Raw genomic sequence first — 144,179 nt, forward strand, 5'->3', positions numbered from 1 at the left:
TCTTTTCTTTCTGGAAATTTAATCAATAATAAATTAACTCTCTAATATCCCAACACTACTTTTAAGATATTCTTTTTTCCCCTGACAGTCTTACTGTGCAACTCAGGCTAGTCTCAGATGTAGCCATCCATTTCTCAAGTGCTAGGATTTCTTACAGGCACCATGTTTAGCATGACTTTAAAATACTTGTTAGGAACCAGGCATAGTGGTGCACACCTTTAATTCCAGCACTGGGTAGGCAGAGGCAAGTGGATCTCTGTGAGTTTAAGGCTAGACTGGTCTACAAAGTGAGTCCAGGTCGGTCAGGACTATAGAGAAACCCTATCAAACAAGAAAAAAAAAAAAAAAAAAAGACCGTTAGGATCTTGCTTTAAAGCCAAGTCTTTTGTCAAAAGAATTCATATATGCATCTGTATGTTTTAATTACTTCATGAATTTTAACTGTAACAAAAAACTCTGTTCCTTTCCTTCACCAGTGTTTCTATGGATCTAGATCAGAAACTTCTGCTATATGTACAAAGCAGGTATTCCTCCTCCTGCTGAGCCAGTTGAAATCCCAGTTCTTATCTCCACCAAAGACCTCACAATTCATGGCCAGAATTTGTATTTTTAAACTAATCTGTGGTCTCTTTGCTGTTTAGTACCTAGTTTGTCTTTTGGTGTGGCTCTGGGTGTATTGGAACTATATAGACCAGGCTGGCTGGCCTACTGAATGCTAGCAATGAGCTGCTATGTCTAGTTCGGTACATAGTTTCTTGTTATTTATTCATTCCATTTCTCAATATCAGCACTCCCAACTCCTCCCTCTCCTCAAAGAAAAGAGGAAGCCCACTCCCCGCCCAGTGCCACCCCACCCTGGCACATCAAAGCCCTTCAGGACCTGGCACTGTGGCCCACCCAGGGGAATGGGATCCACAGGTAGGCAATAGGTTAGGAGACAGTCCCCGCTCCAGTTGTTGGAGGACCCTAATGAAGACCAAGCTTCACATCTACTACATGTGCTGGTAGCCCAGATCCAGCCCATGCTCAGTGTTTGGTTAGGGTCCAGGTTAGTCCATTCAGTTGGTCTTCCTGTGGAGGTCCCATCCTCCTTGGGTCCCTCAAGCCTTCCCACAATTCTTCTACAAGACTTCCTGAACTTCTAGTTCTTAAAGGAACATAAAGGCATAATTTGCTTTTGTGTTTTTCTCTGTTGTTTTCCTCATGCCAGATTTATTACTTATTTATTCATTACTGATTAGCATAGGAGCACATGCACCTGCACATACATAGTTAAGTTACATAAGCCCATAATGGAATACAGACTTTTCCTAAATGCAAAATAAATCTAGGTAGAGAGCAATGTTCTGAAAGGCTGTGTCTCGGGTCCTGGGTAACTAACCTGGGGTAAACGTTCCCTTCCTTCCTGTTCAGTGCTGGTTGCCTAATCCCTCATCTCACACCTGTACAGGCCTTGCTATGACTTCCCAGGAGCCCAGAAAGGGAATCTAAAGCCTACTATTCAGCTTGTATAAATGCTGTATCTTTCAGTAAGCTGGATAGTTATGTAGCCATGAAGAGATGATTAAAGCAGCTCCTGTCATCTCCAGTTAAGCAGCAACTAAAAATATCTTAGAAATCTGGAAAAATTGTGTCAGAAAAATGATAATAGTAGTTATGAGAGTAAAAGTTTGAATTGGATTCAAATAGTCCAACAACGGTTACAATAGACATTTATTTAAAGTGAGGCATATGTAGAGCAAATGATTCTTAAGTTGTGATTCAGGTTGAAACGTCATAAAATAGGGTGAGACCAGGCGCACCCACAGATCTTAACTACAAGATCACTTCTTCGCCCACGCTTCTCTCTCCTTTCTTTCCCGAATAACCTCTTTCAGATAGGGTTCAAGGTAGAATTTGTCCTAAAGAATGAAGAAGAAAACAATAGGCCTTAAACCTCCAATAAAGTTCATTGCAATGAATTACTGTTTGCTTGCAACTTAAGAAAATATAATCTCAACCTCTAGGACATATGTGCTTTTTAAATGTAAAATCTAAGAAAGATCAAGCAGTGAGCAGGTCAGGAGAAGATGTACAATGCCTATAGGCTTGCCTGGTTTCGATGACTTTTGAGGACAGATGTCCATGCTCAGAGCTACAAAAGCACTCAATAGACTTCGTATAACTAAAACTCTTTTCATAGAGCAGGAACCAGAGTAGAGGGAAAGCAACAATAGTGGATGAGGCAGAAAATATGAATTCTAGCCCAGGCCTTCCATACTAAAACTAGCTCAGTGATATCAGAAGTCACTTCGCCTCCAAGTCTCACCTTGTTCTTCTTTAACATAGAGCTGACACCTTTCTACTAACTTCACTTGGCTGCTGAAATGCTACTTATGTGGCATGACTTGGAGAACACTGAAACACTGAACAATCAAGTGTGTTTCTTCTGTTTCTGCTACTGCATCTTGAGTGACCAACACTGCTAGACACATCAAATCTGTTCTACCTCCTCATATTTTGTCCACTGATCCTTAGGCAAGATCTGATGCCTCATAGACAGGTCTAGGGCTCTCTTAATTCGAAACATTCTGTCATTATAAAGGTTCTCAGGCAGCCTTCTTATGGCTTCTTTTACATCTTCAGTTTCATGCATTGTGTCATCTCGCATTAACCCTGCAACAGGAACAGAAGACCCAGATTAAAGAACAATCTCAAAAAGTGATCTTTGTTTGTTTTGCATTTTTGAGACAGCCTCACTCTGTAGCCCTTGTTAGCCTTGAACTCATAGAGAATCATTTGTTTCTTCCCTCCACAAGCACATCCTGGTATATATGCAAATGATGTTTTTAAAGACACGAAGAACTTAAGTTTATACCAAGGAACCCTAAGATCTGCTGATGGTTCCATTCAGTTTCTGGACCACAATGTGAAGTTCATGGCAAATTAGGCAATTAGAAATAGGAAAGTTCAAACACCACATAAAGATCAAAAATCAAGAAAGTTTAATTTTAAATCTGATGCACACAAAAACAAAATATCTCCTTTGAACTCTAAGAATTCTTTAAAAGCAGAATTCAGAAGAACAGGAGGTGGCGGCCCACAGACAGGTACTCACCCAGTTTATTGAAGCCCGCTGCATTATAATACCACTTCCGGAAACCATCCAGCCACTTGCTTGATGCTGCAACTAGAATGACCAGGCTGTTAGCTGCTGTAATACACTTACAAACGAACGAGCCAATTGGCAACGAACCAGTTCTCTTCTAAACCCAACAATATCCCTTTGTATACAGGTAGATAATCATTTCACTCATGACACCGAGGAACAAATGGTAAACTCAGAACTGCAGGTGCCTAAAAGCCACAGGTATACTTCCTGCCACTTTGGGTTCTCAAAGTCCAACATCCTCTGCCCTGGCATCACCTGCTACCCTAAGACCTGAAGGACAGGGGACGAAGAAGGATCGGAAGCATTTTTGTCTTTTGTAGCTGCAGAAGTAACTCTTTATTTTCAAAGGAGGTGGAGCTATGAGAGTTCAGCTTAGGTGGCAGGCTTCTAGTCTCCAAATTTTTAGTCTACCTTGTCTTATTTGGCTATTATCTTTAAAATTATAGTTTTAAATAATTAAAATAATTATTTCTAGAAAAACTTTCATAGTATCAGCTAATTAAATATCAGTATATTAGTAAAAGAAGCCCATTTTCCTTTTCTCAAACACCAACTGTTCTTAAAGGGAATAACAGTATTTGAACATTGATAAGGAGAAACATTCAATGTTGAATTTAAATCTCTTAATGTAACAGAGCATGCTTGTAATTTCAGCACGCAAGAGGTTGAGACTATAAATACCAAGCCTTGTATAAACAAACAAAAAGGGTTGGGGATTTAGCTCAGTGGTAGAGCGCTTGCCTAGGAAGCGCAAGGCCCTGGGTTCGGTCCCCAGCTCCGAAAAAAAGAACCAAAAAAAAAAACAAACAAACAAAAAAACAAAAAAAAAAAAAAAAAAAAAAAAAACCAAAAACTAAAACAGGGGCTGGGAATATAGCTCAGCCTTAGAGTTCATGCCTAGCATGCAAAAAACCCTATGCAAAAAACAAAATAAACAACTGAAAGCTCTTTGGGGAATAAGGCTGAGCTTGAGGGAGGTAACTGAGAAGAGGTCAAGGAAGCAGGAGAGTGCCTGATGTTGACCAGATGTGGTACAGGAAAGAAGACAGAGAAAGCTTAACCTTTCTTTTTAAAATGTGATGGATAGGGGAGGGAACATGTGACTGCCAGAGGACAACACTAGGCCCTAGTCATCCTCTTTCAGTTTTGAGGTGGCATCTCTCACTGGCTTGGAACTGCCAAGTACATTAGGCTAACGGACCAGTGAGGCCCCAGATCCACCTGTCTCCTTGTCTCTTGCACTAGGATTAAAAGCATGGACTAGAGCTACCGAGGCAGTGTCTCATATAATGTAACTGCTGGCCTGGAACTCAGGCTTTATTAAAAAAAAAAAGGCTCAACAAACAAAATGGGTTCTGAGAATTAAAATCAGGCTTGTGCTTACATTGCAAGGCAACCTTTTTATCAGCTATATTCTCAGTGCCTAAGCTTTCTTTTGACATTTTGTCTAAAGCTATTTTCTTACCAAAGAAGAAAAAAGAAGCTCCCTTCTGCCTTCCTACTCCTTAGTACAGATTACCACATGGTTTCCTGTAACCTTAGAAATTAGAAGTCATTCATAAAATTGTTTCTAAGGGAAAATTAAAATAGTCAAGGGCTAGTCTCAGTTGGTACATTGCTTGCTTGCCTAGCATGCACCACAAAGCCCTGGGCTCCAACTCCAGCATTACATAAAACACGCACAGTAGTGCATTACTGCAATCCCAGCATTTTTAGGGTGGAAGAAAAAGAGTCAGAAGTTCAAGGTCATCCTTCAATACACAGACAGCTAACTTGGGTTACAATGACACCCTGGCTCAAAAAATAGAAATATTTAAAAAAAAAAAGCACATACGAACAAAATTGTAAACATAGTAGTGACTATGATATTCACTTAACACTTATGTGTCAGGCACTAATCTGTTCACCCTTACCACATTAGCTGGGTCAAAAGCCTGTTACAGAAAAGGAAGTAGGTTTATGTAAATATTAAACTCAAGTAAGGAAACAGAATGCCTTAAATTTAGTAAGGTTCCTTAAAGTTGTGTCAAATGGCTAAAATGAATGCCTTCAGAATTTCCAGGGACTCTTGAGAAGAGTATCAATATTGTTTTTAAAGACTATTTCAATTTATACCACCAGAGGGCAAAGATTAGCTTTAAAAAAATAGGAGGGGGTGGTGGTGAGGAGTACTATTTGATGTGAAAACATTCTGGCATTCTATCCCATGACAAATTTGTTCTAGTGCCTACATTAAACAACAGTCCTTATAACTGAGCAGCTCCAGCTCACGGTCCAGATAGGCCAAGGTTAACCTGAAACCTCACTGTAACCTATCTTACCTCCCTTTAATTCTGACAAGCTCGAGGAGCGGCATGCGGACTCCAGAGCTATTTGCTCAGATCACTGTCACTGAAAAGGCCTGTGTCTGACTCCAAATGCTCCCCACTCGCTGTGGCAGTCTTCTGCTGACCTTCCCAAGCTGTCACAAGGCGGAGAAGGAAGGAGGCCGATCCCGCTGTCTGCCACAGCGGGCTCCTTCCGGCGGAGGTCCCTGTTCTAATCCTCAGGCAGGCTAAGCGAAACCTGTCCTTTGAGCTGCAGGCTGGGCCACCACGTCTCTTATCGCAAACTACTTAGCTAAAGCAAAATGAGAGCAAGTTCGTGGGAAAATACAACCGCCCCACGATACCCACAAAAGAGGATGAGCTCACTTACCTGCAGGTCGGCCCGCCATTTTGACCTAAGAGTCGAGCGCTGCCTTCTGGGTAAGTCCTAGAGGACGCGCCGGGGTCACGCGCAGGCGTCCTGCATACTTTCGGAAGGGGAGGGAGGGAAGAGGGAGTGCTGAGGGCGCCTGCACAGGCGCAGCTCTGATGGCCGGTGGAAGGCGTTTTTTAAAATTTTCTTATCTGAACGGACCCCACACATTAGCCTGATCTTTTTGTGCGCCTTGTTACAAGAAACATTCTTCGTCACACAATGGGGAAAGTAGTACGAAATTAGGGGACGGTGTTCTTCCATGCCCTGTTACAGGAAAGAACTTTATGGTATAGATGGAGCCTTTGCTTGGAGACAGGTAATGAATAGATAGTAGATGATTTTCAGGCACACACTTCCTCAGTATGGATGGAGGGGATTCTAGGACACTAGAGGATAAGCTTGATGCTCAAATGCCTTATGTCAAATGGTGCAGTGTTTTAGTATAATCTACGCACACGCTTGCATTCTTTAAAGCACCTCTAGATTACTTTTAATACAGGATATAAAGTAAGCACTACACAAATAATAGTTACACTGCATTAGTTTGGAAATAACACCAGTATAATGAAAATCTATAGTCAATACAGATATACCCCTTCCCAATCTACCCAGTCTTCTGTGCAGAGCGCCTAGGGCTTGGTGTTTACTCGTGTTTGTTAATGGTTTGAAATGTTTTAGGGGATTGGGGGCGTGGCTCAGTGGTTACAAACACTTGCTGCTCTTCCAGAGGACTCAGTTTAGTTCCAAGTTCCAATGTAATGCAGCTCATCACCACCTGGAACTTCAGCTCTAAGACATCTGATGCCCTCTTTCTGGTCTTGTGTGTACCCACATGCATGTGTGAACATTTACAGATTCACACACATTACTAAAACAAATCCTAAAAATATTTTAAAAAATGTTATATTTCTTTCCTCTTGGCATAGAAATTACAGTACTTTAACTCTTTAAAGTTAGGCACACACACACACACACACACACACACACACACACACACACACACATATATATGATGCATTGGCACACCCCCACCTGCAAAAAAATTTAAAAGATTAATCTTTAATATTTCTTTTTCCCTTAGTAGACTGCCAACTCCCAAGTCATAATGAGGGCATCTAGGATGCATCACTCTGTACCATTAAACCACTTTTACTCTTAAGACATCATCAAGAAACAAACCTTTGGGGGCTGGAGAGATGGCTCAGCGGTTAAGAGCACTGACTGTTCTTCCAGAGGTCCTGAGTTCAAATCCCAGAAACCACGTGGTGGCTCACAACCATCTGTAATGGGATCTGATGCCCTCTTCTGGTGTGTCTGAAGACAGCTACAATGTACTTATAATCAATCAATCAATCAATCAATCTTAAAAAGAAGGAAACAAGTCTTTACAGTTTAAAACTGCTTAAAATTTTAGGACTGTCCATGACAGCAGCACAGCTAACCTCTTCTTTGTGTGCCTCTGTGTGTACTCTTGCATGTCAATATGTGTGTATGTATGTGTACCTGTGTGTGTGTGTGTGTGTGTGTGTGTGTGTGTGTGTGTATAGGCATGTGGATGCCAAAGGTCTAGGCTCAATGTCTTCCTTCACCTTAGTTTTTGAGAAAGGATCTCTCACTGAATTTAGAGCTCATCAATTTAGGTGAGATTGACTGGCCAGCAAGCCCAAGGGGTTCTTCTTCCATCACCCCAGCATTGGGATTCCATGTGCACTGAAGCCCTCAGTTATTACAAGGATGTTGGGGATTAAACTGGGGTCCCCATGTGTGAGTAGCACTTGCCCGACTAAGTTATCACCCAAGCTCCAAGCTAGCCTATTCCAAATGGATTGGTCATTAAGGCAAAATGAAGTTCCTAGACATAGACCAGGCAAGTCTGTGCTTTTTCTCTCAGCTGTTTTATGGATTCATTTTACCCGTTGGAGAACTGATGGGAACACATATATATCACATTAGCCAATGTATTTTAGAACCTTAAATGTCAACTTAGTAATCAGAGAGACACTGTGTCTGGCTCTGAGCAGTCACCAACTCAGTTACATTATTCTTGCAGGATTATCTAAGACACCCATACAACTCTGGTACAATAAACTGATTCTGGATCTAGTGGCTAAACACAGGTTATCTCCCAAATTTGACTCAGCTGGGCGTTTCTGCAAAGGTGGGAATACTCAACACTGCTGCCTTCCTCACATCACTTGATATGCTGAACTGGCTGGATTGTTTTGCTTTTTGTCAGTCATTTTTCTCTTCACCCAATTTCTCCAATTGCTTGCTTTTACAGAATGGCTCATGACTCTGATATTCTAAGACTAGACATAATAGGCAAGTGGTTTTCAAGGTACCGCTTAAGAGTGTTGAATGGGCCAAACCATATTGATGCTAAGTCACTGTGGGAGAGAAATTCTTCCAAGTACCAATACCAGGTATGGTTCACTGTGGTGCTGCTAAGGCAGACAACTAAGGTCATGGTGCCTCACAAAAAAAGAGGCAAAGACACAGGGGCCAAGTCACTTGCCCTGGTTAACATATACATGGTAAGTGTGGAAAATGTACCAGCTCATGCTGGTGCTAAGTCCAAGGTTTCTTATAGGCACCATTATGTCCCATTGACTTGCTTCAGATTTTTCTGATTACCAGTAGCCAACTGTGGACAATTTCAAATGCTCATGCTCAGGAGACTAACACTTTCCATAAACCCAAATGGCTTGTTTTGAGTAGAGTAGAAGATATTGGATGAAGTGATATTTTAAATAAAACCATCTTGTGACAAAACTGTTTTCAAAGACCAGTGAATGCAAATGAGAAAAATCTTCCACTATAGCCAAAGCTTCATAAGAAGGACACATTGTTAGTCCGTGGTAAAGTTGCTATTTTTTTTAAGCTTCTTGTATTTCATTTTTTCCTAAGAAGGATATGATTAAATCAAACAGGAATTAAGTTACTGGAAATTTGTAAGAAAGCCCTATGAGAGTGAATCTCTACAAATATACATCATCAAGAAATAATTTCTGGGTTGGGGATTTAGCTCAGTGGTAGAGCGCTGCCTAGCAAGCACAAGGCCCTGTTCGGTCCCCAGCTCTGAAAAAAAAAAAAAAAAAAAAAAAAAAAAAAATAATTTCTGTGGTTGGAGTGATGGCTCTGTGGTTAAGGCTGGTTGCTCTTCCAGAAGTCCTGAGTTCAATTCCTAGTATCTACAAGGCAGCTCACAACTGTCCATGAATGTAGTTCCATGGGATCCAGTGCCCTCTTCTGGTATGCATACATGCAGACAAAACACTCATACATATAAAATACATAAATCATTTAAAAGAAATAATTTCCAGTGAAACCATCACCTTAACTTACAGTAAGTAATACATTTAAATGAACAGGGAAGATAGCTCAGCTTAAGGGGCTGCTGCACAAACATGAGGACCTAAATTCAAATCCTCAGCGCCCATATAAAAAGTTACCCATGATGATTCAAGTTGATAACCCCAACCCTGGGAAACAGAAAAAGAAGGTCCTTGGGGCCTGCTGGCCAGATATTTTGTGGGATTGGTAAGATCCAGGTACAGTGAGAGACCGTCTTAAATTAGGCAGTCATAAAAGATAACTGATTTGACAGCTGGCATTCTCTCTCTCTCTCTCTCTCTCTCTCTCACACACACACACACACACACACACAAAGACTCCGTTCTACTACAAATACTTGTTATGTTCATTGCCTATTTGCTTAGTCATGCTCATTGCCTCTTTAATTACAAGCTAGGAAATGGAAACAATGTCAGTGTTCTTCAACTGATCATGAAAACGTATATAACCGCAAAGAAATTATACTCGGTGATAAAGCAAAATGAAATAAAATTTGCAGGTGTGATGGCTTGTATATGTTCAGCCCTGTTAGAAGGTGTGGCCCTATTGGAGTAGCTGCATCACTATGGCTGTGAGCTTTCAGACTCTCATCCTAGCTGCCTGGAAGCCAGTATGCTGCTAGCAACCTTTATATGAAGATGTAGAACTCTCAGCTCCTCCTGCACCATGCCTGTCTGGACACTGCCACGATCCCACCTTGATGATAATGGACTGAACCTCTGAACCTGTAAGCCAGCCCCAATTAAATGTTGTCCTTATAAGAGCTGCATGGTGTCTGTTCACAGCAATAAAACCCTAAGACAGAAGGTAAGTAGACAGAACTAGAATATGAGGTACTAATTGAATCGAGGAACTGGAATATATATATACCAACTGAGGTAACTGAAAAAAAAAATTGTTCTGTTATTTGTGGATCCTAATGTAGAATCTTTAGATTTGAATGTATATCCTGGAGTAAGAGCAGAAGCCAGGAAAACAGAGATTTTGGGGTAAGCAGGCAGGAAGGAGCTCTACACAGGGGTGGTAGGACAGAGGTACATGGAATGGGAAGTAGGGGGCTTTAAATGGGAAGGGAAGAGGAAGAGCTGAGGTGGTGGAAAGATAACAAGTTTAAGGTTGTTTGAAAAAGCTACAGGTTAACATTTAAAAAGCTTTCTTTAAAATACACATATATACTATATGCTCATTATATATAACGTATAATACATTATACACACACACACACACACAGACACACACACACACACATATATTTAGGATACATGGGGTGGTAATGGTCTCACAAAAAACATTTCATGCCAGCCATGGGAAACCTCCCTTCAAGTTAGCAGAGTTTGAGATTCTTGGCAAAAGAAAGGCTATTGCTATAGTCTTGGACTATCTCTCAGAACTTGAAAAAGCCTATTTAATGCCAAAGATACCACATACTTTTTGAACACAGATCTTACAGACATGGAATTGACACTGATCTGGAAGCTTCCTCCCCAAGGACTAGTTCTTTGCATAGTGGAAGATGCTATGAGACATGTCAAGGGAGAAAGGGAGGTATTAGTCCTAGCCAACTATAAAACCTAAGAACCACAAAATGATGGGCCTAGCAAGATATGCACAACTGTGCAGTAGTAAGGATAGCTGGAGAGCAACCAAGTGTTCTAATTAGATTTGCTTGTCTAATTGACCTGCCCAATAGGCGGAAGTTCATACCTGCTACTATAAACTTGTCAGCTACCTGTAGTTGGAGAGGTCACAAAACCTACAAAACATACTATTGCTATTTTCCAAAACCAATATAATTTCAAACTGTATTTTAAAATATTTATCCAGAATCTACTAGCGCCATTTTACTAGACCAGCATAATTATATAACTACATTCTAAATTTTATCCTTAACCCTACAGATGAGTACAGCTACTACCTCTCATCAAAGAAGTCTCTTTACAGTAAATGGAGACCATCACAGAAAACCACAACTTGATACGATGCAGAGGTAAATGGATTGTAAGTTCAGCTCCAATGGTTACATCTACCTCAGAGCTCCTTCATCTACTACGGCTTAGAGAACACAGAGGAAGATGGAGCAACACCAAGAAGCTGCTGTGAAAGTCTCTTTGAAATAGACAAGATTGGAATGGCAACATTAATGGGCCATGCCAATGTGGAGGAGGAAACTTTTTGAAGGGTTCTATACCTAGACAAAAAACTATAGGCAAGTAATGACGGCTGATAGGATTTGCTTCTCCCTGGGATGAGCCTCCACATTGGCTGGTGTGGTTGCTTAAGAGTGGCCTGGCCTCTACAGGCTCATCTAATTGAATGCTTGGTTACCAGGGAGTGTCAATATTGGAAAAAAAATTAAGTGGTCTGGACTTGTTGGAGGAAGTGTGCCTCTTGGGGTGGGCTTTGAGTTTTCAAAAGTGCATGCCAGCAGTCTCTTCCTCTCCGCCTATAAATCAGGATGTAGAACTCTCAGCTACTTTTATAGTACTCTATCTGTCTGCATGCAGCCATGCTCCCTGCCATGATGATATGGACTAACTTCTGAAATTGTAAACAAGTCCCAACTAAATGCTTTGTTTTATAAGAGCTGCCTTGGTCACGGTGTTTCTTCACAGCAACAGAAAAGTGACTGAGACAGTTGGCCAATGCAGAATGAAGAGCCCTGAAACCAAATACACACAAGCAACAAAAAGAATCAGAAGACTGTATTTATATATGTGTGCGTGCACATTTATAAATGCACACATGCACCTAACTACTGTAATAAGAAGAGGCTATCAACTTGAGGCAGGGTATGGGAGGCATAGGAGAGGGGGTACCTGGGAGGATATGGAGGGAGGAAAGGAAAGGGGGAAAGTGATATAATTTTCCTATTAAAATAAACAACAAATGCCAAAAGCCAAGCCAAAAAGTTAGCCAGAAAGGGAATTAGGAGAAAAGGAGTTGTAATATTGAAACCAGAGGCATTTATTTTAAAAATAAATTTATTCATGTATATATTTACAAGAATATATTTAAACATTCATCAAAAACTAAAGAGTTTTTAAGAATTTCTCAAAATCGTTTACTGAAGCTTTGGCAATCTCTTTACAAAATACTTCATCAGGAAAAGATACGAACTTGTCCAAAGACACATAGTTAGGTTTTGCTGGATCATACTGTGCTTTGCCCAAGTAGGCAAGAAACAAGTGTCTTTCTTTAATTTTAAATACTCTTGTATTAAATACCTGGAAGAGAAAGAAATAAACAATAAAAAGCTGAAATACTAACAAACTTACTCAGTTAACTATTTTAATAAGTTAGTTTAATAAGTTAATGACACTGACTACATGTTTGATTCCCAGCACACTCATAAGTATTACTAAATAAGAAATGAGTTTAGATGCCTGCAATCATAGAACCTGGTCACATGAAGCAGGAGTATTAAGTTTAGAGCCAGTTTAGAGTTTAGGGCTACAGAGTGAGTTCCAAACAGCCTGAGCTATTGGGCAGAAATTCTGGGTACTGGGGCAAAAAATGAAAGAAGAAGGAGGAGGTAAATTTTTATTTAAAAGGGACTAAAAACTAATGCAGAATGATAATGATGAAAGGCCTTCATGGAGGGCAACCAGTATGATGACTCCTGAGACACAGACAGTGTTGCAAGAGCAAAGCCTCAGGAGTCACCCCAAAACCACCTCATCTGAAACTTGAGAATAAGACTTTTAACAAGCTATTTAGAATTAGATTATCTGTCAGGTTTGAGAACCAACATTAGAGACTAAGATGTGTCAGCAAAAAGGATTCCACGATCTGTAAAGTATTAAAGTGTCTCTGTTTTGATTTTTAAATTCTGGTACCCACTGAAAATCAAAATAAAATGAGGTTGACCCCTTTGGGGCGAATAGGAAAAGCATGCCTTTTAATATTAAAATCCCCAAAGACTAAGAAGAGCACAGACATCTGACAGAGGAATCATGAGCTGGCTACATGCCTAGAGCTTGCTGTTGTGTAGATGAAGGGACAAGAGGGGGAAGGGCCCACACTGGAATGAGAGGCTGCAGCACAGGGCATGGGGATCTGGGCTGCTGGGGAGGTGAACCAAGGCACTTCTCTTGGCTGTATTTCAGACACGGTGAAGCACTCCATAGGGCAAATACTTCTAGGCCTTTCCCCCAGTGTCCAAAAGTGGATACAAAGTGCTAACTGTGCCCATGGAAGGACACGGAGAAAAACAACTGGGGAAAACTAACAGCTTTGAGATCAGTGAGCAAAGGAAGTATATGCTGCTAACTTGTTGGGATGCCTCTGGAAAACACTCTGGAAAAGCCCTTTGTGTCTCTGTACTAACTGCCATAAGACCCACAGAAAAGGAAGCATGAGATAGAACAGCACACCGAGAAAGGAGACCTGTATGGACCGGCACGAGCCAATCAACGCTGAACTTCCAGACAAGACGCTGGACTAGGATACCTCACGGGACCTCATGGAGAGAAGAGTCAGAATAAGAAAAAATACACTTGACTGCAAAGAAACTAAGAGGAAGACTTTCAGAAATCAACAGCTATCAAGACAGGCAGATTCTAATCCTCAAGACATGCCCACAGCCTAACACAATCTTAAAACCCACTGCCGCTGGGTTTTGGTGAAAGTGATTCCCGGGCCAGTGGCGGACAGGAATCCCACTTTGTCCCTTTGGTTGTTTTCTTCATTTGTCAAACAGGGATAATTGCTGGAATAGTAACTATAATGAGTCCATATTCGCAAAGAAGTAAGCGATCAATAGTCGTCCATTTTTCTATCTCTACACTGGATTAACTGCCCCAGCAGCCCCCTGGCTAAGACTCTGCTGCCGTGTGCACGTACTTTAAACCTCCGCCTCGCACACTCGACTACAAGCCACGTATGACTGAGCACTCTACTCTTAGTGCTCATACACGTCTAGCCCAAGGCAGATCCATTCTGTAATGAATGACTGCAAGGTCCTATTCATGGAACCCATTCTCAATTACCCAACAATCTGTCAATGCTCCTTCATGGAAGATTACTTAAGGGTCACTAAGAATATAATGGGCAAAAGAGCATCACTCTATGGGAAGGAAGTGGGCCGGAAGCAACGTAATTCTGAAAGGTGTGCTAAGGCCACGCATCTTTTCCCATCTCAATACCACGGATAAAGGAAACAGTATTTTCAAATTTAATGGAGAAAACCCCAAGAGACTATGTTTGTAGATAGAAGCTATAGGGGCAAAGACACTTCACCGAAGTCTCTCCAGGAGACTTCCTACAAATGCAAGCACCACACCGGGCAGCCTAAATGCAAGACGCGGGCAGCGGTCTGAGACGCCTAGGGTCTGAGACGCCTAGGAGATACGTTACCTGTGGGAACTTGACGATGATGTGGTGGGGAATATTCATCACATTGTGTACGTAATCAAAAGTCTCCGTAAGTTTTCTTTTGTTTGCAGTTAGCATCTTAGGGATCTTGGTGACCATATGCTGAATTTCATTATGTTTAAAACCAAGTTCAAGGCGGTAAACCTACAAAAAAGTAAATTTCCTGGAAGTCACGAGTAGAAATGGCCTTTGGATACTATGCTGGAGGGCAAACTGATCCTTCCAGATTTAAAAGTAATAATCTTTTAAAATGTGGGCGCAGTTATACCAGTACCCCTGAAAGGTACTCACATTGGTTGAAGTCACCCAAATATCACAGCCTTTACCCACACAAGGATGTCTCTGCATTGACTGTCATGAGTACCACAGGGAAAAAACAAAACAAGAAAACAAACGAAACACCCTGAGATGGAATAACATATGGAGAAAGGAGGCCTGTACAGACTGGACAAGCCAATCAGTGCTGGACTTCCAGACAAGACGCTGGACCAATTGTTCCCATGAGATCTTATGGAAAAGGGTCAGAACAAGAAAAAATACCCTTGACTGCAAAGAGACCAAGAGGAAGTCCTTCAGAAATAACGACTATCAAGACAGGAAGACTCCAATCCTTAAGACATATCCATAGACTACACAATCTTCAAAACCACTGCAGGATTTTGTGAGACAGTGAATCCTGGGCCAGTGGTAGACACAAATCTCACTTTGTCCATCTGCACTGTGGTATACAGAGACTGTGCCATCTTGAGAGGTGATACATTGTTTGAATCTGAGCTCCAGTGGAGGCCTGAAATTTGAGTGACAATTATGAGACTGGGCTTGAATCCAATCTACAATAACCTCAGGAGGAGGGGGAGGCAGAAAGTGGCAGGAGGAGGCCTACATTATGAAACGCGTAAGGAAAAGTAACCCTGCCCTTGGCTGCCAGGAAGAAGCTGGCCTCTGGAGACCTGTCTCCATTTCACTGCTGTGAAGCCTGAAAGCTGAGGTCCAGCAGTATGCCTGGCACCTGCTGCATCTCTCCAGGAGGACGTGACGACAGGGTGACTGCCCGAACAGATCTCAAATGCTGTGACTGCTTCCCATAGTTTCAGGGAAACTGGGATATAGGCCCAACTGGAAAGTAGTCAACACAGTGATTATTATTAGCTTGGGAGCCTTGGTTGGTAAGAGCTGCTGCCCAGCTTATGGAGTGCGTAGCTGTAGTTAAGTGAGGGCAGCCACTGTGGAATTTGCAAACAAGCTAAATCAGAACCACTATAGGATAAATCAAAATTGTTTTCACAGAATGGGAACATGGCCAGGAAGCACAGACACTGCCTATCATACCAGGGAAGAAAAAAAGCAGTTCAGGTCCCATTTATTCCTTACTGCTTCAGGATCTCGGGTCCTAATGTCTGCAGGAGACTGATGCAGGTAGATTGGGTCGCATGTGCAGAAAACACTGGCTGAAACAGACTGTCATTTATGACTTTTAGAAATAACTTCTGCTAAAAATTTTTGTGCTTTATGAAGTATCTACGAAGACTCTAATAAATGTTTCTCTGGCTATTAAGAGCACGTGACAACTTGAGCAAGAAACTTTGCTTCCTTAACACACAGGTTTCTTTCATAGAAACATAAAACACACTTCTGCTAAAAAGTTCTGCTAAAATTTTTGTTTTTCCATGACAACAGCAGTATTTATTCTAAAACAACAAACAAACAAAATCTAATCAAGTATGGTAATCAGCTTCTTATAGCTTCAAGTTATGTTACCTTCATGTTTTCCTTCACAGGCTCCAGACTTCCTGTTAGTAGCCTTGGAAGACGAACAACCAGATCTCTAGTCTGTAGTGAAAACATAATTACCGTTACTATGCAAACACGTTTAACCAGTTAGGAAAACTAAGGGATGCCAAGCGAAAATTCAAAATATGACCCAATCAAATACATGATAGCAATCTTCAAAATAAACATCAACAACATGGTTTGATGAAAAATCTGGCACAGAAACAAAACTTAAGGAATCAATTTGATGGAGTCTCCTCAGGCTAAGTCATCTTTGGACACAAGAGTCATGCAGTAATAGGATCTGTGTACACCAGGCACTTGGAAACATGACATTGAACGATAACTAAAAGAGGACAGGCATTCCCTTATACTTGGTCTTTTTTTCTTACCTTCTTCACACTCAGTTCCAGTTCTTTCTGAAAAAATCCCAGTCTGTTATCTAGTCTTTCCACGGAGAAGCTCAACAGAAATGGTGCATTTTTGACCATACAGGCAATATCTGTCTTACTGAAATTTTTTGACTGTAGATAAGCTACTCTAGAGAAAGAATAAAACATACACATACACATGATAAACATTTCCTAGGGAAATAAATATAAAGCAAAATTTATATACACAGACAAATATTTATTGATATGATGTTACTTCAGAAAGTAGTACTGTATTTACATAATTTCTACCCTCACTCTTCCTGTGTTCCATGCCCATCTCTTGTCAATTATTTTTACATGTATACATACACACACACACATATTCTGAGTCTACTCAGTGCTAAAGTAGTGTTTTTTAAAAAAAGTATCCTATAACTCCCCCATAAGATCAATAAAAATACTCTATGAGAGCCCAACTCTGGACACTTTTGCAACACCCAACAAATTTTGATCAGCGTTCATTTACTTTAAATCAGAAAATCATCCTAATACACTTCTAATTTTAAAAAGAATTATTACATGTGTATGATGGTGGGGGCATGAACATGTCTTTGGTGCACATGTGGAAGTCAGAGGATAATCTCAGGCATAGGTTCCAGCCTTCCACCTTGTTTGGAGACAGGGTGTCTCACTGTTCACAGCCAGGAAAGCCAGGTTAGCTACTGTCTAAGCTCCACGGCACTGGGCTTTGTTTGGCTTCTAAGGATCCACACTCTGGTCCTCACACTTGGTGGCAAGTACTCTATCCACTGAGTATTTCTGGTTTTGAGACAGGGTCTTATGACCTAGCCCAGGCTGGCCTTGACCTTTTTATTTTCTGAGTTCAGTATCCCAAGTGTTAGCATTACCATATCTATAATTAATATGGAGTTTATTCATTTTGTAAATTCTACAAAGGACTCACAATTATACACACTAAATTATTTTCATTGAAAATAAAAGTAACTTTGGATTATGGGTATTATAGAAAATAAGACTGCTATATCTAGCCAAGCCAAAGTTTAACTAAATATTATTATATCTTTGCCTATTCAATAGAAATATTGTTTACATATATCCTTTTGAGTCTGTAAGTGAAGTTTCTACAAAGACTCTAATAAACATTTCTTGAGCTATTAAGAAGAAGTGACAACTTGACCAAGAAATTTTGCCTCCTTAATACGTAGGTTTCTTCCTCAGAATTATTATAGGGAGATGCTACATTACATCAGTAAGCACAGTAAGTAGTCAGGACCCTGGAGTTTGGTCAACTTGGTTACAGTCATAGTTTTGCCATTTACTGTGTGTCTAATCTTGGGTAAATTACTCAAACTTTCTATGCTTCATGTAATAATTATGGCAAAACCCCTCAAATGATTGCCACTGCCTGACATTCATGCGTCACTGGAATAAATGTGGAGCATCGAGGCACACTGACTTTTGAACGGTGAAGGGATCTATACCTGAAGCCAGGATGCTGGGTGTGAAGTTTTGAGACTCACTCCTTCCTGTGTCATGAGTGTTTCTATGACAAGAGTCTGAGTCCCAGGATGAGAAAGCACCAGTCTTCTAAGTCTGATGCTTGGTCCAGTGCCTTAACTATGTAAGATGTTCAATGGAGGACATGCAGATGTTTTGAGCTTTTTTCCCTACTTCACAGAAATGACAGTTTATTATTGGCTTGAGGACCTGCCAAGGCCTCTGTAGCTCAGTACCAGTGTAGAGGACAATCTGGAGCAGTGGCTTTCAACATGTGGGTACAACTCCTTTGGCAGAGGGCTGTATGACCCTTTCACAGGAGTCACATTTCAAATATCCTGTACACTAGATATTTACATTATGAGTCATGACAGTAGCAAAGTTATAAAGTAATAAGGACATAATTTTATGATTGGGGGATCACCACAACACAAGGAACTGTATTAAAGGGTCACAGCATCAGGCATGTTGAGAACCACTGGTCTATTCTAGAAGGATTGTGACTGTGTAAGGAGAGAGGAATAGTGCTGTTATCTTGGCAGGACAAGAGGCAAAGTATCCCAGGTGGAGATTGAGAGAAATGTCCAACTGATGTGAGAGATGGTCAAGACAGAACTGAGCGGTCTTGGTGTTTCACTGGATGTAGATGCCAGAAGTCATGAGTGATACCTGTGATTGGGGTTTAGGTAAACTGAGGAGCACTTCCTACTAACCTAGGGGAGAAATGGGGTGAAGTTACCATTAACAGAAGAACAGGGCCGTGTCTTGTTCTGGGTTGATATCATGTTACAATGTCTTCAGACTGATGACTAAAATGTAAAGATATTTACCATTCAACGAAAGCACGTGATACCTAACCATGGTTGTCACCTTGACTACGCCTGGAGTCAACTAAACCAAGTTTCTGGGTGCTCACCTGTATGGGGACTTTCTTAATCAGATCGTTTGAGGAGGGAAGGCCTACCTTAAATCTAGGCCACACCCTCTAGTAGCGGCCCACATAAAAAGACCTAGGAGGAGGAAGCTTTGGGTTTTTTTTTGTGTTATCCTTACTCTAGATGACAAGTGCATTTATTCGGTTGTCTTGGCATTCTGTCCATGGTATCAGTACCAACTTCTTTAGGAGTCTAATATGTACTGAAGACTACCAACTGTCCAGGAGTCTACAAGATTCCAGCAACAGGCTGAGCCTGCTGAGACTTCCAACCTCACGGATCAAACAACTAAAGCATTTCTTGGCTTTTTGGACATGAGACGGCCATTGTTGGATGAGTCAGATCACAACCTGTAATCCATTCTAATTAGTATATATTAAAAGGCTACTACTTTTCTTCTTGAGAGAACCATGATTACTACAAACAGAATTTCAATTTATGAGGTAGCACATTATTAAAGTATGTTATTATTATGATTAAACAATTTGCTCAAAGAATGCTAAATATCTACCATCAACAATGAGAAATACTGGGCATGGTAGTACACAACTCTAATTCCAGTACTTAGAAGGCCGAAGCAGGAGGGTTGTAAGTTCAAGGCCAGTCAGGATGATATAGTGAGACTCAGTTTCCAAACAGGAAAAAGGAAAGAAAAAACAGTAATGACCATGCTTTCATAATCTGCCCAGCTTCTATGTGTACTCTTAGATAATTTAATTATTTGTTAATAGAAATGTCAGAGAAAAAAATTTATGGTTTCTGGAGAGAAATGTTTCAATACTAATTCATCGGTAAATTGAAAAGTGAAAATAATAATTGACGGTTGACAAAACAACTATTTTTAAATACTCTTTAGATCAGAAGTCCCTAACTAAAAGAACCATTGATACTCACTGTCTTAGTTAGGGTTTTACTGTTGTGAACAGATACCATGACCAAGGCAACTCTTATAAGGACAACATTTAATTAGGGCTGGCTTACAGGTTCAGAGGTTCAGTCCATTATCATCAAGGAGGGAGCATGGCAGCATCCAGGTAGGCAGAGTGCAGGAGAAACTAAGAGTTCACCTGAAGGCTGCTAGCAGAATACTGGCTTCCGGGCAGCTAGGATGAGGGTTGTAGGGCCCACACCCACAGTGACACACCTACTCCAAAAGGGCCACACCTTGTAATAGTGCCATTCCCTGGGCTGAGCATATATAAACCATCATATGCACACAGTAGATCCTTGGATAGCAAACTAGAAAGTTTCTCCCACACATATAATTCTTCCATAAGTACTTCATAGGTTATATGGGAATCATTTCAAACTTTACCTGGTCTTAAGATTTTCAAGGTCTTCAGAGAAAATAGCATAATTTTTTGTCAGAAATGGTCCCAGTTGGTTATCTTCTAAACCCAAATCTTTAAGAAATAGCAGTATTTGCTTAATGTCTTTTTCAAAATTCAGTCTTAGAAGGAGGTTGGCTACATCTGGATGTTTTTCTATCTTAGACAAATCCACTCCTATAATAAAGGAAAAGGATTGGTTTGAAAATAATTTCTTATTCAGCCATTAATGTCATATAGAAAAAAATTACCGATGAATAATCTTTTAGAAAGAATTGATGGGGCTGGGGATTTTGCTCAGTGGTAGAGCGCTTGTCTAGCAAGCGCAAGGCCCTGGGTTCGGTCCCCAGCTCTGAAAAAAAGAACAACAACAAAAAAAGAATTGATATAGACAAATGGAAGCTTTTAAATGAACTGGTTGCAGAAATGAATTAAAATCAGGTATAGCATTTATATGTTAAAGGTCAATGTAGACAGAAAGACAAAAACATTTGTGCTTAAACTTTCCCCTAAGACATAAGCACTAAATCATGTTAATAGCTATTTAGAAGGCTGAGTCAGGAGGATTATAAATTTGAGGTCTGCCTGAGTTATATGGTCAGTTCATGGTCAATGGTGAAACATGAAGAGACTATTTTAAAATACAAAGATAAAAGAAAACAAAAAAAGGCTAGAGTGTTTGCTTAGTATACATAAGACCACAGGTTTAATACTCAGTACCACAAAATCCACTTTTAAAAATTATTTTCTAGAGGCACTTTTATATATGTCCTATAAAAGCAATGAAATAACATTTTTATAATTATATCCACAATCAAAAAATCATCATATCCATTTACCAATTTTAAAAACAAATATAATTAGAAATCTAAATTTCTTGGTATTATGAGTGTGCACACACCCAAACATACCACACTCCCACATGGAATAGAGACCAGAAGCTAACTCGGAATGAACTCAAACAACTTACCACACACTAGTGATGACATTTTAATTCAATAATGTAGCGGTAGTTAGTTAATCCACTCTGCTGCTGGCGGGTCACGACCACTCATTGCGCCCACCTAGGAGTGGTGGATTCTCAAATGAAACACACACATACGCACGCATGCACGCACGCACACCCATACAAATATGCCTTGACTAGCTCAAAGGCTGGACAGTTCTAATCCTCCCCGCAGTCAGCACACATTTCCCTCTGGTACTCCTGGCCTAACGCCCGCCCTCTTATTCTTTATTTTATCTCTGTTGCCCTGGCTCCTTCTGGGCAGCTCTCTAGTCTTTGCTGCCCAAGACGCTTCTGGGCAGCCCTTCCAGGGGCCACATTCCTTCTGATCTACACTTCGGATGATTTTCTTTCTGCAGCACTAAATCTGATCTGTCTCCCTCTAAATCATGGTGAGTATCCTCTCTAGTTCCTAGCATGCACAAATCCAAAGGTCCTGCCTCAGTCTACCTGCCTAGCCATTGGTTATTGGCTCTTTAGTGATCAATCAAAAACCAATTGGGGACAAGGACTGCTAGTGTTTGAACATGCAGGTTCCCAATTTTGGGGGCTGGATTAATTCAAAGCATTAGAACCAATCCCAAACATCTCATCTTTTCTGTCCAAATAAAAAATGTTCATCTCTCGGACATAAATTGATCATAACTATAATAATTATGTAAATTACAAAGTATGATATACAATTAACATATAGTCCATCATATTTGTCGATTAGATAAAGTACTTCACCACCTATCCTAACTAAAGAGCTTCTAATTTTATACCTGCATTGTGTTTTGACTTTAACCTGTATCACCACTGAAAACCATCCTTCCAATTGAACTATTATATGTAATTCTTTTGTAAGTTCAAAATAGAACAAAACCAAGTGCAATCAATGAATAATCTCAAAAAAATGAGATGGAAACTAGTTTCAAAAATCTGTGATATATGAGGAAATGTTTTAGAAATAACCTAAAAGACTTGGACTTAAGTGAGTTTACACATGCTGGAGGGCCTCACTCAGCATGAGCTGGCTGTCATACTCTGGTCATGGGGTTGCTTTTTAGAAGCAATGGGAGAAATCCCATCAGGAGAGTACAAGGCTCACACATGACTCCATTAAAATGAAAATTCAGCCACTGACTGCCCAAAATACTAAGAAAAGGGGATAGGAAGGGAGCAGTAGATGTTCTAATAAATCCTGGCCTTGCATCTTTTACTGTTGCATATACTCAGTCACCAGCCAGGGTCTGGAAAGCATATTACCCTACAGAGCTCAAATGGAAGGAAATGTAACATGATGGCATGAGTAAAGTGGACACACAAAGGCATGCTAGCAACAGAGATAGGTAGACCAATCCTTTTCCAGAGCCCAAAGGGAGCTATGAGTTATTAGTGAAGGGCCACATGAGAGAAAGCTGTTGTCGTGGAGTGACAAGTTAAAGGACCTAAAGAAGAGTGAGAACGGGGAAATGACCTGGCCCACCCCTTCTGGCCTTTACAGAGTCCTGGCAGAAGCTGCCTAGAAGCCAGCTGCACTGAAGCCCCTGTGCACAGGACTGGCCTCCTGGGATTTCAAACAAGCAGAAAAAGCAGGAAAACAAATAGAAGAGGACAAGGCTTTATTACTCAAAAACCAACCAATGGCAAGCAATAATGGATCCTCTAGGTTACTGTCATTTAAGTTACTTTCTAAGGCGTGCTATTGAAATTATTAGCTCATACAAAAGGAATGGCTGGAACATATCCCAAGGCTCTCAGTATACTGTAAATTATTCATAGGTGAGAACCATGTTGATCCTTTGCAACAATACGTATCTGCTAGAGGGCAGGGAAGCTGTTCTGAAAGGTAGCTTACTCTGCTGTTCGAGGCAGATACCACATGTCATCTCTCATCTCTCAACTTACTACAGAAAGCATCTCTTGAGCTGTGTACGTTCTGAGGTCTGATAGATATTTTAGGTATATCAGCACTGTTTCTTGATTAAACAAAGCTAATTAATATAGCAACCCACGTATTTTGTGTGTGTGTATATTTAAAACACACTCTTACTGCATCATAGATTCCTAGAACTTACTAAGAATGGACACTCTGTATCGTTCCACCAACATCTCCCCAAGGTCACCTCCCTTACCCCAATCACCATTCTTCTCTGTTTCTGGGAGCTTGGTTTACTCACTTTCTACTAATGAAACATGCCTTTGTATGCACGTCTTCCAAGTCCTGTTGGAAATGATAGCACTTCATTCTCTGCTACTGCTGACTGGTATCCCATTTGTATACTGCATTTTCTTTAATTAGTCACTAACTGATGGATGCTTAGGTTAGTAAAAGAGTCTTTATTTGTATCTCATTGGGTACTTCTCATTTATCTCTATCTTCTTCCGGTTATCTTCAAGTAAGTATCTGTAACCCTGACTAGCCTAGAACCCACTATGTAGACTAGGCTGGCCTTGATCTCACAGGTGTCTGCTACCTCTGGCTTGCTATGTAGGGATTACATGCTTAGCCTCACGTGAAGTTTCTTACACATACAGGTAACACCTGGCTAACTAGGCCACAAACAGGAGTGAAACATTACCATATGCTGTTGTTAGTGCAGGCATAAAAACAAGTAGAGTAGAACTCACAGAGGAGTCATTCACATGGTATGGCCAGAGAACACATTTCAGAAGCGGGTTAACTTGAAATAAGTTCTCCACCTGTTGGTCAACCAAAGAAGTGAAGGAGGCAAGGCAGGAGACTGGTAAGATGAGCAGGAAAATCAGGAGAACTCAAAGGCCTTGAAAGGCTTTAAAGATACTAAGCAGTTAAGCAGGGTAGTCAGTTTGCATTACAGAGAGAACACTAACACTACAGATATCTTGCAGGGCCAATATGGCTGAAGACTAGGAAGTTATCAAGTTAGGGGCTGGAGAGAGAGTTCAGTACGTATATATGTATAGTGCTTGCCTTGTAAACCTGAGGGCCTGAGTTTGATCACCCAAAAGCCACATTTAAACAACAACAAGCCTTGTGGGTGATGTGCAATTATAATCCCAGTACTAGGTAGGTGGAGACAGATAAATCTCTGGGGCTTATTGGCCAATCAGTTTAACCTATATCTGCAAGTCCAGAACAAGGAAAGAACCTGACTGGAAACAAAACAAATACAAGCAATTTAATGAAAAAAAATTTTTTTTTTTTTTTGCCTTCTACATGTTCTCTCTCCCATCCCCACCCCCCTTGGTAGGAGGTGCCTGCATTCTCTCTCTCTCTCAAGGTAGGAGGTGCCTGCAGTTGTTCAGTGACAAATGAGAACTAAAGTTAGTACAGCATAAGAGCAAACTTGGAGAGACAGAATATGGAGGCCCTAAATCAATGTTAAAGTGAGAGGGAGGAAACAATAAACCAAGGACAACCCCTGAGGGTCTGTGGTTATGTCACAGGTACTCTTTTCTCTTTTCTGATTAAAACAAACAAACAAACCAAAACTAGTTCTCCAAGATATAGGGAATGAGAACATGCGAGAAAGTGTCAAATCTCAAATACTTCTACCTCCAGGTATTTTGAGTAAGAAATACTTCTGCTGGTTTGAATGAAAATGGCCCCCATAGACCCACAGAGAGTGGTACTATTAGGAGGTGTGGCCCTGTTGGAGGAAGTGAGTCACTGGAGGTTGGCTTTGAGGTTTCAAATGCTCAGGCCAGGCCTAATGTGACTCTTCCTGCTGCCTGCAGTTACAGATGTAGAACTCTGAGCTTTTTGCTAGTACCACTTCTGTCTGCATGCTGCCACGCAGGGTATAAACCTCTGAACTGTAATGAGCCCTAACTAGATGTTTATAAGAGTTTCCATGATCATGGTGTCTCATCACAGCAATAGAAACCCTAACTAAGATAATACTCAATGCCCATTTAAACAAGAAAAATAACCTTAAAGGCTCACAAATTGAGTCCCCAGAGATTAAGATGCTCAAGCTGAGGTACAAGCTAAAAATGGGGAACTTAGTATGGCTGTATGTGGGAAACTGGAATTCTTCAATCTCTTACCCATGTAATTCCTGTCAACTTCCTAGGATCATTACTGAGAAAATCAAGTAGGTTCAACAAAGTGCTAGATTACAGATAGGACCAGATGGAAGTGTGCAATAAAACGCTCTGGCTGCCTTTGATTACCTAGATTCAAGGATAGCCTCCTAGCCAGCATATTTAGAAAGTTATGATACAGGCTGAGAGAATAATCCAGATGGGAACAGGGGGCTCGGGGAGGAAGGTCAGGGGATATAACACGGCAAATAGAGAGCAGTGCACCATGGGTGAACAGACTAACACATCGTGTGACAGGTTGGAAACTTACCAAGCTGCACCAGCTTCTGCAGAGTCTCGGAATGGTCTACGTAATCTGCAAGTGTGGAGGAGGAAAGGGGCAGCGGGGAGTATGCAGCAATCTGAATAGCCTCCTCCTCTGAAACTGGCTGTAACGGAGACAGTGGAGGCAAGTCGTCCAGTTCTTTGCAGCGAGTCATGAAGGGAGAGAGAATCCAGTCAGCAGTGTCATGCACATGCAGAAAACTGTTTCTATAAAGGGGCTGCATAAATGACTTGGCAGTCAAATACTGCTCTTGCAGTTTGGATCACAGCATCTACAACAGACAGTTCCCAATCCCATAACTCCAATTCCAGGGCCTTCGATACCAGCCTTCACAGGCACCTGCACTCACATGCACACATCCATATACATATGTATAATTAAAAATAAATATTAAAAAAGGAAACAACCCAAGATCTACTTTCATAAATATTCTATCTTCCCTACTTTGTGCCTCATTGCTTAAATACTGAGATTATTCCAGAAGTAGATGTTTATGAAGTCTAAGCCTATCACGATGGTCCACACCTGTAATCCCAGCATTCGGCTGTGCAGGCTGAGATAGGAGGAGTACAGCAAGTGTGAAGCCACCTTGGCCTAATAGTGGTGATCCCCACGCCACAAAGGCCCACAAATAACCTAAGATCTAAGAGTTCCAGAGAGACCAGCTACTGTTCCTCCAAGGTAAGAAGCTTATCGGGAACGTTCAAGGTATTCAATCTAGTTTTGAGACAGTGAACACAACCCAGGGAATCTTCCCGCCTCAGCCTCCTAAATGCTGGGATTACAAGTTTGAATCACCTTGCCTAGGTAAGGCACAAAACACTCTCTTCATGTTTCACTAACAGGTAAGAATGTTGAAAGATCCACTGTTCTTCAACCACACTGTGAGACACAGCTTTGTGAACTTGGCTGAAAGAATGACTTTAAAAAACCCCAAATCTACATTCTAAAGTTATGTTATTCTGAATTTATTCATTCTAATCCAATGCCACCATCTCCAGATTACTCTTTTAAGAGGATTTCTATGTTCCTACCACCTGCAATCCTTTGCCAGTCTGCCCTGATATGGAGTTCTCTGCTGTTGTTTTAATATAATTTGGTATGGAAGACATTTGAAATTGTCCCTTTAAGGAACCCAAGCTATGATAGACTCTATTAATTTTACTCTATTAATTATGGTTTATCATTCACAGTCAGTTTCTCTTCCTTTCTTTTTAGCATCCATTCACATTCTACTAATGGAGTAGTATTCTACCTGTGGCTTAACAACGAATTCCTATAGCAGGTGGCATGGCAAGAGGACAGTTGACTATAAAGCGATTCAAGGGAAATCTGAAGTGTAACAGAACTGTTCCCACTTAATTATTATTACACAGTTAAGTATATATGTCAAAACTGTATACTCCAAAGATAAATATAACAATTAAACCCTAATAATTTTATTTAATGCCAGAGGACTTTTTTTTTTCTTTTTAAAGATTTATTATATATAAGTACACTGTAGCTGTCTTCAGACACACCAGAAGAGGGCATCAGATCCCATTACAGATGGTTGTGAGCCACCAAGTGGTTGCTGGGATTTGAACTCAGAACCTCTGGAAGAACAGTCAGTTCTTAACCACTGAGCCATCTCTCCAGCCCCCATTTTTTTTTTTTTTTCGGAGTTGAGGACCGAATCCAGGGCCTTGAGTGCTCTACCACTGAGCTAAATCCCCAACCCCAAAAGCCTACAGCACCCGGTATTCCCAGGTGGTTTCCCACCCAAGTACTAACCAGGCCCGACCCTGCTTAGCTTCCGAGATCAGACAAGATCGGGCACGTTCAGGGTGGTATGGCCCTAGACAACATTTTTTGAAAGAAGCTATGAAACAGAATTTTAGAAAGCAAACATCTTACACACTTAGCTATAAAACAATCTGACACAAATTAATAAACCTAGGAACTTATTAAAATAACAATTTAATAGAACTAAATGAAAATAGCCAACATTGTTCCTTTTTTGCCTGGTACAGTACAGGATGTGGAATTGGTGAGTATTGTCTATATATGTAGCATGATCAAAACTATCTGTGAAAAGGGGACTTTTCTCACTGTCCACAATTACCTTCAAGAGGCAGCTCAGATTCAAGCCTAGGTATCTTCTCTGGCTGTTCACTCACTGAAGGAAGCAGAGTGCTGTTGGTAGAACTCTTTCTCCTAGTTGTGTTGGCCGACTGGAAACTGCTCCAGGAGAACAAAGCCCTGTCAGTCTTAATTCCCCACTGGAGAAAGCAGGTGTCAGAGGACAACAGGGCCTGAGCCGAGGCATTTTTTCCCAGTCTTGCAGAGTGTTTTGTGACTTGTGTGGCTTTAATGAAGCTACTCAATTTAACTGAGTTGAACCATCTGGATAACTGTTGGGCTAACAAGGCCATGTTTTTTCTGACATTTTAGTCTACAAGGAAAAACACAACCATAAAAGGAAGAAAGATTAAATTACTGACATATTTAAAACAGTATTCAAACAGCAAAAACAAAAATAGATAATAAATTATTTCCAGAAAGAAATGATTTAAATAAATATATTTGGGGTAGTCAAATATTTCCTATACATCAAAAGCCTGAAAAAAAAAAAAAAGGCAGTCTCAGCTACCAACCAAAACAGGAACTTTTTTTTTTTTAATTAACTTGAGTATTTCTTATTTACATTTTGATTGTTATTCCCTTCCTGGTTTCCAGGCCAACATCCCCTTTAAGGAGAGGGGAAGGGGTTAGGGCTTATGGCTGTTCCCCTCCCCATTCTCCCCCCATTATTGCCCTCCCCCCAACAATCCCATTCATTGGGGGTTCAGTCTGGCAGGACTAAGGGCTTCCCCTTCCACTGGTGCTCTTACTAGGCTATTCATTGCTACCTATGAGGTTGGAGCCCAGGGTCAGTCCATGTATAGTCTTTGGGTAGTGGCTTAGTCCCTGGAAGCTCAAAACAGGAACTTCTGAACTGGAAAAGTAAAGACGTGCCTTATTATTTAAAAACAAAGAATCATGTTAAACCAAAAATGTCTGTAAATGCTAAAATTACAACAGAACCGACTCAACTGTTAATCTGTTTTTTAAAGGAAACTGTGGTTTGAAGTGTATTTAGAACATATATTGCAGATTACTACATAATACTGAGTTGTTAAAATGCATTTCATGCATATAAATTAGTCAAAAGGTAAATGAAAAAAACCCACTGTCTTAGATGAGTCGTATTATTAAACACAACAGTGAAACGGCTGACCTAGTCTGAGACCCAGTTCTTCCAAAAGAGACTTAAACAAAACTGGTTTGGTAAAATCCTACTTGGAAAAAAAAAAAAGCCTTCAAACAGAAAGGGTCAGAAGAGGGAGCAGCTGGGCACAGGAGTGAGTGCCTCCTGTAATTTTACTCCTGGGACACAGATACAGCATTGAAAGCTCAAGGTGAGCAGTAGCAATGTATTGAAACTGTCTAAAAGAAAAGAAAGAGAACAAAACCCAAACAAGTAACCAACTGCAAAACCAAAACTGCAGAAAGAAATGAGTGCAATACCTAAATATTAATTAAAACGAACTCAGTAGCCTGAGGCAGGATTGCTCAAAGTTCAAGGCTAGTGTGAGCTACAAGTGTGAGGCTGGCTCAAGTAAATAAATAAGTGGAAAATGCTCAATAAATGTTATAAATTATCGACTAAACAGACAAAAAATGTTAACTGTCAAATGACTCTGACTTATGCTTTCATGCTTTGTTCTTCTAGCCAGTGGATCAAGCTGGTTTTATGACCTGAATAGGAACAAATACTTGAGGGTTTAATCTCTTGGAGTTTTATAGTTTGGGGATGCTTGCTAAAAATAATACAAGGGCAAACCTTTCCTTCTGAAGTAACAAAGGAAGGCCACGTTGGCATACCTTGTGGAATAGGTAATTTTTGCTGAATTTTGGTTGGAAAGGGGCTTCCAAACCTGTCAGTTTTTCCCTCAAACTTCCTCTGGTCTCCAAAATAGTTACATTAAAGTGGGAACTAAGTTATGCCCCCTAGACAAGACCAAACTTCTAGAGAAGCTTCAGCACAGCCAGGCAGGTCCAATCTACAAGTGGCCAAAGACAGTTAGGAGCAATATGGCTCAACACAAAAAGTAAGCTTTCTTAAAACGTATACCCTCATGGGGGTCGCAGTTTGACTGTCAAGATTGGACATATCATTGTAGCCCATGATGATGGCGGCTCAAACACTATTTTCCACATAATGCTTTTTTTTATTTATTATACGCTGTGCTAGAAAAAAACCGCACTGGTATAGTCTAACCTGGGGTTTACTCTCAGAATCTGAAAGACCCTCAGTGAGAATCTTCCCTCGGGAAGGAGATCCCCAAGCCCAATGACCAGGCCGAGACCACTGGATGCAATCAGCAAGAGGATTTATTGTCAGGATACACAGGTACCTGCGGACATCTCAGCCAACTCGGAGGGACTGGTGCGCCCAGCAGAACCAGGCATACAGAAGCAGATGCATGGTTAGAGGGACTTGATTGGTGGATTCAAATGAGGCGCGGATATATGGTTACACACAATTGGCTATTTCAAACATATTCAAATGAGGTTACAACCTAGCAAAACACAATTGGCTATCTCAAACATATTCAAATGAGGTTACAACATAGCAAAAGAGTACGTGCAGGCTGGGGCATCCGGAATGTCAGGGGCTAGGGGCTTATCCCTTCCCGCCAGATGGCCTAAGAGTCAGTTTCGATAACTCAGGCTGGTTCCTGCATTCCTTCTTCCTTATCTTTATGGTCTGTTAGTCTTAACGGTGGGGCAGGCCCCCCAGGGCCTGGGTGTGCATGGACTTGCCTGGGCCTATTTCAGCTCTGAGCCTGTGAATCTTAAAACTTACTTTTGTCTTTTATGGTTGTGAGCCTTAAGCTTGTATAACTTTCTTTTTAAGGGGGGGGCTTTCAAATCAAAGTATTTTTTTTTATAATGTTGGGGATTACAATAAAACGATTTGTCTATGTGCTCTATGGTACTTACAAACCAGCTCCCAGAACCCCCGATTTCATTCTGGAATCTGTCCAGAATCAAATGTAATACCCTTTTCACATCTAGTAGACTCTGGTAAATGTTTACCCTCCACTTTTACTTGCCAGTGCAGTCCTTTCACATAACTGCTCTTCACATAACTTTCACTGTCTCAGCAATGTCAATGATTAAGACTGTGCAGGACGGCACAGCTCCGCCCCCTCTGGAAACCCACCTTCCCAGGGTCTTTTTCAGCACCAAGCTAGAGGCTTGGAGGGTTCCAGTTTGTTGAGTGGAAGTGAGTCCAGAACAAATACAGCACACAGGACTCAGAAACGAGTAAAGATGTGCACTCGTGTATAACGCCTTGCGGTATGTACATTAAGAGGACAAACAAAAAAACTCCTTAGAATCTCTCAAGTTCAAGAGGTTCTCTAGTTCTCGCTGTACCAGACACTTTTTATGTTAGGAACAGGAGCAGAAGCAGGCTTTTCTAGGTTCAAGATCTTTACAACTAATCCTAAACTCTGGGCTTTGAAAAGCGCACTCCGTAATAAAGGGCCTCTCGACAGCTCAGCCGTAGTCCCTAGACCCCTTTAACCAACGGACTTTAACGGAGCTGGACTTCCGCAGGAAGCCGGGCCTTCACCCAGCCCTAGTCCGGAGATATTAAACAAGCCGGGCGGCGTTGCCACCACAAGGCTCAGGGACGCACCGATCAAGTCCGAATCTCCTCTCCCGGTCACCGATACCTACCAAGCCGCGAGGCTCCCGGATGCTGCTGGGTACAGGTAGGCCGGACCCTAACCCAGCCCGGCCGCAGCTTCGCGCTCCTTCTTCACAGCGACCGCGCAACCCACGCCGGGGTCCAGCGCACTGTCGCTCAGCAAGACAGCGATTCGCCACGCTCAGCCGGCGCCGCCGCCCACGTGGGCTGCGCTCCGAGTGGGCGAAACCATCGGCCGCGGCGCGAGAGGGGACGCCGCGGGGGGTGGCGGGGGACAGAGCTGGCCCCGGTCTTGCAGGCCCTGGGGCTGGTCGCCGTGTCCTGGGATCCGTCACTCTGCGTGGTGGTGGGGTGAGGACTCCTCTATCTCGCCCTGCTAGGGCCGACTGCCTGAGGCTGCGCTCTCCCCCTGCTCGAGGCCGCGGTGGTGGCGCCGCGACCCCGCCCTCTTGCGCGGGTCCTTCCCTGTGCTAGCACCCTTAGGGTGCCAGACCCGGCCCCAGCGTCAGGCTAGTTTGCCGCTGCGGTCCTTCACTGCCGGGGTCCCAGCCTTCTCGGGCCGGGGCCTCCGGCGCCGCGGCAGGACGGGGAGAAGAACTATGGCGTCCTGCGTGGGGAGCAGGACTCTGAGCAAGGATGATGTGAACTACAGGATGCATTTCCGCATGATCAACGAGCAGCAAGTGGAGGACATCACCATAGACTTCTTCTACCGGCCGCACACCATCACTCTGCTCAGCTTCACCATCATCAGCCTCATGTACTTCGCCTTCACCAGGTGAGTCTGGCCTGGAGTCGTGCGGAGCGCCGGAGAGCGGGGGGCAGAGACGACAGGGAAGCAGTGGAGGGGAGGGTGGCCCGGTGTGGCTGGTGGTGAGGAAGTGAGTAGCTGTTCCACGCGTGCAAGCTCATGGACACAAGGGCCACGCAGCTCCTCCGCCTACCGCGTGGCTTACAGTCCTCTCTGCCTACTCTTCCACCTCTTGTCCAAATTCCACCTTTCAGGAGCTCATGCAGGTCACCTAGCTGGGTCACCCACACCCCTTGCTCTGCATCATTCCCTGTCACTACTAGGAGGCTCTGCTCTGTAACCACTTTATCCGTGGTCTGTCCCCAGCAAACCGCATGAACCATATCACGATTGAACCTCCTTCAACATACACTACACACATAAAACACACACCATACATAGGCCCGGTACACAGGGAAACCCTCTGGCGTTCAGTATTTCCAGGCACACACACAAATGCACGTGTGGGGTGCACCACACTTTTCCCAATGCAGTACCTTTTATATACATTTTCCACAGTCATCTGGCATAACTCTTAGCCCAGGCTCAAACACCACCTCTATGCCACAGAATCAGCAGTCACTGTTGACACATGTCCCAGTGGACGCCTCCCATCCAGCACAGGCCAATGCCCATCAGCTCCAGTGCACTGTACTCTATAGGCTGACCGCATGTCACACGGTGCCCTCTCATGCATCACTAACATACTGGCCGAAAGGAGATAGTGACGAGCAATTGTGCCCTATCTAGAGACTAGAGAATGCTAACCATACTAGACAAAACACATAAAATGCGCACAACATAACACAGCTCTCTTACTCCCTTCAAAATATACACACATGTACAGATCAACTTCTAATAGCTGTGTATGTCCATACCTTACAAGGGTTCTGTATCTGTGGCCCCTTGACCTCAGCCAAGGAGCGAATGGATCCCACAGCATACACAGCCCTAATTCTATATATTACAATTTATATTATCTGAATTACACTTTTGAAAGAGAGGGGAGTCATTCTCTACCTACCACACCATTATGGCTTCCCAGAGTAACCAAGAAAGACAGTTGGCTTCAAAACTGGCTGTGATTTTAGGGAACTTTGTTCTGAGGTGAGGGTCCATGCCTACAGAATGAATAACAAGTCCGTGTTCACTTCAGGATTAGGAAGACTAAATGTGTGCACTGTGGAGAAGAATACCTGTCAGATGATGCCCTGAGCATCTACCCTTCTTTGTGTTTGTGATAGGATCGGACTGTATAGTCCAAGCTACCCTTGATACCTCACTTCTGCCTTAGCCCAATGTTGTGTGTCTAGGCTTGGCACCACACCCAGCTTTTCCTGGTATTTTTATCCAATAATCAACGTCTGAGGAAAATAAGTTGACCAGTCATACGTTTTGAAGAAATGTCTGACATTTAGTAGAGGGGAGGGCAAAGGCATGCAATTCTTCATATGAGACAGCACTGTACAGCACAGGCTAACTTGCCAATGTTTATTTGTATAAATTACTTCAAACACAGAAACAGTGGGTAACAGTTACTCTTTCTCAGGAGTCCCACTACCGTTACTGTAAAGAATGCTAATATTTTTTTCAGACCAGACCCTTCTTCCTATAGCATCTAGCCAGTCCAATTTCTAGCTTTGGAGAAAGCTCACTCTTGAGGCTAATTATGGTGACTGTCAACTACTCATTGTGCCAACAGATTTTACCATATAAAAGTTGTATAGCAGCCTAATTTGTTAGTCCCCAGTGTCCTCATCCGTACACAAAGTGAAAATACCACTATTATCGCCTCAGAGGGTTGTCATGGGAATTGATGTTTTGGGATGGCTGTTGCTTGGCTAAGCGCATGGCACTGAGTTAAGGGGTTAAGAAGCGTCATTCCGGTGTCCGATGACGCTGGCTAAACTGTACTGTTGCTGAGAAGATAGAGTATGTTCTGGAATTGAGAAAAGAAGGTAGAGGCATTGGGAAATGAACCTTGTATAATATTCCCGCTTGCTTCACTTTCACTTCAGTAGGTGGGTTTGAAGGGACAGAGTGGCAAGAGGAATCTTTTGAAATAGCAAAAATCTACTATTATTATATTATTTTATATATTTTTGTACCATACTATTTTATTTTAGATGATGAAAAGCAGAATGCATAATCTGTTTTTCAACAGTGTGTCTTTAAGATTGTTGTAGGCCCCTTTAAAACACAGCTGTCTTTCTCTCTTCTAATGCAGAAAGTAATGTTCTGGAATTTTTTTTTTTGGTTCTTTTTTTTGGAGCTGGGGACCGAACCCAGGGCCTTGCGCTTCCTAGGTAAGCGCTCTACCACTGAGCTAAATCCTCAGCCCCTGGAATTTCTTTTTTAGGCCATATTCTGTCTAGTTGGTGCATTGTGGTAGGGAAGTATAAAAAATGAGTACAAATCTTAGCAGCTTGTGAAAAGTAATTTAAAAAAAAATCACTTAAACTTTGAGCTATGGACTCTTCCAAAGGTTATAACAATTTTATTTCTTATGCTAATTTCATAAAGAAATCACATATTGAGGAATTAGTTGCACATTTACTTTACATAAAATCAGATGCCTAATTAATAGAATTAAAAGTTACTAGTGTCTATTTTTGTAACAGTTTATGATCCATGTATGTGGGATATTATAACGATAGCTCATTTTTTTCTCCATGAAGATTGAAAGTAATGGTTTCTCAAATAAAAAAATTTCACACTATGCTCTTTTTATAATGACTGACTATATTACCTTATATATATAAACTTATGGTTAGATAATGTTCAGTGCAATTCCTTTGATCAAACTTTTAAAATATGGCTTGATTTTTCTTTCCCAAAGATTACTTATCGAAGAGAATAGAATACTTTGAGGGTGTTGTGTTACCAGAATGTAAGAACAGTGCTGGGTGAGATCATGTGCTTTGAATATCCGGCTAGAGTTTTAGATTGTGAAGGATTTGATACCTCAGACAAAAGTCTGAAGTAAGGTTGGATTTGTCCAGGAGTTCTTCTGTTAGGTAGTTGTTTCGTTTGAGTATCACTCAGGGGTACTTATTGAAGGGAGGTTCAGTGCAAGATGTTGCTATTGGAAGATGGTGGAACCATTCAGAGATAGTACCTATTGGGAAGTTCTTAGAATCACTGAGTGCACATTCTTGGAAGGTTTCTTTTATTTATATAGCCCCCGAATCTTACTAGGAGGGTCTTGTAAGAGGAAACTTGTTTTCTCTTTCCCTATTGTAAATGCAGTCATTTAACATAGCAAGTTTCAAGCCAGCCAAGGCTACATAGTAAGAAGGTCTCAAAAGCAAAACAAAAGAAAACAACACCCAAAATTTCAATCTCACACACTGTTATCCATGATTGAAAGGATTTCAATAAATTGGCAGCCCTCTGTTGGCTCTTGCCAACAGAAATTGTTCCCTGTGTTGATAAGAATGTCTCAGTGCAAATGACTGTACCTATGTGATTATTAATTCATTTGCCCTTGTTTTCTCCAGATATGGAACAAAGAGGATAGAGAAGGGGTAGGGGAGTGGACAGATGTTTGCTTTGTTTTTGAGTAGTGGTTTTTACTTAATTTCTCTTACCAGCTTTGGAAATTCCAGTTTTTCATTTTACCTTGGGCCTTATTTCTGGCCCTCTCAATGGTTCTCTGGGGGTTTCTGCCAGCCTTCCTGAGATTTCCTTTAAGAGCATATAAAGGCCCAATAGGAAATGCCTCCTACATTACTAATGAGGTTGTCTTGTTCCTGCTTTCCTAATAGATGTGTTTTTTTCCCTCTCTCTATAATAGAAACCTTGATGTCTCTGGTACCAGCAATACTAATTAGTGGTTTGTAGTAATGTCTCGAGAAGTATGCAGCCAGCGCTAGACACAGAATGCTATTAGGCTGCATTGTGTTAGCTTGCATTTGAAGGACAGTTAACATTGATCCTCATCATTTCTGTTTCCCAGTCATTTGAATCATTTTAAAATTAGGATTAAATAAACATCTTTTAAATATTTTTCTTAAATTTATCTGTTTTTCCTTTTAATGAGATTATAAGCCCATTAGATGGAAGAGCTATATGTTTCTTTGAGGTCATCTATAGTGAATAGACCCTCAGATGACTCAGATATCTTCATTTCAATGGCACCTTACCCTGAATAGATTATATATTCAGGCCTCTTGGTAAGTGGTGCTCATTCACAGTGATCCTTTCAAATACTTGTTTGTTGTTTCAGACATAGCACAGTGTCATCTTGTGATATAATCCTCATAGCTCTTGATTTGTGTACAGGAGTTAGCTGTTTATGAATTTCAGTTGGTCTAGAAACCAGGACTAGTCCAGCCTGCTTGGTCTCCTTCCTTGGTCCTGGCTTTGTGTGCAGTACCGCTCACCAGCTGAGCTGCCCCTCCCTATTCTATTCAGCTTAACTCTTTGCTATCATTGAGCTCACCTGGGTTATCTTTAGCAGGTTTTTGGGGCCTCTTGTACCTATTCTCCATTGACTCTTTCAAACTTTAGCTTAGCAAATCACCAGCCCCTTGGAACAGCATACTCCCAAGCCTATCTTCAAGGATCATTACCTATCAAAGCAAAACTGTGATCCTGCCTGCCTGCCTTCCTGGCTCACATGTGATGGTTTGCATATACTCAGCCCAGAAGTGGCACTATCAGAAGGTGTGGTCCTGTTGGAGTAAGTGTGGCCTTGTTGGAGTAGGTGTGGCCCTGTGGGTGTGGGCTTTAAGTCTTTCATACTAGTTGCCTGGAAGTCAGTATTCTGCTAGCAGTCTTTATGATAATGGAGTGAACCTCTGAATCTGTAAGCCTGCCCCAATTAAATGTTGTCTTTAGAAGAGTTGCCTTGGTCATGGTATCTTTTCACAGCAGTACAACCCTGACTAAGACAGAAGTTGATACCAGGGACTAGGGTATTGCTGTCATAGGCCTGACTATGTTTTTGTTTGGAAGAATGTAGATTTTGAGACTTTGGATTTGGAAAACAGTGGAATGTTTTAAATGGGGCTTAATAGGCTATCCTTGTAAGTTGTTATTGAAAGTGATTTGAATTGTGCAGACCTGGCCCAAGAGGTTTCAGTAGAGAAGAACTTCAGTATGTGGCCTAGAAACTGTTTTTATATTATGTTGAAGAACATGGCTGCTTGTTGCCCTTGTCTGAAGAGTCTGCCTGAGGTTACGGTGAAGAGACTCAGATTATGGGCTGGAGAGATGGCTCAGTGGTTAAGAGCACCGACTGCTCTTCCAGAGGTCCTGAGCTCAAATCCCAGCAACCACATGGGATCTGTAATGGGATCTGATGCCCTCTTCTGGTGTGTCTGAAAATAGCTACAGTGTACTTATATATAATAAATAAAATAAATCTTTAAAAAAAAAAAAAGAGAGAGACTCAGATTATTTGCATTGACAAAGAAAGTCTCAGAGATGCCCATCATAGACTTTGTTCTCTGGTTAAATCTCATGATGAGCATTTTTAATTAACATAGCAAGCTTAGAAAGGAAAAATATAAAATATATAGTTCGAGTATTAAAGGGGCACCAGGAAGTGAAGTGGAGCTAAATTCTGTGTTCTAGGATAATAAATTGAATTAAGGAAGTAGTAACCTTGGGGCAAGATCCCACCCAGTTAAGTTTAGGTCCGGCATGGTAGTATAAACCTTTAATCCCAGGAGGCAAAGACAAGCAGATCTCTGAGTTCAAGGCCAGCCTAGAACAGAGCAAGTTCTAAGTGAAGAACCTTTAATTCTAGTGTTTAGGAGACAGGCATGCAGATCTCTGAGTTCAGTCAACAACAAGTTCCAGGACAGCCAAGCTTAGGCAGTGAAGGAGTTGGAAAATGGAAAGCTGGTGATAATGTAATAGAACAAGGGGCCATGTTCCAGCCCCAGCGAGCAGCAGAACACAGCAGCTTTGGCTACGTGGCTCGGCTTTAGAGTCCAGAACAGAAGGGACTACTGGGACAGGTGATGCTGGTCAGCTGGAGCTAAGAAATTAGTGGTGATTAAGAAGAGACCAGCATCTCTGGGGTGAAATCTTCTGGGAAGTGTTTCCTGAAAGCACAGAGAAGCTGTGCTCCAGAGATAGCCAAGGTTGTACCTTGTGCTGCAGCTGCACTTGGTAATGTATAAGAGTCACCCAAGTGGTACTGGTTTTGAAGGCATGAAGGCGTTATGAAGAGCAGCTGAGGCTTGGCACTGTGAGAGGCCTTGGAAGGCCATTGGTGAAAGTGCAGCCTTAGTGGCAGTTGATAGCCCAGGACTGAAGGGATCATGCAAAGGAGTTGAGGCTTGGCACCATGAAGAGAGCTTATGAGAGGCTATTGGTGTGTTGTGCCAGGGAAATGTTAGTGATCCCCCCAAAAACAGACGTGAGCTGATCTGATGCAACTCACAGCAGGGTCTTTATCCTATTTTAGTTTTGATGGTGGAAGGCTCTATAGGGACAAGACTTTATAGTAAGCAGCAAGCAGGGAGTACATGTGCAAGCATCTAATTGGAAAGCTACTGTGGCCTTTATCATAATTGGTTAGTGCTGGGAACCATATCATAAACTTAGTTTCTGCTCCCCTCTGCATTGGTGGTCGTTAGGCAGAGGGTGGGGGCTTGTAACCTGGGCAGTGTGTGCAGGTTTATTGGGGGAATAGCACTGGTCTTGTTGAGGGTGTAACCTGCAAGCTCTGGTCTTGTTGGGGATTATCCTAGAGACTGGAGCTAGGCTCGGGTTTTGTTGGTGGCCAACTTGGAAACTAATGCTAGGTACCAGCCTGTTAGTTTACCTGAGTTCAAACTTAGGTCAGGTTCTCTAAAATGGACTGTGAACTTAAAAGATTTGGCAGCTCAACATGAGGTATGAAGATGCAAAGTTTGGAGTTTGCCCAGCTGGTTTCCTGTCTCGCATTGGGGATTACACTTAAGTGATTGGATGGATCTCAGAAGAGACTTTGAAATTTGGACTTCTAACATTGTTGAGACTGCAGTAGACAATGGGGACATTGGAAGTTGGACTAAATGTGTTTTGCATTATGCAATGTTTAGTTATGGCCCCCATAGACTAATTTTTGAACAAGCCTATGGGGGCCAGGGAGTGGAATATGACAGTTGTATATACTCTGCTGAGGGAGTGGCACTATTAGAGGTGTGGCCCTGTTGGAGTAGGTATAGCCTTGTTGATGTAGTTATGACACTGTGGGTGTGAGCTCTGAGACCCTCATCCTAGCTGCCTGGAAGTCAGTGTTCTGCTAGCAGCCTTCAGATGAAGATGTAGAACTCTCAGCTCCTTCTGCACCCTGCCTGCCTGGATGCTGCCATGTTGCCGCCCTCATGATAACAGACTGAACTGGACTTAATCTAAGCCAGCTCCAATTAAATGTTGTCCTTGTAAGATTTGCCTTGGTCATGGTATCTGTTCACAGCAGTAAAACCCTAAGACACCCTAGTACTGCTGTCTTTCTGTGTGTCTTTTTTCTCTCTCTGTCTCCTCCCCGCTCCCCTTCCCTTCAGCTCCTCTTGCCTACTCACACCTCATTTGGCTGGTTCTTTTCCTGAACACCTTTCTTGATGGTCCAGGAAGCAGAGGCTGGGGCTGGAGAGATGGCTCAGCGGTTAAGAGCACTGATTGCTCTTCCAGAGGTCCTGAGTTCAATTCCCAGCAACCACATGGTGGCTCACAACCATCTGTAATGCATTTCGATGCTCTCTTCTGGTGTGTCTGAAAACAGCTACAGTGTACTCATATAAATAAAATAAATAAACCTTTAAAAAAAAAAAGAAGCAGAGGCTGACCCATGTATCTAGTTCTCAATGCCATTTATCATAACTTCTTTCATTGCAGTATTTGTTTCCTGTCAAATTGTTGATGCCCAGTGTTTTTCATCATTGAAAGGATGAAGTATGTCCCATGCAAACTTGAAAGGAGTTCTTTAGTGGATCTTTGAGCAAATAATTCTTGACCCAGATCTCAAAGGTCGTTAAGGTAGAATGAGTACATTGTTAAAACTGTGACATCTAGGTTGCATAGGTCTACCTTGTAACTTAGGATTACAGTTTCCACAGAGAAAGACGATCCTTGATTGTGTCATGGTTTTTCTAATTCAACGACTCAAAGGGAATTAGAGGAGAAGAGGAACACATAGCTTAGAGGCCTTGGAGTCATGGTGAGGACTAGATCTTGTTTTTTTCCTGGTTCGGTGGAGAAGAACTCCGTCTAAAGGTCACGAGTAAGAGGGGTTGCCTAGTCTCCTGAAGAGGACTCCAGTTGCCCGTACGTGAAACTGACACTGAGTCTGAGTCACTAAGTCTCCCGATTTGTCCTTACCCTGCTCTGGTTTTCTGGGAAGTCTGGCGATGGACGCTGTAGGCTAAGCAGGGATCACCTTCATGTTCTCCAATCCCCACCCACTCTACCACATCATCTGTAACATTCTTGCCCCCCACCCAATATACTGCAGGTACCCACTGTATACTTGCTGTGAGCACCTTCACGATAGCAGACTGAACTGCTCTTAATATATCCAGTTCTGGACTCAAGCGGCCCCTTGTCAGAACCAGGTGGGACCTGTCCCCTAGGGACCTTAATGGCAGTCTCGTTCACAGCTGCATTGCCACTGTCTGGCTGGTGCTCTTCCTCACAGGTCAGGCTTAGCAAAGAGAGAAGAGGACTTTGTCTCCTCAAGTCCTTGTGTTAGTGACCTAGAAACCTGGACCTGGCCCAGCATTCTCAAGTTCTCCAACAGAGCACAGATTAAGCACTAATTAGATGAAGGGGCAAATGGAAACAAGACTGTCCGAACATGGGGACTAACGAGGGTGGACCCTTTTGTGCCAGACACTCCTCTAAGTAGTCGCGAAGTCATGTAATCCCCATGAGGATCCCATGCAGTGGAGCTATGACTGGTCGTTATTAACTGAGGGGAAAACAGGCACAGAAAAGTTAAGTGATCTGCCTAAGGCCACACAGTTGGCATTTCTGCTAGAGACTCTTCCTCAACACTGAACTGTGTAGCTCCTACAGACAGAGCTTGTGCCTGGGGCCAGGACTCATCAGTAAGATGCCTCGATGATTGCCTTCCACTTTAAAGTGTTCTGAACACCGAGTAGGTGGTTTAATGCACTGAGCAGGTAGGTTGCCCAGTGAGGCACAGAACACAGTTGATGACTGTAGATAGAGTCTGGTTCACTAAGAATGGCCCTTTTCCCAAAGTTCCTTGTTATGAATAACTGGCAACTGTCAATACATCTTAATCCAAAGCTGTTTCTCTGACTTGGAGTTTAGAGAAGACGGACTCTTGAAGTGTGGCCTTGTGTGCTCAGGTTGTCCTGAGCTAGCTGGGCAGCCCTGCAGTGTGTCTGGTTCCTTTTATAAACTCACAGAAACTGTCCTGGACATAGCAGACACCTCTGTGCTCCAGAAGGCATGTTAGACTGTGAGGGTGGTGCTGTGGTCTGGCAGGAAGGACTCAGATTGCTAATTTCACCTGTCCCCCTCATCTTTCACCACTGAGCTTGATCCACCTTGATACTCTGTTCAGGATTTTTCCAGTTTATTAAAGTCTTCATTATCTTACTTTTTTTTTCTAATTAGGCAAATATGAAACTGCCATTTTAGTGTTATTTCACTACCTTTTTTTCCATTAATAGACTACATTTGGTTCTGTCCAATAATGTTGCTCAAAAGTTAGAGGTTATAGGTTTATTTTATTAATTGTTAGTATCATCATCATTCTTTTGAGACAGAGTGTCTTGCTTTGTAGCCTAGGCTAGCCTGAAACTGCCATGTATCCCAAGCTGGTCTCAAATTCCCAGTCTTCCTGCCTTAGTTTCCTGAGTGCTCAGATTATCTATGTGTTTTACTACATCCAGCTTTGTTCTACATCCTTAGTGTCAATCCCAAGTTCTTATTGTTGATGTGTGTTTTCAAGTGTTTTGACCAGTCAATAATTATTTCTAAATTAAAAAAATATTTGTGTGTGTGTGTATGTGTGTGTAGCACTTTAAAAAGCACCTAAGCAGTTCAACACTTGCTGTTCTAGAGTGTGTGTGTGTGTGTGTGTGTGTGTGTGTGTGTGTGTGTGTGTGTGTGAGTGAGTGTGTGTATGGGAGAAGGGGTGCACGTATGCTGAGGTGGGTATGTGGGGGTCAGAATACATCTCGGTGGATTCAGTTTTGCCTTTATGTGAGTTGTGGGGATTGAACTCAGGGTTGCCGTTTTGCACACAAGCCTTTATCCACTGAGCTACCTCATTTTCCAGTAATTTGAGATGGAGATTGATGGTTTCTGTAGACACTTAGTCACTTGGTTTGAAGTTAAACTTATGCCATCGGTTTGTATAGAGAAAAGTCTCTCCCAGTACCTCTCTCTCAGACCCTAACTGAATAAAGTTTTTTTCTCTTTTTCTTGTGTGCAGAGACATTTCAGGTGGCTTTAGATACACATTATAGCTTCTATTCCTACATATTAACCCTTATTTGTACAAATACATGTTTATCATGTCTATTGTTCTACTGTTTCTTTACTTCATGATATCTTTTTTAATTTTCAGGAACAGTTAATTTGTAGAAACTTTCATTCCTTTTTATGGCTACCTAGTTTTCTGCTGTGAGACTAGGCTGTAATTTAATCAGGTTTCTTTGGTTAATGTCTACCTTGTGTCCAGTCTTTTGTGAATATATATAATTTTGCAATGAACAGCCTTGTATACATGCCACTTACCATACGCAAGAGAATGTTTGAAAAAGAGGTTCTCAGAGTAGAAGGGCTGTGCCACAGGTTATGCATGGTTGTAAGTATAGAATGTTCCTCAGTTGTCCTCCGTAAAAGCTGCAGGTTCATATAACTGTAACTAACGCATAGAGTGCCTGCTTACCTGTTTCTTCATAGCCTTTCTCGCTTAGTCAGATAAAAAACGGTCTCAGTGTTATCTTGATCTGTCCATCTCTTTCCACCAGTATCTTTCATTTCCCGCCTGATACTAGTTTCTTCACAACTCTCTCCTATCTTCCTGCGGATTTTGCTGTGGCTGTTGTATTTTCCGTTGGTTGATTTTTGAGGGAACGCTTTCCATGTAGAACACTCAGCCCTTCGTCTTCCTATAAGCCACAGGGACTTTCCTCAAATTTGAATCTTCTTGGATCTGGTTACTGCTTCAGTTTCCTTCACTTTATTTCTGGGCTGATTTGTTATTTGCTTGTGGTTTCTCTATGTTGCACTATACCTCAGGACAATGTTTCCATTCTGAGGTGGTTGACTTATTTTTAATTAATCAGATTTTCTCGTATACACTATCCCCTTAGTTTCTAATCATCCACAGTATTTTCAGATAAAGTATGGTCTATGTGATTCCCCCTTTCTCCACACAACAGTGATTGATTTTACCCTTAAGTTTAACTTGTAGCATGTATATAAATGTGGCTGTCAAAGTCCTTCCTTCCAACCCTTTGCCTCTGTCATCGCTCATACTGACTTCCCAGAAACTGCCATAGGTGGAGCCTTGTCCTTGGGATCTAACAGCTCTGGTTCCAGGGCCAGCTCTGTAGCTTCTTAACCTGCACGCTGTACACAGTGTACTCAACCTTTCTTGGCTGTTGCGTCATTTTAAAATCATGGTTGCTAATATCTATTTTGCATTTGGCTGTGAAAATTAGCGATGATTTCAGTCAAGTGCCAGATGCACAGCACGTACTTGATAAAGAGGAGGCGTCAGTATCACCGTCTCACAGCAAGGGCACTGGGATGTTGGTTTGAAGGAAGATGTTGTTCCTTCTATGCAGCTATTCTTCAGTGAGACCTGGCAAAGGAATATGGAGCCTCATTGAGTTTCAGCCAAAGAGATCAGGCTAGGATTTTCAGGGCAATGTGGTAGACAGTAAATTATCTGGGTGTCCATTGAATTACACAGTAGTGGCCTGTGAGATCTGTTGGCTTCTGAGGTTTGTTGAGCTACTTGGTCACATGGATGGTCTAGGAAATGCTGTGTGACCTCATTTCAGAACTGTGCTCAGCCCTGTCCTAACTCTAGAAGCTGATTCACTGGTAGCAGAAACTTAGCTCCCAGCTTTTGTTTTTGACCCTAGGACAGCCCTTATCAAGGCAGCTCTTTGTATCATTCCCTGTCTCTTCACGTTGTGATGGCCCACACTTCATTCCCTGTCTTCACGTTGTGATGACCCACACTTCATTCCCTGTCTCTTCACGTTGTGATGGCCCACACTTCATTCCATGTCTCTTCACGCTGTGATGTCCCACACTTCATTCCATGTCTCCTCACGTTGTGATGGCCCACACTTCATTCCCTGTCTCTTCACGTTGTGATGGCCCACACTTCATTCCATGTCTCCTCATGTTGTGATGACCCACACTTCATTCCCTGTCTCTTCACGTTGTGATGGCCCACACTTCATTCCATGTCTCCTCATGTTGTGATGGCCCACACTTCATTCCCTGTCTCTTCACGTTGTGATGGCCCACACTTCATTCCATGTCTCTTCACGCTGTGATGTCCCACACTTCATTCCCTGTCTTCACGTTGTGATGGCCCACACTTCATTCCATGTCTTCACGTTGTGATGACCCACACTTCATTCCCTGTCTTTCACGTTGTGATGGCCCACACTTCATTCCATGTCTTCACGTTGTGATGGCCCACACTTCATTCCATGTCTCTTCACGTTGTGATGGCCCACACTTCATTCCATGTCTTCACGTTGTGATGACCCACACTTCATTCCATGTCTCTTCACGTTGTGATGGCCCACACTTCATTCCCTGTCTCTTCACGTTGTGATGGCCCACACTTCATTCCATGTCTCCTCACGTTGTGATGACCCACACTTCATTCCATGTCTCCTCACGTTGTGATGGCCCACACTTCATTCCCTGTCTCTTCACGCTGTGATGACCCACACTTCATTCCCTGTCTTCACGTTGTGATGGCCCACACTTCATTCCCTGTCTCTTCACGTTGTGATGTCCCACACTTCATTCCATGTCTCTTCACGCTGTGATGTCCCACACTTCATTCCCTGTCTCCTCACGTTGTGATGGCCCACACTTCATTCCATGTCTCTTCACGCTGTGATGTCCCACACTTCATTCCCTGTCTCTTCACGTTGTGATGGCCCACACTTCATTCCATGTCTCCTCACGTTGTGATGACCCACACTTCATTCCATGTCTCCCACGTTGTGATGACCCACACTTCATTCCATGTCTCCTCACGTTGTGATGGCCCACACTTCATTCCCTGTCTCTTCACGTTGTAATGACCCACACTTCATTCCCTGTCTCTTCACGTTGTGATGGCCCACACTTCATTCCCTGTCTCTTCACGTTGTGATGGCCCACACTTCATTCCATGTCTCTTCACGCTGTGATGTCCCACACTTCATTCCATGCCTCTTCACGTTGTGATGGCCCACACTTCATTCCATGTCTTCCGCGTTGTGATGACCCACTTCATTCCATGTCTCTTCACGTTGTGATGGCCCACACTTCTTCCCCTGTCTTCACGTTGTGATGGCCCACACTTCATTCCCTGTCTTCACGTTGTGATGGCCCACACTTCATTCCCTGTCTCTTCACGTTGTGATGTCCCACACTTCATTCCCTGTCTCTTCACGCTGTGTCCCACACTTCATCCCCTGTCTCCTCATGTGCTGCCCCACACTTCATTCCATGTCTCTTCACGCTGTGATGTCCCACACTTCATTCCATGTCTCCTCACTTTGTGATGGCCCACACTTCATTCCCTGTCTCTTCACGCTGTGATGACCCACACTTCATTCCCTGTCTTCACGTTGTGATGGCCCACACTTCATTCCCTGTCTCTTCACGTTGTGATGTCCCACACTTCATTCCATGTCTCTTCACGCTGTGATGTCCCACACTTCATTCCATGTCTCCTCACGTTGTGATGGCCCACACTTCATTCCATGTCTCTTCACGCTGTGATGTCCCACACTTCATTCCCTGTCTCTTCACGTTGTGATGGCCCACACTTCATTCCATGTCTCCTCACGTTGTGATGACCCACACTTCATTCCATGTCTCTTCACGTTGTGATGGCCCACACTTCATTCCATGTCTCCTCACGTTGTGATGACCCACACTTCATTCCATGTCTCCTCACGTTGTGATGGCCCACACTTCATTCCCTGTCTCTTCACGTTGTAATGTCCCACACTTCATTCCCTGTCTCTTCACGTTGTGATGGCCCACACTTCATTTGGCCCACACTTCATTCCATGTCTCTTCACGCTGTGATGTCCCACACTTCATTCCATGTCTCCTCACGTTGTGATGGCCCACACTTCATTCCCTGTCTCTTCACGTTGTGATGGCCCACACTTCATTCCCTGTCTTCACGTTGTGATGACCCACACTTCATTCCCTGTCTTCACGTTGTGATGGCCCACACTTCATTCCATGTCTCCTCACGTTGTGATGGCCCACACTTCATTCCCTGTCTCTTCACGCTGTGATGGCCCACACTTCATTCCCTGTCTCTTCACGCTGTGATGGCCCACACTTGGTTTGCAGGGTACCTTTTTATTTCTTTTGTGTTTGTGTGTGTGAGAGGGCACACAGTATGAATGTGTGGACTTGTGTGGAGACTAGAGGACAACTTTTGTTCTCTTCCACCTTTCTATGGGTTCTGGGGATCAAAAGCTTACATAGCAAGAATCTTAATCCACAAAACTTCTGGGGTTTTTTGTTGTTCTTGTTTGGGTTTTTCGGTTTGGTTTAGGTTGGGTTTTTCAAAACAGGGTTTCTCTGCATAGCCCTGAGTGTCCGAGAACTTGCTCTGCAGACCAGGCTGGCCTCAGACTTAGAGACCCACTTACCTCTGCCTCCCAGTGCTGGGATTAGCGGCCACTGCCTGTCATAAATTCAGCTTCCTTTTGCTTGCTTCTTGTCTCCTTGTCTTTGAAATGTCTCCTTCCTTTCTGTTTCATGTCATATTTTCTGTCTACTCATTTTACATTTTAAAAACTGCAGTACTGAACTTTCTTCTACCAAGTTTCTCAGAAATTATCGATAATTCAGGAAATGCTTTTCTTATATTTCTATTTCCCACATTGTGTTTGGTTTTTGTGAGTTCCGCATACATTACCAGTTAGTGTTTATTAGTTTATCCGTCTGTCCGTCTCACTCCTTCAACATAAAAGGTCTAATGTAGTGTTTCCACAGCAGCTCATTGTCACCAGTAGTTAGTCCAGTCTGTTGAGTGTGTAGCCTTTGTCAGGTTCCAAGAACAGAAGAGAGTAAGTCCCTATTTCAGAAGTGTGATTCCGGCAAGGTAGACAGGGAACATTAATTGACCAACAGATAGGACCAGTGAAATCACTGGGGTGATGAATCAATAAACAAGTGACGTTAGAAAGTGAGACATGAGAGGAAGGGTGACCATTTTTTTTTTTTTTTTTTTTTTTTTTATCATTCTGCTTCTGCTCTGATTTAAATCTTGTGATTTTTTTTTCTTCTCTTGATTTTCTTTGCTTACTGCTACTTTCTCATTTTCCACCATTTTCATGCCTCTTCCTGCATCCTGTAGGTCCATTTTCAAGAATAGTTGATATAATCTTGTCATATTGCTGCTTTCCTGGTGATTCTTGTTCCATACTGACTTTTCAAAAATTCCCCTTGCCACTTCCTATATCAAGCAAGGGTATCTTTTGTAGTTTGCTTTCCAAAACAAAACCTTGCGTTTTTGACATCTTGGGGTTTTGTGTTTGAAGAACAGTGGGTCTCAACTGAATGTTTGAGTAGAATGTATGTTGGTGTTTAAGATGATCATTTTCTTTATGCATTATTTCATAGAAATTTTGGTGGCAGAGATGAGCTTTGTGCGTGCTAAGCACAAACACCACTGAGCCCTACCTTCAGCCGCTGTTTCCTTTTATGCAAGGCCTGGGCTTTATTGGGAGAGTGTTGGTTTTAGAACTCTGTGTGGTGACTGCTCAGCAAAGGAAAGTCTGCAATCTCTGGCGTTCGACTGTGGAAAGCGTACTGGGGTTGGTTTCCTGTTTAAATCAGAAGGTAGATTATCAGTGTTGTTTCCATTTTCAGGGATGACTCTGTTCCTGAGGACAACATCTGGAGAGGCATCCTTTCCGTCATCTTCTTCTTCCTCATCATCAGTGTGTTAGCGTTCCCCAATGGTGAGTCATGCCTTACGTTAATGAAGCTCTCCTGTGCATCACGCCCTTCTGAGTTTTTTGAGATGTAAATCATCTAGAAGATGGGTTTTGCATAACTATCATAAATACAGGCTCAATAGCTAGACTTCCTGTTCTGCCTTCTCCCAGCTCTGTGGCTCCCACTGTCCTTAAATGTGTTTCAGTTTTTGGGGGATAACAGGAAGGTATTCTGAGAGCTAACTAAATTAATAATGTTAAATCCCTGTGTTGGCTTGTTTTTTTAACTGTGATAACAACACACCTGGGACTACATATCTCATGAAGCATGGAGTTTTTTTTTTTTTTTTTTTTTTTTTTTTTTCTTTTTTTTGGAGCTGGGGGCCGAACCCCGGGCCTTTCCCTTGCTTGGCAAGTGCTCTAACCACTGAGCTAAATCCCCAACCCCAGCATGGAGGTTTTGAAGCTCATAGTTTTCAAGCTGAAAGGCCATTCTACATGGCCCTGGTGAGGCTCCTTGCGTTTGCATCATGATACATGGTCTCATGATAGAACTATGTACAAGAGAGGGAGCTTACATGGTAAGACTAGATTTGATAGTTTATAATGACTCTTTGAGGAGAACTAACCAGGGTCCCAAGAGAACTGCATTATTCGTTTTGAGGGCAACACTCAATGACCACCCACTAGGTCCTGCCTCCTGCAGGTTCCACTGCCTTTTAACATCCTACTGTGGGACCAAGCTTCTGACACCTGAGCCCTCTGAATGAAGGTGAACCACGGGCAAACCATGATGAATGCTAAACTCTTGATAACTGTTCTTTTTACTTTTTAATCTGTTTTGTGGGGACAAGATATGGCTATGTATTCCAAGGCCGTCTCCAACTTGCTCTGAAACACAGGGAGGCCTTGAATGCTTAATTCTCTTCCTGGGCCTCCTGAGTACTGGGATCACAAGCAATTACAGGCATCCACTGCCACGCCCAGCTCAGCTGTTCTTTTCCGTAATGTTTTTATTATTACTAGCTGAGGTGTACAGTACTCAGTATATTGGTTTGGTTTGGCTTTTTTTTTTTTGTTTTGCCAAAGCTCCAATGAGTACTGAGTATTTATCACTTAAACACTTTGCTCTCCGTTACCACAGTTACCTTTGCTGATGGTGCATTTGGATCAGGCAGGAACCTGATGATTTCTATAAACCCCTTCTGTCAGGGTTAGATAAAGAAAGAGACAAAACCTTTTGTGCATGCTTCTCTTTGATTCGTACCTTCTCTCTGAAGATTTCTTTAGAAGTTACTTTGTTTTGTTCTCAATCCCTTTCTGTATCTCCTTTCTAGAATGTTCTGTGCTTATTTCTGTACCCATTTCGAAATGCTTGCTGCTGCCTTGTATTTTCCTTACACCTCTGAGATTTTTGGCAGTCTGCCTTATGGGTTGTGCTCCATGGTTCTGCTCAGATTTTAAATAGCATTCTTTAAGATGGATTCAGTTTGTAGACTCCTGTGCTTCAGCAGACTGCTATGTATGGCTTACGAGGCTCATTCTAAATGTTACTGAATGCTGCTGGATATGGTCCATGGCAGTGGCCTCCATGTTTTCCAAGCTGGTGGCAATGTTTCTTCTGTGTGGCACTGTGTTTATAAAAATACGGTGGCTTTCACTGGTAGCCCGGGAGTGAAGGCAGTAGACCCACAGCTCTGAGCTTCTTCAGAAAGGAATTCTAACTCCCTGTTATTGGGAGCTGGGTTTAGCTTCCCTAACATTTTGGCCTTCCTTTGTTTTCATTTGTGTGTGTGGTGCATGTGTGTATGCATTTCCAAGTGTATGTGTGGAGTGGAGACCAGCGGTTGACACTAGGTGTTTTCTTGGGTCCGTCTTACACATTGAGGCAGGGTCTCTCATTTGAACCCTGAATCTGCCAATTCTTCCAAGAATTCTCTGACTTAACCACTTATGCTATGATTACAGGTGGATCATCGTACCTGCCAGGGAGCTATGTGGGTGCTGGGATTGTGAACTTTGGTCCTCATACTTTGGGGCAATTACTTTACCTGCTAAGCCGTCTTTCAAACTCTCACCTTAGCTTTTAAATTTACTTTTAACGGAGATCTTGTACTATCTGAAAACCTACAGACCATATGCAGATATAATAATTTTTTTTCTTGATGATCGATGTTTTTAGTTATTCACAATTACCAAGATTAGAGGACAAGACGTACTTTATTGACCTTGCTATAAAATTTGCTAAGAACAATGTCAATGTCAGATATCTTTTTGTCTCTACTAACTTCGTATATGTATCATTCAGGGTCTTTAGATTTTAAGCTTAGAAGGAGACTTTGGGCATCTCCTTCAGTGTTTCCTTCAGCCCAGTGTTTCCTTCCAGGGTGCCATGTTGGAATGTTGCCAAAATCTACTTACAAGTCTTTCTAGAATAGTAGAAGAGTCATTGGGAGACCAGATAAGGAAAGGATGTGATGTCTACTTTACATTGCCTTCCCTTTCCCCCTTGCCTAGTCTCCATTTGATTCTTTTAACAAGAAGGGGACCTTCCAGTGGTCTCTGTCAGCTTCCGTGGGCCCTGGGTATATTATATAACAAAGACCTTCCCTCAGACTCTGTTACCCCTCATGATTGTGCATCTTAGTGACAATAGGCCTGCTTGAGAAGCTTCATCCCTATACTATTAGCTGACTGTAAGCAAATTATTTCACCTTTCTGGGCCAGTTTCTTCGTCTGTGCTCCCCAAACATGCTCACAGAACTCACCAGGCATGACTGTTTTGAGCATTGGAAATAAAACCAAGCAAAACAGGGTCTACACTGAACCCTACTGGAACCATCGTGTCATGACCCTCCGTTCCCGAGTGCGGGAACCTCTGAGCACTGCTGCCCCCATTGACTGGAGTGGGAGAAGCACAGATGATCTCTGCATCTTCCCCTGTTTAGTCACCAGTTCCCAAGGTCAAGTCCAGCAGCTAAAGGCAAAGTCCAGATGATGGCAGGTGGCAAGAAAGCCCTGGTTGGCATCTCCCTCTTCGCATGTGGGGTTCATAGTTCTTCAGTCCTCCAGGGTTAAGAAGGATGTTTCAGAAGTTATGGGGAAAGAAAAGAGAAAGTAAACACAATCCAGTTTATTCTAACTTCATGTCTTCTCTTCGCAGGCCCTTTTACTCGGCCCCATCCAGCCTTATGGCGAATGGTTTTCGGTGAGTCCCATTAGTAGATAAAACTATTTTCTAATTAAAAAGACCCTTTTCTCTGTGTGTCACAATAGTGGTTTTACACCATGCCTTAAAAAACAAACAAGCCATTTTTAGTGTGCCTAATACAAAAATGTGAAATTATTTGATCAAAAAAATAAATGGTTGGTGATAGCATAAACTCTCATGCACAGGCTCCTTCTCTGTCCCACAGGCCTGCTTCTGATGATTTGATTCTGATTGTGCACAGAGCTTAGCTTCAGCACCGCCATTGTTTTCTGTCTTGTTTCCCTTTCCTGGAGCTCGTGCTCAAGTGCATGATAACAGCACATTTGTCTGTGGAAGCCCAGCCATGCAGTTTCTAGGAACTTGGAAAAGAGAGATCTCTTCTGACAGACAGAGCCTCATTTGATCTGAAGTTTGTCATTAACCTTATAAATATTGAGTCTTATTTTTTTTTTTTTATTCTGTCATCCAGAAAGTCAAATTGCCTGAATGGGTGTAAAATACATTTTTAATTACTTTGATTTTTTACTTTATCCTGCCTAAGTAAGACGAAATAAAGTATCATAGGTTAGGACAGTGTAAACATACTTGACATTTTAAGACATCTTGCTCTCAGGTTGCCCGTCTATTGCCTCCTTTATTTTCTAAGGTAACTCTTCATTTTTGTATGTTTGTTTGCTTCATTGTCTTTGAGACAGAGCTCTGTATCCCCAGTTGTCCTGGACCTCACTGTGTAGGTCAAGCTGGCTTTAACCCTAGAGAGATCTCCCTGAGTTCTGGGACAAAGTTGAGTGCCACCACACCCTGCAACTGTTCACGTTTGATATTTACTTAGAAGTTTTCATCAGCCGTTTACTAGAATGTGACAGGTTTGAAGACCCGAGGTTATCTGGGGTTATGTGACAAATACAGCTCTGTCCCTGTGACTCCCTCTTCCACCCAAGAACAGAGGGCAGCCATAATAAGCAAACTACTAAAGAATTTAATAGAAAAAAAATTATAAGCTATTAAAAAGCATTAGCTAATTAAAATTGGGTGAGGTGACAGCCACTTGACTGCTTCCACTGGAGTAGTGAGGAGAGGCCTGATGGAGTGACATTCAGTGTAAAGTTTAGATGCAACTAAATGTCTGTGCACAGTCAGGGGCAGGGCCTTCAGCTAAAGAGAATGGCTGCTAAGTGGCCAGTCTCATGGCTGGAAAGTACTGGGGGAAGAGCAGTGAGCAAAAGAGCAGAGAGCAAGGATGCGCAGAAGTATTCAGACTTGTGGACAGGGTAAGGAGTGTGGGTGCAAAGGACATTGGGAGCTCTCCTAGAAGGGTGACGTGATTGTATTTACTATTTGAAAAAGATCTCCCTGGTGCTACAGAAGTAACTCAGTTGTTACTGTGCTTGCTTCACAAGCATAAGGAGCTGAGTTCAGTCCCCAGTACCCCAAGCACGCACGACACACACACACACACACACCACACATACACACACACACACACACACACACACACACACACACACACACACACATACACGCACACACACAATACACACACACACACACACACACACACACACACACACACACACACACACACACACACACACACACACACACACACACACACACACACACACACACACACACACACACACACCACACACCGTTTTTGCTGTAGTATTTTATTAGTGCTTGATGTTCAGCCTAAAACTGTAGCCTAAATATTTCCCTGTCATAGATCATTTCTATGGTAAAAAAGAATTATCTCACAAAGATTGTAATTTTAAAAGGTTATAGTGGGAGGGTCATTAAAGATGAAAATTTGTAAAACTGGTACATAAATACAAAACCAAGATAGGTCTTATATGTCAGAAAATGTATGTTCCTTGGCTCTGAGATGTGTGGCTATGTTGGCCCAGCTCTGCAGGGGGCTTCAATGCAGTGCTCTCCCTTGGTGAATGGAGAGGAGCCTGGTGGAATGCCTGGGGCTGAAGCCATGCACATTGTCTTTAGGGAACCTATTGGAGATCAGAGCCAAGCCACATTTGCGATCAGTATGACAGTTCCTGGATGCCCTGCATCTCTGATCTAATTCCAGCCAGCTTAAGAGAAGAAATCACAACCCCACTCTGGGGTTGGGGTGGGGAATTGAATCTTTGGAACTTGATTTTGCCTTGGAGTGTATTCGCGGCTTTACTGTTTTAAATGACATGGTATTGGTGACTTAGGATAGCAGTTATGGTAGCTGTGACAAAAAAGTCATCCCTGCCAGGACTAATTTGAAGGATAAGTCTCGGTGGGAGACAACCCACCTGTTGTCTGCTCATTTAGCTTCATAAAACATTGATTTACTCATCCGATTTCCCCACTGACCCTTGCCTTGCCTCCTGATCCTGCCACTTCAGCGTCCCTTAATCCGTTCCCCCTCTCTACCAGCACCCCAGCCTCATGGTGAGTTAACTCTCTCTTCAGGGACATATTTACATGGCCTTTCTTTACTTCATGTTCTGTCAAGCCTACCCTACACATTCTCTGGCTGCTGGCCCCTTCAAGGCTTAGCTTAAGTATCATTTCCTCAGAGAGGGAGACCCTTCTCAACCTGAATTAAGACTATGATGTATCAGATCCTCTCAACAACAACAAAAAAATACCTGGCTATGATTGTGATAGGCTACATTGTGATATTCATGTGTGGTGTAACTCCAAGCCGCTGAGTCTGATGTGTCCCTTACCCTTGACCTGTTTCGTTTGTCAGGCCTCAGTGTGCTCTACTTCCTCTTCTTGGTATTCCTCCTGTTCCTGAACTTCGAGCAGGTTAAATCCCTGATGTATTGGCTCGACCCCAATCTCCGATACGCCACCAGAGAAGCAGACATCATGGTATGTACTTGTTAATGGTCCTGTTGTTAACTTCGTAGGGGCCTGGGCATAGGAAGCACTGGGTCCTCATTTTTAAGTTGATCCATCTTCTTATTTCCTGGTAGCATAGCTAAAAACTGGATCTCAGGGAGCACCATTATGTGGATTTTCCAAAGTGATGCCATCCAGGAAAGGAAACCTCTCATGAAACGAGGGTGTATGCTAAGAAGAATACGTACACTGCCATCACATGGCCTTTGGCCTGAACTCTGCTCATATCACTTACCTATCATAGGACCTTGGGCAAAGTACTTAATAGCCTGCTCCCTTTTTGATGCTCCTGATAATGCATATGGTGGGTAGGAAGGGCATATTGTGAACTGAACAGAATAATGTCTGTGTATCCCACAAGGCCTGCACAGTGCCTGCCACACACTGCTCTCTTCAGTCACTGCTGTTAACCAGTTGTGTTCAGCACCTCTGCTAGATGTGCCTGTAGCCAGATTTTATAGTCCTCTGTCTGCTTGCTTCAAAGGGGCTAACTATAATGACTTAAGCTGTTTCATTTGTTACATATTTAGAACACACACACACACACATACACACAAACCCTTTTCAGTTTTACCTAAAACAATTTTTATTTTAACTTTCTTTTATTGATAAGACTATTTGAGGAAGAAACAGCATTTTTCTCTTTACATTCGCAGTGATCATTTCTGTGATGAGGTATCTTGGGTTTTGCCCACACCAATCAGTTTTCCAGCTCTCCTGACACGAGCAACACTACCCCCATGCATTGTTAGACTCCAGAGCCAAGAAGGCATTCCGCAGGACTCTCTGTATCTCCATGTGAGTCTCCTGTGTTTCTGAATGGCCACCCTCACATAGGGACATTCTGTAGGAACAGTCCTACAGACTTCAGCCTGTAGGACTCAGGGATGCCTTTTACACCATTCATTTTAGAGGACGTGATATGGGATGCAAATGAGTACCCAGAGAGTAAGTACTTAGCTCAAGGGCAAATGAGTACCCAGAGAGTAAGTATTTAGCTCAAGGGCAAATGAGTACCCAAAGAATAAGTACTTAGCTCAAGGGCAAATGAGTACCCAGAGAATAAGTGCTTAGTTCGAGGGCTGGCAGAGTTCCAAGTGCAGCAGCTTCTTTAGAGGCAGGGGTCCTTTTAGGGATAAGGTATCCCAACATGCTATTGTGTCACTCTCCTCAGAGCTCTCCAAGCCCTATAGTTAAGGGGCTTTCATAGAGGTTTTGTCACAGAATGCAGGGTGGGACTGGAATGTTCTCACTTCTAATGTATCTTTGTCTTTTAGTGCTCGGCTCCCACCCAGGAGCTACCACTTATTGCCTCTTTAAAGTAAGGTTCACCAACCACTGGGATGTCCAAGGCACGAGGAGCTCTCTGTGCAGCAGGTCAAAGATCATTAGTACAAAGGATGCACTTAGTTCCCTCTCTCCTCAGAAAACTCAAAGGGAGCTATGAATTAAAACCAAAGTCAGTAGCTGTTGTTCGTTTGTCCTGTGACATTCTTGTCTAGTGTTCTGAAGGCCTACTGTCCAGTGCAGGTTGAAGGAAAAGCAGGGGGACTAAAAGATCAAGAAGTAATCACCATCACAGAATGGTTAGACCCTTCTGAGATTATACTTCTAAATGCTTAGCTTAGCTTTCCTGGGGGTACACAGTAAAAGCAAAACCAAGAGCTCGGGGATTATTTAGAAACCTGATTAGGGTTTCTCACTCCCAAGGAAAAGAAGGACAAAGGGTAACTTAGTTGTTTGTGAGGATGATGATGCTTATGTTACCATTCAGGTAACAACATCCAGGAGAGCCAGGCGTGTTAGTGCACAGCTTCAGTCAGTCAGGATGCAGAGGCAGGCAATCTCTATGAAGACCAGCTATGAAAATGTTGAAAAGATACAGGCAAGCGACCTCTGAGGAAGATGAAAAGCCTGAACTACTTTAATTAGAAGAGTCCCCACCCAAAACTGTATTAATTATTATCTAAATTCAAAACTAAAAGTTCCCAGGCATTTAAGAATGTTGGTTCTGGACCTGGGCCGTGAAGGCCTTCTTGATCCATAGTTATGGGCTTTGCTGGGCAATCAGTATCAAGTGGGAGCTGACAGGTAAGGCATGGAAAAAAGTATCACCAGGATATGTAGTCACAATATGTATGTAACAGAAGCTACGATTTCTTAAATGATTGTCCAATTCTAATTTCAGCTTTCAATTTATAATATATTTCCAGGTAATTTTGAATTGTATGTTTGTTATGCAAGCAGTTAACACGTTTAAATTTCTTTACATTAACCAGGAGTATGCTGTGAACTGTCATGTGATCACCTGGGAGAGAATCGTTAGTCACTTTGATATATTTGCTTTTGGGCATTTCTGGGGCTGGGCCATGAAGGCCTTGTTGATCCGTAGTTATGGGCTCTGCTGGACAATCAGTATCACCTGGGAGCTGACAGAGGTAAGACATGGACAAGGGGAATCACCAGGACTCCAAAATCACAGTGGCAGTGTGTGTGAAGGAGGCTACGACTTCTTAGATGATAGCTCATCTTCCAGCCCCTGGGGAACAATATTGGACTTATGCAATCCCTTGACAATACTGTGTGCTTTTTATGTAAAAAGCCAAAATGAAACAAAATTTTCTGTGTCCTTAAGAATTTGTGATCCTCCAGTGGAAGGGAAGCCCTTGGTCCTGCCAAGACTGAACACCCCCCCCCTGGTGAACGTGATTGTTGGGGGAAGGGTGCTAATTGGGGGAAGATGGGAAGGGTGCTAATTGGGGGAAGATAGGGAGGGGGGGTTAGGGGATGTTGGCCCGAAACCGGGAAGGGAATAACAATCGAAATGTAAATAAGAAATACTCAAGTTAATAAAGATAAAAAAAAAATTTGTGCTCCTTTATGGTAAGTCATAAAGAAAAACAAATGAAGTAAACGAATGAAGTTGGAGTCCAAAGTAAGAAAATCAATGTAAGGAGGAAATCTGTGTAGAAGTAGGTGATTCACTTTGCCCACGCACCAACTTCTCTTTTATATCTGTGGGACTGGGTTACAAGAGCATCCGCAGGTGCTCTCTCTCTGAGGGGGCCTTCCCTATGACCTGTTATCAAAAGGCAGTGCCCATTAATTAATGAGAGGTACACGCCCAGGGAAGCTATCACCAAACTGAAAGTTGGAGAATTATTTCGTTAGTTCAACATTTATTAATCATACCCAGGACACGGAATTTGACAGTGTGCTCAGTGTATTTCTCAAATGCCAGCTATTGCTGACCTGAATGTACAGAAGCATACCAATTAGGTGAGCTTCTGTCAGTCAGTGTGTTCCTAGTTTGGGAGGCCACAGTCTGCAATCAAGCTATGGGCAGGGGTGCTTCCTTCTGACAGTGCTGTGGACACCCAACCCGGGTCTCCCTCTTAAGAGCCTTGATAGTCTTTAGCATTCCTTGACTTAAAGATGCATCACCCTGATCTCTAACTTTATCATCAGGTGGCTTTCTCCCTGTGTGTATGAGTTTCCATGGACGTGAATGAACCATAAGTGCGTCAGGCCTTGCTTGGTTTCAGTGTGATCTTCGCTTAAGTTGCTACTTCTGCAGTGACTGTAGCTCCAAATAAGTTTGCCCTCTGAGGAACTGGAGGCCAAGACATGGGGATTCTTAGAGGATGAGGCTCAGCTCACACATAGCACATCTCAGCCCTTTATATCCCATTAAGAATTCTCCCGATCATCTGCATCTATTCCCATTGTGCAGAGGAAGGAAACTGAGTTCAGGCTGACAGTGTAGAAGAGTCACACCTCCATCCCAGATGTGAGACCCACCTTCCTGCCATTATATCACATTCTACTTGGGTAAGCATCTTTCTTGCCCAGTTCTGTGACTTTGTAAAGCAGCTAGCCTTTCCCAGACTCCTTTGCTTTCCCTTACCTGGCAATGTTATCTTCTGACCTTCTTTGCTGCTCCCCAGGATCCTCTGGTCCCTAAGTCTTTCATTCCTCTGTTCCCACTCGTGTCTAATCTGTGTTTTGTCTGGAGTGTTTTTCTTCATACTGTTGTGAAAACGACCCTTTCCAGTACTCCGTCATAGCAAGACCTCTTCCTACGCACTCTTCAGCGGTCCACTGCTCTGTACAGTCAGCTCATGAACCCAGGAGGAACGACTCCTGCATCCCAGTCCTGCCTCACCTCGCCCATCTCAGGCTGATGGGCCACTTGTCTTCATGTTTGTGTTTTTGAACACCTTCTCTATCAGAGCCTGGGCCCAGCCCTTGCCTCTTTCTTGCTCCTCACCTTCTAGACTATTGTCTCCCTGGCTGTATTCTTTCCTATCTCTCCACTACCCATGTTCCTTGTCCAAACTCAGAAAGAGCACCTCTTTCTGCCGTAAGAGCATGTGACCCATGTCTGCATGTCCAGATCCAAGTACTGTACCTTACATCTCACAAGTGTCCCACAGTTCTATAATGAGTGAGAGAATGAAGGGGTTCTGGCTCTCAGAGTCCATCTCTTGGGGTTCTATCTTGCCCCACAATTTGTAACCTTTCAGGAAACACCTAGGCTGAAGGGCATCTTTCATGTCCACTTCTGCCTATAGTTTTGCTGCTGTCGTTTCTTTTCCTTCTAGTTTTAGGACTGGTGTTCCAGCTCTGTCTGGTAGCTTACAACCTGGAAAAGCATTCAGAGGTAACGCCAGCCCTAACATAGCAGCCCCAGACTCAGCATGCAGTAACTGTCCTTTGGCTTCTCAGTTTCAGGCACACTGAGAAGAAATGTTTGACTGACAGAGTTCCTTACTACTAGTGCTGACATTGCTGTCTTTGTAATTTCACCTTAGACGGAACCTTCTTTCAGCAGATGTGGTGCTTCAGACATACCTGACACAGCCTTGGTTTTGTACAAAACAGTTTCCAAGAGACCTTGTCTCACTCTTGATCTTACCACAGCCCTCTTTGGAATGGTCTCTTTTTCCATCTCTTGAACCCTGTATTTTCTGTTTATATTTCCACTCCAACCTGGTTTCCTTCCAGACACCTTCCCAGTTGCCTTCAGTCAGAGTGAGTCCGCCCCATCCCCACAGCCTATTGATGTCTCCACCACAGCACCTGCTCTGGCCGGTTTATAAGGTTCAACCTCCGGATACTTAGCTGGTTTTCCTGTTGACTCGCCACCATGTATACCACGATGCGTATTGAAAGATGGCATCACTGGCCACCAGCTGTGGGAGATATCCTTTGAGCCTCCAGTTTCCTTCACGGCCATCAACAGCCAACCTTTCTGTTTTTTTTACAGTTACTCATGTTTGGCCACCATACTGGCCTGTTCCCAAATACCCAGCTTGCTTTCTCAGGCTTCTCACTTGAGGAGTTTGCTACACTTTGTTGTCAGCTTTGAAACTTTCTCTTTATTCTCCTTGAAGATACTTCTGTGTGCCATTAGCCATTGTGACTCATGTAGCTGCCACTGTTCCTTAAAATTCATTTTTTTTTCTTTTTTGTCTTTTAAAGAGAACTATTTTGGTAAATAGTGTTTGAAAAAAGAAAAACCCAAAAAACCCTTCAATATAAAAGGCAAGAGCCTGATTCAGACTTTGTTATTGTTTTTTAATACATTGGGAAAAAGGAAACTCATTTTCTGAAACATTATTAAAAATGAAATGTATATGCATGGTGTGCCCCATTTCTACTGTTTGCCCAACTGTCATCTCTTATGTTCCTCAGCTTTTCTTCATGCATCTTCTGCCCAACTTTGCTGAGTGCTGGTGGGACCAGGTCATTCTGGACATCCTGTTGTGTAATGGTGGTGGAATCTGGCTGGGCATGGTCGTTTGCCGGTTTTTGGAGATGAGGACTTACCACTGGGCAAGCTTCAAGTGAGTCCTCTTCTTTGGAACCTTGGTCACATCACAGTGTTGTGTCTCGTTTGTGATTTACTATGAATGGGATTTAGTACACTCTCATAATGACAGATGAATACACTTTGGCAAGTGAAGCACTTATAATTGAAGCAATTATAAATCCAATTTCAAACATCCATCTAGAAAATGCTGCTGAGATAGTTATTAACATGTCATCTCAGCACTTGGAAGGCTGAGGCAGGAGGATTGTGCAAGTTCAAGGCCAGTTTGGGCAGCTTGGCGTTATATAGTGAGACTCTGTCTTAAAACACACACACACACACACACACACACACACACACACACACACACACACACACACACACAACACACACCAAATAACTAAAAAGATTAGTAAATATTGAATCATACACCCTTTTGTCGTTTTCACCCTTGTTTATTTAAAGGCTCTAAGCATGCTCTTGGTTCAAAATAATTCTCACAGCTACTCCTTTTCATTCATTCACTTCCTTAGCATGAGTCTACACGCTCATGTCTGGATTAAGTGGTCTGTCCCTGGGGATAGCTTCTCCAACTTTTATCAGACCATTGTTTGAATGAGCTCTTGAAAACATAAGGTTTATCACATCACATTCTGTGCTAGAGTTCTGTTGCTGTGAAGAAACACTATGACCCCTGCAACTCTTAGAAGAAAAACCATCTAACTGGGACTGCCTTACAGGTTCAGAGGTTTAGTCCATTATCAGCATGGCAGCACCCAGGGATGCATGGACTAGAGAAGGAGTTGATAGAGAATCGTACGTCTGAGTCTGCAGGAGGCAGGGAGAGAGTGATAATTAGTTTCTTAGACCTTAAAGCCCATCCTCATTACATACTCTCTCCATAAATGCCACACCTACCGCAACAAGGCTCCTAAGAGTGCTACTCTCTATGAGCCTATGGGGCCATTTTCATTCAAATACCATACACCTCTGTTTTGGCTTCTCCAGTCTTAAGTATGAAGTGTCTGTCTATGGCCTTGGAGGGAAGACCCTTTGCCATGTTATGCTGGACACCCAAAGCCCCACGGCTATCCACAAGCTCCTTCTGTACCAGGGACTTAGTCTGCATCCTGGAAACTGGGCTGTTCTACTCTCCTTTGCTGACCATGATTGCTTGTCAATATCAGGAAGCTTATTCCACCTCTGGCTTGAGTGTCACATCTCTCTCTGTGCTTGTAAGAGAGCATTTGTGTCATCACCATTGCTGTGTTTTGCTTAGTTCAACTTGCTGTTCAGCTTGTGGCAAGAGCCATGTGTGCCATGGGTGAGGAGAAGAGCCAAGGTGTGGTAATGGAAGTGGATGCTTTCATTGCATTAGGAAATTTATATCATGAGATATGAGCATTTCCACAAATCAGCTAATGTTCTTCCAAAAGATGATTTTAAAGGGCTTTTCCATATATATCTCAACTTACAGACAAACCATAAAATAGGAACTCGCTCCCTGTCTGTTTCTCCATAGTGCTGGGCTGGAGGGATAGAAGCTTAGCCTGGGCAGGTGAATACCATGCAGGGTCTTGGTCAGGTTTTTGATCAATAAATACACCCAGGAATAGCTTCAGAGAACTTGTTCAGTTTAATGGAGGTGAGGGTGGGTATTTATGGCCCTGGGGAGGTGACCAAGGTCTCTGGGGCAAGGTTTATGTGGTTGTCTACAATTGGCCAGGACAGGGATATTAGAAGACACAACATTCAGAGCTGAGGGTTGGGCCTGGGAGCTGGGGAGGGTGACTTTCTAAGGCCAAATAACAAGTGAAATCTGATAACCGTCAAGGTAGTAAATTCTCACTAGGGTTGATGGTGGGAGAGCCGGCTTTCTGGCACCAGGTTGGGAGCAGGGAAGATAGCCAACCTTTCTGCCTTCGTGTCTTTGAGGTTTCCAGGACTGAAGCTGTCTCAACCCTTTCTCCATGTCTCTGGGCCGTTATGGTCCCACAGTAACTGATTCATGGTCATTCAGGTGTTTCCAGGGTTTTACTGTTAACAAATGCCACAGTGAAAATCATGACATATCTGTGTTAATAGGTTCCTCTCTAGTCCTCTCTCTCTTTTTAATTGGCAAGCTTCTTGTAATTAGAGTCTACTGATTTACATACAGTCTCACCTGTCTTGCATGTGTAGGTGTAGTATTTCCCTGTTTCCTTGAATCTAATTTTAAACCTTTCAGATTCATCCCACATTAAATTGAAAGGATTTCTACCTAATTCTTCTGGACTTTCTCTTTTCACTGCCTGTTATAGTTCAAGAGTACTTGGATATTGGCACAAATAGAACTTTAGTTTTCCATTTTTGACGTACTCTGCCCTCACAGTGGCTGGGCTGAGCCCAGTGCCTGCATGTGCTGAGCAAGCTCTGGACCACGACGTTGTGCTCAGCCCCGTCTCTCCTCCAGCCATCGTACGTTGCAGTGACCACCTTCAGCTCACCCTGTATCCATACAGACTTCGGATCAAGCTTTCAGAAGCTGGAATTGCAGGCCCACTCACTTCTTTGACTGTGTGTTTCTCCCTAGAATAATACGTTTGATCTATCTCAGAGTTGTTTATTATTTGTTTGAGGTTTTTTTTTTTTTTTCATTTTGGTTGTTGGTTTTTTAGATGAAATCTTACTAATAGAGCTCTGGCTGACCTTGAACTTTATCTTCCCCATTTAGCCTCTTGAATGCTGGGATTATAAGCCTACGTATACCCACGTTCAGCCTAGGATGTAGTACAGAGTGAGATTTTATACCTTTTGCCATTAATTACTACCTTTGGCTTACTAATAATCCTTTCTTTGCCTGTTGACTCGAGGCCTTTGTAATTATTTAAAGGCAGTCTGCTACGTGATATTATCTGGGCTAGACAGTGCTTAAGAAGTGGAGCAAAGTGCCTCTTTGGAGCCTTGCATCGGTTCTCAGGTAGACAATGCTGCTCTCCTTGGGATGGCAGTAGTAAGACCAAGGTTTGGTAACTTGCCTAAGGCCACGCAGTCACTGAGCAGTGGGTTGTGAATTTATACCAGGCTGACTCAGAAACAGACACAATGCTGCATTCATCCTCTCAAGTTCAATGGAATCATTTTGTCAAGGTGCCAGGTCCACTACTAAACTCTCAGTATTTCTAAACCCATATTAAATATATAATTGGATATAGACTATTTTAAACTAAGCTAGCCTCTTTACTACATTAAATATTATGCTACTGGATTGCGATGTGTTTCTGTTTCTGTTTTGTCATGTTTGGCATTTTGAAAATACAGGTCCTTTGCCATACTTGTCAATCTGGGCATCTCTCATTGCTGTTGTGACTCCAGCCTTGTTAAGATGTGTTCCCAGCACATTCTTATGCTGAGATGACATGGAAGGCTGGTACATAAGAGACCCAACCTGCTCTCCTCACGTCTTCTCTCCCTCTGGGAGAAAAGATCTGAAATGTTATTTATGTCCTGGACACTAAGCATACAGTCTAAACACAAGAGTCCTCAGGGTAACCCTCTGTTGAATTAGATTCCCCACCAGGTATTTAAATGGCCTGGATTTCAGCTTGACTGCCTTAGTTGAAATGCTGGCGTTATACCCAGTTCCTGTGTTGACAAAGCTGGTCTATACCACCTAATCTTTGAGCCTAATTATTCTCACCTGTAAGATATATTTTTTTCCTGTCATGAGACATTTGAATGAGTGGTTCCCAGGATTAAACTCATGAAAAGTGAAGTCGCTTTCACCCCAAACTCTAGGGAAATATAGGGGTAAATAAATGGTAATGGTGAACTCAGGGAAATGAATCATGGACCCTACACCACTCCGTTAGGAGGCACAGTGGACAGGAATAGAATCCTTACTCCACCTTCATTCTTTCTGGGCGCTTTTACGTTATGTCATCAATGTCTGTTAACTTCTTTTGATACCATTTCAAAACTGAGCTCTCTCTTAGCTAAGCCACATCAAGATTCCTGATCTTATTGGCATCACTGTGCCCTGCCGATCCTCCCTGACACCTCCACCCCACAATCCAGTCTGCATCTTGGACCTGTGCTCGAGACCCCTCTAATAGAAAGGACCTTCTCTGCTCTAAGCACTTGCTAGAATGTCATCAGTGCGGTTTTCCTTTTCCACTCTTTCTTAAACCTCAATTTTCATGGTCTTCATTCTCTTCTAGGGACATCCATACTACCACAGGGAAGATCAAGCGTGCTGTGCTACAGTTCACCCCTGCCAGCTGGACTTACGTCAGGTGGTTTGACCCCAAGTCTTCCTTTCAGAGAGTGGCTGGTATATACCTTTTCATGATCATCTGGCAGGTAATCTTATAAGTACCCTTCTAAGCAGAAAAAAATAGAACATAAATCTTCTCGAAGTCTAGAATTAATGGTACATTGCATTTCAGCTGGACACGTTGCAAGAGATTTTTGTAGCTAGCATATAAGGCTATTAAAAGCTAGCTTAGTCTGTCCAAGGAGCTGCTTCAAGATGGAGAAATGTAAATTGAGCCTCTCAATTACAAATTAGAAACTGATATCCTAGAAATGGTCATATTTAGCACCCAATGAGTTAGGTATTAACACTATTCTAAAGAATATTTTCAAAACCAAAGAAACTATGGGATGGCTTTTTCTTATTTTTCAATTTAATTTTAGTTTTTGCATTGCTGGGTATAGAATCCATGGTGCCTAAGAAATGTCCTGTAACCCATCCTCAACAGATACTAAAGGGCAGTTTATAAAAATGACATGCCGAAATGGGTTGTTGAGCTCTGTCTTTTCCTTATTAGAAGGAAGCACAGCTGGTTTTTCTAGGTCCTTGGACCTGTCATACAAGCACCCTATCACTGAATCTTTTCTTCTATTCCTAACTCTTTGGTGAACAAAATTGTACCTTAGTTTTTCCTTATTTGTAAAATGTCCACAGCTGTGTTGTGGGAATGGAAGCATTGGTTAGTCTGGATCTGGGAGAAAACTTGGGAGAGATGCAGAAATTCCAGGTGGAAGAAATCTTAGTCACTAGAGAAGAACTCTCTCTTTTTTCCTCTGTCCTCCTCATCCCTAGGGGTTTTTCCAGCTTCTGGAGACTCACCATGAGAAGCTAGATTTTGGCTAAAGGCACCTTAGGAATCATCAAGCATAAAACGTTGGGACCCTCACACATGTACTGGCTTGCATACACGCACACACCACACATAATAAGTCTATAAATAAGTGGGAATGTTGGAAATTAAAATACAATGGGAAAGATCAGAAGATAACACTTTAAAGCAGAAAAAATCTTGTTCACCCACGGAAAGCAGTTCCTTTCTTGATAGATGGAGAGGCGTAAGTAAATAAGTCATTACTATGGTTTAGTGATGTCACTAGGCCTCTATGTCTGTAATATTGATCTGAAGATTCAGCCAACTGTAAATAAAGGTATTTTCTGAAGTCTGTGCAAACTGGGATGGTGTTGCACACTTATCACCCCAGCCCTTGGGAGAGTGAGACAAGGGAATTAGTGCAAGTTCAGTACCAGCCTCGGCTATGTGGGCCCAGGTCAGCCAGTACTGCCTAGCAAGACCCTGTCCTGGAACACGACTAACAAAAGTTGCATCTGCCCAGAACACATACAATATGCCTCTGTCGTCATAGTTCAGATGGACTTCAAGCTTCGTGGGTCAGTGCTGAGTTATTTAGAGTTAGACTTTGTTTAGACTTGGCCTGATTTCCATAAGGCTATGTACAGAAGCTAGCTTACTCTGCCCAAGGAGCTGCTTCACTGGAGAAATTTTAAAATACCAGCTTCTGAATTACATGAGATCTCCGATTTGCATGTTCTGTCCCAGAAGATCACACAGAGGAGCCAAATGACAGAGATGCAAAGTAGAAAACATTTTAATTAGTTGCTGACCAGAGGTCATGCCCTCCCTTCCCACCACTGCAGTCGTACATGAACATGCACATACACATATACATGCACACACACCCTGGCCTCCTCCCAGTTGGTCAGTGGTTAGTAATGGCTGTTACTACATTTAAGTTTCGATTTTTGGGAAAGCTCAGGTATTTTCTGAAAATGCTTCAGATATACTGGTTGTTTTTAGCTCTAAAGTGCCTGTTTGAGGATTGGTGTGCTCATGATGTAGTCCTGACCATCAGGATGACTGATCTCTCTTCTCTTCAGCTGACTGAGTTGAATACCTTCTTCTTGAAGCACATCTTTGTGTTCCAAGCCAGCCATCCCTTAAGCTGGTGCAGAATTCTCTTCATCGGCTGCATTACGGCTCCCACAGTGAGGTAATTCTGTCCAGTCCCACTGCCATTTGCCGCTTACCTCATGTTTTCTTTCCTAGCATAAAGTCTGTCACATTATCTAGAAGATTTTCTGTGAAATGAATTAAATAAATTTTCATCCAGAATATGAAAAAATATTTTTATTTGAGACCTCAGTACAACAGTGAGAGGTTTTAAATGAAAGAGACTATTTAGTGGCAATCTGTCTCTGCTGGTGTTCTCACATCCCGTTAAAGAGTAGTAAAGGTGACACTAAGGTTTCCTAAAATGAGAATATTGGTAAGTAGGAAAGTTTGTGAAGAATTGAAGTCATGAGCAGCAGACATTAATTTTAGAATGGAACTTAGTTGAGATTCAGTTAAGCTGATTCCTTTTTAAGAACCCTGTAGTCCTCCAGGAAAGCCATGATGAGCTTAGCTGTCCTTTCGAATACTTTTCTGTATTCATGTAGAGCTGGGGGAAGGGCCTCATTCACTGCCCTTCAGTAACACCCATGAGGGGCAGCTTAAAGCAGAACTTTTCCTCTTGTGTTGGTTTCCTATTTTAAAGTGGCATTTCCACTGTATAGCTCATAAAGAGTCCAGTACCCTCATCAGAGACCTGCTGCAGAAACAGGTAGAAACTGAGCAGAGTTGCTACCTTTTAAAAATATAGAGAATTATTTCGCTTACCTCCCCACCTTTTTTTTTTTTTTTTAATTTTCCCGTGCACAGTGTGCCACAGTACTCTGGTGGAGGTCAGAGGACAAGTTTCAGGAGCTATTCTTTCCTTTCACCATATAGATCTCAGGATCACACTCTAGAGTGTTAGCCTTGGCAGAAAGTGCCTTCACCTGTTGAGCCGTCTCGCTAGCCACAGCATCGTCTTAAATATCCATTGGAACCACACAAGTGGAGGCACTGCCTTGCTCAGAGACTATCTCAACCATTGCTTCTAATCGTCATTCATTGTTTCAATAGCCCAACACCAACAAACAAAATTAGAAAATCTTCTCTACATTAGTTGATCTAGTAAAGGGAAATAAGGTAATAAAAATGTGGGTGAGAGAAAACCTGTGTTCAGATGTTTTCATTGGGGACTTGGAAGTAATGAGGTCATAGTTCATGGATGGTCGTTGCATAGTATCATAGTCCCGCAGAGTTCAGTGGAAAGTCTTAGGTGGATATATTATATTACTTTGCCATAGAATCTCTCAAATCCTCAGGAGAAACTGTAATTCTCCCAGAATGGTGAGCTTCTGGTTCACTTGCCTTCTGTAGGCATGGGCAGAGCTTAGGAGTATTTGTGGGACTAAAAGCCACACGGTCTTATTGCCACCCACTCCAGTCACATGGAAACACACCAGATTTCTAAGTGTTAATTCAAAGGCAATACAAAACATTATTCTAGTACTTTGATATAACTTATGTATTGGTCACTTTATTAAAACGATTTTCATCTGTTTTTATCTTCGTGTGACAGCTGGAAATATTTGAATGGCACGTATAGTCCAGAGTGCTGCTCAAAGCACTTGAACACTCTTTGCTAATCTTGTCAGCAAAACTCAGAGTCCTGGTGTGCAGCTGTAGTGAAATGCAGCTAGGGCTCTTCGAGTTTCTGCAAGGCAAAGGTGGCTACATTTTTATCTGGTTACAATAAACACCTGTAAATCTGAATGCCATAAAGAGACAGTCGAAGAAGCCTGTAGTTAACCCTGCAGTCCACAGAGAGGCTGGATCAGACTCAGGCTGCCTTGCGCAGGACTGTGGAAGTGGTGCTAGACCAAAGCTGCCTGTGCCAACAGCACGATCCTGTAAGCTGAGCTGCCTGCACCCCTACCTGCCCAAATTCAGAATCTCTTACAGGAATGTCTGAATGGCCCTAGCTGTCTGTTCCCTTGCGAGGAATTAGACCAGGCTGCTGGAGTATGGCAAGCAAGGCCGGCCGAGCACGTCTTCTGTTCCTCTGTCAGCGTGATGCCATTGTGTAGCGCTCTCATGGATTCTAATTCTGCTCTTTCAGACAGTACTACGCCTACCTCACGGACACACAGTGCAAGCGTGTAGGGACACAGTGCTGGGTATTTGGGTGAGTATCTGTGATTGTAGGGGTTTCGAAGCCATTTGGGCCCCTAAATTTCTTTGAATAGTTCTTGTTAAGAGTCTTCCAATGTAATTCCCCATGAAGGAAGCTGATCAAGGTAAGAAACTATTTCTGGCAGAACTCAGAGACCTTGGTTTACAAAATAAATTAGATGCAGTATGAATCTGTTGAATTTCTCTGAACACATTTGAGTTTGGGATATCCTTCTGCCCTGGACCTTAAAGGCCCCATAAAACAGCTTACTGCATAGTCAATATAATTTTATTGCTCTAAAAATTAACACAGCCACATGGTTACAAATTGTGGGTACAAGTGCTATTTCCTAATATACTGTTTACTGTTTCACATTCCTAGTTCCCCCTCCAAGCTCCCTCATGTATGAGTCTCTTTTTTGGGTGTCAGGTAGGTCATTCTGCCGCTTACACCCCAACTATCATTTTATTTCACATCCAGAGTTCAAGAGGGGTCTGGGTAAACCTGTGTAGGAAGACAAGTCCCTGAAAGGTCAAGATGTAATCAAAGTTTTCTTTTCTTTCTTTTTTTTGTTTTTTAAGATTTATTTATTTATTTTATATATGTGAATACACTGTAGCTGTCTTCAGACACACCAGAAGAGGACCTCAGATCTCATTACAGATGGTTGTGAGCCACCATGTGGTTGCTGGGATTTGAACTCAGGACCTCTGGAAGAGTAGTCAATGCTCTTAACCACTGAGCCATCTCGCCAGCCCCTTAAGCTAGGTTCTAATTTGAGTGTACAGAATGACTACAGGCAGAGTTAGAAATCACACACATTGGTAAAACTTCTAAGCAGAATACAAAAGAAACTGTGGTGTGAAGATTCAGAGGTGAACCGCTGTGACCCTGTCTTCCCTCTAGCACTCTCCTGTGGGCCTGTGTATAAACATGTACCTGTCAGGAAGGTACACAGAGCTTCTCTATGGTTTTAAACAAAGGAATGATGGCAAGCTTTATTTAGCAAGATGTGGAGAAAGAGGAATGTCTACATTCCATACACACTGACATGTAATCTTTTGGAAGGTAGGAAAGGCAGAACAAAGGTCAAACAGGGCCACCCACATCAGAGTTTCCTCTCCACCATTTCACACAGTTTTCTCCTGTTTGTTTGTTTTTGTTTTATGTAAACTAACCCTGAAAATCCTTCTGAGTTACTGAATTAACTAACTACAGACTTGCTGTGTCATCCCTGTCAGTTGGAACACAGGTCTAAGTTTTGTTATGTTTTTCACATGTATGTAGTGTACACATGCAGGTGGGGGCCCAAGGTTGAGCGGTGTCTTCCTCAGTCCCTTCCTACTTTATTCATGGAGGCATCTGTCAGGTGACTCCAGAGCTCACTAACTGAGGCAGACTGACTGATAGCTTTCATCTGGGTTCCCCTCCGCTGCCTTCTGAAGGCTGGGATTGTATAGGGAAGCCACCCTGTGCTGGGCACTTACGATCTGGAGAACCTGAACTCCTGTCCTCAGGCTTTCGCTGCAAGCACTGTACCCTCTGAGCCATCTCCCCATGCCTGGATCTGAGGTTTTTCAGAAAACTTTCTCAAAATTTTGTTGACATTCTTCCCAGTTCATAGCCTCAGACTGTCTCAGGAACAGGTGCAGTCATAAAACGGGAGGAAAAGGTAACTACTGATAGTATGTGTGGGGTCTCTTCCTGACTGCTGCCCTGATTAGTGGTTGCCATTACTGACTGTTCATATTGTGCTTAGCCATTTGCTGAGCCTTTCCTCCAAGGCCCACTGTTCCTTTGTCACAGCCCTTGGTACCCTTTATACTCTTCACACCATCATCTGCCACTTCACACCGTCATCTGCCACTTCACACCATCATCTGCCTCTTCACACCATCTCTGCCTCTTCACACCATCATCACCCATCATCTGCCTCATCACACCATCATCTGCCTCTTCACACCATCATCTGCCTCTTCACACCATCATCTGCCACTTCACACCATCATCTGCCTCATCACACCATCATCTGCCTCTTCACACCATCATCTGCCACTTCACACCATCATCTGCCACTTCACACCGTCATCTGCCACTTCCCACCGTCATCCCCCTTCACACCATCCCTTTCTCCTCACCCCATCATCTGCCTCTTCACCCCATCCTCTGCCTCTTCACACCATCATCTGCCACTGCCACTTCACACCATCATCTGTCTCATCACACCATCGTCTTCCTCTTCACACCATCATCTGCCTCTTCACACCATCATCTGCCTCTTCACACCATCATCTGCCTCTTCACACCATCATCTGCCACTTCACACCATCATCTGCCACTTCACACCATCATCTGCCTCTTCACACCATCACCCGCCACTTCATCACCTGCCACTTTACACCGCCATCTGCCACACCATCATCTGCCTCTTCACACCATCATCTGCCCTTTCACACCATCATCTGCCACTTTCACACCATCATCTGCCCCATCATCACCATCATCTGCCCTTCACACCATCATCTGCCTCTTCACACCATCATCTGCCTCTTCACACCATCATCTGCTACTTCACACCATCATCTGCCACTTCACACCATCATCTGCCTCTTCACACCATCTCTGCCACTTCACACCGTCATCTGCCTCTTCACACCATCATCTGCCACTTCACACCATCATCTGCCTCTTCACACCATCATCTGCCACTTCACACCATCTCCACTTTACACCGTCATCTGCACTTTACACCATCATCTGCTTCTTCACACCATCTCTGCCACTTTACACCATCATCTGCCTCTTCACACCATCATCTGCCACTTCACACCATCTCTGCCACTTCACACCATCTCTGCCACTTCACACCATCTCTGCCACTTCACACCATCATCCTCTTACTGTTGACTCAGTTTCTAGCTTGCCATTCCTCACACCTCAGCATAAGAAAACTTCTCTCACATCACAAGAACTCTAGTGTTCGCTTTTAAGTGATTTTAGTAGCTGATTTTCTTTCCTCAGATTACATCTTGCCTCAAACTCTAAAGGTATATATCCTGATGCAAGCCCAGGACCTCCTGTCCCCTTCCCCTTGGGGTTCCTGAGCTCAGGAAGTCCTAGAGCACAATCATAGCTTTCTCTCTCAGGTCAGTGAAACTCTTACTTCCTCCAAAAAAGGTCTTGATTCTTTCCAGCCAGAACTAGAAGCCCACCGTGATGGTTTGTATATGCTTGGCCTAGGGAGTGGCACTATTTGGAGGTGTGGCCTTGTTGGAATAGCTATGTCACTGTGGGTGTGGGCTTAAGACCCTCACGCTAGCTTCCTAGAAGTGAGTCTTCCACTAGCAGCCTTCAGATGAAGATGTAGAACTCTGAGCTCTGCCTGCACCATGCCTGCCTAGATGTTGCCATGCTCCCACCTTGGTGTTCCCATCTTGATGATTATGGACTGAACCTCCGAATCTGTAAGCCAGCCCCAATTAAATGTTGTCCTTTATAAGAGTTGCCTTGGTCATAGCGTCTGTTCACAGCAGTAAAACCCTAATTAGAACACCCACTCCCAAACCCTAGGATCACTGTCTGGCTTCCTGAGTAACCGTGACAAGTTAAATTAAAAAATGCTCACCAAGTTTCCAGTCTTGAGATTGTACTCTGAAGATCAGTTCCTATAGGAATCATCTAGAGATGCAGGAACAGGTTTGTTTCCTGCTGATTAATGAATTAAAAGTCAAGAAAAGTTCAAAAGGACAATTTTATTAGATTTAAGACAGAAGGAGCTGAAGGGATTTGCGACACCATAGGAAGAACAACAACATCAACCAACCAAACCCCACCAGAGCTCCCAGGGACTAAATCACCAACCAAAGAGTACACATGGAGGGACCCATGGCTCCAGCTGCATATGTAGCAGAGGATGGCATTGTCCAGCATCAATAGGAGGAAAAGCTCTTGGTCCTGTGAAGGTTTGTTTCCCCAGAGTAGGGCATTGAGTGGGAGCATCCTCATAGAAGCAGGGGGAGGGGCTGTGGGAGAGGGGGGAAAGGAGATAACATTTGAAATATAAATACATAAAATATCCAAGAAAAAAAGAGAAGACCCATGTGGCCAGGCCAGCTGTAACTCCTAGCAGCCTCCCAGAGGAGGAGAATGCTGTGCAGGTTAAGCCAGATGGGAGGAAAACCACATGGCAGACGATAGGGTTTAGAAACAGTATGAGGAAGTCTTTGGAAATTGTTTTCCAGAAAACAAACAAATAAACAAAAACCCCAAAACCTATTAGGTTCTAGCTAGAATCTCAGAGAGACCGGAAAATTACATGGTAAGGTCAACAGACCCAACAGAATTTTACAGTGGCTGGTAGAGTCTGCTAGGAATAGATTCTGGGAAAGAAAAGCCATTATTTTATTAAAGGGATTATTCTGTCTCTTTAGCACAGCTAATAGTAGTTTCACCTTCCTAAGGTGTGGTCCCTTGCCCAGGTGATTGACTGGAATAAAACTGTTTTGGGTGATTTGGAATGTTATGTCTCAAGCCAGGCCAGAGCTTTTTTAAACTGATAAGAACAGATACTACACTTGATCTTAGCCAAAAGGACGAGAAGCAATAGGCCAGAGCTTTTTTAATTTTAATTTTAATTTTCATTTTCCTCTTAGTCAGAAGAAAGGTTCCTTAATGAACCTTTAATGATACAGGTGGCCCACATGGTCGTGGTGTTGATGTGGTATCCTTATAATCTAGAGTAGGTTCTGATGACAAGATACAAGCTCCGTACATGCTGCCTAGGTTGGGCTTGTACACTTAGCCTCCGTTCTGGTAATAACCCCACACACCATCTGCTCCATTAGTTGAGGAATTCCACACCCCTGCCCCTGCATTAACATGGATTTTCTACTCAGTGGACCTAGCTACAGAATGGAAGACCTGTGACTAAGGCAGCAGATCTGGACTAAGGAAGCAGATCAGACTAAGAAAGCTAGGTAGGATCTCCAGTATCTGCCCTTAGGCAGAGGCCTCAGGCAATTCCAATGTTTATTTGCCTTTTATCTTTGCTACATCAAGATCAGGGTGGCTGCAGGCATCAAAGGTTCAGAAGGGGTGCACTGGCTGAGATCTGTCAGACTGTCTTGTCTGGCTACCTTCTTCAGTCTGGAGATACTGACATTTGAACTGAATAAAAAGAAATGTCCACCCCAGGGCATCTAGAGATAGACGGGAAGGTAGGGGGTTAACAGGCTTTCTCTGTGGCAAGCCTTTGGATTTAGCCCAAACTAGTGTCATTTGAGTAGCTAACCTTTCAGAAGGTTGTTGCATAGGAATCTGCCCCGGGGGTTGAAGACTGGCTGATTGAATGAGTTCCTGTGATTAGAGCATTCTCACTACTTCCCACCATTTCCTCTGGTAGTCAGGTCCAGACTGTAGTGGTAGGCATCCTGTGTCTACTCTCTTGTTCTTACTACAGTTTGGTTCAGTCTCCAGAATGATCTTATTAATAAGTACAACTTATGCTAAACCTTCCCTCACACTGACTGCCAAGCCCTAAGGTAGTCTTCAACTATTATCAGTTCTTTTTGTTCCTTTCACTTCTTGTCTGTGCCTTGCCCATACCAGGCCTCCTTTTCCTGTCCCACACCCAGAGAACCCCACAGCTGATCCTGTCTGTATTTGCTCTGTTAATCCCACCTGACAAGAATAAAGCCACTGCCATAATTTTGAGCCAAATTTGAAGGAAACCTGATTTTTATTAGGGTGCATTCAAGAGCTGACCAGAGGTTGCCTCCTAAGTCTGGTTAAAGGGAACAGCCCCAAGTCCATTTCTTGGGCTCCTTTTAAGAATTAAAGTCACAAGTGGTTGCTACAAAGGATGCTTACAGAAGAGAAACGATGGCGCAATAAGAAGTACTGAGCACCACACGGTTGACTTGTGATCAGAGAAAGTGATTGGAGAGGTTTAGGGAAGGTCAGGGTGTTCTCATCACATTGGAAGGCACAGGGATCAATTATGTAACTAGTAGAAATAATATGAGAAGACCAGTGAAAGGAGAGAGCCATCTTAGGTATATTGACCTGTCAAAATTTGTTTGATTTTATTTCTTCTTGATCAGTAATTTAGTTGTTAATAGTAGGAGAGAAATTAGAGATATTAGAACAGCACATTTCAGTAAATTGCAGACAGCCAAGATTATGTTTAAGTAACAGGTAATTTATAGTAACTCTTACTTTGTAGAACAGTTATTCTCAGTTCTCCCATTTCTTGATTAATTTCAGTTAATTTTCTTTTTTACTTAGTAGTTTACTTTAGTAGTTTTTGAAATTAGACAAGCTATGTGTAATTAGAAACCTCTTGTTGTAGTCCAACAGCCCTGGGATTGACATCAAAGGCTGAGCTGAGGTAGTAGCCTCTGCAGTGGTATCCAGTAGATATAAGGAATCATTGCGATTCTCAGGCAGAGCTCTTAGAATTCTAACCTAGCCCACGTAAACTCCTGTACCCTGCAGAGAGTGCAGAATAAATTGGGTTTTTTTTGGGGGGGGAAGGGGGCTAATCCATCCTAGGGCAAAGGGGAGGGTGTGATAAGAAGTGGAATTACAATAAGAACATTCACAATCAAAACACAGACAGTGAAGGAAAATACCTTATTGACAGAAACATCAGCCACAGCTTTTAAAACGTTAGGGGAGTGGGGAGGTGTTCCATTTTTTCCCCCATGATCCTCGTATAATTTTCATATGAAAACTCTATTCTGTACAGATTTTCTTTTTAAGAGCCCAGGAACAGAGAAATCTCCTCTGACAGAAGGAATTTCTCATTGGCTTTTAGTGCTAGATGAAGTCAGAGAATGCCCCATAGTGTAAGTTATAGACAGGGTTACTATGGGTAGTAATTAATAAATCAGTTAAAGTAATTAATCAATCTTCCCTTCCTATTCTAATTTAGAAATCTGTAATTTCCAGTATCAGAACCTTTTAAAGAGTATTTGATCATGCTGAAGTCTGTATTCTGGAAAGATGGGTCAGTTAGATTAGTCCTAATATCCATCCTAAATATCCTCTATCCATGTGGAACGACTGGTCCCCTTTTATTTTTGTCTAAACTATGGGCCCTGGTGGATAAAAGCAGTATTTTTGCATAGGAAGACAATATCAGAGTGTTTTTTATAATAGGGGTGCCTTTTACTTCCCCTGTCAAGATACATTTAGGTTCTGTTCGCGTAGGTTGAAAATTAAACAGTAAAACTGTTAGCCGTAGGAGAATCATGGTGGGAATGCCAACATCAAGAACACAATGTTTAAAGTTATACTGACAGTCAAAAGCTAGAAAGTTTGACTTTTAATGGTCTGTTTTCATTCCCTTTCCACCTCCGGGGGTCGTGTTCCTCTTCCGTGGAGTCATCGGGTGCCTTCTTTAAGTAACCGGTGAACCCAGGCAGGAGTAACAGCAATGTTAACAGCAGCCAGCGTCTGGAGAAACATGACGGAAGGGCCTTTCCGTCTACTTTCAAGCTGGTCAGTTTTGAAGCAATGGACTAATACAGTGTCTCCAAGCTGGAATGGGTAATCTGGTGGACTGTACCCAGCTGGCTGAGCAGCCTAAGGGAAACTCCTTTCCAAGGTTAACTGCCATCTTTTTAAGGACTCAAAGATTGGGGTGGGACAGTCCATCCTGTACCCAAGAGATCAAGACTCTTTCTTGTGGAGTGAACTCTTTTTGGAAGTGGGTGTACTGGACCCTGAGAAGGATGTGAGGCCAGAGTTACCACCATTCTCAAGGATCTATTTAGTTAAAATGTCCTTTAGCGTTCTTTTCATCTTCTCTGCCTTTTCTGAGCTCTGAGGACGGTACATACAATGAAGTTTCCAATTTGTGTTAAGAACCTTAGAGAGCAACTGAGATAACTTAGCTATTGCCAGACCCCAGAGACAAGGGGAAGCCAAATCTGGGAATAATTTTCACTAATTTCTTGGCTACCACTCGGACTGTTTCCGCTCAGGATGAAAAGGCTTCTACCCAGTCCATGGTGGTATCAGCAAAGACCCGCAGATATATGTAGCTATACAGTCCTGGCTTGACTCAGTGAAGTCCAGTTCCCAGAATTCACCAGGCATAGTACCTTCACTCCATTATCCGGGGGGACGCATGCCCTTCTTTGCATATACCTGGGCATGGTCAGATAGCTTCAGAAATGCTCTGAAGTTTTTCCTCAGTGTCCAGACATCTGAGATCTGTCTAGGTGACAAGTGCATAGAGCAGTGGAAGGCAAGAGCCACCATCCTGAGCCCCAGTCAGAGGATGGCGTGAACTCTTCTGGGTCGTACTCAGGACATCTCCAGGATAGCAGATAGTTACAGGACCTCTTAGGGTTGGGTTGCCCCAGAGCAGCGTCTTAGCAGCTTGATCTGTTTGTTGTTACCTGAGTTAGGGAGCCATTGTCTTTCTGCCGTCCTTGTGAATTCATTTGGGAGCCACATGGCTTCTAGCAGCTGGACAATTTCATGCTTATTTTTAGTAGTCTTTTCTCTGAGGTGAGTAAGCTCCTCTGTTTACGAATCTGCCCATGAACATGAGCCATGGCAAAAGCCTATCAGCTGTCTGTGTAGACGTCACCTTTTCCTCCTTCAGCTCATCTTAAAGCCCGTGTCAGAGCAATTATTTCTGCTGTCTGGGTGAAATGGGCAGTGCTTCATTCAAATGACCCCCTTCTGACCTGTGACCACCACTGTCCTGACACACCTGAAGCTGCCATCATCTCATAGAGACTCACTCTCTGGTGGGAAGAGGAATGTCTGTCAGGTCCAGTTGGATAGCTTGGATGGCATCCCACATCCCCGTGCAGGTATAGATTGGTTCCTCAGGGTCATCATTGGTAGTAGGGTTTATCAAAGGTCTGTTCTTATCTAAAAGAAGGGTTTGCTACTGAGCCAGACATTTGACATCCACTGGTTGGTGGCATCCCTCCAGGGTTTCCACAATGTATGAGGCTGTTACAGTTAGTCTGTCCCACTGTGAGCTTGTTAGCTTCTTTTTCAAGAATTATAGTGACTGCGATGTCTCTTAAACAGAGAGGGGCATCCCAAGGCTACAGGATCTAGTCTCTTTGGGATGGAGGCCATCTTCCTTCTCCAGGGAACCAGATTCCGAGTCAGGACTCCCTTGGCAATGCCCTTTCTTTCATGGATGTAAATGTGAGAGGACTTGAAGATACCAGGGAGAGTTAGACCTGGTGCCTGTACAAGGGCCTGTTCTAAGTTCTTAAAGACCTGCTCATGTTCCTGTCTATCAGTGGGCTGTTGCCCCCAGCAGAAGCAGACATCACAGGTTCGGCAATAGCAAAAAGCTCCCAGGAACTCCCGAACTTGTTTTCTGGTGGTTAGATTGGGATTTGCATTATGGTCACTACGTGGCCCTGGGAAAACAGTCTTTTCCCTTTTCTCAGTTCATATCCCAAGAAGGGAACCTGGACTGAGCCAGTTTGGGCTTTGTTTTTAGAAAATCTATAGTGTAACTGGGCTAGAGTTTACAAAAGAACTGTGGTGGTTCTCACATAGTCTTCTGGTGGCCAGTAATAAATAACTACAAATTAAAGCAAGGCCATGACAGGGAACTTAGCTATGGAAGAGACTTAAATGCTGGTTTAGAGATTCACTGAAGTTGATGAGAGAGAGGGTTTTTCCACATTAATTAATGTATTTATTCACTTTACATCCAGATCTCAGCTTCTACCATCCCCCTGCACAGCCCTTCCACCATCCTCCCCTTCTCTGAGGAGAAGGGAAAATCACCACCCCCCACTTCCACCTCTACTCCCACTATCAGCCCAGCCTGGCACATCAAATCATTGCAGGACTAGAAGCACCTGACAGAGGTTTTGAGCCCTTGAGGTAGTCTGGTCTAGGTTCTTTGTCTAGATATGCCCAGTTCAGGGTCAGCCCATTCAAACGCAAAGCTTAATTTTGACAGGGAGATAGAGAAGAATGCATCTTTAAAGTACCATAAAGGACTGAGCAAAATGTAGGGATGTGGAATCGTTGGGTGAATTATTTCTACATGCTTGTTCACTTGTCACAAGTCTTATAGTGGTCTATAGCCCACTACTGAATGGGATAAGTATACCTACTTCAAGGAGGCATTTAATGTGTCCCTGGCTTCCAAACTGATCGGGTATTACTTAGCTCTAATGGGCATCGATCCAGGTGTTAGTTGCACTGTAACTGGTAGCACATGTTTGGCCAAGTCAGGATTGTCCTCTGCCCAAACTGTAGGAATTTCCTGGATCGATAACTTTTTTCATGTCCCTTCCAGGGGATGGGTTGGATTTTGGAGGAGTAGATATTCCTCACTTAATAGGAAGGGCCCCCCAGTTGCAACCTAGGAGTGTCTCGGTAGAGCAGTATTGTTGCCTGGAACTTGTTCCAGAGGTTTTACACAGGGTAGGGACATTCATGAATACAACGAGTCGTAGTTCCTCCTAGGTTAACGGTCCACTCAGTAATCCATTTATATTCTTTGATATTCGCTATCGTGCCTGTACTTCCATTGTTTGGTTGGTAAGGGGTCCTAAGGGCTCCTATAATACTGAGTGGGTAGCCTCCATGTCTACCAGAAAATATGCACACTGGCCTATGATAGTGAAAGTTACTATCGGCTCCTGGGGGCCTACTTCTAAGGAGCCTCAGCCTCACTAATCTCCATGTATAGAGCTGGCTTGGTTTGGAGGGCCTGCCTGTTTCAGGCTTGGGCAGTCATATTTCCAGTGACTCACTTCCTTAATAGGCAATCAGTCCTTTTGTAAAGGTCTCAGTCTTATCATGGGGAAAGTAGCTGAGGCTTGTAATACCGTATGGTGGTACACCCCATCTGCCTTGAGATTTGTGGGATCCTCTGGGTGTATAGGGGTTTATAAGTGATAGGCATTCAGGCAGTGCTCCAAGAAACCTGAAGACAGTTCATCTGGGCCCTGTTAGTAGGTTTTGGGCTACCCGTTTCATCCTTCTAACAGAACCTTGTGGTAGTCACTGAGTGACCTACATATCTCTGCGTTGTTGGGGTCTCTGTCTTGGCAATTGCCTCTACCCTCTGGTCATTCGTCATTGAAGCTGTTCTGGAAGTGCTTCAACTGCTTTTGTGAGAATCAGTTCCCTGTTTTTCAGTAGTGGAAAGGGTATGAAAAAATCTTCTGACAGTCGTCCCACACGGGGAGGTGATTGAAAAAAATAAAATCATTTAGAGAAATTAAGGAGTCAGGGTTAGTGCTTAAAGGGAGATAAGTTCTGACTCTTCTAGTTGTAGAGATCTGTAGTAGTGAAAGGAAGAGTGGGGGTGGGGATAGGGGAGATGTGGTCAAGGGGACAGAGTGAGTCTGGGGTGGTGGGCACTGGGGTAGTGAATGTGGATGTTGAGGAAAGAAAGGGAGAAAAGGAATAAAGATGGTTATGTGGAGGAAGGAGGGATTCTTCCTCCTGTGAGTCATGCAAAAGAGTTTTCAGAGGGGCCTCCTGGGTCTCTGCTTACAGGCCCATGAAGAGCCCATCTGCTCACAATCAGGACTTGGCCACCTTGTCCATTGTGGACCATACAGTGGGTCAGTTTGGAAGTTGCTTCAGACCAATGCAAGATGTATCCAATCTGATCTGAGTGTCCAGGCTTACCTAGGATGGCATTTACCACTGCCCAGGCTATCTGGGAATCAAAAGTGCCCTGGGAAGACCAGTCAACCCCAAGTGTGAGTCGTTCAGTCTCACAGAATGTTTGGAGATTTGCTATAGTAAAGTTAGAGTTCTTCAGAGTGTAGGTTACCGGGCTGTTGGACTTGCTAGTCTTATTACACATGCTGTCTGTGTTACTGCTGAGTAGTACTAACAACCACTGCTCTTGTCTATCCATCCACTGCTCATGTCTATCCATCCACTGCTCATGTCTATCCATCCACTGCTCATGTCTATCCATCCACTGCTCATGTCTATCCATCCACTGCTCATGTCTATCCATCCACTGCTCATGTCTATCCATCCACTGCTCATGTCCATCCATCCATTCTGTCACCCCGAGTCCAAGACAAACCAACTAACCCAAAAGTGTAAAAGTCAGAACAGCGAGTAAGAACTAAGCCCAAGAGAAGACAAAGGAGACATAAAATAAGACCAAAAACTCCCAGTAGGTGGTGCAGCATCTCCCTTTTTGCCCTGGACTGGAGAATATTCAGGTTCTGTTGGAATCTCTTCTGCCATGTCCCAGATCAGGATCCCCACAGACTAGACTGGTTTACCAGGGAGGCCTCTGTGGATGCTTCCTGCTTCTCTCAGTGTTGCAGCTCCTGCTGATAGTCCCTGAAACTGAAAGCATGCCAGGAGCCTGGAACCTCTCAAGGTGTACATGTCCCACTTTAGAATTTGGGCGGTAGGTCTGAGGGACTCTAGAAAATATTAATCCTACCATGCCAGAACAAGACCACCACCACAACATTGAGCCAAATTTGAAGCAAGCTTGATTTTTACTGGATGCATCCAAGAGCTGGCCAGTGACTGCCTCCTAAAGACAGCATCCCCAAGCCCATTTCCTTTTGTTAAGTTTATTTTGATTCTTTGTGAATTTCACATCATGTATCACAATCCCATTCACCTCCCTATCCCTCCATATCCACTTTGCCCTTGCAATCTCCCACCAAAATAAAGTAAAATATGATAGATTTAAAAAGAAAGTTTGTCATGGAAGCTGTAGCGTGTCCACCCATCTTTACTTTCAAATGTTCGTTGCAGTGAGTCACTGATCTGTTTCAAGGCCTCTGGCCCCTGCTACACTTTCAATACTGGATCCTCACGGGAACTCCTCTAGGATATCCCATTGTTATCCTGTGTCATGAAGATACTGCAGCTTTGGATCTTCAACACTGGTCCCTTGTAGTCTCCACAGGCACAGACATACATGCAGACAAAACATTTCCACAAATAACGTTAAAATAAAGTAAAAATGAAGCAGAATAGAAACCTGCCAAAGCAGGTGTCAGTAGACAAATTATAATTTAGTTAAAGATCCTAAGTGCTCCTGCTTCCTAGAATTGGGGAACACTGTAGGGTCAGGGAGAAAGAATCTCCTTTGCTTATGAAATTGGCTGATTTGGCACAGTTTTCAGTTTTGTAATCTCTAATCCCAGTTCTTAAATCAAGTGAATACCTATCTTGATTTCTGCTCGGTGACATGGAACTCCTTCGGCATGAGTGAGTGACTCCACTCTGACTTTTAGTCTACTCTACCGGGGCCTGAGGCAACAGCTTAATTGAAAACAATAGCCTCCTATAATTTTCACTTCATGATGGCTGTAATTATTTTATGAAGCTTCTGTGTGTGTGTGTGTGTGTGTGTGTGTGTGTGTGTGTGTGTGTGTGTATTAGTTACTTTTCTCACTGCTGTGACCAATAGATGGCAAAGCAACTTAAAGGAGGACGACTTTCTTCTGGCTCATCCTTCGAGGGTGGAGTCTACGGTGGTGGGGAAGGCAGATAGCGCAGGGTGACAAGGCTTTGGCAGCAAGAACTCTGTGGACCGGGGAGCAGAAAGAGGACATGGAGTGCAGCTAGCCATAAACCTCAAGGCTTATTTCCCAGCGACCCACTTCCTCTGCTGAGGCCCCATGTCCTAGAGGTTCCGTAGCCTCCTAAAACAGCACTATCAGCTGGAGACTAACTGTTAATATGCCAATACAAGCTTGTTGAGGAGGACGTTTTACATGTCAACCATAACATCATACTTTCTGAAAAAGGACTCAAATCTGAGTGAACAATCAGAACTCTCTCATGCTCAGTATGTTCCGTGTGCCTTCAGTGAAGGTAGTCACACTTGTGTCCCAGCAGGAGAAGGGTAGAGGAGTCAGGCTCTAGCCCACAGCAACAAGTTCTCTAGCAGCAGCTGGACTCTGACCAGAAAACAGAATGACTAGTCAGACAGTTGGCTCACAAGCCATGCTTGAATACAACCTCATTGTTCAGAACGTCCCAGCAAAAGGGTGACTCTTACCAGCACCAAAAATTGACTGCAATCTAGGGTTAAATCATGGTCTAGATTTCCAGACTGGAATACTGTCTTTGGTAAGAATTTACGAGTTTAAATGACGCTTAGTCATGCATCGTGAGCTTCTGCGGGGAGGGGCTGTTAAAGAGCAGTGTTCTCTAATTTCAGATGGCAATCATTTAACTTTGTTTAGATACAGACAGAAGGAAAAAGAGTTCCAAGCTCTTTTCCAAAAGGACTTTCTGTTCATTTTTCTGCTTTGCTGAAATGAGCCTAGTCTATTGTTGTGTAGAGCCAGCCATGTATTCAATGATGACTGTTCTTCGTGTCTGCCAGTGGACAGAGGGGCCAAGCCACTCACTCACCAATAATTGACTGTGTGGATTCTGTTCCGAAACATAGACCCTTTAAATTAATTGAACATCTTTAGTCTGATATCTATCTAGCTAACTATATAGTCCTAACCTCATCCATTCTTACCGCCAACCTCTGAGCCTTAATAAAGGCCTGGTAGTTTTTGTTAATTTAAACGGAAATCATGAGTTATATGCATATGTTGTTAACATGTTTTGTTCTTAGTAAAATTGCTTAAGTTCAAGAGAGGATAAAGGGCTTACATTGTTAGTAAAACAAAGGATATTTAATCTGAATCTCTTGAAGGACTGGGAGAGAATATGGTTGATGCAGTATTGACAGACTGTATTAGATGGCTCTAATACCTGTGTATGCCAAGAGCTATATGAAAACAGCAGAAGAACGGTAGAGGAGGCAGTCTCCAGTCCCAGCAACCAGCTCTGAAGCAGCTGTACTCTAAGCAGAGAACTGAACTACCTCTCAAACATAGTGGGTTCTCTGTGCTTCAAAGGGTCCCTAATTTAGCATGTGAGTCCACTCTTGGTTAATGCTGGGTGTTTCTAGATACTAAAAAAAGGATCGAGTTATAATTTTCGAGAGAAGAGGGGGAAAGTATTTCCATCACAAGTGCAGTAGGGAGGAAGGGTTTTTGAGGAGTGCCTGCTACCTGTGTCTGGAGCAGGAATCTTGACCATTTGTGACCCAGCCATTGCATGTTTCTGGCAATGGGCACGCTCTAACAAGGTGAACTAACACTGACCTTCTTGTTGTTTTCTGCTTAGGGTCATTGGTTTCCTGGAAGCCATTGTTTGCATCAAATTTGGACAAGATCTCTTCTCTAAGACCCAGATACTCTACGTGGTACTTTGGCTTCTTTGTGTGGTAAGTTCTTACTCTCGAACCCCAGAGTGTCAGCTGAGCTCCCTAGCTGTTTCCAAGGGAAATAGAAATACTAAAATAACAGTCCCTTGTGCGCCAAGTTTTCCTTAGAAGTTCATAGACATTTTTTAAACTGGACACTAGTCTAAAAGTTTAAGAATAAAACACAGCCATACAGCATCTGAAATGGGCCACCTTAGCCATTTCCAAACATGCCCTTAGCAGATGCACCATCTATGTGTTTCTTAGTTTCTGGGAATATGTCTTCATGAGGTGAACTTGAAGACTTTGAAGATGCAACAAGGACAGTTTCCATGCCCTCTCCTTCGTCCTATCACTGTGGCTTTTATAGTATAACATACACGTCACTATACCTGGGTATAGACACACTGGCACCGCAGAGTGGTTTGGGAGGCAGTCAGACCACAGGTGTTCTGCCCATAGGATACACCTACCCCTAGGGAGATGCACACTCTGCAGCCCAAAGCTCCATCCTTTCATATTTCTGTCCTTTGCTCACCTTTTAGGCTGAAACCTTGGAATGATGACTAACGTAATCGTATTCAGGTCATCTGCAGAAACCACAGATGTTGTAAGCTCAAGATTACGGTGGTCTGACCATGTGCAGAAGCCACAGTTTCATCCAGTCTTCCCTGACCTTAGATTTCATATTTTTACATTTTGTACAATTTCTGTGTACTCATCCCAAGTAGCTGTCATGGCCATCAAGTCTTTTATGCTCTGTCGCATTCCCTTTTGTCTCTAGCTCACTCTCCCTTCCAGTTTGAGGGAGAAAGCAGCCCTTCTGCCCTATAGAGTCTCTTATCATCTGACCAGCTTCATCCTGTTCTGTTATTAAACACATGTTTTTGACTTTCTTTAAGGTGTATTTTGTTGTTGTTGTTGTTGTTGTTACTTTTTCAATGTCTGTTTTTTTTTTTTTTTATCTTTTTGGAAGCGGGGATGTTGTCGGTTAGAAATCCTGAATTCACCAGAGCACCTTGTTCTGCCTTCTTTGATCTTGAACAGTAACAGGCAGTAGCTCCAAGTAAGAGCTAATTAAGTAATTAAGTACAGAGTTAATTAATTAGCTAATTAACTAAAGAACAAAATTAATTGTAGTTTTCTATTCTGGTAAGATTAGAAAAAGGAGTAGGGGTCTGGGGAGGAGAAGGTTAAGTGCATGTGACGTTTTGCTTCTGGTCTTCTTGAATCGTTCTCTGGCATGGCACTTTAGGTATGGACTGGACTATGACCTGCCTACATTGGGCTTCTTACCCAGTCTGCTATAGGAGAGCCATGGGGCCAGGGAGAAGGTAAGCCAGTGTGCCCGCAGTTGTGAGAGAGGAAACTTCTTACCACAGGACATCATGGACCAGCCAGCCAGCTCGTAATACCTGGCTCTTCCAATCCCCTCCCCGTGTGGCAGACAGAATAGGTTTTGTTTATATCTGCCTCCACAGTGTTGTGCTTTGTGTGAAGAAGCTTAGTCATCTTTTGCCTCCCACTGTCACGAGCACAGAACTTGGTACGCAGGAATCTCAGCAAGTATGTAAAGGATGAGTTGGAGAGGCAAAGACTAGAGCTATCAAGGCCAAAGCATCAACTTGTATAGACATGGGACTGTGAGGAGTGCCCACTGCCTCAGGATGGTAGCCTATTTTGGGGAATGAGAGCAAACTGGGAACACTGACGGAGAATAGGAATTGCCTACGTGGGAAGGGCTAAGCATATGTGTATTACTTCTTCCAGGATTTGTAATGATGAAATAATGTAGTCTGATTGTTGTCCCAGAGAAATACTCTGCAGAATGGGGTCTAGAGGGAGAGCGTTAAGTTGGAGTGTGCTGCTGGGATCTTGTTTACCAGTGACGGGGAAGTGAAGCAGAGGGGTGGAGTACAAGGAAAGGACTAGTTTGGTTTGTTAGTTGTTTTCACGAGATAACGGGACAGGACACTGTTGCCTAGTAATTACCCAGAAGAGACTTGAAGGCAACTCTGGGGTTTCTAAATTGTGCTAACAGGTCAGGGCACAGGAGAGCAGCTGTGAGAAGGGGAGATAAGCAATCTGAGCTGAGATTGAATGTACAGATGAAGATGTCCTGTCCCATTTCATGCCTCACTGGAATTCGTATCTGCTCTGTAGCATTGGGTAAGGCTTGCTCAGTTGGGTAAGGGGGACCTGACCCAAACTGTCGCTGTGTGGGACCAGGAGATGCCAAGAAATTATACAAGGAGTTAGAAGCTACTCCATAGAGACTTGAGATGCTGGCCAAGGATGGGATTTCATGGAGCAGTTAGATGTAAGAGGCCAAGTATAGCTTACATGGTGTCCATAAGGTGACTGTGAGACTCTGAAGACAGGCATGGGAGGCAGGGAGAGGACTCAGCTTGACGAAAGGCCCCTGAGCTGGTCAGCTGGCATTGCTGTAAAAAAAATACCTGAGGTCAGTTCAAGGAGAAAGGTTTACCTGAGGTCAGTTCAAGGAGAAAGGTTTATTTTGGCTCACAGCTTTGGAGGCTTCGATCTACAATCATTTGACCCCATGGTGTTAGCACATTGCCTCTTGGCCTGATGTAAAAGAACAGGCTCTGACCTGTTCCTGAAGTCGGTGATCTCTGAAGATCCCCGATCCCCAGGGAAGGGAGTCTCAGTGCTCCAATTGCTGCCCCTCTTCTTTTTTCTTTTCTTTTCTTTTCTTTTTTCTTTTTTTGATAGTTGAAATAGATTAGGTTTTATTAGGGCTTTTGCAAATATTATTTTTGTTGATTTTCCTCCCTCTTGCATCTCCCTTACCTCATTTCCCTTTTTAGATTCTTTAACTTCCCACAACTACCTTTTCTTCAGACATGTTAGGGCACAGGCATATAATATACATATACACATAAGTCAACCAAAAAATGAAATTATAATCCCCAGTTTTATCATTTTATTTATAAATCTGGTCTTGTCATTGATAAGTTTATTTACATTATTGATTATATTAAGGTGTCTGATACACTTACTATAACATCATTTTAACCTTTCAATAAACAGAAACTGCCTCCTACTAGGCAAATGATGGGATTTACACTAATTAAATAAGAAGTCTTCCCTTCAGTAAATTCTCACAGACTATTTTAAAGAACAACATAATTATAGAGTCCTTAAGAGTGTTCATAGAGGAATTATTTGCTGCCCCTCTTCTTTACCAAGGAGGTTGCAATGGAGGTGTGGTAGCAAGAGAACATAAAGCCCAATTCATATGCAAAACAGCAGACCTTCACATGGTGGGGTTTTGAAAGATGGGAAGCAGAGACTTATTAGCGCCCTTAAGAGTAGTTCCCTAGTGATCTAAGACCTTCCACTGGACTTTTCACGTTGGAGGTTCCTACCACCTCCCAGTTGCAGCAAGCTATGAACCAGGTTAAAATGGACCTCTAGGGACATTCAAGACCCAAGGCATAGCAGCAAGTCCTTGCTACCATGCATATTTTATAATCAAAAAGAATGGAAATGGGCTCTCAACACTTTTCCATACCACAACCTTTACTAAAGAGCAAGATTGATCTCCCACTCAGAAGTGAGATGATCATTATGCAAAAAGAGAGCAGTAAGTTACACCACAGTACTCAGAGAAACAAAGCCCCTATTTATCCCCTTTCCTTGACAAGCCACCATGCACAGAACTTGAGATTAACGTGGAAGCAGGCATCTCATGTACTGGCGAATAAAGTTATCAAGAAGTCATCTATTTTAATGTTCATTTCCTTACTGTGAGTGCTAAGCTGGGTTATGCATGCTCACTACTGCCCCACCCTTGGGCACAGACTGCCTGGCTTTCATTCCAGAGTCCTCTATTCTCCCTTCCTTGTCCCTCTGTAAACACAATCTGTGCAACTGCTATTTTAAATCCAGACTTTGACATTTTAAGTGGGTACTTGTCTAGATTTCCACAGGTATGATCGCAAACCCATAAATTACAAGCTTTTGTCTCTTGAACCAAGTAGAAAATGGGCCTCTTGTACCTAGGTGAAGTAGTAGATTTGGCAACCACAGCAGGCTTTTTGTGTGATGATCATGATGATAAGCACCCTTCCATTGCTACCTGCCTGTGTTTGCCTGGTCCCTCTGCACAGCTGGCTCTGCCTTTTTTCCTGTTGGAGGGAACTCCAGCTGCAACCTAACAGCACAAGCTCAGGAGATAAGGAAAGGAAAGAGCTTGCACGCCTTCTGATGGTCAGCATCTGCACTGGCAGACCAAAGAGGCCTTACCTTCTCCTCCCAAGCTCATTCTGCAGGCAGTGCTTTGGGAAGAGAGGCCTAGCTTCCCTCTCCCAGTGTGAAGCATAGGACATCCTGTTGTGCCCTTGTAAAAATCCTAACACACACAGGCGATCACACGGTACATTTTCCTTCCATGAAAAATGGCAAATTTAATGTTAGTATATGAGAAAATTGGACAAATATTAGAATATGTTAGAGGTTAGGAATTGTTTTTTTAAACTCCATATTTAAAACATCATATAGAGACCTGCTCGTTTGCAATATGAATTGGGCTTCATGTTCACTGTGTCTCTATGGAAACCTCCTTGATAAGGAAGCAGGTAGCCAACCGGAGCCCTGAGACACATTGTTTGGGGATTTTAGGAGGGCACTAGTTTCAGAGACACTCAGCAGATGTTGCCAACATGAAGGAATGGGGCAGAGCTTAGGCTCATGCCATAAGGCTAGGGGCTCACAGTTCTACCCCTTTACTGTCTGTGCTTCACCCACCAGACGATGGCAGAGTGAGCATGGCTAGAGTGTGCTGTTCCGACGATGCTTTTATTTTCCCTCAGTGGATTAAGGAGCTTCACGGAGGGATGGAGATAGATGTAAAGACATTAACTTTGTATCTGGTTAGATTTTAAAACTAAGACTCAGCCTATCAAGAAACCTGTGCTCTGCTGTGCTTCTTCGTCCATGGCACCTGTGTCCCTGGAGAGCATTCACCTCTCTGAGCTCATTTCTTCTTCCCTTAACATGGGAAGTGACTTAAGACTCTCTGAGTGGCCTTTTCAATCTAGAGCTATGATTCTCAGGAAGAACTAAAATTATCCTCTCAGGGTGATAGGGTCTCACTGTGATTTCATACCTGTCCCCATGGTTAGGGTGAGGTGTTAGGTAATAATGACCATTGACGGCAATCGTGTGAAATAAACCGGGTATTAAGGACTTCTTGGCCCGAGTGTTCTAGACGTGCAGGCTGTTTTGCTTGGTCGATTTTGTTTACCTCACTTACATCCTTGAGTAGAAGGTCTCTCTCTTTCTGGTGCCTCCTTGTCCTCCAAATACCTCCCTTTCTCCTGATCCTCTTGTTCTCTCCGTTCTTTGTCACTTAGTCTGGGCAGCCAGAAACTTTTCCTAAACTTAAGTTTTTTGACACGTTTTGAAATTTTAGATTCTTTTTTTTTTTTTTTTTTTTGGTTCTTTTTTTCGGCGCTGGGGACTGAACCCAGGGCCTTGCGCCCTAGGCAAGCACTCTACCACTGAGCTAAATCCCCAACCCGAAATTTAGATTCTTAATAGCCATGATTGATGGGTTCCATGCTCTCCCTTTGGGAAATACAAAGACAGTAGCCATCAAATCCCACAGTAGCTTTGTGCTCGTACTTGCATGTCCTTCTATGGCATTTGAAGCATATGTAGGTAAAACACGAACACTGTGCAACTTGTTTTCAGGGAATGATGATGAGAATTGAAAACTCTTCATGTTCGGTACCAATACATTTTTTTCTTCCTCAAAATATTTCTGATCCACTTGCTGACTGTGAGAATGGGAAAGCTCTGCATGAAGTGGGCCAACTGCCTGCACGTTTACCCTTACAGCGGAGTCTCCCTTAAGGTGTGTGCAGGCGTGGTGAGCAGTCCATTCTGACGCAGACACCTGGCTTCCGGGTAGCGCCGACTTGCCCTTTCATCTCACTCAGGCTGTTGTACAACACTTTCAGTCTCTGCTTTCCTGTCTGTAAGAGCAATGGCAACGAGGGTCAAGGTGGGGCAACTGGCACCCAGAAGCCAGGACCAGTGAGGGTAGTGTTGTCCTTGCTCTCTGTCCCTAAGGAGGCGCTCCCAGGCATGGCCGTGAAGATGCTACATGAGAATTTTCTATCCAGAACTTCTCTTCCTTAAGCTGAGTCTCTGCTCTTGAGAGATGGGTATGGGGTAGAGCCCTATGTCTGGTCCCACCTTAAGAAGGGTTATCCTTCTTAAAAATGGAGTATATATGACCTGCCCAGCACCAGTCTGTCAGACCCATTCCTGACTGTCCCATGTCCATCACCCCAAACATTTTGAACTCTTGCACCGAAGACAGATCTTCTGGATTCTCACAGAAATCCAATTCCTGGGAAGTGGAGAGTGTGTATGTGCTGTCATTTATAAAAGGCTTTGTGTCTTTCTGTCTTGCAGGCCTTCACTACGTTCCTGTGTCTGTACGGCATGGTTTGGTATGCAGAGCACTATGGACACCGGGAAAAGGTAGAGGAGGAAACAGAGGTTGTCTTCATTTGAAAGACCTATCAGGGAGCCTCCCCCAAACACACACACACACACACACACACACACACACACACACACACACACACACACACACACACACACATGGAAGGAAAGATATGGCATAGGAGCCTCAGGGAGTGATGCCAGTTTTACCATATAGAAACTTAAGATGTCAGCATGGCGACTGTTACACAGCTGTGCTTGCTTGTGGCTGGCCTGGTCAATATTATTATCCTCCTTTTGCAAAGGGTTTAAATCTTAGTTATTTAAATGCAATTTAAAAAATTAATTAAAACAAATGTAGAACTCGGAAAGCACTAAACCCAATCTCGAGGTTTTCTTCTATCCTGACCCTTTTGTCTTTTAACTTATTTACGTGTCCTAGTTTAGGCTCCCCAGCTGTACTGTGTTAAAATAGACGTGTGTATGTACCATGAGAGCATCTTGGTCTTCACGTGGGTGCTGAACAACTGGAGCGGGACTGTCTCAGAGCTGTTGCCTGTCTGTGGGATGTGTTCCTCTAGCTGGGCTGCCGTGTCTGGCCTCAGTGGGAGAGGATGCACCTACCCTCCAAGATACTTGAGGTGCTAGGGTTGGGGGATACCCAGAGGGGCTCTCACCAGAGGAGAAGGGGAGGGGGAATGGAGGGAAAGGACTGTGGGGGAGGGTGAACCGAGCGAGGCCAGGGAGCAGGATGTAAAGTGAATAAGTAAAAAATGAAATAAATAAATGTTAAAAAAACAGAGAATGGTGTGACTGGGCTTCAGCACTAGGGCTGTCCTGGGGATTACCCTGTGTGTGCTGGTGTTGGTGCCGTTCCTCTTTGGGCATTTGTCCAGTTTTTCTTTTTTAGCAGCAAGGCCTCTCACTGGTTATAAGCATTAGCCACTCTACCAGCCTTTTTTGATTGTGTTTTGTGTTCTGGGGTTAAATTTAGGTGTCAGGCATTCACAGAAAGTATTTTCCTGACTGAGCTATCTCCCAGCCCTGCCTTTGTTTAAATAAAGATAATGGCTTCATCGTTTATTCAAAACTTTAAGCTTGGATATCTGTGCAGGTGTGTCATCCAGGTCAAACCCAGGGCCTTGCCCACGCTAAAATCCAGCCTCAGTGCTAATGCCTTCTAGAAGGTTAATTCTGTATGGTCTGGCAGAGATCTTAGGTTTTCTAGCTGAGAAATACAGGGTAAAGCTCTATCACACTCAGCCTGGGTTTATGTTCATTATTATTATTATTATTATTATTATTATTATTATTATATTATTATTAGTAGTACTACTACTACTATTACTGTTATCCATCTATTCCTCACAGGACTGACGTAAGCTTACCCACTAAACCTTTGTCTTTTTCTAGACCTATTCAGAGTGCGAAGATGGCACTTACAGTCCAGAGATCTCTTGGTATCACGGGAAAGGCTCAAAAGGTAACAGCCGTCTTGTTCGTTGTATAAAACTTGGAGTCCTCTGCATCCTCAGGCCCACTGTGGAGATTTGGGGGTCAGTTTTCATCTCCCGAGTATTGGTGACGATAGTGAAGGGTCTCACACTACACATCAAGTCTCATCTGCCACTTCACACAGTGCTCACAGAATACAGGCAGAAATGTGCTCTGTGAGATGAGACTCTGCTGAGCTCTGCTTTCCTTAGGCAGAAGGGTAACGCTGCCTCAGTCCCCATGACGGGAGCACTCTCTCTTGGCTCTCGGCTTTCACAGTGAATGGAGAGCTTAGAGAGCTGTGCACCCGAAGGAAGACTTTCCATTTTGTAATGATCTGGGGCCACTGGGTTTTTTGAAATTTTTAAATTTATGAACCATTGACAGTGAAGGGGCTCCACTGGCCAGTAATTTTAAGGTCTTGTGAATCCTGAAAAGCGTGACTGTGGGGAGCAAACTGGGTCTGAGAGACAGAACTCACTGTGGTTGTAGCCCTTTACAAACCATGCTTACTTAGAGTTAACTCTGCAGATCTGGGGCTGTGAACTCTGCTTGATTTGCAGCACCCTGTAGTCTGTGACCTGTGTGAGCAAGGGGCTTCACCAGACTGACCTTATCTGGTCTATCAGGTTGTGTAATCAGCCCTGGGCATTCCTGGTTCTCCAATAGAAGGTATTTGTGTGCACGTGATGCTGCACATGAAGAACAGAGGGAAGACAGAGAGGGGAGAGGGAGAGAGGGAAACTCTTCAGAAAATTTGGGACTGTGACAAACGATACTTAGAAGGACGGCAAAATGCTGCTGGGCCTTTGGAGTGGGCTTAAGTGGCTGTGTTTGGTAAATATGTCATCCAGAACTGAACCAGAACACTGGAGAAAAAGAGAGCTTAGGCTTAGCTACTCCCTTAGGGACTGGCCACATGCTCTATCAGAGGAAAGAGTACCTCCCGATGTTTCAATGTCACCTCAGGGCTGTCGCTCAGAGCATCAGGCACCTTGGTTGTAAAGATGTTGATGTCTCTGCTAGTAGTTTTAAAGTTATGACATCAAGAATCTTTTCCAAGAGACCGTACAGAGCCTGTTTAACAGTTCAGTACAGACTAGGGGGATCTGTACTGTGGTTGTATGCATAAAATGTGGCTGAACTTTTAACTGTCCCTTGTTTAAGCTTTCATCTGTACTCACTTCTGGTCTGTGTTGTGACTAGTCTATCTTACATATTCCCAGCCTAACAATTCCTTAGAACCCCAGTCTACGGGGCCGTTGCCTGGTACACACAAAGCACAGACAGATTGTCAGATTCCCTTGGCCTCAATTTATTAATGAGGCCACTAGAGGGAGCTAGATTTTAGCTGATAAGCCAGGTCATGCCAGAAAGGGAGAACTACCGATCCCAGGAGTCAGCCACAGAGCTCAGAGGCCCCTGGTGATGGTGTGTTGGCTTCTTTTGGGCAGGTTCTGAGGACAGCCCACCGAAGCATTCAAACAACAATGAAAGCCATTCTTCCAGAAGAAGGAACCGGCATTCCAAGTCCAAAGTCACCAATGGAGTTGGGAAGAAATGAAGGAGGCGAGTTAATGTCTGATGTTCCAGAGTGCCTAGACCTGAGAGGAAAACAGCACATTTGGACCTTCCTATGCGGAGATCAAAATGTACAGAAAGAACAGAAGGAGCTTTGAGGATCATGATTTGAGGGTATAAGTCTCGTCTCCCATCCACCTGGACACAACACTAGGTTGACCATGGCTTGGGGTCCTTTGCCAACTGGAGGTGTTTCTTAACTTCAGCACGTGGCTTGCGTTCTCTGGTAGCAATACAGTGTGCTGGAAGGACAGGAGAGCTGTTGCCCCCAGCTGCCAGCAGTGGCTATGCTGGTGTGTCTTGTGGATGTTGTATAAATGTCTTCATTCAGATGTTGACTTAACCGACTGGCTAATGAACTGGTCACTGGGTTTTATTTTTATGAGTCTGCCTTTCCATTTGATTGATTGTTTACATTCAGTCAGTCTGCTTTTACTTAGTGTTTTCAAGTTAAAATGCTTAAAAGCTTCCAGAATCCACTGCTGAAACTGGGGGAGGTTCCTTCTTGAGAAACAAAGGGTAGAAGGAGCTTCTATCCCTGCTTAGCATACTCAGTCCCCAGCCACACGGCAGGTGACCAGCAGCCCCAGTGAAGAGGCTGCTGGCCCTGGAGACTCGGCTTTAGATTAGAACTGTTTTGTTCCCTTCCGAATACTGTCCAGACTGAGTGCACAAGAACGACCTTGCTAGAGGAGCTGGGACACGGGCTCTCCTGCCAGGTGCCTTTTCCGCGTGCTTGGTTTTCCTTCTGTGATGTGTTGCCTACTTCATCTTTCTGTCTCATGTGAGGTGCTAGTGAGTATTAACTAACCTTCATCTGTGCCATGCTCTACTAGAACATTCTCCAGGTCTACCCTGGATCCTTGTTTTAAATAAATCAGTTCACATTAAAAAGTTCATCAAAGATCTGTCTTTGTTAGAACGATGTTTCTTTGTATCTTACTAGTCTTTCAACTCTTTGGAGCCGACTTCATGTTTTACAGTAGACCTTAGGTTATGTTTGTGTGCTCAATATGGTAAAGAAAGAAAAAGAAAATATATTTTAAAAATGCTTACACATACCTGTCCTGTCTGAACCTTCCAAAGTGATTCACCGGGAACGGAAGTGGAGCCATTGCCTGTCACTGTACTCACCAGACAAGTGGCCTGTACAGATACAGACTTGCTACAAACAACCCTTCCCTCATTTCCCCAGCACAATGATTGCTCTGTCTTTTCCTCCTTAAAGGAAATCCTTGAACTATAAAAGTTATGTTTTGTTTTTATTTCTTTTTCTTTTTTCTTTTTTTGAAAAAAGAATTTCCAGACGAGGGGTTTAAATCAACCATGAAAAGAAGCTAGGGTTACTGTCATTGCTCTGGGTGACCACTTGATTCAGAACCACCCACAGACTTGCTTGCTCGGCCAGCCACACGTGTTCTGAGAAGAGCATCAGCAGCCACTAGTGCACACCAAGAGGCTAGGGCAGGCCACAGCTCTAAACTTTCCCATAGTATTCCGTGAGCCTGTTTGAAAGGGGACAGAGAGGCACCTGTCATCCCTCATCCCTCCTTTTGCACTTCTGGAATTGAACTCAGGGCCTCCTGTGTGCTAGACAAGAGCTCTGCCACTGAGCCGTGGCCCTCTCCTCACATTCCATCAAGTAGGCTTTTGTGAACATTGTGTTGACTTTTAAACGTTGCTTTGCCTCGCAGGTTTGTGAGCGTTTTATTTCTTGACAACTTTGATGAGCCCAAAATTTTGTATTGCTCTCATAGGTTGTATGAGCGTTTCCAAGTTGATTTTCCAGGACAGCAGGGGCTAGGACTGTAGGACTCACCTAGCAGGTGGGCCAACCCCTCTGAAGAGGCACAGGCATAATTCCTAGAACCAGACATTACGTTCCTGTAGAGCCAGTAGTGGACTCGATATTGCTGTGGAATGTGCAAGAACCAAAGCACACGAGGCATTGTTTCCTCTCTGGCTTTGTAGGAAACAGCTGGGAAAACCCTTAGATACTTTCTATGTACGCTGAGTTCAAACTTCCTTTTCACTTTGAGAAAGCGTTTTAGCTGCTGTAGTAACAAAACCAACAACTTTGCATGGCTGTGCTGCCATTTTCTTCCACACCATACCACTCTGGACATTGATCCTAGGTTGATGGTTTAGAATATATGTTCCAGAGAAATCCACGTAGTGAGTGGTGACTGTAAGTCATCTCATGATCCTCTTGGCCGATTGCTGTAAAGATACCACTGCTCAGGGTATAGAACAGGAAGGGAATTTTGAGTGTCTTTCTCCCAAAGAGAGAGAGACTGCACTGAGTGCTAGATTCTCTCTCCTTTTTGTCATCCTTGGTCGTTTCAGGCCTCCCTTCCTTCACGTCCCTTTCACCATTCATAGAGGCCTTGCTCACCTGCTGTCCTGGCCATGCTCAGATGTTCACTGCCCCACTGAGCAGGTTAATGATACTCAGCATCCAGTAAATGCCTTGCTTTACTGCAACTGCCTCTGAAGTGAACTTGGAAATCAAGCTGTCACCCTGGAAAATAAAATTAGTTCTATCAATTCCAGCTCTCTTGGTCCCTACTCAGAAACCACTTGCCTCAGAGCATCCAAAGAAATTATACCCACTTTGCTAAGGCTTGCCTTTGGGAATTTGGTTTCTAGAATGTTTGCAGGTAAATGGTACATTTCCAGGCCTTCACAAAGTGACTAGAAAGGAGCCTGGGCAGAGGAAAAACAGCTTCTGACTGGATGGAAAATTAGAAATTGGGCCTTTGGGAGTAGACCATAGTGTACGCTCTAAACACTGGATGCTTGGCACCCACTCGTTGTGCTCGGTGACTGTCATGAGACTCCTGGGCTTACTACTGCTTATCAGGTGAGTGTCACGTAAATATCTAGAAATCCAGCAAGTGGACACTTGCACCTATGTATTTTCCGTTTCTGTGATGGAAAAAGACCTCTGGTTCCTGCATCTCAGCACCGAATGGAACATCTCCTTTCTTTACATGCATGCAGGTTTCCATGACTATATTTAAGATTTGGTTCTTTGCAGTCAGTATTGGAATGGCTGATACTGGTAGGCCACAGTCTTACTGCTCATCCCTAATTAATTGATTTTCACATCTCCCTTTATCATCTTCTGTTCTAAACCCGATGATAAGATGGTCACAGGTAAAGATTATAATATATTTTAATCAGACTTTGGACTTTGATGCAGTAAATAAACACGGCTTTTAAATTTTGCTGTCTTCTGTGAACTTAATTTTGTTAGCATACATGATTGTACGGAATAATGTGCTTCATTGTGACATTTTCATGTATGTATACAACGTACATAGGTTATACCCCCCATTATTCCCTTTTGCCTCCCCTCTTACCCTCATGGCTTCCTTTCTCTTCCCAGATAATTTAAAAGAGCAATTACTGATGTCTACAAAAAGAAGGGAGAAATAGCTGGGCTTGAATTGTTTAGCTTGAAGGCATGCTGAGTTGTAAAAGCTCTTTCTTCTCTCTGATGTCCACTAAGAATGTCTTTGATTCACTTTAGAAACTTCATCTCGGACTTCGTTTAGCTGTTTTCTTTCAGTGTGTCGGATGGATTTAAAAGACATGAAAACAGCAATGAACAACAAAACCCCAAGCGTTTTCCATGTAGCCCAGGCTGGCTGTGAGTTCACAGATGTCTTCCTGTTTCAGCCTACTGAGTGCTGTGATGATAGGCATATACCACCTCACGTGCTTGAAGCTTCTTGACTCTGAGGTGATGTGTCTTGTCACGGTCCCACACTGTTCAAAGGTTTGCCACAGTTTAGGTCCCACTGAGGCTTCATGTGGCTCGGCTTAGCTTACAGCTCTTTATAATCTGGTTCCTCATTATTCATGCCGAAAGCGGGCTTTTATGTACAGTGTACCTGACTAGCTAGAGAAGTGGATGTCAGGCTAGCTTCCTGCCCACAGTCGTAGGAGAGAAGACTTCCAGGCCCGCTGCTCTCTCAGTACACAGAAGAGGGTGTAAGCACATCCTTTCTACCAGAGCCTAAGGACAGGAACTTACTGAGAAAATATAATTTGCTAGAAGATTTTGCTTGCCCTGCTAGTCAACAGCTAGAGGGCCTCTTTAGGTATCTGGACTCATGCTTATATTTGTATATGACTATATGTTAATTACTGCATTTTCTTTGCTACTGGAATGTTCTGATGACATTGAAACTGTCAGGGTCTGTATATTGTATGCTCCAATGGCCCTAGTAGCTAGGCATTCATGTTCCAGGGTAGAGAGCCCTCTCCGCTTTCTACATGCTGAAAAGAGAACTCTCTGGTTCTACAAACCACAAGAAATGAGGTTCGTCTGTCATTAAAAAAAAGTGATTTCTCAAAATCTCATATAAAAGAACCAAAAGATTGCATCGTTATATGTAAATTTCACATAATATTCTTAATTGCAGGGTCAAATTGTAGGCAGAATGACAGAATGCTCCCCTGGTAGAAGTGTGCAGCACCTCTGACTTGGCCTCACGGGCTACTCATTTGCTCTTACAGGTCTGATTGGTCTGTATATATACAAGGTTCATTCTAGACAGGTCCAACCTGGCAAGAGTGAGGTCTCTGGCTTGTTGGTTATTCCTGCATCTTCTCCTAGAGTGGAAATACCTAGATCAGCTGCAGGAGAATGAGGTTTTTATAGCGCTGTAGAGAACAAGGTTTCAAGACAATGGCACTTGGAACCTCTGAAACAACTCTGCATGTAGCTCTGAGACCCTATATTCCCAACAGCCCTCAAAACACAAGGCTTCACTTGTGTACCAAATGCCAGAGTAATATCTTAATTCCAGAGGAAAGACTGTCCCAGATGTTCGCATGTGTGAATGCTCTGTGAGTCCTGTCAGTTCGCTGGCTTTTTTCTTGGATAAGATGGCATGGAACAGTTGACCACTTGCCCCTAGGCACTAGGTCAAGAAGAAGCTGTTAGGTCAACCCAAGGCTCTTCTTAGAGATGTCTGGACATAATGCTTATGTTCCTGTCCTGTTCTGCATCCCCTGGTCTGTGCCTCCACCCACAGCCCTCTTCAGCTTCCACAGCTTGGCTGGTGGACAGTCAGACTGTGGGCAATCACTGTTTATGTTTACCTCCTCTTCAAAGAGATTCAGATCTCAGGGCCTCATTTGACCAACCCATTCTCCGTATGTCGGCTACAAGAGAAATGACTAGTCCTGGCAGTTACGGTCTGCCTACAGCTTTTCTAGCCATTTGTGTATGTGGTCTGAAACAGGCTAAGATTTTCTAGAAACAAAATTCTACCTCTCTGTGGGAATCCTGTCCACCTCCAAGCCAATTTGTTGCTGCTAGTAGCTCCCTCTGCCTACAGGAATGTGATTTGCAATCATAACAAATTTTTATAGTCAGCAGTAATGGGATGGCTGGGTGAGTTATTTTTTTTTTTTAAATTAGGAGTGTATATGGCTTTAGTTTCTTTTTTTCAATTGGATAGTTTTAAATTTACATTTCATATGTTATTCCCTTTCCTGGTTTTCTGGCCATAAGCTCCCTATCTCATCTTCCTCCCCTTCTTCTATAAGGGTGTTCCCCTCCCCATCCAACCCCACCTTGCCCACCCACATTCCCCTACACTGGGGGTCTAACCTGGGCAGGACCAGGGCTTCTCCTTCCACTGGTGCCCAACAAAGCCATCTTCTTTCCTATCCAGTTGGAGCCATGGTCAGTTCATGTATAGTCTTTGGGTAGTGGTTTAGTCAGTCCCTGGGAGCTCTGGTTGGTTGGCATGGTTGTTCTTATGGGGTTGCAAGCCCCTTCAGCTCTTTCAATCTTTTCTCTAATTCCTCCAATGGGGGTTCCATTCTCAGTTCAGTATACTGCTAGCATTCACCTCTATATTTGACATGATCTGGCTGTGTCTCTCAGGAGACATCTAAATCCGGTTCCTGTCAGCATGCACTTCTTATCTTCATCACTCTTTTCTATTTTTGGTGGCGGTGTGTGTGTATATATATATGTGTATGTGTGTGTGTGTGTGTGTGTGTGTGTGTGTGTGTGTGTGTGTACGTACTTCTCAGCCATTCGATATTCCTCAACTGAGAATTCTTTGTTTAGCTCTGTACCCCATTTTTTAATAGGGTTATTTGGCTCTCTGGAGTTTAACTTCTTGAGTTCTTTGTATATTTTGGATATTAGCCCTCTATCAGATGTAGGATTGGTAAAGATCTTTTCCCAATCTGTTGGTTGCCTTTTTGTCCTAAGGACAGTGTTTGCAGTTTTATGAGGTCCCATTTGTTGATTCTTGATCTTAAAGTATAAGCCATTGGTGTTTTATTCAGGAAATTTTCCTCAGTGCTCTTGTGATCAAGACTCTTCCCAACCTTTTCTTTTATTAGTTAGAGTGTTTCTGGTTTGATGTGGAGGTCCTTGATCCACTTGGACGTAACCTTTGTACAGGGCGATAAAAATGGATTGATTTGCATTCTTCTACATGCTGACCTCCAGTTGAACCAGCACCATTTGTTGAAAATGCTTTTTTCCACTGGATGGTTTTAGCTCTTTTGTCATTGATCAAGTGACCGTAGGTGTATGGGTTCATTTCTGGATCTTCAGTTCTATTCTACTGATCTATCTGCCTGTCTCTGTACCAATACCATACAGTTTTTTTTTAATCACTATTGCTCTGAAATACTGCTTGAAGTCAGGGATGGTGATTTCCCTCAGAAGTTCTTTTATTGTTGAGGATAGTTTCCGCTATCCTGGGATTTTTGTTATTCCAGATGAATTTGCAAATTGCTCCTTCTAACTCTATGAAGAATTGAATTGGCATTTTGATGGGGATTGCATTGAATCTGTAGATTGCTTTTGGCAAAATTGCCATTTTTACTATATTAATCCTGCTAATCCATGAGCATGGGAGGCCTTTCTATCTTCTGCAATCTTAAATTTTTTTCTTCAGTGACTTGAAGTTCTTATCATACAGATCTTTAACTTGGTTGGTTAAAGTCACACCAAGGTATTTTATGTCATTTTGGACTATTGTGAAGGGTGTCGTTTCCCTACTTTTTTTTCTCAGCCTGTTTATCCTTTGAGTAGAGGAAGGCTACTGATTTGTTTGAGTTAATTTTATACCCAACCACTTTGCTGAAGTTGTTTATCAGGCTTAGTAGTTCTCTGGTGGAACTTTTGGGGTCACTTAAGTATACTATGATATCATCTGCAAATAGTGATATTTTAACTTCTTCCTTTCCAATTTGTATCCTTTTCACCTCCTTTCATTGTCTGATTGCTCTGGCTAGGACTTCAAGTACTATATTGAATAAGTAGGGAGAGAGTGGACTTCAAGTACTATATTGAATAAGTAGGGAGAGAGTGGCAGCCTTGTCTAGTCCCTGATATTAGTGGGATTGCTTCAAGTTTCTCTCCATTTTGTTTAATGTTAGCTACTGGTTTGCTGTATATGGCTTTTACTATTTTTAGGTATGGGCCTTGAATTCCTGATCTTTCTGGGACTTTTATCATGGAGAGCTGTTGAATTTTGTCAAATGATTTCTCAGCATCTAATGAAATAATCATGTGGTTTTTATAGTTTATATGGTGGATTACGTTGATGGATTTCTGCATATTGAACCATCCCTGCATCCCTGGGATGAAGCCTACTTGATCATGATGGATGATCATTTTGATGTGTTCTTGGATTCTGTTTGTGAGAATTTTATTGAGTATTTTTACATTGATATTCATAAGGGAAATTGGTCTGAAGTTTTCTTTCTTTGTTGGGTCTTTGTGGTTTAGGTATAAGAATAATTGTGGGTTCATAGAAGGAATTGGGTAGTTCTCCATCTGTTTCTATTTTGTGGAATAGTTTGTACAGTATTGGTATGAGGTCTTCTATGAAGGTCTGATAGAATTCTGCACTAAACTCATCTGGTCCTAGGCTCTTTTTAGTTGGGAGACTTTTTTTTTAATTTGTTATGCATATTTTATTACCATTAAATGTAACAACGTTTATTTGAAACATTTCATATTCTTAGACGCGGGGCTGGTGAGATGGCTCAGTTGGGAAAGTACTTGGAACAAAGGGTTGAGGAACTGAGACCTGAGTTCAAGTCTCAGAATCCACATAAAGAACTGGGTGTGGTAGAACTTGATTGTAATTTAGTTGGGAGACTTTTAATAACTTCTTCTGTTTCTTTAGGAGTTATGAGGTTGTTTAGATGGTTTATCTGTTCCTGATTTAACTTTGTTACCTGGTATTTGTGTAGAAAATTGTCCATTTCCTCCAGATTTTCCAGTTTTGTTGAGTATAGGCTTTTGTAGTAGGATCTGATGATTTTTTGAGTTTCCTCAGATTCTGTTGTTATGTCTCCCTTTTCATTTCTGATTTTGTTAATTTTGAATACACTCTTTGTGCCCTCTGGTTATTCTGGCTAAGGGTTTATCGATCTTGTTGATTTTCTCAAAGAACCAGCTCTTAGTTTTGTTGATTCTTTGTATAGTCCTTTTTGTTTCTACTTGGTGGATTTCAGCCCTGAGTTTGATTATTTCCTGCTTTCTACTCCTTGTGGGTGTAGTTGCTTCTTTTTGTTCTAGAGCTTTTAGGTGTGCTGTCAAGCTGCTGATGTATGCTCTCTCCTGTTTCTTTTTGCAGGCAGTCAGAGCTATGAGTTTTCCTCTCAGCACTGTTTTCATTGTGTCCCATAAGTTTGGGTATGTTGTGTCTTCATTTTTATTAAATTCTAAGAAGTGTTTAATTTCTTTATTTTTTTCCTTGACCAAGTTATCATTGAATAGAGTGTTGTTCAACTTCCATGTATGTGGGGGCTTTCTGTAGTTTTTATTGTTATTGAAGACCAGCCTTAGTCTGTGGTGAGCTGATAGGATGCGTGGGATTATTTCTATCTTTCTGTATCTTTTGAGGCCCGTTCTATGACTGATTATATGGTCAATTTTGGAGAAGGTTCCTGAGAAGGTGTATCCTTTTGTTTTGGGATGAAATGTTCTATAAATATCTGTTAAGTCCATTGGTTCATAAATGGCTTTGATTTCTAAGACCCCTACCATATTCCTGGGAAGAACAGAGAACAGTGAAAAGTTGTGCTGACATAGTGTTTCTTCAAAATGAAAAGTAGCACTTCTTCATAATTCACTGAATACTTTGAAGTGACCAACACTGATGAAGATGGGACAGTAGGTGGCAGTAACATTCTAATATTTGTAGGATTAGCTTGTGTTAGTCCACCCTCATCCCTTGTGTTTATACTTAGCCACCTCCCAAGTTTCACTTCACAGGAGTAGTTTTGAGTTTTCTTTTAACTTCTCTTGGTGGAAATTCTTTTCAGGGATCACACTGCTACTGCAGTCAGGAAAAACAGCCACCAAGTTGTCCTGGATCCTGGTGGGTCAGCTCTGGGTTATTTCACAAGCCGGACAGCAGTGGCCCTTGACCAGCCAAGGAGGGAGGAAGCCATTGTTTCCTGCATGGATTCCTGCTTCTGGGATCCTCAGACCACAGAAGCTGAGCTAGCTGGTGTTGCTTTACTGGTATTGACCATTTTCCCATTCGACTCAGCCTCATCCCTGTTTACAGCAGTGGGTGAAAGCTGAAAAAACATGCAGAGCTCAAACTTTCCCAGGCTACTGTTGTCACAGCCTGTCTCTGCCAAAGTACATATAAAAGGCAACACGCTTCTGTTTCTCTTGGTGTGGGCAGTGATTATGCGCACAGCAGAGCAGTGTGGTAGGAATATGCTGCTTAAAATCACAAACACATTCACCCACAGAATGCCCGGTTCACTTACATAGCCTTTTTGACTATCATTTTCTTCAAGCCACATTTGATTCATAAAATGCCAACCTCAGCTGGTGTGTGGGGTAACTAGACCCACATAAGGCGTGGAGGAGGAGGACCATCATGGTTCCCCAAAATGTCAAAGTAGATGTGAATGTGTTTACCACTCAGATCACCTCAGCTGAGGATCCCTTATTTACCACTGTGTCTCTGCTAGAAATTTCTTCTGGTTTACATCTAAATTCTCAGCAGAAATAGGAGCTAAGCCTACCAGTGGTAACAACAGAGAATGTGTATGACAGCCCCATATTTGGTTTGTTGAACTTAAAAAGGGGAAATGACAGAGAGTCATGGTGGTGATGGCTCAGCAGTAAAGAACACTGACTACACTTCCAGCGGATCTGTATTCACCTAGTGCCCTCATGGTGTGGCTCACAATCATCTACAACTACAGCTACAGGAGGTCAGGCACCTTCTTCTGACCTTTGTGACGACCAGGAGCACAGGTAGTATGCAGACATGCATGCAGTAAAACCAGTCATACACATAAAAATGTTTTAACTTTTAAAATCGAGGGAATTGACATAATCAATGGTCTGGGACAAAGCAGAAAGTTGGAATGCTTGCTTCAATAAAGGGTATGAAGACTTAAGTTTAATAAAAGTCAGGTGTGGGAGATGGGGATTTAGCTCAGTGGTAGAGCGCTTGCCTAGCAAGTGCAAGGCTCTGGGTCCCCAGCTCCGAAAAAAAGAAAAAAAAAAAAAAGTCAGGTGTGGTGATGGGTGTGATAGCCCCATAGCTGCAGGGATGGAAACAGAGAGTCACTGTCCAGTCAGTCTGACTGAATTGGTAAGCATTTAGGATCAGTAAGAGCCCCTGTCTCAAAAAATAAAAGTGCAGAGTGATGGGGGAAGACATTCGATGTTGCTCTCTGGCTTCCACTTGCAGGCAATGAAAATAGTGACTAATACAGGCTGGTCTCTGTAGGCCCGAGTTTTTTCCACTGCAGAGCATGGCTGCTTGGGGAGGCAGAATGTGGGGAGTTTAATTGTGCTTACCCCATGCAGCTGCTGGGCCATAGGGAAGCATCAAGGCACTGCCCTGGGAAAGTCTGCAGTCTGAGATGTGGGGAAGCAGAAGCTGCTTTGGGGGTTCCCGGGCCTGTGACAAGGCCAGTGCCATGGGGTACTCTGACTCTTGGATATTTAAGTGCCACTGGGAGTCTTGGAAGAGAAAAGAACAGAGCTGGGGACTCGAGGGCTGGGGACAGTGTCTATCTCGGGACCAGGGGAAATGGGGAGCTCTAGCTTGTCCAACGGGAGTGATTGTCCTTATCTTGATGGTGGCAGGCTTGGTGGCTGTTGTGGCTAGGAGTAGCACAGAGAGGCCTTCTATGGGAGATTAGGCTGCAGCTCTGTAGGCAAAGGCCTTCTTCAAAGTGGGTGAGTAAAACCATACCCCACTTTTCAGGGTGGGCCTGAGGTTAAATACCTTTTGCAGGGAGGAGTGTCTGGGAAGGGAAGCTTATTGGCTAAGCCCCGCCCCCCGGCCTCATTAGCATGTAGAACTCTGTTTTGAGCTGATGTCACCATAGGACACATTTCTTTTATATGAAACGCATGGCATATGTTTCAAGTCAAGAGGAGTCTGGCAGGGAGCTGGGGTTCACCTAAGCCTCAGGTGTGTGCCCGCAAGGTTGCCTGGTCTCGACCTGCTCTACCTTACCAAACTTCCAGGCATGGTCTCCTTCTCTTTGATTCTGCAGAAGTCCTTGGCCCTTTGGCCTAGGCACATCTATCTGGCCAGCACCTGCGATAAATTTGGTTTCATTTCCTCAGCTGCCACATTAATGTGCCCGGAGCCCCGCATCCTACATTTTGGAGAGCCATGTTGCTCCCTTCATTTCCCTGCTAGGGTTCAGTCATCCATGGAACTCGATAGCCCTTCTTTTACTAAGTGCTAATTAGAAAATACCTTGAGCTGGATGTTGTGGCAAAGGCCTTTAATCCCAGCACCCAAGAGGCTGAGGCAGATCGCTTGCTAGTTCTAAGGCAGCCATGCCTATATGATAAGACCCTAGTTTAATAAACAGCAACCAAAAGAAACACAAATACTACAAAGTTGACAGTGCCTGTGCTGTCACGGTGCCGAGAACCGGGCGTAGGCCTGCGGGATTTAACAAAAAGACATACTCGGGACATTCGTGTTACGAGAATGCCAAAGCTTTACAGAATATATACCCCAAGTTCATGGGGTGGAACATTCCAAGAAGCACAGTGGACAACCAGGTTTATGCCCACAAGATAAAAACAGGAACAAAAAACAGGAATCGACTCAACCATGTACCCACCTAGGTGTTATGCCCGGGTGCCAAACAGACTGGTCAGGATGTTCCTTTGTTGGGAACAAAAGCTTCCACATGCATCAGCAAGGCTCAGCAGGGGGTAGCCACTTGAGGGGCCCCAGGAGGGTCCCACACAAAGTATCCTTTGAAAATAACTGAAGACTCCTGGTCAGTCTTCAGGACTTGAAGCATCCTCTCTTCCCCCATACCTGTTGGGATATTTTTGCCAGATCCCAAAGAAGGCTCTGAGTTTCTCCCTTATGTCACTGAAAAATCCAGACTTTGTGTGGCTCCTACTTGGGATTTATAAGCTTGAGATCTCGTCTATGAAAAATAATTTAAAAAGCTCTTAGTCATAATGTTTCACAAAAAGTGATGCCATGTGGCCTGATTTGTTAGGCTAACCCGAGAGCCTTGGAAAAGCCCCATGCCAAAGGAAGGGACTTAAAGCAGCGATTTCATTAACTTTACAGGAAACCGCCCTCTACCAACCAGAGTAACTTCACCTGTTTAGAGATCAATCAAGCTATACTTTTTATCCCATAAATTGTGCAGATTTCAAGGTACCTTGTCCACAGGAAGTGTAGTATTCTGCTGTCCTCTGAGCCTTCTAGCCTACCCAAATTTCCTGGAGAAATGGAAATGGGTGGGATTTCCTGTTCCCCAAGGCCGGCAACCCAGCTAGTCTTATCAACATGGTTCCCACTCTGAGGTGCTCCCATCCCTGCTGGCACAGCAGGAGGCATCAAAATGGGCTGCTCTTCCCGGAAGACCAGACCCAGCCCTGACAGCTTAGGGAGCCAACTCTGCCATTCAAACACCCTCTTTCTCCTTGGGGACCTCACTTGGGATCTTAATATCTACCCATCATTGCCAGGACTTACTCAATCCAAGAAAGTCCTGTAAGGGCTGCTTCCAAAAGAAAAAGCCCCTTTCCTCCCTATCCTGCAGACCTTCTCCCTTCTGTGCTGCTTGTTGGCAAGCGGGTGTGACTTGTAAATAATTTGCCAGTTACCCAAAGCGGAACTGAAATATTCTGGTCCTGTGGGCTCCCAGTTCCTAATTTTATTATTCCTTCCCTGTGAGCTGGCAGGACCCAAATCATCAGACCTGACAGTTTATGCAGCATTTCAGCTCCCACAGAAGCTCTCCCTGATGGGACCAATAACCACTCTGGTTTTCAAATGGGGATCATGATGGGGTGATCAAGCCAGCTTGGTGAGTCAACAGGTTCTCCAGGGCAGGAGTGAGGATTAGAAGGAAAAAGACAATTAGACAACACTGTAGCATGACCCCAGCCAGTTCTGAGGCTGCAGCAGGTTTATTTTTTCCAGTCTGCTTTTATACCACTTTAAGTACATGCAAAATGCTAAAATCAGTTCTGGGTCAAGGAACAAGCAAGGCAATAAACAACTTTTATTTGTTAATCCTGCAGCTAGTCAGGATGGCCAAAACAAAAGGACTGCCACACGTGAGCCCCACCTCCTCCCCCAGCCTGTTCTGATCATTGCATGAACTCGAATGTAAATGTTATTAATCTGGGCCTATTTCCTGAGTCCTTGCCCAAAGTCAGATTCCCGCCTTGAGCTTATTTCTTTTGTCCTGGCCAAATTCCCACCAAGTGTCTCGAAGCAAGCAGCCCCCAAAAGGCTCTCTACAGTGGGGGTTCCTAAACTCAGCTAAGCTGCAAGATCTGTGATGCAGGGGCTGCATCCATTCTACATGGAAGGAAGACGTTCTCTATCTTGCAAGGCTGCTCATTGCTTTAATGAGAACAGGACTCAAAGAAAAGGCACTTCCACTGGTGGTTGTAACTGAACTGAACTAATTATCTTCCATCTTTGAAACGCTCCTGCTGGGACCAGTTTAGTTTATGGAACTATTTTTTGCTTTTAAACAAAAATGTGTTTTTTACATAAGTTTACCAGACAAGCAATGATGAGCCACTGAGTTAAATGTTTTCCTGTGAGGGGAAAAATATGTAGATTTTTGTTTGGTTGGCTTTTGTTTTGTTTTCCCAGAGGAAGCCACTCTCCTGGGTAACATCCATCTACGAAAGTGTGTCTGTTCTATTCTGACTTTTCTCTTGGGTAATGGAGCAAGGACAAATCACTCATGTGGCCTCAGGGAGAGACCATCACTCCCCAGTTCCTTCAGTTCCTTGTGCTAATAGGTGTTGGTATCAGGAAACATTTTCACCTCCAGCAGTGACATCACCTGGTCACCTGCAGGCAACAGGGACCTGCCCATCTGTTGCCATGGCAACAGCCATATATTCCCAGCATATATTTGGTTCAGCTCCCATTTTCACCTGGGAGCAATTACTTACAGCTTAAAAAGGCAGACCTTCCCCCTTCCCCCCGCCTTTCTCTTCTGACTCCCTCCCCATCTCTGTGGTCCCCAGTAAACCTCTTCCACGTGGGACCATTATTGACCTGATGTGGTCTGTCTGGACGCTAGCTGTGATTTTATCACAACATTGGTGCCCCAACTAGGAGCTCCTTGCAGCTGCGCCTAGTCCCAGTGACTGGCCCGGCACTCGGGTGGCCAACAGGAAGCGTGACCGCTGCCCACTTCCCATCGGATCACACAGCCTGAATTCAATCACCACCGCTGCTGCAGCTTCTTCCTAGCCAAGAAGGAAGGGACTGGGCTTCTGCCGCCACCGTGCCCGCTGTACCGGCACAACCGCTGCTGCTATTGAGTCTTCCTGACCCTGCCAGCCCAGCCTACCATCGCTCAGCAGCTCAACCACAGAACCACCTGCTGGCTGCTGCAGAACTCTCAGACTTCCACTATGTGAGTTGCTGCTGCAGCCAGGGGACATAGAGACTTCTACTAGTGAGCTACTGCTGGCTATGGCCCACAACGTGATGCTAGCTCTCTCCACATGGGTTACTTAGAGGGACCCACACCGACCATTCCTGCTACCAGATCACTAAAATCCTCGCACAAACACCAGCAGATTGGTAAGGTCTAGTTGGCAAGGAGGACCCCTGACTTCCCAGTTAGGGCCCGGTTAGCCTTTATGGAATAAGGGGGTTGACGATTCACAGCCACGGTTCTTTTTTTTTTTTTTTTTTTTTTTTTTTTTTTTTATTATTAACTTGAGTATTTCTTATATACATTTCAATGTTATTCCTTTCGGTTTCGGGCAAACATCCCCTCCCCCTCCCTTCCTTATGGGTGTTCCTCCCAACCCCTCCCCATTGCTGCCCTCTCCCAACAGTCTAGTTCACTAGGGGTTCAGTCTTAGGGGACCCAGGGCTTCCCTTCCACTGGTGCTCTTACTAGGATATTCATTGCAACCCACGAGGTCAGAGTCCAGGGTCAGTCCATGTATAGTCTTTGGGTAGTACAGCCACGGTTCTTATGACCAGCCTCCTAGCTGACAGACACCGTAAGACTTTGACCCTTGGGTGAATATTCCCTCAAAAGGACTCTCCATCCCCTCCTGCTTCCGGGCTCTTGCAGCTGGTTAGAAACTCCCAGGCCTGGGTAGAGACGCTTGCTGGTGAGTTCGGAACTCACCGTAAAGGGCCTCTAGATGCCTTAGTGATGACTTAGGCATCTAGCCTGGCAGACATTTTGGGTGTTGAGATTATTCCCGGGACACAGGTAGGAATAATTCAATACCCTTTCCCCATGCACATACTCCAGCATCCCCACTGGCGTGTCTCCTGGAAATTTTCAAATCTCTAAAATTACGCCTGACTTGAGGGTATCAATACCTCTGCAATAAGGTCTGGATTCAGTACCCTCTAGACAATGGCTCCAGATGGCCACTTAAGGGCACACTAGATCCAATTGTCTTACTTATCACCAGCAGTCTGGTAAATGGGAAGAGGACCTCCATGCCCAAGCATTTACCTATCTTCACTCCAACCCCTCTTCTTGTAGCCCCACTCAACTCCTTTTAGCTATGAGGCAAGCACCAGATGACAGTACAACCCTCAGTCCAGCTAACGAACCACCTTTCCTCCTCACGCCTGTTTCCACACCCGCCTCCCCAAACCCAAGCTGCTTCCTCAGTTTTTCCTCCTCACCAGGCTACCCCAGCGCTCCTTGCTTGACCTCTCCAGACCCCTCCCCTCCTCCTGTGCCAGCTGCAAGTTGCTCCAATCGCCCTGCATTGACACCTAGCTTCACCCCTCCAGTCACCTCTCCTGAGGCCACAGCCAAACCCCGAAATCCTTCACCACCAGGAGCACCCAACCCAGCATCAGTCCTTCTGTTAAGTGAGGTAGCCAGTATAGATGGGCTGGTCAGGGTACATGTCCCTTTCTCACTGAATTAACGTTGTCAAACAGAAAGCAGACTGGGTTCCTATTCCTCTCACTCATCCACCTTTGCCCCGGCCCGCAGGTGCACTTAAGGTCCCTAAGGAGACCACTTAGGAGAGAATGGGGGACAAGAGATACAAAGAAGGACACCAAGACAAGAGTCTGATCAAGGCGAAAAATTTATTTTTTGCCAAGGTTGTTAGCAAGGTTAACAGAGGGGGTGAGGGAGAAGTGGGAAACATTTATGCAGGCCAAGGACACAGGCTCCTGTGGTCAGTCAATTGGTTGACGTCAACAGGATGTCAGAAAGGTTACATGTTTGTCATATCATTAGGCATCCTGACCATGAGATTAGCCTTCTGCAACTGGCTGGGGATTTCCCATGAATCCAGTCATACTTGACTCTAACTATAATATTAACATCAATAATGGAGGGTTTTTAAGGGCATTGCTCCCAACACACCTTTATTAAAGAGTTCCAGTACATTACTCAGTCTTATAGCTTGACTTTCCACAATGTACATATGACCCTTACTAATAAGTTACTTCCTGACGAACACTGGCAAGTTTGGGAGCAGACAAGAAATCATGCAGACTGGGGCTAGCCATCGAGGTGGAAAGACCACTGGGGCCAGAGAATAGCATGGGATGGTGCCTTATTTATCCTTCACGGGACAACTGAATCTTTGTTATGTTCTACCACTGAATCCCCCTTTCGGAAAGGTTTTTATGGGATCCTTCTTTTAGATGGGAGAATTTAAAGAGGCTGTACGAATAAGGACAACAAAAAATTTTCAGGAGCTTGAAAACAAAAAGAAATGAAGAATAAAGGAAAGTTAGATCAGTCTTTATTACAATTTCAATGTTTACCCCTCTAATTTCAGTGCTTTTAAGAAATCAAGGGCTGGAGAGATGGCTCAGTGGTTAAGAGCACTGACTGCTCTTCCAAAGGTCCTGAGTTCAATTCCCAGCAACCACATGGCCCACAACCATCTGTAATGGGATTTGATGTTCTCTTCTGGTGTATTTCAAAACAGCTACAGTGTAGCGACATGAAATAAATAAATCTTTAAAAAAAAAGAAATCAATAAACCTTATGCTGTAAGATAGCATTCAAAAACTGTCTATCCTGTGTGAACACTTCGGTGCTTCACAGACTGTATCAGTGTGTGGCAGAGTGATGGACTGGGTTGAATAATATTCTCATGACATGTATGATTTTCCCCATACGTTATGGTTCAGCTCCTTAAGATCCAGGAGTGAGCCCAGGAGTGAGCTAAGGAGTAAGAAGTGGTCTTGTTACAAATAACCCTATTAAAAAAATGGGGTTCAGAGCTAAACAAAGAATTCACAGCTGAGGAATGCCGAATGAGAAACACCCAAAGAAATGTTCAACATCTTTTAGTCATCAGGAAATGCAAATCAAAACAACCCTGAGATTTCACCTCACACCAGTGAGAATGGCTAAGATCAAAAACTCAGGTGACAGCAAATGCTGGCGAGGATGCGGAGAAAGAGGAACACTCCTCCATTGTTGGTGGGATTGCAGACTGGTACAACCATTCTGGAAATCAGTCTGGAGGTTCCTCAGAAAATTGGACATTGAACTGCCTGAGGATCCAGCTATACCTCTCTTGGGCATATACCCAAAAGATGCCCCAACATATAAAAAAGACACGTGTCCACTATGTTCATCGCAGCCTTATTTATAATAGCTGGAAAGAACCAGATGCCCTTCAACAGAGGAATGGATACAGAAAATGTGGTACATCTAACAATGGAATATTACTCAGCTATCAAAAAAACAACGAGTTTATGAAATTAGAGGCAAATGGTTGAACTGGAAAATATCATTCTGAGTGAGCTAACCCAATCACAGAAAGACATACATGGTATGCACTCACTGATAAGTGGCTATTAGCCCAAATGCTTGAATTACCCTAGTGGCCTAGAACAAATGAAACTCAAGACGGATGATCAAAATGTGAAGGCTTCACTCCTTCTTTAAAAGGGGAACAAGAATACCCTTGGCAGGGAAGAGAGAGGCAAAGATTAAAACAGAGACTGAAGGAACACCCATTCAGAGCCTGCCCTACATGTGGCCCATACATATAGAGCCACCCAATTAGACAAGATGGATGAAGCAAAGAAGTGCAGACCGACAGGAGCCGGATGTAGATCCTGAGAGACACAGCCAGAATACAGCAAATACAGAGGCGAATGCCAGCAGCAAACCACTGAACTGAGAACGGGACCCCTGAAGGAATCAGAGAATGAACTGGAAGAGCTTGAAGGGGCTTGAGACTCCATATGTACAACAATGCCAAGCAACCAGAGCTTCCAGGGACTAAGCCACTACCTAAAGACTATACATGGACTGACCCTGGACTCTGACCTCATAGGTAGTAAATGAATATCCTAGTAAGAGCACCAGTGGAAGGGGGAAGCCCTGGGTCCTGTAAGACTGAACCCCCCAGTGAACTAGACTGTCCGGGGGAGGGCGGCAATGGGGGGAGGGTGGGGAGGGGAACACCCATAAGGAAGGGGGGGGGGGGGAAGGGGATGTTTGCCAAATGTACATAAGAAATACTCAAGGTAATAAAAAAAAAAAAGAAAAAAAAAAAAAAAAAAAAAAAAAAAAAATCATGCAGACGAGACTCATCAAACAGATGGAAGATATCCTATTGGATCTGAGGCAGTACCTGACCAAGATCCCCGATGGAATTATAATTCCACAGGTGGTATTTTAGACAGAGATAGATTCATAACGTGCCTCCTGGCCAGTCTTCGTAGGATAGTTTTAAGACCAGCAAACTTTGAAAAACTCCAAGAGGTCATCTAGGAAAAACAGGAAAACCCATCTCAATTTTAAGAACCCCTCACAAAGGCTTTATTACAGTACACTAATCTGGACCCTGAAAACCCAGAAGGGAAGCAACTTCTGATGACCTACTTCTTTTCCCAGAACTACCCTGACATAAAAGCCAAACTTAGAAAGCTAGAGAGGGGACCCCTAATTCAACAGACAGATGTTTGGCACTGACCCTCAAGGTATACCACGAGAGAGAGGAGAAGGCCTGAAAACAAAAATACCATATGCTGACAAAGACTGTATGACCAGACCCAGCTGCTGCCCTGAACTCCTGGTCTTCTAAGGCTCAGAGCCCACCAGGCTCCTGCTACAGATGTGATCAACAAGGTCATTGGGTGAGGGCTTGCCCTAACTTCCGAAAGCCAAAGGAGCCATGTCGTAGGTGCCATTAGGAGGGACATTAGGCTGTCGACTGACTTCATGTTGTGCAGGACAGAGGGACATCACTCCTAGGTCACCCTCAGCCAGTCTCCTAGGCTTGGCTATGGATGATTGAAGGGGCCCGAGCTCCCTTGACCCAACCACTTCTATCACCAGCAGGGAGCCCCAGGTAGCCATCTTGGTATATGGGTGGCCCATCTCCTTCCACTTAGACACTGAGGTCACTTAGTCCTGACAGAGTTTTGGGGTCCCACTTCTGTTTACCCCTCCTGTTTTCCTATTGTCAGGGTAGGAGAGCAACCTTACCTTCCTCACCAGACCCCAACACTTAGGTGCATTTTTAGGGGTGTACCTCTCACCCATTCCTTTTTGGTAGTGCCAACATGTCCTGTCCCCTTATTGGGAGGGATTTTCTAGTTAAGTTGGGAGCCTCTATTTGCTTTGCTCCACCCATTCACCTAAAGCCAGGTTCACCAACAGTCCCTTTGCTCCTTCTTCTAGCCAATCAACCTTCTAACACAACAAGTTGCTTCCTTTACCAGCTTCTCAGAAAGACCCCCAAGTCTGGGACATCCAGAACCTCTCTGTTGCTAGACATCAACGTCTGGTCCTAACTCCTGGTCTTTCACCTAAATGCTCTCCGCTCCCAGACCATCTACTCACTCCAATACTTTGCCACCTTCGTTCTTTCCTTTGGAACTTTGCTGACCACCATCTACCTCAGCCACACACTGTCCCTTATCCGCTGCCTGTCAATATTGGAGATCAAGTTCTTCTATCCTCTCCAGATGATCAACCCTCATCCCTCTCTCCTAAATGGCAGGGCCCTTTAAGAATCATGTTCTGTTCAACTCCAGAAGACACTGAGACCACCCACCTTGTCCCCAATCCTAGAAAATGAGACTCCACTCCATCCGCTGCACTCAACTCCTCTGGAATAGATGTAGGCTTCTCATCCTCCCCTTGCTGTTTGTTTCCATCCAGGGTAGCCCTTACATCTAGAGATTTGAGAAGCCCCCACTGATAACAGTCTTTCCAAATAGGGTCCAGAAACTGCTCAATGGTCAGATGACAGGAACCAATCCAAATTGCTGTCATCTCTGTGTCGGTTATCCCATCAAAATATTATGATCTCTTTACTTGCTTTCTCTTTGACCAGACTAAAGACGATTGTAAAAGATGGCCAGATGAATATGGGGCCTGCCCATATTGGTCTCGTCAGATACATATGCTAGGATCATGGACCAATCACTTCTTCTATCAACAACACAAGACACTCTTTTTCTACATACAAGGCCCATGGAATCCCAGGTGGAGACAGGAGTTGTTGGTAAGCTCTACCATAAAAATCAGGCAGGGTCCCCAATAAGTACTATCTGCATCCAGAGAAAATATGTCTCACTTGCCCAACCTCTAGATATCAGAAAAGCAGGGAAAGTAATTAAACACTCCTCCGAGGTCCTTACCTCTTTGACATCACCCCTCATAAATGGCACTAACTTGTCATTTTGCTCTTTGCTTCAGACCCTGACTTTGGCATACCAACTCCTTAATGTCACCTGACCTGGTTACTTTAAAGATTGCTGGCTATGTGTACCCTTTGGAACTAGCTCACAACTGCCACTTAGAACCTCTCTGGTGATGCGACCAAGTAACCTTAACTCACATTTTGTCAGCTGCCCTGACTCTGATGTCACCATGATTCCACACCTTTTCTCTATCCCTCTTTTTGGCGTGGCGAACTGTTTTAAGATATCCAGGACATGATCTGTAGGAACATTAGGCTCTCTAGACTGCAATGGAACCACAACCTTTGATACCTCATCTCTGTCACAATGCTCTGCAGTCCAGAACATGTTAATCCTTTGTGGCACTCAGGTATATTACTGCCTACCTGCCAGCTTGTCAGGAGTTTGCACATTGGTGATCCTTTTCCCTGCCAGTCCCAGTTGTAGATATGAAGCTGCCCAAAATAAGTTCAGTTCATGCCACTCTTGGTTGCTTGGGAATAGTCATTGGTGCTGGCACTGGGATTGCAGAGATAACTACTTCTGTGACCCAGTATCATAAGTTCACTCCCGAGATTGATAATGGTTTTCAAAAAAACTGTCTGAAACCATGCTTACTGTCCAGAAACAGATCGATTCTTTGGTAGCTGTGTGCTTCAGAACCGACGGGTTCTGGATGTCCTGACAGCTAAAGAAGGTGGTCTTTGCCTATTACTCCAAGAAGAATGCTGGGATAGTGAGCTACAATCAGACATACAGAATTTCAAGGAATGTGAGGCCTCCAATTCTTGGATTTTTGAAAACCCTATATGGAAGTGGATGCTCCCTTTTATAATACCTTTCCTAGTCATCTTCCTGGGATTACTATTAATTCCCTGCCTCATTAATCTTGTTTCTACATTTCTTCAACGACAGATTATTTTTTCTACCCAAATTTTTTTTCTACCCAAACTATTAATCAGTTCCTGTTATAGGATTACCAGCCACTGTCCACAGCGGAGCCTGATAGGAACGTTTACCAAGTGGACCTTGATGGTGAACATCAGCTACACTCCAAAACTGACAACGCCCCAAGACAACAGGAAGCAGCCTAAGAGACAAGGCACCCCTATTCCTCTTTCACTGTCGGTTCCCCCCATTTTCTTCTCTTTATGATAAGAAAAGGGAGGTATGTTGCTATCAGGAACCACTTTGGCTCCAGCAGTGATGTCACCCGGTCACCTGCTGGCGACAGGGATCTACACATTTGTTGCCATGGCAATGGCCATATATTCCCAGCATACATTTGGTTCAGCTCCCACCTTTACCTGGGAGCAGTTACATCACAGTTTAAATAAAAGGCAGACCTTTTCTGTCCCATTTCTCTTCTTTTTTCTCTCTTTTCTCTCTTCCCCCCTCTTGTCTCTGTTGTCCCCAAAAAACCTCTTCCATATGGGACCGTTATTGGCCTGGCATGGTCTGTCTGGACAAGAGCTACGATTCTTTCATAACAATAGGAACCAGAGGGTTAGGTTGTATTAAAAGAAGGCTGAGGAAATGAAACAGAATCACACATTTTCACTCCTTTTCCCACCCAAGGAAAGTCACTCTCAGATGTCCTGTCTGTTGAACAGTTTCTGGTTCCAAATGTTCAAGGAAGAGGAGGAATTAGCCTGGGTGGTGCAAAGTCCTGCAGAAAAGAGTCCATAGGAACAAAAGAAAAAGGAGCCAATGGAAAAGTCTAGGAGAGGAAAGGACTTTGGGTAGGCCTATGAGTGAACATACATTTCCAAGATTTGGAGGCTTAGAATCATTAAAACACTTGGCCAGATCTGGCTATGCCAGAGATAGGGTTTGCTCCCATCTCTACTACTTGGGTTCCTACCCTGTGTGTGGTGTTCATCTACAGTTGCCAAAGATGATCTTCTGTTGTTTGTGCATTGGGAGTCACTGTCTTTTCAATCAGATGCCTGTCCCTCTTCCTCATCCTGCACAGTTCTCATCTCCAGGACCCAGATCTTTCTCTTAGGGCTTCTGTAATCAAGGATTCCAAACTTTAAAGGTAATGTGCAGAAACAAGTGTATACAGATGAGGATACTCTTAGTTACTTTATTCTTGCTCTGACCAAAATCCTGATAAGCAACGTAAGGGAGGAGGGTTATTTTGGCTCAGTATTTGAGGACACAGTACACCATGACAAAGGTACAGTGTCTAGTCATATTGTGCCCTTAGTCAAGGAGCAGAGAGAAATTAGTACTCAGTTCACTTTCTCCTTTTTATTCAGTCTGGGACCCTCTCCTTTTTATACAGTCTAGGACCATGACTGTTTGATGGCACTACCCATATTTAAGATGAAGCTTCCTTCTTCAGTTAAACCTTTCTGGAAACACATTCATAGACATATCCTGAGTTGTGTTTCCATGATGATTCTAAATCTGGTGAGGTTGACAATGAACAGTGGCCAAAGAGTCACAGACATACCTTTCAAGTAAAGCATTGTGGATGGCCATATATGAGGTGCCCTGTAGTATTTAGAAAGTGCGAAGAAGGTCCAGCAAGATGGCTCAACACGTAAAGGCACTCACCACCAAGCCCAAAGTTCAATCCCCAGGACTGAATGGTAGAAGGACCGAATCAGTTCTCACAGTTGTTATCTGACTTCCTCCTCCTAACATATTCCATGGCATCTGTGGCATGAGAACACACACACACACACACACACACACACACACACACACACACACACACACAGAGAGAGAGAGAGAGAGAGAGAGAGAGAGAGAGAGTGCTAAGGAGAGAAAACAAGTGCTAAAGGTATGACTTTCTAAAGATACTTGAAAGATAAGGGAAAATGAGAATGAGTATCCAGTCTCTGGGGAAAGAGCTCAGCTCAGCATGCTAGTCCTTTCTGGTATAGACCCTATAGTGTCTCCTAAAACAAGCTTTGGCCTCTGTTCACTCTGGTAACTTTCTCTTTTCATCTCTGCCTCCAGTCATATTGTCCTGTTATTATCATCCAATGAAACTGTATTAGAACCTCCCTCACCATGTCCTTTCCCTTTCATCAACACTAGGAAAGTCCTTATCTTGGAGGATCTACCCTCCATTGAGACTTGGGAAGGAACAGTTGGCATCTGCCTTGACCATGAATCTTATTTACTTATATTCCTTTCATATGTTCTCAGCCTACAGTACTTTTTAACATGAAAAGGTAGAACAAAACTGAAACCCAAGATGGCCTAACCTCATTTTAAATACCACCCAGAGCTCCTGTGGAGTAACTGCCATGAACTACATCTCAGAAGTGATGTGGATTAAACTCAAAAACACAAGAAAGGGTCACATCAGCATCAGGGGGTAGATGTTGAAGACTAGACCAGTAAACTTGACATTTGTCCTCAATAAAACCTAGAGCCCTTTCTAAAAGGAAATGTCTTGAACCATCTTTACTGGGAAAAGAGTCACTGCCATCAGTGCAGGTTCATTAAGAGCAAACCATGGGTGCCATGGGTCTTGGCATACTCCTATAATCCCAGAATTTGGGAGGCAGGAAGATCATGAGTTGAAGACTATTCTGGGATACATAGCAAGGTTGGAGCTAGCTTAGGCTGCACAAGATCTCATTTTTAAAAATAAGGAATAACAACAATCTTAAAAGCTAACATGGTTATCATGTACTGAGGTCAAGGGAACATTGTAAATGACCAAAACCTGGAGCAAAACTCCACAAAACCAAAGTTCAAATACCTGACTCATCTGAAACCCTTAACACTACCACAGATTCGAAAAGCAGCAAGCTCGTATATGTCTGCAATGGTTAGTGTTAGTTGGCAGCTTGACAGAAAGTAAAGTCACCTAGGAAATGGATCTCTGGGCAAGTCTGTAGGAGGCTCTCTTGATCTGTTAATTGAAGTAGGTAGACCCTGATTATATAAAGTCAAAAAAGCAAACTGAACAACAGGATGTATTCATTATTCTCTGTTTTCTGATTATAGATGTGACTGGCTGTGTCAAGCTCCTGCCACCTTCACTTTCCCACCAGAAACTAGGAGCTAAAACAAACCCTTTCTCCAGGCCAGTGAGAGACCTTGTCTCAAAAACCAAGATGCCTAAGAACAAATCCCAAGATTGACCTATGACCTATGACCTCCACAAACCTGTGCACACCTGCCACAGCAATGTCATCCATCAGCTCCAAAAGTTTCCATCCACCTCAATAGTCTTAGTTACTTTTCTATTGCTGTGAAGACACCATGACCGAGGCAACTTATTGAAGAAAGTTTATTGGGCTTACAGTTTCAGAGGGTGAGTCCATTGCCATCATGACAGGGAGCATGGTAGTAGGCAGGCAGGAGGGTGTGGTCCTGGATCAGTAGCTGAGAGTTTACTCTCTTACTTGCAAACTGTAGTCACAACTGATAGGGAATAGCATGAGCTTTTCTGCCAATAGGCCATACCTCTAATTTTTTTTTATAAACAGCTTCACTAACTGGGGACTAAATGTTCAAATATTTGAGCCTCTGGGGGCCATTTCCATTCTAACTACCACAGCTATTATGTATAGATGTATGCATATTAATTGTTTTTCTTTAGCAATTAGAGAGCTTCAATGTATACCTCCAATAAATTTTAAGTGTATACACCAATACAGTTAACTGCGGTTATTATGCTGTACAGCAGATTTCTAGAATTTACCCATCTTGCATAACAGAAACTTACCCTGATCAATACCTTCCCATTCCTACTCCCCAAGCTCTTGACTATCACTTTCCTATAGTCTGCTATACTCTATGAATTTGACCAATCATTTCTCTTAAAATGAGACCATATGGTATTTGTTCATGTTCCTGGCTTATTTTTCCTAGAATAATCTCTTTTAGATCTTGTTGAAAATGGTATGATTTCATTATTTTTTAGGGGGGAATATTGTATAAGTGCCCTATGTTTTGCCTATTCACCAATAGACTTTTAGATTGTTTCATTGTCTTAGCTAATATGACATGCATTTGAATGCACATATTTCTGTAATTCTGACCAGCTTTTTTGGGTATATATCCATAGATGGGACTGTTGAATCATAAGGTAGTTCTATGTTTGATATTTTGAAAGGAAACTTCATATTACTTTCATAGTAGACACCGTAGAAATTTATATTCCCAGTTTGTATCAATTGATCCATTCACCTGTTATGATTTCTTTAAATATCCTAACGTATATGCTTCTTATCTTTTTTCATTGTCCTGAGAATCAGACACAGTGAGCACCTTTTACATATGTAATAGGCATTTGTATGTCATCTTCAGTGAAAAATAATATCCGTTACCTCTTCTGCCCACATTTAAAATCACAGCACTTGGTTTTTGTTGTTGTTTATTATAGATAGAGTCTTAGATTTTCTTATATCTTTTGGATATATGATTTATATCTTTTCTTTCTTACTCAACAGGATGCATTTCCTCCTCTGTTTTTCTTGCTGAGTTTCTACTTTTGTGATTTCAGCTGAAATCCCACTTGTTTAGCTCTTGCTATCTGTGCACATTCAGGAAGCCATAGTTAAACCCAGTGCTGGAACCCCTCACTTCCTGTTTCCTGTTAGTTTTTTTTCAAGGATTTACATTTAATGCTTTCTCTGGTTTTGGTTTGTTCTGTCTCTAAGTCAGGGTTTTTCTGGTAGCTCTTTGTGGCTTGCTTTTTGTCCCACCCAGCTCCATCACTCACGTGGTGGGAATCCGTAGTTCAGTTTTTCTCCTCTAGACAGAGATCCATTTGCCCACATGGTGAATGCTTGGATTCAGGCAATCAGCCCTACAGCCTAGCTTGATCCTCAGATATAAGCAAAGCCTGCTTTCAGATACAACGTTTAATGAGCACCTTTTTAAAAAAATTTTTAAATTATCTTTAATCATTTTTTACAGTTCAGTCATCATCCCCCTCCCGGTCTGTCCTCGGACAGTTCCTCATCCCATTCCTCCTCCACCTTCTCCAAGAGGATTTCCCCACCCCACCCCACCCTACCAGGTCTCCCCACTCTCTGGGGCCTCAAGTGTCTCGAGGGTTAGGTCTCTCACTGAGACCAGACCAGGCAGTCCTCTGCTGTTTATGTTTCTGGGGCCTCTATCAGCTAGTGTGTCTGCCTGGTTGGTGGCTCAGTGTCTGAGAGATCTCAGGGGTCCAGGTGAGTTGAGACTGCTGGTCTTCCTGTGGGGGTCACCCTTCTCCTCAGCTTCTTCCAGCTTTTCCCTTAATTCAACCACAGGAGGCCCTGGGCTTCTGTCCATTGGTTGGGTGTAAGTATCTGCCTCTGACTCATTTAGCTACTGTGAGCTCCTTTCATTCTTGTGCTGAATTCTGTGTCAGTTGCTTTCACAGAGCTAATTCTACTTAGTCTCCAATCTGACTTGTATGAAAGCATGTGCTAATGCAAAGAAAACTTCCTCCGTCCAGTCCAACTCTGCTGTGTGTATAGTGTCACACCAAGGACACAAGTGGTAGACTCATCTACCAAGAAGAGAAAGAGGCCTCCTGCAATGGGAATACCAACCTCGGGCTCTGGTGCCTGGAGGGTAATGTTCTTAGCTCAGTAACAGGCAGGGCTGAATTACTTATTAAATGGATCACATTAGCTAGCAGATGGGTGTTTTGTTTTTGTTTACTGAATCTTATTTTTTAATTTAAATTACTTATTTAGAATTCCATAATACATGAGTGCCATATATACATAATTTCTATCCCTTTCTATCCCCACTCCAACTCCTCCCATGCTCCCCACTCCCTATTCAAATTAATGACTTCTTTAATTATTATTGTTACATATATATGTACACACACACACACACACACACACACACACACACACACACACACACGACCCACTAGATTATTTAGTGTTTAGGGCTTACAACTTGGGACCGGATGACCTAATAGGGAGTTTGTCCCTATATAAACAGATTTTTTTTTAAAGTACCCATTGATGTCCTGTAGCTCTTCAGCTAGGAATAGGATCTTATGAGATTTCTCCCATTTAAGTTGACTTGTCAACCTCTGTTGTCATTGAACAGATACTGTTCAGAATCCAAGGGTATAGCTTTTCCTATGTCTAGAAGATACTATTTGTCAGTAGAGATCCTGGTCCTCTAATCCCTATAGTGTTCCTACTCTCCCTTCCCTAATTTTCCCTGAGCCTCAGGTTCAGGGGATGCCCTATAGATGTATCAGTTGGGGCTGGGCTCCCTACAGTCACTTAATATCTGCATTTGACCGGGTGTGCGTATCTGTAATTCTCCCAGATGGTTATTTGTGAACATCACATTCAAAACAGTCTTCTAGGAAAATCTGGGTGCTCTGAATGCAACAATCCTGCTGTGGTATCTGGCATTAGAGCGTGAAGAGATCCCAGAGGTTGACAGTGAGAAATAAAACACAAAGAAAACCCATGGTTTTTAACTTAATCAGTATGTGTAGAGTAGGCAGAATCTAAATATAAACCACATTTTCTCCAAAATATTTCCCCTTAATTCTCCAATCCATGTGTATTATATGAAAAATCTAATCCATATGTTTCTTACTAATTTACACTTACCTCATCAAAGCATTTCCTCTGTAGAATTATTCGATGTTCAAGGAGACTTTAAAGACTCTTTTAATGAGCCTTTGTTCCTAGAAATAAAGAAGCTGCCTCAGTTGTATAGGCAATGACTAAACGAACTTGAGCTCCAGGAAGGTCAAATGTTTCAAGTAAGTTCTATATTTGGAAGAAACGACTGTGAGACTGTGCTTTATTTCCATTGAGAGATTTTTCTTTTTACTTTTTAAAATGAGAGGTTCTTAATGGATACCTGGATTTTCATGCCAAAACATTTTCTCTCTAGCTGATGGTAGAAATTACTAGTTGAATCAAGTCCATTTCTACAGTGCTCTAAAGTGATACTTGGCTTTAGTTAGAAGAAATGGGCACCTAATTTTGACTTTTGAGAGCCTCTGGCTAAATCTTCCTCGAGGAAGATGCCTCCTTCTAAGACCCCAACCTGTCTATACTGGAAAAATAAGGGTTTTCAGATATGAAAAGTGTCATGAAGCCATAGGACTGACTTACTTCTCTCAACCTCAGTTCTGAATTCTGTTCTTCATTTGCTGACATTTCTATCTTTGATTCATGTCTGAGCAGAGCTCTGCCCTGGTCCTTTGGGGGAATAGGAAGTGGTGGAAGAGGCTGTTCTCACTCTCCAATGATTAGTGATTTTACTGAAAGACAGAACAATCAGTGTGTGTTCTTGGTCAGTCAGGATTCAGAACTTTCAGGAAGGGAAGGCTGGTCAATACCTATCAAAACATGGAAGACTTCCCAGAACAGTTTGCCTGAGGACCTCGGAACAGCAGCCTGGACATTAGCCTAGCATTCTTCGAAAAAGTTCTTGGGATGCCCTCAATTGGACACTCCTTGAGATAGTTGGGTTAACATTTTTGTTTGGTGTTGTTGTGCAGGAAAGACTGAGAGCTCAGGTGTGGAGAGCATGCAGGACCAAGGATGGTGGGGTTCAAAGTCTCTAATGATCCTCATTGTGCAGGCCTCACCCAGAGAAAAGCAAGCTGTGTAATCAGTCAGTTGTGAGGACTATATTAGGACCATCAACTACTACTCCTCAAACTACTTGGGAGTATTAAAACCCACCCAAAATGCTCCCCTTAAAAGCATCAGAGACAAAGGTGGAAGGAGAAGGAGAGGACATTCTGGTCCAGAGAAAACATTGGGGACAGTGAAATCTATTTGTCCAGGAAGAGCACAGGTTTGAAGGGAAAGACACTGAATATTTTGTGTTAAAGGTTCTGGGGGAGCATTTAGTCCAGGCTTCTGGCTCATGCTAGACCAGAGGGCTGTCGTCCTGTTGAGTTGCTGTAGGCCAAGATGGGACATATGGATACACGGGACTGTTAGTCAAGAAAGTGGAGCAGCACAACAAACACTATTGGTGACTATCGGAATCACCAGACTGTGCCTTTTACATACATGATTGCTGCTTCTCAGGGAGGCTTTGCTGCACTGAAGCTGGAGCTCTGGAAAGCAGAGCATTGCATAATCTTAAGTATCAATGACAGGAAGGTCATGACCTCCAGTAAAACGGCAGGTGCATGATGTGCTTATATCCACAGGGCAATTCTTACAGTGAAATATTACTCTAGGGTCAATTTATTTCTTATTATCCCAATTGGGCATTTATTTAGGTTCAAAAAAATCTATTTGAAAAATCGTTGAATCTTGAACCTAGTTATAATTTTTATACATTTTTATATTTTATTCCATTTATATTTATACTAATTTCATAATAATATTAGCATATACATAGAAAATTCTGTTTTGTTTTATTAAAATAAACTGAGGTATTATATTTTAGAAAATTGCATCTCTGATGGAAATAACATTGCTAGCATCTGAGGTGTTTGTTATATAATTAGTGGTAATAACTTTGAAATGCATTTTTCTTATAGACTCTTTTCCTTTATTCTTCATGTTATAGTAAAACTTTGTAAAAGTTTCTAAGTGTAAATAAGTAATATGATTTATTAAATCCACTTCAGGAGGGCAAGGAAGTAGTTAAAAATGAATTATACAGGAGGATTGAGATTTATAGGGTTGATAATCAGAGATATTAAGCTCTTACCATTCAATAAAAATATAATATGAGACAAAAATTTAAATTTAAATTTCATGCCATTTTGAAATGATAAAAAATGGAATAGAATTTATTTTGAAAAGGAAGTAAGCTCTCTCCTGTACAATAGCAAAGATGACTTCTGAAGCCACTGAGCTAAGTAAAAGAAGCTAGTCACAAAAAATACAAATATTGTGATTCAACTTCTTTGAGGTATCTGCTTAAGCAGTCAAGTTTGTAGAAACAGAAAATGGGGTGGTAGATGCCAGGATCCAGAGAAAAGCAAGTGGGAAGTTACTGTTTAAGGAGCACAGAGATACAGATTTGCAATATGAATTTCTGTATTCTCTACAACAGTGCAACTATATTCAGCTTAATAATAATAATAATAATAATAATAATAATAATAACCAACATGATAAATCTTGTATTCTGTGCTTTTTTTTTTCTTTTTTTCTTTTTTTCAGAGCTGGGGACCGAACCCAGGGCCTTGCGTTTGCTAGTCAAGTGCTCTACCACTGAGCTAAATCCCCAACCCCTATTTTTTTTTTAACCACAATAAAAAGATTCAAAGGAGTGAGTGACATTAATCTCGACAACAAATTTCTTTAACTTAATATGTTCAAAATGCTTTCATTTTAACATGTAATCAAACTATGGAAAATTGTTGGTGAGAAATTTTATGTTTCTTCTCTTGTATAAAGCCTGGAGTTTTTATGCATCTCGTAGTGCATATCAGCCATTACAACACCTGTGGTCAGTAGCTTTGGTATTAGATGGTGAATCTAGTTAGTATTAACAGATGACCTTTCCAGAGTCTTAATTCCAGGAATTAAGCACTGACAGTCCATTACACAGATTGACTTTTCATTTTCACAAGGGCCCTTTAAGTTAGGTGTCAGGACGCTGAACCTCAGAGAATTCAAGGAACATGCCTGAGGTCAAGAACCCAGCAGCCAAGTGGAAGCCTGGACTCATGCCTTAGCTACTGTGCTGTGGACACCCTTGTCACACGCTTCCCTTTCTGACTAACTGGAATCTGAACTTCTTCACAGGAAGTTGCCAGAAGTTTCTTTGGTGGGCCCAGAGAAGGCAGGCTTTAGGCCATTATGTACGTGCCCAGTAAGCTTATTATTCCCTGCTTTCCTGTGTGATGTTAGTAGAGACACTTGGTGCTGTTTCTGAGCAACAGAAAGAAACTTGTTTGCTAAACACACACACACACACACAAACACACACACACACAGAGAGAGAGAGAGAGAGACAGAGAAAGAGACAGACACAGAGAGAGACAGAGAGAGAGACAGAGGCAGAGAGAGACAGAGAGACAAAGAGAGAGACAGAGGCAGAGAGAGACAGAGAGACAGAGAAAGACAGAGAGAAAGAGACAGACACAGAAAGAGAGAGAGACAGACAGACAGAGAGAGACAGAGGCAGAGAGAGACAGAGAGAGACAGACAGAGAGAGACAGAGGCAGAGAGAGACAGAGAGATAGACACAGAGAGAGACAGAGAGACAGAGAGAGAGACAGAGGCAGAGAGAGACAGAGAGAAAGAGACAGACACAGAAAGAGAGAGACAGACAGAGACAGAGAGAAAGAGACAGACACAGAGAGAGACAGAGAGACAGACAGAGAGAGAGACAGAGGCAGAGAGAGACAGAGAGACAGAGAGAGAGAGACAGAGAGAGAGACACACACACACACACACACACACACAGAGAGAGAGAGAGAGAGAGAGAGAGAGAGAGAGAGAGAGAGAGAGAGCTGTATTGTTCTCTGTTCCATATTTCTACTAAGGAGATAGTGGGATTGGTGAATTAAGACAAAACACAGCTGTGACAAAAGACTCTGTCCTGACATACACATCTAATAAAGTCGGGATCAGGACGTCGCTGGTGAATCGCCTACATTCCAATAACTTTTTCTTCTGAGTGTTTCTTAATCACGAAAGACTTCTTCATTTCCTGGGGCTTCCTCAAAATTATTCTGACAATTCCCCCATTAATTATCAAATTATGCCCTGTTACAAAATTTGCTTCCTACCTAAACACATCTCCTTAATTTTGAAAAGTCTCATTTAAAGTAATATGCTTTTAACTTGCTTCATCTTAACACCTTCTTAGAGGCTCCTAATGAGCTGTTTCCTTGCTTGGCTGGTCTCTCAGCTCTTTCTTTGTGTTCTCTGTTCCAAGACCACCTGTGATTCTGCAACCCAGAAAGGAAAAGGGGATGTCCCTGGAGGGCAGTGCTTGCCTTAAGCTGTTTGGAGTGGGGGATAAAGATAAATAGGTGACATTGAGTTCAACCCCCCCCGAAAGTTAAGCTGCATTCCCTGTTTTTAGAAATGGGAAGATTGCCTGAGAGTGGGACCACAATAGTAAAACATTCTCCCAGTTTTGACTGAGCAGCTTAAGGACTCAGATAATTATACTCAGATTCCCTTTATAGGGGCATCTTAATTAATACAGAGATGATCTCAGGCTATGACCTACAAGGCTAGCAATAATAAAACCTCAGAGCTACAGATATGCTTCCTCCCAGATATTATCTTCCCCTGGCAGGGAGAATAAGACATTTGACAACCTCTGAGTCCTGCCTTACAGAGAAGAGTCAAAAAGAGCGCCTCTTCCTGGCACTGTCTTCTCTGAGGTGTCAGCTGGGTCACTTTGTTGGGGTGTTGGGAATCAGGTCAGTCTGTTACTCTGATTAACCCTGATCTCATTCTCTTGGCACAGTCAGTAGCTAGAGGCCCTGCTGCTTTCCAAAGGCTGGCCCACTTGTGCCAGCAGCCCTGGGAGGAGGAAGGGTGATATGTGCACGGTGCCTGCTCAGGTCCTAGGATCTCACAATATTAGTGATCTTTCTAAAGCCACATAACTAATCAGTGGAAGAGCTGACTCATGCTGGACCACAGGCCTGTCTCCAGAGCCTAAGGGCTTGACTACTTTGCTGTATTAGCAAGGGGAATGGCGGGGGAAGGAAATACTGGGCTATGTTTGCATGTCTAAGACTTAATAGTTTATAGGTGGCTATCCATTGTAACCAGTGTTGGTGACCCATGGCACTCTGACTCTTCTCTATGAGCATATGCACTCAGCCATGGTGAACTCACTCTACCCTTAGACTAGACATGAGTCCATTATCCCTGCCAGACCAAAGGGTCTTTCCTGAGAGCTTTAAAATTTGAACTGAATAAAAAATAGATGGATGAAACTGGATACATGTTAACCCTGCACTTCCCAGGGCAAACAGCAGAGAGAGAAAGAGAGAGAGAGAGAGAGAGAGAGAGAGAGAGAGAGAGATTGAGAGAGAGAGATTGAGAGAGAGAGAGGGAGAGAGAGAGAGAGAGAGAGAGGGGAGAGAGAGAGAGAGAGAGAGAGAGAGAGAGAGAGAGAGAGAGAGAGAGAGAGAGAGAGAGAGAGAGAGAGAGAGAGAGAGAGGGGAGAGAGAGGAGAGAAGAGAGAGAGAGGAGAGAGGAAGAGAGAGAGAGAGGAGAGAAAGAGAGAGAGGAGAGAGGAAGAGAGAGAGGAGAGAGGGGAGAGAGAGGAGAGAGGAGAGAAAGAGAGAGAGGAGAGAGAAGAGAGAGAGGAAGAGAGAGAGAAAAGAGAGAGGAGAGAGGAGAGAAAAAGAGAGAGGAGAGAGAGGAGAGAGAGGAAGAGAGAGAGAAAAGAGAGAGGAGAAAGAAGAGGAGAGAGAGGAGAGAAGAGAGAGGAGAGAGGAAAGAGGAGAGAAAGAGAGAACTTTAATAGCATTTGAACCCCTTCCCTATTAACACTTTTAAACAAAATGAAAATCTTACAATGCAGATCTGCAAGTCAACAATTCCACCTCTATGAAAGCTAGCTTCTGTCATTTTATGATAAAAAGAGTTCTGATGTGTCCTGCGAAATTTGGTCAATCAGAGACAAAGGGAAATCTTTATGGAGCTTTAACCTATGCTTTAGAAAGGCTGGGGTGGTATTATGGCAACAGGGGTAGAAATGGGGTACAGTTGCTTCTTTCAGTGTTGACCATGACACTGGTCCAAAGGAGATATGGTCAGACCTAAGGCAGATGGATATGGACCAGACTCAGTGATTGACTACAATTAAAAAGATGGCCAGGGATTGTGGCTGTGCTGGGTAGTCTTGGTCAATTTAACACAGATCTAGATATACCTTCAGAAAGAAAAGCTCATTCGAGGAATTGCCTCCATCAGATTGGCCTCTAGTGTCCATGAAGCATATTATTATTGCTAATTGATGTAAGAGGGTGAGCATGGCGAGCAGTGCTGTCCCACATAAGCTTGGGTTGTATAAGGTAGCTAAGCAAGCCAGAGAAATGGAGTCAGTAAGTATGACAGTCTTTGCTTCAGTTCTTGACTCCAGATTCCTGTCTTGAACTCCTGCCTCAGCTTCACTAGATGATTGGCTGTAACCTATAACCCAAATCAACTCTTTCAATCCCTAAGTAGCTTGTGGTCAGTGTTTTACCATTGCAGCAGAAAAGTAAACTAGAATAGTTACATGTACCTGAAATCCTAGCACTTGGCAGGGGGGAGGGGGCAGGGAGGAGAGGGCGGGGTGGGGGGCAGAGGTCAGGGGTTTGTTCCCAGTAGAAGAGGGGAAACTAAGAGTTCAAGGTCATCCTTGGCTATATAGCAAGGTTGACACCAGCCTGGGCTATGTGAAACCCTGTCTCGAAGAAATAAAATCAGGGAAATGATGGTTTTAGCATCTGAACTGGGAACAGGTGGCAGAACAGACTTAGGATGCACATGGTAACAGTAGGTGATGAGCTTGATTGTAGACAGCTCTGGTCCAGCTGGGAGCAGTTCCATTAAGCTAGCACAGTACGTTCTAACACCGTGACTAAGGGTGTACTGTGCAGTCACCCTCTGCTCACTGCCTCGGTTATGACCCACGCATCCTGACCTGTGCCTCATACCCAACTACTTCCTGTACTATCAATTGCTAACTACTTTTACTTTTGTCTTGGAATCGCCCTGCAAATTTGTCAGGATCGGTATTGACTTCTTAGGAGGACATGGGCACTTTTCCACAGAGTCTACTTTTTCCTGCTGCTTAGCTGAACCAACTACCTTGGCTCACTCCCTCCTGGAATGGAAGAGAAGGATGGCTAGCACAGTTAAAAACAAACACAGGACCATGCTGAGGAAAACAGGCTCCTGCCAATTTGGCTGCATCTACTCAGTAAATTCTAGAGTCTATCATAGTTACAAAGAAGATACCGGTCCTAGCTCCCCTCTACTTCTGCCCTCAACCAAAGAGTTACACTTTGAGCTACCAGTGAGCAGCAAGTATGACTTTTCCATTTAAGCCCCAAACCTTACCTTTATCTCTGTCATATATTGGATGATGAGAAAATATTCTAGGTAAGGAATTGAAAAGATCTACTCATCAGAAGCAGACAACAGAACATGGAAAGCCCAAATCATATTCCCAGTCATCTGCACAGTTTATCTATACCATTCAACAAACTGATTCTATACTCACCGCACACATGAACAAGTCATCTATCGTTGAAGGGAGATGCTGATGAAGGCCACTGAGGTTCTCTCAGTATGGGCTTCCAATTAGAGACTTTACAACTAGCAAAACACTGTGGAGGTTGTGTATCTGACTGGGGTATTTTATACATTAATGAATGTGTCGATTAAAGTTAAAACGCATTCCTCGGTCCAGGCTGGAATTAAAAAAAAAAAAAAAAAAAGAATGACATATAGTATTGTTCACAATCAGAAATTTTGCATGCAATGTCCCCATCCCTTTCTCATGCATTTGCCTGAAAAACTCGTATTCATACTCAATCCAGAACTTAGCATGGAATCACCTCTCACAGGAAGACTTCTTGATCTGTCCCTAATCAGTAAAGTCAAATGTATTGCTTTAGCATCTTCTCCTAATATTAGCTGATTTGTGAGAGTCAACTGGTTTCTCTCTCATATGGTTTTTTTACTCCTCGTTTTTGTATCTTCACTACTAAGCAGACAAAGGTATACAATTTGCTTATGAAATTGATTTATTTCTTTTGAGATAGGGTCTTGCTATGAAGTTCCACCTGACCTGGAACTCACTGAGTAGACCAACCTAGCCTCGGACTTGCTGTAATCATTCTGCCTCTGTCTCCTAAGTGCTGGGATTTCAGTTGTGAACCACCATGCTTGCTTTTTAAATAGAATTGTTTAAAAGAGACTGATCTTTTTCCCTCATTCCTATGTATTAAAAGACTGTTAGTGCATGTGGTCATCTGAAGATAAACCATTTAGTGTGAGGAAGATTGGTGAGACTATAGGTACACCATGGTTTCAGAATAATGAGAAGAATTCATCTGCTGTTTCTTTAAATGCCCAGGGCTTTCCTGATGTGTTCCCTGGGTAAGCTTTGAATGAAGTCTGTGGCAAGTATCTCTGGTATGAACTGGTCTTTTGATTTTTATTCTGAAGAGAAGAAAGCAGCCGGAAGTCTCACTTATCCAATGCTTCCCTGTGAGTCGTGTGATTCCTGTAGAGCAAAGTGGGGCAAGGTGCTGTCAGCCAGACAGCAAGCCCACCAGGAGACTACTGACCTCATTTTGTCCACCACTGTCCAAATACTCAGACTCCGACTTGACATTTGCCAGAGTGCAGTAGAACAAATGGTGGTAAAATAGTGTTCCACCTATTCAGTGTCTGTCTTGGCCGAAAAACTAGATGTCTTCTTCCCTTGCAACTCAAAAATCATTGCTTATGTGTCCAAATTAGCAAAATCAGAAATGAAAAGGGAGACATAACTACAGAATCAGAGGAAATTCAAAAAATCATCAGATCCTACTACAAAAGCCTATATTCAACAAAACTTGAAAATCTGCAGGAAATGGACAATTTCCTAGACAGATACCAGGTACCGAAGTTAAATCAGGAACATATAAATCATTTAAACAACCCCATAACTCCTAACGAAATAGAAGCAGTCATTAAAGGTCTCCCAACCAAAATGAGCCCAGGTCCAGATGGGTTCAGTGCAGAATTCTATCAGACCTTCATAGAAGACCTCATACCAATACTATCCAAACTATTCCACAAAATTGAAACAGATGGAGCACTACCCAATTCCTTCTTTGAAGCCACAATTACTCTTATACCTAAACCACACAAAGACCCAACAAAGAAAGAGAACTTCAGACCAATTTCCCTTATGAATATCGATGCAAAAATACTCAATAAAATTCTGGCAAACCCTATTAAAAGATGGGGTTCAGAGCTAAACAAAGAATTCACAGCTGAGGAATGCCGAATGGCTGAGAAACACCTAAAGAAAGGTTCAACATCTTTAGTCATAAGGGAAATGCAAATCAAAACAACCCTGAGATTTCACCTCACACCAGTGAGAATGGCTAAGATCAAAAACTCAGGTGACAGCAGATGCTGTCGAGGATTCGGAGAAAGAGGAACACTCCTCCATTGTTGGTGGGATTGCAGACTGGTACAACCATTCTGGAAATCAGTCTGGAGGATCCTCAGAAAATTGGACATTAAACTGCCTGAGGATCCAGCTATACCTCTATTGGGCATATACCCAAAAGATGCCCCAACATATAAAAAAGACACGTGCCCCACTATGTTCATTGCAGCCTTATTTATAATAGCCAGAAGCTGGAAAGAAACCAGATGCCCTTCAACAGAGGAATGGATACAGAAAATGTGGTATATCTACACAATGGAATATTACTCAGCTATCAAAAACAACGACTTTATGAAATTTGTAGGCAAATGGTTGGAACTGGAAAATATCATCCTGAGTGAGCTAACCCAATCACAGAAAGACATACATGGTATGCACTCATTGATAAGTGGCTATTATTCCAAATGCTTGAATTACCCTAGATGCCTAGAACAAATGAAACTCAAGACGGATGATCAAAATGTGAATGCTTCACTCCTTCTTTAAAAGGGGAACAAGAATACCCTTGGCAGGGAAGAGAGAGGCAAAGATTAAAACAGAGACTGAAGGAACACCCATTCAGAGCCTTCCCCACATGTGGCCCATATATATACAGCCAACCAATTAGACAAGATGGATGAAGCAAAGAAGTGCAGAAGTGTAGATCGCTACTGAGAGACACAGCCAGAATACAGCAAATACAGAGGCGAATGGCAGCAGCAAACCACTGAACTGAGAATAGGACCCCCGTTGAAGGAATAAGAGAAAGAACTGGAAGAGCTTGAAGGGGCTCTTAGACCCCATATGTACAACAATGCCAAGCAACCAGAGCTTCAAGGACTAAGCCACTAAAAAGACTATACATGGACTGACCCTGGACTCTGACCTCATAGGTAGCAATGAATATCCTAGTAAGAGCACCAGTGGAAGGGGAAGCCCTGGGTACTGCTAAGACTGAACCCCCAGTGAACTAGATTTTTGGGGGGAGGGTGGCAAGGGGGGAAGGATGGGGAGGGGAACATCCATAAAGAAGGGGAGGGGGAAGGGGATGTTTGCCCGAAACCGGAAAGGAATAACACTTAAATGTATATAAGAAATACTCAAGTTAATAAAAAAAAAGACTGGATGGGGAACCGATACAACTTTGTTTTCAATAGTCACCACCTTGAACTGAGCACATCCTTCCCAGTGTGCCTATATTAAGTTTGACTGTAAAACTTAAGGAAGTCTAGCTTTTCTCCAGCATCCTGAACATTTTTTACAGTCAGATTTGTTTGAAATCTTTCTTCTTCTACATGTGGAGTGGAAGTCATGGTGGTATGAGCAGTTTCTACGAGGCTGTTAATCATGTCATTTTAATATTTGACAACTACGATCCATTTGTTAACCTCTCTTGGTGTTTCTTAAGCAATCATATATTGGAATGAAATTTCCAATGTGTTGGTAAGACTTTTTTTTTTTTTTTTTGAGTGACCAGGATCTTAAGGATGATGCCCTTGCAAGTGGGATTAGTGCTTGTATAGGAGGCCCCAGAGAACTTGTTTGCACCTCACCACAGGAGGATGGTATAAGAAAGCACTAATAATGCAGACCAGGTCCTCAAAGACACTAGGTGTGCTGGCCTTTGTTGCTTATAAATTACTCAGTCTGAGCTATTTTGTTATAGCAGCCAAAATAAACAAAGAAATTTGGTTACTCTGTATGCTTTAAGTATTTAAAACAAGACCTTAAAAATGAAGGTCATGAGTGTTTGTTGGTTGTATGACGGCGAGATTTCTTTGAGAAGAAAATTGGCAATATCTATCAAAATAAAAACTGAATGGTCCCATCCCTAAGACTGTACTTTATGTTTGCATGTACACCTATGTGAATTACATATTTAATTGCACATTACACATTTGAGTTATTCAAGACATTTATTAGTGTAATATTAAAAGACTGAAAGTATCCCCCCCCAAAAAAAAATTCTGGCAAACCGAATCCAAGAGCACATCAAAACAATCATCCACCATGATCAAGTAGGCTTCATCCCAGGCATGCAGGGATGGTTTAATATACAGAAAACCATCAACGTGATCCATTATATGAACAAACTGAAAGCACAAAACCACGTGATCATTTCATTAGATGCTGAGAAAACATTTGACAAAATCCAACACCCCTTCATGATAAAAGTCCTGGAAAGAATAGGAATTCAAAGCCCATACCTAAACATAGTAAAAGCCATATACAGCAAACCAGTCGCTAACATTAAACTAAATGGAGAGAAACTTGAAGCAATCCCACTAAAATCAGGGACTAGACAAGGCTGCCCACTCTCTTCCTACTTATTCAATATAGTTCTTGAAGTTCTAGCCAGAGCAATCAGACAACAAAAGGAGATCAAGGGGATACAGATTGGAAAAGAGGAAGTCAGAATATCACTATTTGCAGATGATATGATAGTATATTTAAGCGATCCCAAAAGTTCCACCAGAGAACTACTAAACCTGATAAACACCTTCAGCAAAGTGGCTGGGTATAAAATTAACTCAAATAAATCAGTAGCCTTCCTTTACACAAAAGAGAAACAAGCCGAGAAAGAAATTATGGAAACGACACCCTTTATAATAGTCCCAATAGCCGTTTTGTCCTAACAACGGTGTCCTTTGCCTTACAGAAGCTTTGCAGTTTTATGAGATCCCATTTGTCGATTCTTGATCTTACAGCATAAGCCATTGGTGTTTCGTTCAGGACATGGGCTTTCTTTAAATATCACTTGTAAAACGTTTCCCAATATAAGCGATATGAAAATGAGATAAAACCATGTGCTCCAGAACTGAAAAAAGGTCATATATTTCTAAATTATGATATTATATACATTTATAATCATACATATACAAAACTGAATGTTCTAAAGGGTTGAAAATTTATAAGCAAATATTCAAATGCTTTCTAATTGGATCCAACAGGACCACTACAGATAGTCCACATGGAAGACCAGTGGCATAGGCAAATGTCCTTAGCGGGCTCTAAAGAAACAAGGTGCTTCTCTTAGCTGTGCCTTTGTGGCTGTGCATAAGTCGAAGAACATTCCAGATTAAAAAAGTTGCCAAAGCACATAAGCAAGAAGAATTGTCTCTGACGTTGAGAGATGATGAATAAACCTTGGGGCTGGAACTAACTCAACTTCTGAGCCTCGTTCCTAGGGCCAAGGAGAAGAGTAAGGATGGTCAGGGGAGGAAGCTTCCCTGGGGAAGAGGATATATAACAAAGCACAAACAGAGGTCATCCAAATGGAGCTGGCATACAAAGAAAGGAAATTACAGCTGGGAGTTGTGCTTAATGTCAATGTGAACAAAGAACAACAAAAGGAGATTTTCACAGGTTCTAGATTAGGGCAGTTTTATAACCCAGGTGAGGTATGATCCTGGTCAAGGAGTCAGAGTCAGGTTCTCTCAGTGAAAAGTGTCAGGGTGCCTGAAATTTCTCTTTTGGAAATTAATCCCCCCAGGTAAGAGACAGCCCAATCAAGATGCAGTGACCCCTCAATAGATGCTACAGATGCCTTTGCTCCTTGTGAGAGACCTGGTGAAAGGAAAGCACTGTCTAAATATAGTGAGGAGAGCTGGGCTCAGGTTAGGGAGGAGGTAGCCTGCCTCTGTAATTCCGGAACTGAGGACAGGAGCAGAAGCAAACGTATGACGAGCTCAGGGTCATCCCTGCAGTGTATCAACTTTGACACCAGGTTGAGAAACACAGACGCCATCTTTCAAACACAAATGCATATAAGGAAAGCTTGACATAGGATGGACCCACGAGGAGAGCCATTGCCCTAACAGGAAGTTTCTAGGTCTACTCAAGTGGTCTCTATATTTACAGCTCCAGAGAGGCTCAAGGTTCATTTTTCACTGACTTCTCCCCTGCTACTACTTTTTTTAAATCTATGTCACTCTGGCTTTACTCACAAAGGTGGTTTCTAAAAAGAGAAAAATAAGGCAGCTCAGAAAGTTTTTTTTTTTTTTTTGCATTTTTTTTGCATTTTTTTCTTTTGGAGACAGGGTCATGTTATGAAGCCAAGTTGCCCTGAACATACTATGTCCCTAAATTAACCATAAATTCACGCTTCTACTCTGAGTGCTGATTACATGAATTACCAGGCCAGGCTCCATTACAGTACTTTGAATGTGTAAAAACAAAAAAATAAATCATAAGAGGAAAAAATGAATAGAACTGAATATATATTCCCCCACCAACCCACGGATGCCTGACACCATTCATAGTACCAAGTCTGAAACTTGTAAATACTATGTTTTTTCCCTGAGGTAAAGTTTAGTTTCTAAGTGATATATAATGAGATATTAACAATAATAACTAACAATCAAAGAGAGCAAGTATAGAATATATTTGACACAAAAGAGTTTTTTTTAACTTAATGAATTGTTTACTTTTAGAATTTGCCATTTAATATAATGAAATCAGTGTTGATCACAAGCAGCTAAAACCACAGAGAATGCAACTGTCAATTAAAGGAAACCATTGTAGACAACAGGCTGGTCTAGAACGTGAAGATGAGGGTGGCCTTAAACTCACAATGATCCTTCTTTCAAGTGTTGGTATTATAGATAGTTTTCAAATTCTGCAAGAAAAGGAAAGATAAAGATTCCAAAGATTCTTCAAAATAAAGATTCAAAGAGGAACTCAAGATTCAGTTTTTTGATTCAGTCCCAAAGTAAATAAAGCAAAGCTGCTATTATTGCTGTATAAAAACCCGAGGGACTCAGAGAGAAAAGTCCAAAGACTGTGCAAACGTAAGCAAAACCAGTGAAACGGCACTGTCACTGGGGAGAGACTCTAGTGAGGCACAGTGGCTGTGGGTTCGTTAGGTTAGCCCTAACTGCTGCGTCAGAGCCTGGTTCTCCTCTGCTTTAAATATTTATTGTGTGATTGATCAAACCCATTGATTAATGGGAAGAGAAGACAATGTTGAATGTTGAGGCATTCAAAACAATGAAAATTAAGAACTTACAAAATTTAATTATATTTTAATTTAATTATTTTTTTGTAGCTGGGAAGAGATTCGCTTATGCCATTGTGTATGTGGAGGTCATAGGTGTGGATTCTCTCATTCCACTGTGTAGGTACTGGGGATTGGACTCTAGTTACCAGCTTTGTTGGCAGACACCATCACCAACTGAGCCATCTTGCTTTCCCCCAAATTAAGTATTTTTGTCCAACATTTTAACAAAGACTTTAAAAGGAGTCATGTCTGATGAGTTTTGTATTATAGAGAATGGACTGTCAATTACAGATTGAATTACTGTGACACAATAGGAAAGCACTTGGTAGACAAGATTAACCTTGATCTGACGGAGACGGTCATGGTGGCCTCTTGTACCTTCCTTCCTTAAAGGAGAGAGAAGTAGCCCAACAATTAACTTTGCCTAATGAAGAAACATGCCTCTGTTTTGTAAGCTACTGAAATATTACCATCACTTGTTACTTTAGAATTCTAGTCCATGGTAGGAACTGAAGTCGACCCGGACGACCAGGCCAGTGACCCGCCACTGGACATGGCCTTCCTAGCCCGGTGCTTTGGGGGCCAGGCCTGAAGATCGGTGATCCTGTTGAGTGGCAGGCATCTCCAGTCCAGGGTCTGGATGGGACTCCCGGATGCCTGGCCCCTCTCCCTGCAGCAGGTCCGAGGCCGCACACGCGGAAACGAGTATCAGCCGAGCAACATCAAGCGCAAGCACAAGCACGGCTGGGTCCGCCGGCTGAGCACGCCTGCTGCCCTGCAGGTCATCCTCCGCCGCATGCTGAAGGGCCGCAAGTCCCTGAGCCATTGAGGAGCGCCATGCCGCTGTAAATCGACTCAGACGCTGGTCGAGTTGCCCGAGGGCGAGAAGTTGGGGCAAGTTGAAAGTGGGGACCTGTCCTTTCGTAGGTTTTTAGACGAATCCCCGTTCCTCTGCTCACCGACCACCAGCACCTGCGATATCTCGTCCGTTTCTGTAAATATATTTGAAGGTATCTTTGCAAGACAGGCCCAACGTTTCCAGCCATTCCAAAGTATTACCGACTTGCTCATAAATATTCACGTTTCTTGGAAAAAAAAAAGAATTCTAGTCCATTCTGATTAATGAACTCATTTAATTATTTTAGTGAATCTCTCCCACCTATTACAAAGCAGGCTCAGGTTACAAGTAGGAAGAAAATAATCTGACTCATGGAGAAGATATTTGTAGATGAAGCTGTGTGTGGTAGGATTATTTTAAACCAGCCCTGCCCTAAGAAGACAGGCAGCTGCAGAGAAGCATGCCATCGGCACGTCTTAGATACTCAGAAAGCATATGGGTAACGTGGGAGAATACTGGTGGTTGTCATTAGCATGACACAATAAATGAGCAGAAAACACTAACAGTGCTAAACGGTTGTGTTGGCTATCCTTTTTTTTGTGTGTTTACTTTTTTCATCTTGGATTTTTCTAAATATTTAAACATAAATTGGTATTAATTTTCATTTCAAAACAATGCTTCTCTCTCAATTATTCAGCCTTTAAAACTTTCTTTTTTTTAAAAAATCCAACTTTTTTTTAGGTTTTCCTTTATCTTTTTTTATTTACATTTCAAATGTTATTTTCTTTCCCATTTTCTCCTCTAGAAACCTGCTATCTCCTCCTGTTTCTATGAGGATGCTACCACACCCACACATCACTCCCTTCCACCTCCCTGCCCTGACATTCCCCTACACTAGGGCATCCAGTCTTGGCAGGACCAAGGGCCTCTCTTCCCATTGATGGCAGACAAGGCCACCTCTGCTATATATGTGTCTGGAGCCATAGGTCCATCCCTGTATACTCTTCAGATGGTGGTTTAGTCCCTGGGAGCTCTGGGGGGGAGGGTCTGGTTGGTTGATATTATCCTTCTTATGGGGTTGCAAACCCCCTTTAAAACTTTCTAATAGTTGATTTCATTATCTCATTGGTTCTTCTTAATCCTAGATACAGTTTTTCCTTACTTTTGTCCAAAGACTGGGTGGTAGATGATACATTACAGTTTACATTTTTTCTGCTTTTGTGCACATGGGTATTGCTGGGGACAGCAGACTGTGACAGGGACTGCCAACAGTAGACCAGGATGGAGACATCTCAGAAGCCCCTGAGAAGCAGAAGACACATCCCTCCAGGGGACCCACCATCTGAAATAAGAGGCCGCCTGTAGGAGGTTGGAATGGAGACATCTCAATAGCCTGCAGCAACTCTTTGTAAAACAGTTGTTCCCATTTCTCCTAACCTTAGCCCTGGACAACAACCCTGTATAGATTTCATTTGTGTATGACTGCTTTTCAGTTGACCTTGGTGTGCATTATTATTCGACTATATCTAACTTTCCTACTTCTTTCTCCTTCTGCTCTGGTGAATTCTGTGAAACTAGATGTTCCTTGATGTAATAATTCTTAAACAATTGGAAATTGAGGCATAGGGGCATGGGCACAGCAGAGTCCTAATGGCCCAGGTGTATGCTGTGTGTTCTTATCTTGGAAACAATATAATAATTGCACAATGGTAGTTCCAGATTGATGCTTAACTTGCAAAGAAAATTTGAAGAAATTATTAGAAAATGGATTATAGCCAACATTGGGACCCCATCAAAGGAAAACGTTATTGAAGTCATGAAATAAATTTTGCATAACATTTGAGAGTAGTTACTTGATAAGAAAGCATAGAATGCATAAAATTACATACTAGTAAATAATACTAGTATTCAAAATAGAATTCTTAGGAGTGTTACTGTGTGCAATGTAAAGGAACAGAAAGCTAGTGGATCTACTGAATTCAGGGTTAACTCGATTCTTTCTGTCCATTGCCTGGCAGCTTTGCCCATGTCATTTATCATTAGAGCTTCACAGGGAAATAAAAGTAGCTGACCTCGGAGCTCTGAGCTGTGAAGTGTAATAAGTCAAAAGTTAAAGTTTAAATAGTGATGTTTGCAGTTATTATTATGTTGGCCACAGGCCTGGCAATAGGGGAAGCTTGAAACTTTGGGGAACAATTGTAATCCTTTTTTTTTTTTAATATTTATGTTATGTATGTGAGTACACTGTAGCTGTCTTCACACACACCAGAAGAGGGCATTGGATCCCATTACAGATGGTTGTGAGCCACCATGTGGTTGCTGGGAATTGAACTCAGGACCTCTGGAAGAGCAGTCAGTGCTCTTAACGGCTGAGTCATCTCTCCAGTCTCCAATTGTAATTCTTAATTCTTTGTGAAATGTTATTCTTTTGAATTTGATTTGGCAATGATTATACAATCTCTTTTTTTTCCTACCTGCTTTTGGAGTACCAATAAAAGACTGGGGCAAGAGAAAGGTGAGCAAGTGAGTGAGAGGACATGTGTGAGCATGGGAAGAGCGTGTGAAGAGTGAGGGAAGAGAGAGTGTGAGGTGTGTGTGTGAAGATTGTGTGTGTGAGTGAAAGGAGAGTGCATGTGGTGTGTGTGAGATATGTATGAGGTGTGTATGAAGAGTGTGTGTAAGAATGAAAGGGTAACGAACAGACGTGTGCATGAGAGTGGGAGTTTGAGAAATGAAAACTGCAATAAAAAGGGCAGAGTGCACAAAAGAATGCAGAGTGTGTGCAGCCTCAAGCTGAGAGAGAGAGAGAGAGAGAGAGAGAGAGACAGAGACAGAGACAGAGACAGAGAGACAGAAAGAGAGACAGAGAGAGAGACAGAGAGAGAGACAGAGAGACATAGAGTGAGAGAGAAAGAGAGAATGACTTTAAGCCTTGAAATTGCCTATCAGTTTGTACCCAAAGAGTAATCTGTGAATATGTGTTATGCGCCTTCCAGATATCCCTGCTTCCAGTTGAGAACTCCCATCCTGTGTTGAGGCTGAACCCTGACAGGGTATGTAGAAAATATGAATTTTAAAGAAAAGATTTCTATCTGTTCATCTCTTTAAAAGACATTGTAGACAGTGTGGGCATATTTAAATTGAGGGCCTTTGACTTTGAACAAGGTCCTCCTTCCTCTGCCTATGGTCCTTATGTCATGAAAACTCCAGGCAGAAGCATCCCTAGTTGATGAGTTGAAGAGAATAAGTTAACATTTTCATGTCTGACATGCCATTCAGCTCTTCAGGAAACAGTCACCTCATTTGTCTTTCTGAGTGGGTATCAATGGAAGTATCTTACTCAAAGTAAGTTGTCCTTTATGGACTGACTTCTGCACAAGCTTCACAGAGCTGCCAAGACAGTTTCTTGTGCTATATACAAAATGACATGTATGTATACCCTTATAGTACTCAGGTAAAATTGTTCCAACACACCAAGGCCCTCCGAAGGAAGAGAGAGCTTGAGAAGATTCCATAGGACCATGAATGAGACTCGGTACTTAGTGCATCCCATGTCCATATCCTCATGAAACAGGAAAGAAAAACAAATTGATACAAGCAGCAGGATCTTCCCTTCCTGGCAGGGTTTGACTCAATGATTCAAGAACAAGTTGCTTGTTACCTGGCTGGATTTCCTTCCTTTCCAAACGTGAACTTCTGCACACAGAAAATGAGGAGCCCTGACTGCATGACATGGAATGTCTCATAAAGCTATGGGAATACAGTTAAGTCGGTCTTTATTTTTCTACCACATGAGAGCCTTTGGTGTGGGTTTAAAAACATCAGTGAAGCCAATTTCTACACCCGAGGAACTCCTATGCCTTGACCTTGTCAGGTGAGCAGAACTGTGGTCTCCAAAAAGCAACTATCTGTATCCTTCTAGCCTCCTTGCTGCTCATTGCATGGGCTCAGTGTGACCATCACACATCTGAAGAACAAGCACTGGCTCACATGCCACACTGCGGAAGAGCACCAGTTCAGGTGACAAACAGCAAAGGGTTCAGGGCTGTAAATTCTGGCAGCCCCATGCTTCTTGGACGTCAGAAATCAAATCAATAGAGGCCATGACGATGGGGAACTCTGAGCTCTCTTTCCTATGACCTTAGAGGAAAATTAATATGCTTTCAAAGTTCAAGTTTGAACATTCACAGAGAAAGATGCTGTTTTGAAAGATTGGTTCATATGCCCTTGGTCCAGTTACCATGCCCAGGAGGGAAAGATGTGATGATAGACTGTGTCTATTGACACATAGCCCTGTTGTCAAGAAGATTTGAGTTTAATGGCACAGAGAGTAGAAGGTGGGTGCTGGGCAGAGAAAGAAAATCACTGGCGTGTAGGATCTCTGTGGCTATGTAGGAAGCTACACGAACTTGGCATAAGCTCTGCTTGTCTATTTATTAATAATGCTATAGGTGGCTGGACTCTGTTCAAGACGTCATAAGGTATTGGGTATTGGTAGGGTTATATCCTCGCTGGAGCTTGGAATCATCTGCCAAGCTCATGGGGTTTGTGGAAGCATTCGATCCATTGCGGCATAGAACTCAGGTGTCCATTTCATTGCTGGCTGACAGCATGAGGTACTCTCAGCTTCTAAAACTATCTCACACTCTTCATCACACTGTCTCCTCCATCTTTGGGGCTAGCAGGAGAGAGCCCTCCACCCATATACTGCCCTAGGGTCAAATCTATCACACACCTGAATCTCTTACCTGCAGGAATCCAATCCCTTCTAAATGATTATTCCCTGCTAAATTAGATTAGCACCTACCAAACCTCAGGTCCAGTCTAAGCTCCCTTGTTTGAAATCAATTAATTTGACACTTAAACTATATCTGAGAAAAATCTCATGTCCGGAATAGTTAGCTTAGTGTTTGAGTATCTGGGAGAATATGGTCACTGGGAAAGCCACCAGCAAGAATATTGGAGCGAACTTTTAAAATATCCTTGCACACCTCTGATCTGATCTTAAGAAATTTGAATCAGTGGGCTGAAAGTATAGCTAGGTTAGTAGAGTGCTTTCCCAGCATGTGCAAAGCCCTGAGTTTGATCCCTAGCACTGAATAAAACTGGATGTGGTAGTGTGGCCTGTAACCCCTAGCACTACAGAGTGGGAAGCAGGAGGATGAGAAATTCAAAGTCATCCTCAAGTACATAGAGAATTTGAGATTAGCTTGCACTTTTTAAAGAAGCTGGAGGGGTTTGCAACTCCATAGGAAGAACAACATCAACCAACCAGACACCCCAGAGCTCCCAGGGAGTAAATCACCAACCAAGGAGTACATATGGAGTGACCCATGGTTCTAGCCACATATGTAGCAGAGGATGGCATTGTCTGGCATCAATAGGAGGAGAGCCCTTGGTCCAGTGAAGGCTTGATTTCCCCAGAGTAGGGGAATGTCAGGCTGGTGAGGTGGGAGTGGGTGGGTGGGGGGATGAGCACCCTCATAGAAGAAGGGGGAGGGAGATGGGAAGAAAAAAATGGCAAAAAAAGAAGCTGTGCATACTATCTTATACCTATTATACCAGCCCTTAAAAAGTTAAGGCAGGGGGATCACCATGAAATCGAGGACTGCAAAGGCTCCAGAATGAGACCCTAACTTAAAAACCAAAGCAAAGCAAAACAAACAAACAAAAAAGAAAGGAAGATGAAAGGGAGATTCTGATATTAAGATCCTATTCCCTAATTGGCTCTTGATTTGTCAATAAAGAAGGCGGGGAGAAAAAATAAGGGGATAAAAGAAGTTTAAGTCAGTCTTGAAACATACTTCAAAGGATGATTCATCTGGGCCAGATATGACAGTGCATTCCTGTCATATCTGGAGTCTGAGGGAAGTTTATGAATTGAAGGCCAAGACAGGCTACATGGAGAAATTGTAAGATAGTGGCCACCGTTGATAAGCCAGGCAGAAGGCACTTAGAAGGAACTGAGTATATCAGCAGTTTCATCTTGGGCTTAGAAATAAGTACCTTCTGCTTAAGGTGCTTGTCTATGGCATTTATTTTTATAGAAGACTGACACAGATATCAAATAAACAACAAAACCCCGCACAGATAAACAAACAGACAAATGCAGTTATTTATCTAAGGCTCCATCTACCTAGATCTGGGGGGATTATCAAACTAGTTGCCTAAGTTGATATAATCTGGCTGAAGAGACTTATTATCTTTCTGATTTTCTTAGTTTTAGGAAGATAAACTGAAAACACACATTGCTTAATCAAAAGTGTGTCTTAAGCACATTATGTCCATTCCTCCCAGATCAGAGAGCATTTGCTTGGTCCTTGATTGACCATTTAACATCTCTCTCTCTCTCTCTCTCTCTCTCTCTCTCTCTCTCTCGATTGTATATCCATAACTTCAAGTCTGTGTTTCCTTTCGGTTCGTTGTCTGCAGGTCATGGCCCATACAAGGCATATTTGTAGAATGAGCAATGTAACAAAGTCTGAGGATAAAAACGAGCAAAGGGTCCCCATATGAGAGTTGGCA

At 43.0% G+C, this 144,179-nt stretch overlaps 3 protein-coding genes, 1 non-coding gene and 2 pseudogenes across 6 annotated transcripts; 2 read left to right on the forward strand and 4 right to left on the reverse strand.

Moving 5' to 3' along the window:
• Positions 1-1,695: 1,695 nt before the first annotated feature.
• Positions 1,696-5,940, reverse strand: LOC116910325 (cytochrome b-c1 complex subunit 7). Its single transcript, XM_032914188.1, has 4 exons — positions 5,849-5,940; positions 3,098-3,169; positions 2,489-2,655; positions 1,696-1,901 (listed from the first exon to the last, which is right to left on the reverse strand). The coding sequence occupies exons 1-4, from the start codon at positions 5,865-5,867 to the stop codon at positions 1,824-1,826; spliced, it is 336 nt and encodes a 111-aa protein (XP_032770079.1). The 5' UTR covers positions 5,868-5,940; the 3' UTR covers positions 1,696-1,823.
• Positions 5,941-12,210: 6,270 nt separating this feature from the next.
• Mterf3 (mitochondrial transcription termination factor 3) lies at positions 12,211-31,794 on the reverse strand. Of its 3 annotated transcripts, XM_032914195.1 has the most exons (8): positions 31,660-31,794; positions 27,992-28,321; positions 25,873-26,025; positions 20,533-20,722; positions 16,783-16,930; positions 16,379-16,450; positions 14,603-14,764; positions 12,211-12,471 (listed from the first exon to the last, which is right to left on the reverse strand). In XM_032914195.1, exons 2-8 carry the CDS (start codon positions 28,299-28,301, stop codon positions 12,277-12,279), a joined length of 1,230 nt encoding a protein of 409 aa, XP_032770086.1. In that variant the 5' UTR covers positions 28,302-28,321; positions 31,660-31,794; the 3' UTR covers positions 12,211-12,276. The 3 variants fall into 3 exon arrangements, with proteins under 3 accessions (XP_032770086.1, XP_032770093.1, XP_032770098.1); XM_032914202.1 differs by lacking the exon at positions 14,603-14,764; XM_032914207.1 differs by lacking the exons at positions 25,873-26,025; positions 27,992-28,321; positions 31,660-31,794 and adding an exon at positions 21,516-21,622.
• LOC116890401 lies at positions 27,612-27,730 on the reverse strand. Its single transcript, XR_004386603.1, has one exon. It is a non-coding gene; the product is annotated as a 5S ribosomal RNA (ribosomal RNA).
• A 324-nt stretch (positions 31,795-32,118) lies between the features above and the next one.
• Ptdss1 (phosphatidylserine synthase 1) lies at positions 32,119-96,836 on the forward strand. The gene is made up of 13 exons (XM_032914215.1): positions 32,119-32,408; positions 48,489-48,580; positions 51,720-51,764; positions 54,511-54,635; positions 56,945-57,103; positions 60,363-60,514; positions 64,680-64,821; positions 66,671-66,783; positions 68,782-68,847; positions 83,971-84,070; positions 90,500-90,568; positions 91,946-92,015; positions 93,481-96,836. Exons 1-13 carry the CDS (start codon positions 32,230-32,232, stop codon positions 93,588-93,590), a joined length of 1,422 nt encoding a protein of 473 aa, XP_032770106.1. The 5' UTR covers positions 32,119-32,229; the 3' UTR covers positions 93,591-96,836.
• Positions 73,337-73,439, reverse strand: LOC116890629 (annotated as a pseudogene).
• A 40,518-nt stretch (positions 96,837-137,354) lies between the features above and the next one.
• On the forward strand, positions 137,355-137,840 carry LOC116890048 (annotated as a pseudogene).
• The last annotated feature ends 6,339 nt before the right edge of the window (positions 137,841-144,179 follow it).

This window comes from Rattus rattus, chromosome 1 (assembly GCF_011064425.1).
Source record: "Rattus rattus isolate New Zealand chromosome 1, Rrattus_CSIRO_v1, whole genome shotgun sequence".
In the NCBI taxonomy this organism is placed as follows: Eukaryota; Metazoa; Chordata; class Mammalia; order Rodentia; family Muridae; genus Rattus; species Rattus rattus.

Bases quoted from the DNA above. Each gene is read 5' to 3' on its own strand.
- Ptdss1 (XM_032914215.1), top strand. From the start codon at position 32,230: ATGGCGTCCTGCGTGGGGAGCAGGACTCTGAGCAAGGATGATGTGAAC. The intron at 66,784-68,781 runs GTAATTCTGTCC...CTGCTCTTTCAG, and splicing joins ATTACGGCTCCCACAGTGAG to ACAGTACTACGCCTACCTCA. The intron at 68,848-83,970 runs GTGAGTATCTGT...TTTTCTGCTTAG, and splicing joins ACACAGTGCTGGGTATTTGG to GGTCATTGGTTTCCTGGAAG.
- Mterf3 (XM_032914195.1), bottom strand. From the start codon at position 28,301: ATGGCCTTGTTAGCCCAACAGTTATCCAGATGGTTCAACTCAGTTAAA. The intron at 16,931-20,532 runs GTAAAGTTTGAA...TTCTTTCTCTAG, and splicing joins CTTGAAAATCTTAAGACCAG to AGTAGCTTATCTACAGTCAA. The intron at 16,451-16,782 runs GTAAGAAAAAAA...TTTTCACTACAG, and splicing joins TGGAACTGAGTGTGAAGAAG to ACTAGAGATCTGGTTGTTCG.
- LOC116910325 (XM_032914188.1), bottom strand. The intron at 2,656-3,097 runs GTGAGTACCTGT...TTCCTGTTGCAG, and splicing joins AGCGGGCTTCAATAAACTGG to GGTTAATGCGAGATGACACA. The intron at 1,902-2,488 runs GTAGAACAGATT...TTCATTCTTTAG, and splicing joins AGTGGACAAAATATGAGGAG to GACAAATTCTACCTTGAACC.